Here is a 129,448-nt window from a genome sequence, read left to right as displayed (position 1 = left end):
AGAGAGTTACGGTCCCGATGTTGCAAAATGAGTGGTTTCCACCCTCAGCTGTGGAAATTTCAAAAGAGAAAAACGGAATAGCAATCTTAATTTCATGCTACGAGTTGGGATATTCTCTTGCCTTTGGACAAGGCCCTCTCGCTATATGTGCGCGATCAAAAGGTTACAATAGCACAACAGCTCTTTATTTCTCGAAGTCCTCCTCTCTCCCCCTTTTCTTGACGCTCTATATCTTAAATACTTTTCATTTTAGTCCATGATTTACCTAATACAAAACAGTTTATTATTTGATCTTAAGGGTGCGTGCGTGACAATGACAATGGATTCATTAGACCCAAGTCATCCTTAATAAGAGAAAGAAAAAAAAGTATCAAGGAAAGTTAATTCCACGAGATTGAATATTCATTTCAATCAATTGATTATTTGTACAACTATTAATAAAATTATCTAAATACATTACATTATAAACGACAAAGAGATAAAGAGAGAGAGGGGGAGATAAAAAGGGTATACTTATTTAAAAAAATAACACTATGCTGTATAGCTAACGAAAACAATTCATTATCAAATGACAAAAATTTTACTAGGTTAAAACGACTTTTGCTGCTGGTGGTATTAATGAGTTGATTCAATTTGAATGAGCTAGGTCTCTTGATAAAATATTTCTTGAGGAGCACTTTCCTTTCTTTTTCGAAAAAGGGGCATTGAAATAAATAATGAAATTCATCTTCCATGACTTCAATATTAGAGTACACACTCAGGTTCCGTGGAATATTCGAATACCTACCGGAGACAATTGGTAGTTTATTGTTACCACATATAAATCTACTAAGAATAATTCGTTTACAGTTAGGAAGTTAAATTAAGTATTTCTCAAAGTGGAGATTTTGTTTGAATATTCGATAAGTTGTGGAGTATGAGTTTTCGTATATCTCAGATAATAAATTATGTGAATAAATATCATTCAGACGTCGGTCTACCGCACCTTTTTTCCACTTGCAACTAGTGTTCTCACAACTATTCCATAAATTACTCATTCCGAGTTTATCCAATATCATCTTTACTTCCATTAACCACCGGGAATGGTACAAACTAAGCTCTGGTAACAATTTTATCATGATGAATACTTTACCAGAAAATTTTTTCATGACCACTATGAACAAGGTTGCACCAGAAGTTAATCATTCAACTTTCTATATACTTTTCTATCTTATGTCTCCCAAACTCGCCAAGAATCATACAATTTGCAGTTTTATTGGTCACATTTAAAATCTGTTTACAAAATTTTATGTGAAATGTGTCTAAATCCTTTACCATATCGAAGCCCCAAATTCTACTTCCATTAAGCAAAATTGGTAAAACGAGTTGATCAAACAACTTTAAAAGGATATCAATATATAGGCAGATCTAGATGGTAAGTTTTGGATAAAAAAAATATATATACATCGCTCTTCTAGCTTGAAAGAGCTGTTTTGATTGTGCCTAACGAAATGTATTATTGTAATTAAAAGTAGTGCCCAAATAAACATAATCATCAACAACTTCCAATACGTTGTTTTCAAATTAAAAAACAGGGGTCTTGCGAATTTTTCCACGAGAAAATATTACAACTTTAGTTTTATCAGTATTTACTTGGAGATACCAACATTTGCAATACTCAGAAAGGGCATCAAAAGCAATTTGCAATTCTTTTTCAGATTGAGCAAGGATTATTGTATCGTCAGCATAAAGTTGTGTGAGAGTTTGAAATAAATATCGAAGCCAAGAAGTTGAGCTTTTAAATCGATTTTACGAGGAAGAATATCAATTCCTTGGCACCTCTGGCCCTTTTTTTTCAGAATCGTTGGGAAAAGAGCAAATAGAACTGGAGACAGATTTTCTCCCTGACTTACATCAATATTACAATTGAAAGAACTTGATTTTTCTGAATTTGAGATAACACAAGATTTCGCTTGGTTGTACATTTGCCTAATCATTAAAAAATTACCATCTAGATTACTTTTCAAAAGCTTACTCCAAAGAGAAGTCCTGTCAACAAGGTCAAAAGCCTTTCTACTGTAATCTATAAAAGCACAAAAGACCCTTTCTTTATTATAAAGATATAAATCAACCAACGTATGTAGTACAAAAATGTGATCTAGCGTTGAATGACCATTGCGAGAACCAGCTTGCTCATCCCCAATCATATTATTTTCTTCGAGAAAAGTAGTTAAACGATCATTTATAACTGCAGTAAATAATTTTCCTAGGGAACTAAGTAGAGTTATGCCTCTGTAATGGTTAGGATCCCTAGTGTGTCAGTGTGTGGGTGTGTGCGCACGCGCACTATGCGATTTGCGCCGGCGCCTACCATGCCTACGTGTTTGTGGTCAACAGACCTTTTTATTTTTTTTTTAAAGAACGACGGCAAGGCCAATCGAAGAAATGGCTATTAGATGAATAAAAATGTAATAAACCACGTCTCTTTCATTATGTGATGACAACTGTCACCTTACCCATTTTTCATTATTTTTTCTCACTGATTTAATTGAATCATTGAATGATACCCACCTTCCACATCTTTCTTATACTGTAGTAGCGTAATTGAAATATCTTTATTCAGAAAACTTTCAGGATGAGAAATATCGATTGACGTACCGATTGCCCTTTCCACGAACAAAATACACATAATCCCTCCTAATTCATTTACTTAACCACGGCGAACACTGAGATCCATCTAAGAATCGATATTCAGTATTTTGGCAAAATCTCTGAGCATTCCCTCTTGTTTGGCACTGGAAAATATTATTTTCCTTCGGTGAGAATTTCAAGGTAAAACTGTCGCACAAAGGATGAAAGGGTCTTTGAATTCTCGACTCTCAGTATGAACATTATTCGTTTTAAAATCAATGATCCTTAGTGGAAGGAACTCTTCTGTGTGTCTGTCGCATTTGAATTAAAAAAGTTATGAAATAAATAAAATATGGTGTCAGTAAAACTTACTTTATAAAACTAAAGCGATGAATAGTTAGAATTATTTATATCAGAATCATCATGATCTAAGAGAGTGAATATTATACAGGGGTGTATCTACTTGATCTATGACACATGTCGCCTTGGCCAGCTGAAAGCGAGGGATTCATGTCCCATCTATCAAATGATACCAGAGTTAGGGCGGAGACCCCAGGGCCTCCTCCAACCTTTGACTCAAGTAGCTTCTTCGATTGTTCGGAAAACAAAACCTCAAGGTTTCTTTCATCACTTTAAAAAGTGTTTTTGCTTCATTTTGCTTCCATTATTAAAACTTACTTTTACCGTAAGAAAAAAAAACATCTTGGCTGATTCAATGGAACCACAGTTCTCAAATGAAAAAAAATAATGAGATGGTAGACATATCGAAATGCACCAACTCTAAATAAAGAAATAATCGAAATGGGTAAAGAAAATAAATGTATTAAGAAGACACCGTGAGTCAACTATACTCGAAGTTAACTCGTACAATTGGAAAACAATTAGCAGAAGAAGGAAGCAAACGCACGCGAACGATGAAAACACACTTGACATAATTAACTGTTAACAGAATTAACAAGGACAGTAGTATTTTCTTGTACAGTGCGTCCCAGAAAAAACGAAACCGAGATTTAGCGATGATTTATCATAACTTAATCACAAATACAATAGACAAATGACCTACCAATGTAAAGCTTAGAATCCCCTCTTTCATCTGATATTACTTTGATTATTCCTCCTTCACGCATGAGTGAGCAAAAACAATTTGAAGAAAGGATACCAAAAACTCATTTGGCGGGGGGTATCTGAATTTTATAAAGAAAATCACATGCCTAAAAAGTTTAATATCTGCTCTTTAATTTGATACCTTAATCACAAAAAAATGGTCAAGAAGTAAAAAATTTACGTTCCCTCGAAACAATGCTTGTATTTCCATAATTTCATTAAATAAACGTGTTTTAACCGGTTTCCCACAGAAGCTATCGCATGGTTAACAAAAGACTTAATGCATGGCTGATCGTCAACAAAACGGAGTGTCGAGTGAGTTTGAAGGCTAGCCTGTAAAACCTCTTCATTTTATGAAATTATTGAAATTCAAGCCTCATTTCAAATAACCAGAACTTTCTTATTTTTAGACCATTTTCTGTAATTGAGGTATCAAATCAAAGAGCAGATATCGAACTTTCTAGAAATGTGGTTTTCCTTTTGAAACCCAGATACAGCCCGCCAAATGACTTTTTGGTATCCCCTCTCCAAATTGTTTTGCTCACCCATGCGTGAATGAGAAATAATCTAAGTGATTTCAGATGAAAGAGGGGATTCTAAGCTTTACAATGGTAGGTCATTTGTCTATTGTATTTGTGATTAAGTTATGATAATTCATCGATAAATCTCGGTTTCGTTTTTTGTGGGACGCACTGTATAACTGTGACATAAAGCACAGCAATGAAGGAAGAACGTTTGGTGAATATGATAAACAAAACGCAAAAAAAACACCCCAGAATGGAATCTAAACAGGTAATGGATCATCTGAGGGAGACAATGCATAACATTTTATCTTGGCTACTCTGTTCTATTATTTCTCGTTAGAGTAGCTAAAAATAATAGAATTGAGAGAATATCTTAAAAAATGACAAAGCAGGTGGGATAGAAATATTACAAACATGTACAAAAGATTCACTACATTTATATATAAAATAAGTCCTTAAAGGTCAAGTCCACCCAAGAAAAATGTTGATATTTATAAATAAATTTCATCAAAATCGAATGCAGAATTTTTCCAAAACAGTTATATGCACAACTCAGTGACGTACAAATGAGACAGTCGATGATGCCCCTCACTCACTATTTCTATCGTTATTTATTGTTTGAATTATACAATATTTCATTTTTTCAACAGAATTAACAATAAGGGCTAACTTGACTGAATCATATAGTATTAAACAATGCTACACTGTAAAAAATTAAGTGCTAATTTAGCACTTACAGTGCTTGCATAGGGACTGCACTACGAGTGCTGATTTTCTAGTTCAAATTTAAACTAGAAAATCAGCACTCGTAGTGCAGTCACTATACAAGCACTGTAAGTGCTAAATTAGCACTTCATTTTTTACAGTGTAATTACACATGTTCAATGAGAAATTAATCTTTGATTCACTGACAATGAGGTGAAAATTAGAATATTTCATGATATTTCATATAACAAAATACAAAAGATATTGTGTGTGGACGATGTCGTTAGTCTCCTCATTTGCATACCGACGAGGATGTGCATATGTAAACTTTTTTGTGAAAATAAGCAAAACTTTAAAATGACATAAATTTCTTATTTTACATCCGATTTTGATGATTTTCTTTGTGTTATGCTCGTTGGATTTTTTTATTGAAATTATTTATTTTTTCCTTTAACGTTCTTATTTATAAAGAAATCAACACATCATCGAGAGAGGGTGGTAGATTTATTAGATACAAATCACAATCAAAATTTCACAAAAAATCATGGGTTGAAAAGATATATTCATACACTTTTGAAATATTAATATTTTACGCTGACCTCTATTAATAGTACAACCAAAGCTTTAGCCGGGCTGTTTTGTATTTATTAATTTTTTTCTTAAATTTCTTCTTTTTTGGGCGTGAGGGGAACTGTATACCAAGATCATAGATATACAACCAATCTAAGTCACGTCAATAAAACATTCCTTCGTGACATCTACTTTTATTTCATTTGAGATTGGCCTGTAAATGACATTCAGCGCAAGCAAAGAAAATTAGATAAATTATATCAGCGCCATAGCTATACTGAATTGTACTGAATTAATATCATATCGGAATTGGTAATTAAATAATCACTGTGGTACAACAAGATGTATCGACGGGTAGGTGTGTGTGTTTGGTCATGATGGTGCGGGCGCGTGTGAGGAGGGAATGGCATACTAACCTCGTACTAGTGTGAGTGGGCCAAACCTGGATCGGTGTGCGAGGTTAGTATAGCATAGCCTACTAACCTCGAACTAGTGCGAGTGCCACTTATGTAGCTCTTTTTGATACTATTGTGTTTATACTTCGTTTTCCTTCGTCTTTTCTCCTCTTCTCCTTTGCCTTTTTACTTACTTGAAAAATCGTTTGAGGGGAGGTTGCACCCTGCCCTCTGTAGCACTGCCCCTGAATGTGTTTGTGTGTGTGTGGGTGAGGGGTGGGTTAGATAGTAATTACACTGCAGAAACGTCGGTGTTAATTTAACACCAGCCTGTTATCTTTATCGGTCCACACCAAAGAGGCGTTGAAACAGCACCGGTTTGGCGTAAGGCTATAACACCGATTCGGCATTTAAGCAACACCAATTAGTGATAAACCAATATCGGTTTGATTCTTAACTGGTGTTTTTGCAACACCTATCTGGTGTGGACCGATATAGAAACCGGGCTGGTGTTAAATCAACATCGGCTTTTTTTTGCTACACTGCATACATAGAATGTAGCATACTATGCTAAATCACCCCTCCCCTCCAAAAAAAAAACCCACCTTATATAGCACAAGGCGACACGCAGGACATAGTGTTTTTATTCCTTTTATGGCGTGAAATTGCAAAGGAAAATGACCCCAAAAAACAAAAATGCACGTCATAATGGCGAGCAACCGTTGTATTTGTGTAATGTTATTTTTTTTTGACGATCTTTTCATGGTTGGTGGTTGGTCTCGTAATTATATAAGCATGGGGATGCAGCCTTGGCATAATTCTATGATGATTCAGCATTGTCTTTCAAAATTTGCGTTATTCCAGTTGAGAAAAACTCAATCCACGACTTTCATATATACATGTATGGTAGAGCACAGTAGTATAAACAATTTCGTGCACCACTTAATTTTTACATACTAATTCTATTTCAAGCTAATGAATAGTTGTTGCACAGGTGCCACGGATAAAAAATCAACTTTATTAAAAAAAAATTTGTCAAGGGTCGATAGAAGATATGGGCATGCATTTGTTATCCTTGGTTGTGGATGGGTAAATTTTGCTGAAATTACTTATTTACCATGGAAATCACTTTAGTGTTTATATAAACTGAACAGATACGGGCAGAAACTAACACTTCCCGAAATTATTCAAATCATGTAAGTGCAGAAAACTTATATCATCTTATCAAGTCTTATCTAATAGTCGACTGTGTCTTATTCTTTTTTTTGACCATACACTAAACAATATTGGGTAAAAGTGCTCCACGGTGGTAATTATATTATGTCCAACCAACATTTCTTTTGGCATTTTTATTTATCCAGTGTGATGAAAATTTTGCCCATTCTAAACAAATTGCTGCTTATTTTTAACCTTACTGGCCATATGCTTCCCGCATTGGGTAGAATACTGCCAAATATTGGTTGGACACATAATTACCATCGTGGAGGTAAAGAATTTACCCAATATTCTTTACAGTGTAAATGGCTTATACATTCAGTTCCTGTTGTTTTCTAAATAAATACAGTAATGATGTCGAGCAAGATAGGAACATGGATATTTGAGCATGTGTACAATCACGTCGAATAAAGGTAATGTCAGAATAACAGACGAACGCGAGTTATTAGAGGTTCACATTGTGTATTGTCTATCCTTGTCATATTTATATTCTAAACAAACTTAAATAGAGCCTGGGTGAGTCCGCCCATCGTGTTTATCAGTGTGAGCGCGACTGAAAAAAGGTCCCCAGCAAAAATCGCAGCGAGGGTATGTTCTGTTTATCTTAATGTTGTTCAATATTCACGATGCAGCCAGGCAGACATCCCACTGGGTAACTGTGAGAATGGTTCACGGTGATAGCTATTTACAGCGATTCATATCGGCTCACTGGCATACTTTGTCTTAAATGAAAACAACAACATAATATATATATATATATGAAAACATAAAGAAGCAATGGAAAAGAAGAAAATCAAAGTGAATAAGCGCATGCGTAGTATTGTAAACGAAAGTATGAGATACTATAAAGATGCTTGCGATCGTTTCTGAATCCCGCATTATCACCGTTGCTTTACTCGTCGTTCTTTGAGGATATTCCTGAGGGCATCTTAATCATCTTTACCATGCACGCTCATCCATCACCCATTCGAAACATTGGCGTTGGTTTGGTAATGTGGTAAATTGGCTGCATCTCTCTAACCTTTCCCAGTAAAGAAATCTACTCACAGTAAGTGACTTGTAAAATTCTAAGAAAAATCTGTCAAAATTTATAGTACACATCAATCCATTTTTTAGTTACAAAATTCAGGTAAAACACGAGACAAGGTGACAAGATTACAAGCAACGCAATATGAAATGACTAGATTCTAAAAATTTGATTGATGTGGTTCGTTGTTGCACATCAATTTTTATTGCTTATATATATATTCCAAATATTTGGACTCAAAGCCACATAGCAAATCTCCAGAATTTTTTTTTTTTAATAATAGCCTGCTTTAGGCTCAAATCTTTACCCTAAAACTTATGATATTTTATTCCATTTATTTATTTAATCTTTGAATTAAATTTTAGATGATTTGCACTTATCCCTCTTGCTGTTCATGTTTTAATTTTATTCTCTTTCTTGGAATCTAAATTAGTGCATATTTCTGTGAAATAAATGATTTCAGATTTTGAGCTGCATGATCACTTTTATTGAATTTGATTGAATTGAATTAATGTATGTCTCACACCATGTGAACATTTTGGAAATTTATTTTCAAGCAATATACTTTAATTGATTGTTTTGTGCTATTTCTATATCACAAAAAGTGCCATTTTAGTGTACGTAAGAGAGTTAATCATCCACATATTGTAAGATGAAATAACAATGATTTTATTCGACAAAATTAAACTTTCAATCAATTAACTTTATGACAAATGATTGTTATTCATTATTTCCTGAACTTCCTGTATCCTAACTTATACGAGTGAGTGTAGTGACCGAGAAAAGATATATACATTTGATTAATTCTTCTAGCTTCATTTATCTTCTGCACATGGAAAAATATGCAGCCTCTTCAAATGAACGGATATATGATTTTATGGCAAATTTTGCATAAGTACTTTGATTTGCACCCCGCATAATAATTAATGCGAATGAAGCTCAACGAGCGATGAATGCAACAACCATTAAATAAAAAGATACATATTTTTTCATAAGCAATTATTAAAGACGAAAATGAATAAGCATTAAAACATGTTCCCCCTTCTTCTTTGACAGCTTCACAGTAACTGCGAGCTATTTCTGCTTATGTCATTTTATGACATTTTATTTAGGGCATATTCTCACCCATTGATCAACACTTTATAAAGTAAAACCATGCGATGAGATTATGAGAACCAGTCTTTGATTTCATAGCGAGTCGTTGGTATGTCGATGCCGTCATGGGATCCCGCCAGGTCACCAGAGGCGCCCTTTTGAACCTGGGTGTGAGGCGTGGACCTTAATGGCCCATAGGAGCAGAACTTTAAAAAATGGTACCCATGTATTAAGGGGATGCAAGACGTAAACACATGTTTATAGTTTATCAGAAGAATTATCCCTTTTTTACAATAAAAAGTACACGACCAATGGATTTCAAAATACCTGTGTTATGATATTATTGAAAATATCATTCAACGATTCTGGATTTTTTAAAAACAAAACTAAACCAATGTTTAGGGATTTCCTGTGATAGCACTCATGGAAATGTCCCCATCCCTTGGCGTATGGAGAACGTAAGATATCAGTTCAGCTCCTTCAATCACTGCAAGGTGCATGCCAAGACTTTCCAGAAGGTTTACAATATTTCCTGGGAAAATCGTGAGGGCACCGTATGGGCTCCGTTTTGGAGCAACGGCGACCATACGAGCAGATGATTTGGCAGTCAAATGAAAACTTGGGAGGTGCGAGAAGATTACTCGACTGCGTGGTGCTTATACAGCTAATAAAAACGATTTGAATGATGATTTGTAGAAATTTTTATCTTTGCAGATACAACACTTCCATCTAAGTATCAAGACAAGATAAAACAAAGAGAAGTGGTTGGATGACTACCGTCTGTGGAACATTGCGATACACCATTTCTCTCGCCTGACCATGCTGACATACTATTTGTTAAGAATTTCTTAGACTGAAGATAATTTTTTTTCAAGTTATCTGTCAGAAAAAAGTAAATCATTAAACCCCGAAAAACAGATTGACATTCTACTGGAATTCCTGTATCAAAAAAGTTGATTCGACCATCCTGACATTCGGATCCCCCTTACAGTGAAATTTTGGTTGATCGTTTACAATAATGGCCAGATCTACTTTTATAGTAACTATGTTATTTGCAACTTTCAATATTGGAATGGCAAAGAACGGGACTTCGGAACCTGTGTATGTAACCATGGAAACGCTCAACCCAAACACAACAGTATCCCACCTGATAACAAACGACGATGCTATGACTTCATCAATGGTACTTTCTACAGCAATACCCGACGTGACAAGGGCAGCAAGCAGCCAAGCATCTCATTCTGCTAAATCTTCAAGTCATCGGCAATCAGCTGAATCTGTGTCCGTAGAAACCTCGGAAGGAGTCAGTACCTCTACAAATGGGCCTGGTAGTAAACGCGACTTAACTGAAAGCTTCATGACTGATAAAGCGCCGGTGGTTCCTTGGAGCTGGGGTTCGATCACGTGGTCCTGGTGGTCATCGATGACCCTGGTATCCTCCATTCTTGGAATCATGGGTAACCTTCTGGTAATCATAGTCATCTGGCAACGAAGGATGATGAGCCGTTCTACTGACACCCTCATCGGGTCCCTTGCTGTAGCTGACTTCTGCACATCCGTCTTCATTCTCCCGTTGCCTACAGCGATCACTGTTCCCTCGTCCATCCTGGGAGAGTTTTATTGCCGTTTTATCTTCACATCTTACTTCTTCTGGTTGTCTGTTGGGTCGTCAATCTACACCTTGACATTGATTTCTTTGGAGCGACTCATAGCTGTGAAGTATCCTATCGAGTTCAGTCGTTTCTCAAGTAGACGTTACACGTCTCTGGCGGTTTTGTCAGTCTGGTCAATGGTCATGGTCATTGATCTCTTTCTGATTCTTACAGCTTCTGTGGATGGTTCTGGACACACTTGCATCGTGAGGTTCAGATCCATTGCCGGACAGTACTCCGTTGGCATATTGATCTTCATGGTATATTTCCTGGTCCCTACAACCGTCATGCTTCTAGCGCAAGCTGTCACTGCGTACATTCTTCACAAGAAGTCCAAGCGGTTCCATCGCGCCAAAGACCAAAACAGATCCAATCCGTCCTACAACCTTTTGGTTGCCAAGAATCGTGTCATCAAGATGCTCTTCATGGTCGTCATGATATTCATCATATGCTGGGGTCCTAATAACATCGCTTATTTTCTATACAATGTCGGTGTTATAAGTCCGAGCTACCTTTATGGTGAAACAAATCAGATTCTTACTTTGTTGGCGTTCTACAACTCGTGTCTGAATCCTGTTGTCTACACCGTCCGGCATCAGAAATTCCGCGCTGCTATCCGTGGATTGTTCACGGGCTCTAAAACGGAAAAGGATGCTCTTTTCGAATACAAAACAGATGCAAAATCTACTTCTCAATTCAAGGAAGAAAATGAACCAAAGGTATGAAATAAAGTCACGTTGAAAAAAAGGTCTTACATCCACGAGTTTTTCGCAAGGATGTACGTAGAATTACACATGAACCTAAGAGGAAATGGAACATGTTACCCAGTGCTAAATCAGATTATAAATAATTTTAGTTGAATTACCACTTTTGCAGATTAAAGTTCACGTTCTTTGATTTTTATCTTTATCTAAAAGTTTAATTAGGGTTGTTGGACATTCATTCGAAACAAAAGGGAAGGTTTGGGACATATCTAAAGATGAACGTGTTCCAATCGTTCGTACGAACATATTTCGCACAAACTGACAAACGTTCAATCAATGGTTTATTCCTAACCAGTTTGTGCAATAGTCAGTTGAGCGCTAAAGAGTGGGATTTTGTAATACTTTGCAATAAAGAGTTAAGTCAAGATTCTTAGATATACTTAAATGAAACAGGAAATTGTTCCCTCACACACAGTGGCGGACCGTGACCCGGAGGAGACAAAGCATTGGGGGGGGGGGGGGCACAGCATTGTTCACAGACAATGCAGTGCCCCCCCAATGCTTTGTCTCCTCCGGGTCACGGTACGCTACTGCTCACACATCATATCTCTACCAACAGCTAAGCGAAGAGTGCGCTATGCCCAAATTGCTCTTGGACTTTGGAATGTTTGGACCTCGCTAGAAAACGCCGACTGAAGCGTCTTGCAATAGACCATTTCGTAGTTACTTCATGGGCAATTTTGGTCAAATGACCTTCATTTTTTTAAATTATGATAGGCAGATTTCAAAGCAAGGTATTATGCCTTACAAAGCTGGATGGTGAAATTGAATACCAGGTGACAAGAATAAAATGAACACTACATGAAGGTATTTGTTGCATTTCTATTTTGAATGCATTACCATGCTGTTATGATAATGATGACAATGCACTTGGCCAACTGTGAATACTAGTTTCTAGTGAACGTATTGTTGTCTTTGTGGATCTTATGAAAAACACAATTCAATAGAATATATAAATAATCAATTTGATGCTTATCTAATTAGTAACAATGATCTTCTTCTGATCATGCACAGAGTGGAACTACGAAATGGCTTATTTGCACTGATTTTCATTGACTTGCACTCGTGAAAGTGTAGAAGAAGAAGAAGAAGGTAGAGGAGAAGAAGAATGAGGAGAAGGAGGAGAATAAGAAGAAGATGAAAAATTAGGAGGAGGAGAAGAAGAAGAAGGAGTAAAGAATAAGAAGAGAAAGAAGAAAAACAAAGAAAGAAAAGAAAGAAAGAAAGACAGACAGAAAGAAATAAAAAAAGACAGACAGACAGAAAGAAAGAAAGAAAGAAAGAGACAAAAAGAAAGAAACAAAGAAAGAAAGGGAGAGAGAAAGAATGGAGAGGGTAAAGAAAAAGAAAAATATGGAGAAGGAAATAAATGAATACGTGAAGTCAACGAGCAGGGGCTATGAAGATGAAAAATTGAAAATTAGCTCTACAAAAAAAGATAACAAAATTGAAAGCGGACAGCGACCTGAAAAAAATACAAAAATGAAAGGAGGGAAGGCAATTTTGATGTTACGATGATGATGAATTATAGTTGTGATCACTTATAATACATATACATAATTCGTATAAATAATTACATGTGTCATTAACCGTGTCATTTGTTTAACTGTTGTTGTTACTGTCACATTTCACTGTTATTCACATGCCAATTTTGAGTAGGAGTAATCAAACTGAGAACGTCGTTATATAGGTTTTTTTTGAATAAATCTTGTTAAGAAGTTCCTGAAGCACTGAAATTTCAAATCTTAAGTAAATAAACATTTGCAATTCCCATTACAAATGCGTTTGCAGCATGTGTCTCATTTACCTATATACCAATAGTTGGTTTTTTAGTTGCAATTGTGTTGTCCACGTTGTTTAAATGTCAAATGAGGATTTATTTCGACATACCATCTGCATGTTGCGTCTTCAAAAATGTATTCGTTCACAGATCAATACTTATATTGCAACTAGGTTTATAGGAAATCGTTTAATACGTGTATTGCCCTTCTTAATAAATTAAAATTATAAGGGTTTTTTGAAAGGACGTTTTGTTGGAGAAAACATTCGCTTGCTGTATGATATTCTCCTTTACACTGAACTTAATGATATACCTGGTATGGTGTTAATGATTGATCTTGAAAAAAAAAACATTCGATTGTGTATCGCATAAATTTCTATTCAATGTCCTTTACTTTTGTCAATTTGGTCCTTCATTTACGAAATGGATTCATGTATCTGATTCAAATGCTTCTTCTTGTGTAACAGTGAATGGTTATTGTACACAAAGATTTAAAATAGGAAGAGGATGTCGCCTAGGAGATCCGTTATCACCATTTTTATTTTTTGCTTGCTAGTGACATATTATGAACTTTAGTTAGACATTCCAATGATATTATTGATTTACATGGAGAAGGAAATATACTAAACTTCAACAATATGCTGACGATATAAGGTCATTTTGAAAAAAAAAATGTTGGGCCTCAAGGTCAATATATCAAAAACTTATGCAATGATAGGGAAAACATATTTTGTAAAAAGCAACTTCTTCCTGAGCATAAATTAAATTTGGTATCAGAGGACTACTCTAGGTACTTGGGTATAGATTTTTTATGTTAATCTAGTAGAAATGGTCGACCATAGCTATACTGAAAAATAAAGAAATAAAACGTCAAATTGTCTCATGGTCTAAAAAACTGTAACCATTTTGGGAAGAATTACTGTAGTAAAATCTTTGTTGGTACCGAAATCAAATTATATTTGCTTTCACTTCCAGAACCAAGTAATGCAATAATAAATATATAAATCGTTCATTTTATGCATTTATATTGGGAAACAAACCTGATGAAATAAGTAAAAGGCAAATGTGTCAACTGTATGATAAAGGCGGGGTTAAAATGATATATATATTCATACATGCTTAATCTCTGAAGATTTCATGAATTAGGCGAATTTTTTTAACGATTCTCAAAACAGTTTTATTTTGTATATGTTCATTTTTATTTAAATCAAACACATAACCTTCACTTGTACATGGGCTCACTTTATTACAGAATTGAATTGATGACATAAACTGTCAACCTCTCTGGAATAACCTTGGAATAAAATTAATAACAAACCAATCTATTTCAGGTCTTGGGATTTTCGAGGAATACATTCTGGTTATGACATTCTTAAAACAGGTGGTTCTTTTTTTCATACTTTTAATTTCAACGTGCTTTTGGTATACAAACCAATTTTCTACAATATTGCGGTCTTTGTGACGCAATTAGGTTTGGTTTTCCTACAGATTCACTTATACTTATTAAATCGGTTGAACCAATCATTCCTGAAGCTTTTCATTTTGTTGTGAAAACACATGTATGTTGCTCAAATATAAACCGCTCTTTGTTAGATGACCTTAGGGTTGCTTTTTGTTTGATTTCTTTTCAGGCAACAACGGATATAAACATAAGATGGTTTCAAGTTAAAATGTTCAACAAAATATTGTATATGAAAGATTCTCTCTTGAAATATGATATAGTAGCAAATATGAAATTGTATTTTTTGTATTGGTAAAACACCTTGTTTATCATAGTTCAATACATTTTGTTTTAAAATACACAGTAATTAACACTGTGTGACTTACTCATTTGCACATCACCTTGCAGATTTGTATTTAGCCTGTTAGACTGATTTATCACGTGGATGGTGTGCAAAGCTATTACATGGTTTTATGGTCAATAAAACTGAATTATACACAGTTATCATTGGTATAAACCTGGTGTTGTTTTATTCTGTATGACTTAAATTATGTTTGGCGAAATAAAAATATGTTGTAAGGCGATACTGTATACAATTTTGGCATTTTATGGAGAAAATAGATGTCATAAAACGTGTAGATACATAAACAGATTCATCAATAAAGATATAACATTCATATTAAGAGATATCGCTGTTATTTATTTCAAATTTGAAGTTGAGTGTTTATTAATGACATTATTTGTTATAGAGTGTCGTTCGTTTCTAAATCAATATGCTTTCAATTTAATAGCAATTGATTTAGATGTGGGTTATGATTGATAAAATTTTAACATACTTTCTTAAGAAAATATGGATTGTGAATGGCTGGGAATTTATTCAAATAATGCATTCGCTTGCAAATAAGCCGACAACTCGATAGGTTTTGAAGGAATCGAAATATAGAAAGTAAGCTCGTAATATTTCATGCAGAGATAAAAAACTGAAATAATAGAAAGTCTGTCTTAAAGAAAACATAGTAAAATATAGAGAGAGAGAGGGGGAAGGGGAGGGTGTTTGGGTCAGAAAGAGATTGAATAGAAAGAGAGAGAGAGGTATATAGGTTGGAACAAGTATGATGAGAAAGGAAAACAAAATAAAGACGGAGATACGAAGTGATACGGTGACGAAGAGGCAGAGACAGACACAGAAAGATAGAGAGATTGAATTATGGAAGAATATTACTGCACTTGGTATCTGTCCATCTCGCCCTTTTTGTCAGTAAAGGACAAAGAGTGATGGAAGGAGAAAACAAAGGAAAATACAAAGTTTAACTACACCATGTGTCAACAAACGGATACCAATGCCTGGACAAACTGGACCAAATATGAAGAACCTTCGCCACACAGGGGTTCTTTCTGATAGAAATTTTGAGGTGAGGAATAACTCCTCAAAAATTGAAGTCGTTACGCGTGTACAAGATGGGCATCCCTCTGAACACAGGAAAATGTCAAATCATGCCAATCTTGTGAGTGTAAAAAATTCAAAGAGCCATCATGGACAAAATAGCCAACAAAGACGTATGCACCTTTCATCATCTATTTTTACTCTGCAACGCAAGATCCCTCAACAACAGATTAGATAAAATGGAAATCATTCTGAGAGAAAAGAAACTTGATGTTGCAGCTTTAACAGATACTTGGTTCAAATCTGATATGCCAACACACCTTTTAGAAATGACTGACTATAATCTGTTCACAAAATCGCGTCTACTTAGACAAGGTGGTGGTGTGTGGCACTCTATGTAAGAGAAACATTCAACTAAAGTGGAGATGAAAGTTGAAGTTCCCACGCAGCTAAAAGTTCTCCAGGTTAAAATGCGACCCGATCGACTTCCGAGAGGAATATCACAGGTGGTCGTAGCAGTAGTGTACCATCCGCCAGACAGCCTGCTAACAGACATGCTGATAGACCATCTGCAGGACACCATCAGATCACAGGTCAGCCACCAGATTTCGATATTGTGATCGTACACGGTAAAAAAAATGATTTTACAGAAAAAAAGATTTTGCAGAAAGCAATAACAGAATCATTCTGTAAAATTTATAAAACATGAATTTTTCTGCTATTTAACAGAACAGGGGCCCGTTGCAGAAAGAGTTGCAATCAAACTCAACGCAATCATGCGCAACTTGATTTTCAACCAATCAACAGCGCGCATTTTGGACTTGCGATTGATTTTTTGACTTGCGTTTAAACGCAACTCTTTCTGCAACGGGCTCCAGGTCTGTTTAAAAAGGGGAAAATGGTGTTTTATTTAAGAAAATTTGCAAGATTCCATACACCAAATACCAATTTCCTGTAAGATTACGCAATCTGGTAAGATTACACGTGTTCTCGAGACTATGCTGCAGGAACTTCTTTTATTCTAAGGATAAATTTTCTAACAGTGTAAGGGAATTTAATCAAATTGATCTACCAACCCTGCTCGCAAATACCAAATTCAAATAGGTCGTCGATTCGCCGACAAGAGAGAACCGGGTCCGAGACAAAATTGTGATAACTTCTCTGATCTTTACCATCGGCCACTGATATACTGTCCTTTAGGGGCAAGTGATCACAATACAGTAATCTGGTCACCTGCTGCCCCTACGTTTAAAAACTTCTACTTTGAAACGAACAACTGGTGGGTATTTCATAAAGCTGTTCGTAAAGTTAAGAACGACTTTACGCACGACTGGAACATGTCCTTAGGCACGTTAGGTCTTAACTAAATTACACAGTGATATCACATATCACAAGAAAGGATCACCAGTCGTGCGTAACGGCATTCGTATCTTACGAACAGCTTTATGAAACACCCACCAGGACAGACAAGCTGCATTCAATTATTATAATGGAGAAATGGCAAGGAAGCTTGCAAATTGTGCAAAGGGGAAATACGAAAAGCAAAACATGAGTATTACAATGATCATGTCAGGAAGCATAAGAAAGCAAATCCCGCGGAGTGGTATAAAGAAATAGGGGCAAGTGATCACAATACAGTAATCTGGTCACCTGCTGCCCCTACGTTTAAAAACTTCTACTTTGAAACGAACAACTGGTGGGTATTTCATAAAGCTGTTCGTAAAGTTAAGAACGACTTTATGCACGACTGGAACATGTCTTTAGGCACGTTAGGTCTTAACTAAATTACACAGTGATATCACATATCACAAGAAAGGATCACCAGTCGTGCGTAACGGCATTCGTATCTTACGAACAGCTTTATGAAACACCCACCAGGACAGACAAGCTGCATTCAATGATTATAATGGAGAAATGGCAAGGAAGCTTGCAAATTGTGCAAAGGGGAAATACGAAAAGCAAAACATGAGTATTACAATGATCATGTCAGGAAGCATAAGAAAGCAAATCCCGCGGAGTGGTATAAAGAAATAGGGGCAAGTGATCACAATACAGTAATCTGGTCACCTGCTGCCCCTACGTTTAAAAACTTCTACTTTGAAACGAACAACTGGTGGGTATTTCATAAAGCTGTTCGTAAAGTTAAGAACGACTTTACGCACGACTGGAACATGTCCTTAGGCACGTTAGGTCTTAACTAAATTACACAGTGATATCACATATCACAAGAAAGGATCACCAGTCGTGCGTAACGGCATTCGTATCTTACGAACAGCTTTATGAAACACCCACCAGGACAGACAAGCTGCATTCAATGATTATAATGGAGAAATGGCAAGGAAGCTTGCAAATTGTGCAAAGGGGAAATACGAAAAGCAAAACATGAGTATTACAATGATCATGTCAGGAAGCATAAGAAAGCAAATCCCGCGGAGTGATATAAAGAAATCAAAATCATGACTAATATGAAGAATAGCAAAGTATCACTGTTCCTTGTGTCGATAAGGATGACATCCCGCAATAGCGAACAGGATCAATGACTTCTTCAGGTCTGTGACTGAGGATGTTCCGGCATTGAATGTTGGGAACCTACCTGTATACTTACCTGATCCCTCTCCACCACCTAGCATCCAACCTTGGCATGTCTACCAGCAGCTGAAGAAGTTGAAGATTGGTAAAGCTATTGGCCCCGACATGATGCCTTCTCGGATCATCATAGAATTTGCGTGTGAACTCAATTTCCCCTTGGCCCATGTCCTCAACACCTCACTCGCTGAAGGTGCCGTTCCGAAGCTGTGGAAGAGAGCTGTACTTGTCGCTGTACCTAAAGCATCCCCTGCTACTATCGACAAGCTCCTTCCAATCCCCTTGACCGACGCCTTCGCTAAGGTGTTTGAAGGTTTTGTATCGAAATTGCCGACCAAGCAATTGGAAAGGAACTCGACACTAAACGATTTGGTAATATAAAGGGGTTATCAACGACAAATTGTTAAGTAAATATGCTGCACTACCTCTTCCATCATGCAGAAAACGGTTAAGCATTGTCTACTCTTGTGATGTACTTTCGCAAGGCTTTTGACCGCCTAGATCAGAAAGATGAACTCACTTGGTATCAAACCCACACTGATCCGCTGGATAGCCGATTTTCTTGCAGAACGGACTCAGTGTGTTCGGTACAGGGGTGTTAAGTCAGAGTTGTTGACCCTAAATTCAGGAGTACCTCAAGGAACCAAACTTGGACCAATTGTATTCCTAATCGTCATCAATAATGCCCTACATGATAGTGATATTGCATATTGAAAATATGTTGATGATGTGACAGTGGTTGACACAAGATTTGCAGGAGATCAACAAGATATCTTAGAAACGACACTGCACAATTTTGCTGAATGGTCCACATATAATGGAATGTCTCTAAATCCTGCTAAATGTGAAAGTATGCTGGTATGCTTTATGAAAAAGCTACCCGAACCAGCGTTACTAGCAACACACGGCCAGCCATTGAAGCAGTCTGCGTCTGTCAAATCATTAGGAGTTCATATTCGTAGTGATTGAAGTGGAATGATTATGTTGACTTCATGATAAAATGTGCCAATGGAAGGATGCATGTTATCAGGATCCTAAAAGGCCACGGATTGCCAACTGAGGACCTTTGTACTATCAACAAGGGTTTGCTCAAACCCCGCTTAGAGTACGCCTGCCCAGTGTGAAATTGAGGACTAACTAACCAACAAGTGAGTCATCTAAGGAAGATGCAGAAAAGACCCCTCAAAATTTTATAGGGACCCAATTTCCAGTCATAATATGATTCTGCTCTGAATGTATTGGACCTCCCCTCTCTGGCAGACAGAAGAAAGGAACTGTGTTTGACTTTTGCCGAAAGACTGATTTCAAATGAGAGGGTGTCTTATCTTATACCCCTTCCTAAGAACGCCAGAACTTTGCGCAAATCAAACACAAGAGAACAGTTAAAATGTAGAACTAACAGATATCAGTCCCATCATATACTTCTCGACCTACTGAATTCCAATAATATGTATTAGATGTTATATAAATAATTATTCCACATCTATTGTATGGTACTTCCCTGTCTGCTACTGTTGTCAATTGATTGTTTTTTTATTATTTTTAACTAGTAGTATGTAACATTACTTGTATGATATGCACTCTATTTATAATCGCAATTAATAACATTAGTCAATTTGCTTTCGCCAGTTGTATAAAATCATTATGTTTTTAGTATTGCATATGATATAAATATTCTGTTTGATATACTTAGTAAGAATAATAACCAGTTTATCTATCATCAAATTTCATTTAAAATACATGATCTTTGAAAATCAGGTATTGCATTACACAAGAATTGAACATTATTTCAATGGTTTTTTTTATAACTGATGAACTATAATGATCTAATCGCTAGAGGGTATTCATTTGTCTCGCAATCTACTATGGTCAACAAGGAAATTCGTGATCACTCTCGCAAAAAGTGTTCACTGGCTTTCTAGGAAATTCGTGATCACTCTCGCAAAAAGTGTTCACTAGCTTACAAGTTCACGAGCTTTCGAGTGCCGCTGCAACTCTTTATCAAGTGACGAAAATTATCTGAAAACGTACTCTATTTATACTAATCTCCAGGACCGTACGCACGAACGCGAGAACAATAGGTGGGCATTGATCCACCCTCGGGTGTGGAAGAGATATGTCGATGACACTTTCATAATCGTAAACAGATCCGAAACAGACAGCCTACTCTCATACATGAATAGCCAGCAACCGTCCATCCAGTTCACTCTGGAGACTGAGCAAGGAGGGAAATTAGCATTCCTTGACACGCTAGTCCAAAGACACGAGGGCTGGAAACTCTCCACCTCTGTCTACCGCAAGCCCACTCATACAGACCAATACATACCATATGATTCTCATCACGACAAATCGGTCAAGAAGGGTCTTGTTAAATGCCTGTTCGACAGAGCAGCACGTATCATAACTCACCCACCTGAACTCCCGAAAGAAAGAGCACACATACGTGGCGCCTTGTACAGCAACGGCTACCCACGCCGTTTTATCAAGAACACTTTCAAGAAAAAACAACCACCAAGGGATCAGAAGGTTTTCAAGACTTGCACAGTCTTGCCATACATAGATGGCCTCTCACAACAACTTAAACGCCGATTAGAAGGTCACGGTATCCGAACGGTTTTCCGCTCGGACACCACCTTACACAAACAGCTTGTACACCCCAAAGACCCTATCCCTGATCACAGACGTGATGGCGTAGTATACAACATTCCTTGCCAGGGATGTGACGGGTCTTACATCGGAGAAACAGCCCGACCGATAGTTGAACGCATTTCTGAACACAAGCGCGATGTTCGGTTACAGCGAACCGACACATCCGCGGTGGCAGAACATGCTTGGGAGAAGCAACACCACCCAGATTGGGAGGGTGTACATTGCATTGCCAAAGAGAGACATTGGTATTCACGCAGGATTAAGGAGGCTATTAGTATACGTCTTTGTCCTAACAACTTCAACAGAGACAGCGGGATCGACATCCCCGACTTCTGGATGCGAACCATCCGACAGCACAATACCCCCTTACCTGGCAGTGATCACGAATTTCCTAGAAAGCCAGTGAACACTTTTTGCGAGAGTGATCACGAATTTCCTTGTTGACCATAGTAGATTGCGAGACAAATGAATACCCTCTAGCGATTATTTCAATCCGCAATAATGAACCTATTTAGTATAATGATCTATATGTTATATTCCTTTCCCTTCTTCGCAACTCATTCCTTCCTGTTGTTTGTCTTTCTCTACGCATCTCTCTTCCTCTCTTTCTTTCCATTATGACACGTGTTCTTAATGTACAATGAGTATATACCGGTAAATGACAATCTGGAGAACTATACTAATATGTGTTAAAGATAATATTTTACTTTCGAATTCTTCCAACTTTTTGTATTTTAATTCTTTCGTAAAATGTTGCAGCCTTTCAAATTCATGTTTTTACCTTTTTCCCTTCGACTCTTGGCTCCACTCCTCCCCTTTACTCTCCCCTCTCTTCTCTCTATCTATCTGCCTCTCTTTCCTTCTCCTCCCCTCCCTCTCTTTCCTTTCTTGCATTTCTGTTCTATCTCTGCTCTCCTTCCCCCATTTTAATTCTGCTGAACCTATATTTTGATAATGCATGGATAAAAAAAAGCATGTATCTATCTATTCAGGCAAGATAGTTTTAAATATTTTAATTTCTCAAGCACTGTGTCCCTATGCAATTCATTATCATATATTCTTGTACTTGTTTTGTAGAATACTCTGCAATTCAGCCTCTGGCTGCGAATGAATTTTGAATAAACCATTTCCAAATAAACAAATAAATAAGTAAATGAATGAATAAATGAATGAATAATATACATATAAATAAACAAAAGGCATTTGAAAACTTTCTCAGCGCGGAAATACCTTAAACTGCAGACCCATTCTTTTGTGTTTCATTAAGCCCTAAGCCCAATGAAAAACTGAAAAAAACTGACGATATATGGACGGAAATTTGGGAGCTCACGCTAAACGCCGCCTCAAAAGTATGGGGCCTTACGCCTCCTCAGGACGATAGGCCTCGTTCATCAATATGACTCATAAACCAAACTGTTAAGAGAAAGTACTATGAATGTGCATTACAATAACATGGAAAAAATGCCAAATAAATAGAAGAACGATGACATATAAAGGCCCTCGTAGAATGGTATGTACCCCATATGACCCATACATCAAACTTTTGAGCTTCCGGGGGCACACCAGATAAGTGTGATCTGGGTTCCGTTTTATGAGGAGCCATAACAAATACACAAATGCACAATTTGTATTACAAGTTTATCACCAACCAATCAAATCGATTGATTTCAGTAGGTTTAAACTGTTTGCAAATTAGTCATTGAGACAAGTTTTATGAAACCTGCCCTAGGTTGACACCCTTTGTGTGAATCAATGTAGGGCATATTGATAACTGTCTTCATGTTCTTATAAGGGTCAGACCGTGTTGGGTTAACTGGAGCAATACAAAATGTAGGCCCATTATAATCACCACTATATAGTTATCGAACGACTGTAGTGTATGTCACGTGGTATTTGAAAATACATATCCTGTGATATTTATGACATGATCGATGAAATAATTCAAGTTGATGTCCAATATAAAAAGCCAATCCAGAAGCCTTATTGGCTGAAGGTACATACATAAAATGAAATGGAACGCAGAATTAAAGCATCCTTAAGTACACTCGGCTTTCTTATGCATGTGATGACGATTCGGACTTTGTCCAGGTATCCATGTCTGCGACCCTAAAGTTCATCAAGTCATATTCATTTAGCAAGAGCTGCTGACATCTCGGACCTATCACTTTGGGTTTTCATCTGAAATTTGACAATTTCACTCCGAGTAATCGAGATTGAGTGGTGTTTTCTAAATTTGGGCCTTGTGACTTCACTCTGAACCATGTTCAAACTGGATGATTTTTTGGTAGAGATAGGGGAGTTTGGTCCCTACCAAAAGAGGGTTTTTGCCGTTGTATGTGTGATGGTTTTTACGCAAACATGGCAATCAATGATGCATGTATTCGTTGCTGCAACAGTGGATCATTGGTGCGCGGTAAGTCTTAATGTTGTTATAGCCGGACACGTCACTTGGAATAATTAAAAATCTGAAGAATTTTGCGATAGTACCTTCAACGGCATTACAAGTCCTCGTCACTTGATTAGGCAAGCATTTTTTTTTTTTTTTTTTAGGGTGGGGGACTGGTCATGCAAAAAATCGCAATCACAATGGTAATTTTTACGTTTTTGTACACGGTTTTGGAAAAAAGTGGGAGGGGGCGGGGCTATAGCCAACCCAGCCACCCCCTCCTCGTTTCTACGGCCCCCGCATTAACAGAAATATTGATAAAAAGTACACCAACAATACACCAACGAAACAGACTTCATGACATTGCCCTGGGAATCAGGGGTGCCGAAGCACCCCCAAGATTTTTCTTGGGGGTGCTGCGTATATAATTTCCCATAGGCAGCATCCCCTGGAATTCTGGAAGGTGTGGAAAAATTGATGAATATAACCCAGATGACCTTCATCTTGTATTGAAACCCTTTTTTTATTATTACTTTTCAAATTTCTCGGAACCTAGATGACCTAAATTACCTCCATTTTGTAGTAATAACCGTTGACACCCCCCTTCTTTGCTTATCAATTACCATCAGCACCCCCACTAAAAACAAAAACGTTTTCAGGGCCCTGAGGCTGGGGGTGCTGAAGCACCCTAAGAATTTCCTGGGGGTCCTGCGTGTATTATTCTCCATTGGCAGCACCCCTTAAATTCTAAAGATGTAAATGTAAATAAAACACAAAAATGCCCCCTTTTCTGCTTGTCAAATTTCTCGGGAAAAGAAATGACCTTAATTTTTTAAGTTAAAATTTTTATCTTAATTTTTGCTTGTCAAACTTACATCAGAACCCCCAGCTAAAATATCGTTCCCAGGGCCCTGCCCACCCCCCCCCCCCCCGTTGTTGATACGGGGGCATCCCGATAGTCCGCGGGGTCTAGGTCAAATGATATTCTCCATTGGCAGCACCCCTGGAATTCTAAAGTTGTAAGAAATTTGATTAAAACACAAAAATGCCCCCTATTTTGTTTGTCAAATTTCTCGGGGGAAAAAATGACAATTTCTTGGTTAATTTTTTTTTCATTTTTCCTTGTAAAATTTACATCAGAACCCCCAGTGAATGAAAACGTGATTGGACTGCGTACTTTATTCAACACAATAACGAAACTTGGATTGAGAGGTTTTCTGATGAGTTGAGAAAGAAGGCTCATAGCTCTGTGTTTGATGAATCATATCGAATGAAATTCAAGCCAGTTTTATTAAAAATGCTAATTTATGATTATAAATATTATATACAATAGGATTTAGTAATTTTCACTTTATACTCACAGTGTCATTAACATTTTTGGTGGGACACGCTGTAGTATACAATACTTACTGTGTTCGTCCTCTTTAAACATCGGCGGTGTAGTTTAAACATTACTGGGTTTTTTAAAGAGCACACAAACAAACAATTCTTGTTGTGAACTATGCTCATTATTGACAACACTTCAAATCTGAAGAACAGAAAGTGGTTGTAAACAAAGTCCTAGATCAGTGTGAAAACCAATTAAGTTAAATTCACTTTTTTATCAATATTAACAGAATAATGCACCCAAATTCAAATGTACAGAGCGAAATATTATATTGTCGTTGGTCTGCGTTTACAATCAAAGCAAAGAGTCGTTGTAATTGCTCAGTTTTCCCTAGATTGAGAATTGCGATTAAGTAATTGCAGTAGACATGATAGAGCAATGCATAGATGATATTCCAACAAGTAAAGCCCAAGAACAGTTCGGTAGTTAGCCTGTGACAAGAGATTAGCTAATATTGTCAGAGGCATACTGGTATCATTTAAGGGCAACATCGAGTAATGTATACTGACGATATCCATGGTATTTTGGTAAAAGGTTAATTTTAAAGATGGTCGTCATAATTGCAAATTTTGAATGTTCATCTGCAATGAAAACGTATAAATTCATTTACTAGACACTTTTGGTAAAATATTTTTGGGGGATGGTTACATTTTTTTCTGCAATTTTTCAGTGCATATCCTTTTTAATCTTTTTTTTTTTTGCTTATCAAATTTACATCAGCACCCCCAGTCAAAAAATCATTCCCAGGGCCCTGCATCATGATGACATGGATGAGCGGCGGTAATAACGCAATTGTCGGACTGGAGTAGTGTGGCGGTTGTAACGTTTTGTAAACTTACCACAGTATTGTGACCAGTCTGCTTCCCTCTCACGTTGCAGATTGTCCATGTAAGTTTTTTCGTAAAGCTATTGATTGATTGTTTGATTGGTTGATTGATTGATTGGTGATTGATTGACTTAAATGCTATTTGTCGGCCAAAAGATATCACCTTACAACAATAACTAAAATGTACTGACCTGTCTGCAATGGTTAATGGAGTCTTTTATTTCAACTCTCTTATCAGCAAAATCGACCGATCTATCTTAATTTTTCCCAGTGGTTATTTTCACATCCATTAAACAGTATTATGGTGGCACACCGCTGAGTCATTATCTAATGATCTTCAGCATGTTCAGCTAAGCGTTCAGAATTTGAAATAACAACAAAAGCTAGGAGGCTTATACGGATAATCTACGATCATAATTTTTTTAAAGAATTGTTATATATAAGTAGAATTGTAAGAGCAATTACATTCATTTATTTAGTTATGTCCTCTTTAAGGATATGCATAGCATATAGCATATAATGATTAAGAATATTCCAGAATGTCTCAGTAAAGCTTTGTTAGGCATGCTATTCAATGAGATAGAAAAAATCTTTGTAATTTCTGGAATGTACTAAGATAGACAATAGACTGATAGTGGCTGTGAAAAGGACAATAGGATTAGCTATGTTGTTTACATTGTTATAAATTTCACTGAGGTCATTGGAGAGTCTTCTCAAATTAGACTGCTATAGAAATAGGCAGAATGTTCTTTTTGTAGAAAATACTAGAAACTTCCAGAATAGTGAATAATTTGTATATAGGCTGGCAGTTTCTTCAAGGACATGATTACATCAGATCAGAACTCAGGGTTTCACACCAGACTTTATGTCAGAGCATAGTTTATTTCCATCTGGAATATAACATTTATCTTCTGTGGAATTATTTGCACACCATCAACGAACTGTTTGCAGTTACTTTGAGAGAGGAATTCCCAGTTCTCATCGAGATCATCAAGCTGTTTTAATGAACGTTATTCAACCCATGGATTGCTGAAATTGACTGTTAATCATCATCAACATCATCTTCACGGACATTTCAACTTGTTACAGTGACTCTCGTTATTCAACGTGCTTCAACATCTGTTTCATCGTCGCCATCATTGTGAATTTTAATTGAAGGAATCTTCGCCAACCAACTTGGATTTTATTTGGATCTAATATCATAACCTTAGATTGCACATCTAACTCTCCAAGACATGTAAGATGTTTTTTTGTTTTTGTTTTGTTGATTGATCTACATGTATTTCTTGTAATAAAAAAAGGATATCAAATTTAAAACTAAATTTTCATTGTTATTTGTTGCAGTATCGTAACAGAATTTATCATTGTCCTAAGATAAAATGGTAGATTTTTATTTAGAGATACAGACAATCTCATCAAACCGGGTAGCATTTACAATGAAAACACCTAAACTAAAGATGTAGGTTGATCGATATCTACAGTGCGTATCAAAAAAAAGTTTACAATTTGAAAAAGCCCTGGGAATTAAAAAATATACAACATGTGGGTAATTTTTTCACATATAATCTTAGGTTTGGGTCTCATCTATCCAATGAAAGTAAAAATTTTGACAGAATATCACATTTGAGTGAGCACTGTCCATTTTTGTAAAGCTCGCAGAAATCTGTTTGCGCAGAAAAGCTCGTTTTCACGCTGAGTCAAGGGAAAGGGCGAAATCAAACTTACCCTGAGAAACATTTATCATACATTTCCCTTGCACTTTTAGTTCATCGAAATACAGCAGATACATTAAAGCATTTTGTAACAATTTTGCCACCCAAATTGAAATTTCAACACTTAGTAAGCACAACCTTTACCCTTTTTGTGCCAGCTGGATCTGAGGACATAACTGAATCTGAACAAAAGTTTATATCAGACATCTCCAGCATTTTTTCACTAAGTTTATATTATTAAAAGTGGGTTTACATTTCAATTTTCATTTAATACTCGTTTCTCCACACTTTTCCCAAGCTTGACAATGATTAACAAATGAAAATCAAGCCTAAGCCTTTTCATGTAAATCACAGCTCAGTGTAAACAAATATCGTCACGATGGCCTCGGTGTGTGGGGGAGTGGGGTGGGCGCAATGCACTCTTCGAAGTGTTTTGGGCAAGGAAACAAGTTTAAAAAGGTAAAGAGATCTTAAAATTAATTTTTCTAGCTAAATTCCACGTGTTCTTTATGATTAAGGTCTACTTTTCTCTGCATAACTATTTCAAATTTCTGCGCAAATCATTTTTTACTAACTTTTCAAAAGTAAGTGGTGCTCACTCAAGCGGAAATGTGGAAAAATCTTCAGGATATTACAAATGTATAATTCTACAGGATTTTTTCTAAGTGTAAACTTTTTTTTGATACGCACTGTATAGGTAGTCAAAGTAATTCAAGTCGATATCGACGATTACGCTAAATCCAGACTACTCTTTGGTAAAAGATGCATGCACAATATGAAATGGAACTTCGGAGTGAAAAACTTTGGCATTACAAAGTACATCTCTCTTACTTATGATTCGAACTTTGTTCAGGTGTCAGAAATATATATTGTTAAGGTCAATACCTTCTTGCTGAGGCAATATTAACTTTACCAATGTTTGATAACATCTGTAGGGCCCCGCCTCTCTATTCTAATAAACGAGTTTAAAAATTAGAGCTTGAAAGTGAACTCAATTTAGGAGAATCTCCACTTTATATTATGCCTATCGTCTAGTATAGATCGATTTGAATTTTGACATTAAGGCCTTCTGACTCCATTGTGAACAATGTTCAGCCTGGACGATTTTATGGTGGAGTATGGTGAATTCGGTCCTTATCAGAAGAAGGTTTTTGCTATCATTTGTTTCATAGTTTTCACAGCATCGTGGCAGTCTATGATAACCGTTTTCCTAGCAGCACAGGTGGATTGTTGGTGTGCCGTGAGTCCTTCTCTTGCTTTTTCAACAAAAGAAATTATCGGGACCTCAGGAACGATTTTTTATAGGGGGTGTTGTTTTAACTTTGACGAGCAAATTAGTCGATTTCGCTACAAAACGAAGGTGATTTTGGCCCAGGAAAAAATTTACAAGTTAAAAAAAGAGGTTTCATTACAAAATGAAGGTGATTGTGGTAAATTTTCTGCTATTTAGCATACCTACCTGATTTCCCCAGCACGCCTGCATACTTCCCAGGTCCATGGAAATTATAAACAGAATTCAGACAATTACAATTATCAGTACTCCGCTTCATAATGCCTCTAAAACGATAAGATTCAGAGTTGTTAATAGTTATCTCAGAGCCATCACAAATAAGATCTTTGTAATCGGAATTTTAAAATAAATATTGGAATACTATAATCATTTCAAAGAAATTATATATATTTGTTTATCGGAATGGACGATCCAACCCATGTTACAGGTTTCAGTCTTGCTGATGATGATGATGATGACGTTCGTCCTTCGCTAGCGAAGACGACCACAGCTTCAAAAAATTCCTGTGTGTAAGAAGTTGGCAGAATAGACCAATCTTCACCCGAAAAATTATGTTGCAGTATGGGCATGAAAAGGCGGCAGTGGGAAGGAACAGTGATGGTGCTTGCTCTGTCTTTGTGATGCACGCGTTTTGTTTTTGCTTGTCCACCAACTTGACTCGTAGCCCGATATACGAACCCTAACCATGGTACGGTCCTCAGCCAATACCTCCTAGGAATCAGGGTTTATGCCACAGCACTTCAGGGAAACTTGTAGGTCTTTATAGCGCTTTCTCTGACCCCAATGAGAGCGCTTGCCTTCCATCAGCTCATCGTAGAGAAGTCTCTTTAGTAAACGCTCATCTGCCATTATGTGGACATGACCTGCTCAACTGACCTGGGAACGCTTGAGTATTTCATGAATGCTCTCCATCCGAGCTCTCTGCAGAAGTTCTGTGTCTGGCACTTTATCCTGCCATTTGATATGGAGTAGATTTCTGACGCATCTCATATGGAAGGAATTCAGCTGCCTATAGATTGTCCAGGTTTCACTGGCATATACCAGAGACGGCAGGATGACTGCCCGGTACACCTTTATTTTGATCAGCAGACAGATTCCTCTTCTCTACCAGACCCCTTTTCTATGTCTGCTGAGAGCTGAACAGGCTCTTGCAATTCTATAGGAGACCTCCTCAATCCTCATCAATTCTGACAGACCGAGAAAGCGTATTGCCAAAGTAAATGAACTTATCTGTAACCGTCAGGTTCTCACCGTTTACTGTGATAAATGGTTCTGTGTAGGGCATTGTAGGAACTGGCCGATGCATCACTTCGGTCTTCTTTGTGCAAATCGTCAAACCGAAGTCATCACATGCTTTGGTGAATATGTTCATGCTTTCCTGCATGTCCGACTGGGTACTAGCATTTAATGCGCAGTCATCATCTTCCTGGACTTTGGTCTAAGCTTGTAGTCTCCGTAGGTTGAACTACTTCCCGTCAGTACGGAATTTGAAGTCCACTACGATGTCACCTTCACAAAAAGAATCCTTAAGCATGGCAGAAAACATCAGACTGAACAGGACTGGTGCAAGAACACAGCCTTGTTTCACGCTGTTTGTGGTTGTGGCCCCCGCGAAATAATTTTTCCCACCACAGTTCTGGACCAACATAATATTCATGACTTGCGTCTTCGGAATACGAGTACGCATGCGCGTAGATCAGTGGTCGTACGTTAGTGTTCACGTTGCCAGCGCCACGAAAGAATCAGCACCCTCAAATTGCCGGTACACTTACATTAGTTACATAGGCCGTATACTGAGTTATAGGCTTAGATCTATATCTAGATCCAATTCTTAAACACTTATCAAACTGCCATTAATGACAAGACAAAATGCTAGGCTATGACTAGCCTAGGCTAGCGCATTAACTTTATCTCAAATCTGGACCTGTCTTTATACATGTAGGCTATGACTGCCAGTGACTGATGCCTGCGGCTGACTAATGTCAAGGTTAACTTAGAATTTATTAATTCCGAACTTTATGTTTACTTACGTTAGATCATGACAATGAGCCATTGTCGCCTTGGTTTAATAGGTCTAGTCAGTATATAGAACTAGTATTGCCGATTTGGAGCACGGGAAATTAAAAGCTTAATTACTGGTAAAGAAATGCAGATTGATCAAGACGGGGATCAAGATCGAGAGTTTACTCTGCGATTGCAGAGCCGCGTGCGTTAAACAGTTGTTCTGCTCACTGACGTTAATTTGTGCCTGACGTTAGAATACGTTCCATGCTGATACAGCGTAGATCAGAGTCTATCAAGATCTAGAGACTAGACTAGATCTAAGATAAATTTATTTAGATCTAGGACTGGTTCTGTATACGGACTAGACATATTAAACCATGGCAAATAAGTTAATATTGGGCTAACCTAATTAAACGTAAAGTTCGGAATTAACCAGCTCGAAGTTAACCATGGCATTAGTCGGCTACTAGTATTAGGCATTATTGCAGGTCCAGATTTGAGGTAAAGTTAATGCGCTAGCCTAAGCTAGCCCTAGCCTAGCATTTTGTCTTGTCATTAATGGCAGCTAGTTTGATAAGTGTTTAAGAATTGGATATAGATATAGATCTAAGCCTATAAGGCCTATGTAACTATGTAAGGGTACCGGTAATTTGAGGATGCTAATTCATTCTGGGCAACGTGAATGCTAACGACCGCCACTGATCAAAGCAAAGATGAAGATGAAGTCCGCGCGCTTGCGTACTTTTATTCCGAAGACGCAAGTCATGAATATTCATATGTTGGTCCAGAACTGTGGTAGAAAAAATAATTTCGCGACCGGGAAAGGTTCTGAATTCACACCTTCGTCCCGCACGCAAGCATGCATGCCATCATGGAATTGTCTGACGAGTAAGATGAATTTTATAGGGCAGCCAAACTTAGCCATCATCATCCAGATTCCTTCTGTGCAGACAGTGTCGAATGCCTTAGTCAGGTCCACAAAGGTGGTATAGAGACCAACACTCTGGTCCTGGCACTTCTCCTGGGGTACGTGCTGCGAAGATCATGTCTACTTTGCTGCGACCCTGTCTGAATCCACACTGACTTTCAGGTAACGAACATTCTTCCAGATGAGAGATCAGGCGGTTATAGGTAAAATTCTAGCCAGGATTTTCCGAGCAATGCAGAGTAACGAGATACCGCGGTGGTTGTCACATGCCTGGTGCTTCCCTTTCCGCTTGTGCAGCATGTGAACAATTGAAGCATCATTAAGTTTCTGCGGGATTTTCTCTTGGTTCCATATGGATTGGAATAGCTCTGAGAGCTTCTTGATAAGGGTTGAGCCACCACATGAGAAGATTTCTGCAGGTAGGGAGTCAGCACTGAGATTTCAGTCTTACAGATCTGAGAGATGAGGTCATTTCAAAGCAATTGGACAGATTTATCCATCTCCAATATTTTAGGATGTCACCCACATCCAGTTAAATGTATCATAATTGGGTGGTCATTTCACTCGAATTAAGGGTCTGAATTGCAGCCTACTCATGCCTTGTGTACTGAAGGCCCATTCAAGTTTTGTATGTGCTAGTTAATCATAGTTTTAATCAAGGTCTGTGCCTGCAGACTAGTGCTGGACTCCAGGATGAGTGCATTAAGCCCCCCTCCCCCCCACCATCACCACCACCGCGGCGTGTCATCACACAAGCTGCCTACATTATGCTTAAAAAATGTAGTTTTTTTTTCAATCCCGCGTAAAGCTCAATCCAACAGGTAAAGTGTTGGATCGGAACTATTAATATCTAGTTCCCACTTTCACGATTCGCGTCACGATAGAATCGGTGATCTTAATCGTGGAGCATTGGCATAGTACACGCCTCCCCCCCTGCAAAAAGTGGGGGATACCCCCCACACTTTTTAAGAAAGAAAATATATTTCAATTAATCCGTTAGTAAAATCTTTCAATTCAATTCAATTCAATTTATTTTCATTCTTCAACATAATACAAATAATTACATGATAAATCAATTCAATTCAAATAAAAGCATGAACAAAATTCAACATTGAATAAATAATATACATATTCAATAAGTGATTCAAATATAAATTAACATGCATGTCAAATTTAAATCAATCAATATAATTAAATATAATTAAATCAATATGATCATATATCATGAGAAGAATGGAGGGGTCCACTGAAAAGAAAAGCTTGTAAAATGTGAACCCCTCAAACCCCTCAAATTCAAACCCCTTTGAATATCTGTCATAAACAGCCATCATATTATAGAATTTCTATTTGAAAATGCGATTGAAAACCAAAAAAGTTGCTATTTTTGGCTTGCTCGCTTTGCTCGCTCATATTTTAGAATGTCTGTTAGAAATGCGATTAAAAACTAGAAAAATTGTTATTTTTGGCTCACTCGCTTCGTTCGCTCGCAAAATAAATATTAAAATGTGTGTAAGGGGGTCTGTGAGAGTGTGTGCTTATACCTAAGTGTGAGATCGACAGAAAAAAAAAAAATCGTCAAAAAAGTCAATCATCCCCCCCCCCCCACTCCTCAGAGTGGATTTACGCCGGTGTCGTGGAGTAATCGTATTGATCGTATCAGATCGTTACAGATTATTTGTGGTAATCGTACTGATCGCAGAATAATTTTGAAAGATTAAAAAATTGTCACGATCAGTTACGGAAGGACAATAGTGGCGTTCGTAACGGATCGCACGACTGTGGGAACCAGGCATAAAGTCAGTGGTAAATGCAACATTTGGAAAAGGATGTCACTCCTCAACATTCCAAGTACTTATCTAACATTTCAGTTTTTAGCGCGTATGCCAATTTTGCTGAGGAGTGGTTATCTTAAAATAATAAAAAATACCCGATTTCATTATTGGAGCAGCGGATGGTGTAAACTTTACTGTCTTGGGAGGGGCAATCTGTAGTGCACCCATTGGAAGTGATAATTCGTCACTACTTTATGATATACCATGTGAAATGCAGCAATTTTAATCGCTTAAAAAGTAGATCGTTTGCCGTTTAGTAGAGCACAGCCACCGACCGATTTCTTGTATAAAAGCTGTGCATTTGCACCTTTATGCACTGGCATGATTGCTTTACATGGTTACATGGTGGGGGTGCCATGGTCGAGTAGACCAAGGTGCCTGACTATACAGTGCGTCCCACAAAAAAGGAAACCCGTTTTTATACGAGATAGATTTCCAAATTATTAAACATGTTTATACTATGAATTTGATACTTATGGTAAGAGTGGAATTTCATCTTTAATTTCAGACCAACAGCTTAGCAAATCATTCCAGCATGGTAGATTACTAACAATAAATTTGGAAGCCTATCAGAAACGATTTGCGCAGAAAATCACGTTTTTATCTGATACATTATTTCAGGGATCAGCGAGAGAAACTTAATACAGAATACAAAAGAAATGCTAATGAGCCAATCGTAGAATAAGCACGATTGTCGTATCACGAACCAATCTTGTCCAATCTCGTCTAGCTCATTAATGCGAGAAGTGTTCGTCACATATTCGGTATGAAAATGTAGAAGAATAATTGAATTGCATGACGATGTAAATGAAAAATTATATTTGATTTGCCTTCGAAGAAAAAATATGTGGGTATCCCGGTTTCCTTTTTTTCTGAGACACACTGTACATTGAAAGTCCGGGGTTCGATTTCCGGCCGCGGCACTAGCTATGCCCGTGAGCAAGGCATTTCATCGACAGTGCTCTTTTATCCTGCATTTAAATAAATGGGAATGCATTACGCATTCTTGGTAACTAGGTGTGCACTTTTCTTTTAGAAAATATTGAAAATTTGCTATGTGTATTTTGTTATTCAATTCCTTGCCAGATAAACCCTTTTGGCACACCTACCTCCAGAGATACATGTAGGAGGCAACTGCATGTCCCCTCCATGCGCGGCGACTTGTAACATTGTTGGTCCTTCTAAGGGAGGAGGGGAGGGGGTTGGTGGACGGGGCAGACGATCCTCTCCCATAGGCCGCTATATACAAAAAAAATAAAAAATCAAAATACGAGGGTGGGGCACATCCTATCCGCAGGGTCACAGTCCATAGTCATCATTCTTCTCGTTCAAGCGTCAGCGTCATAACCAAAGTCAGAAAGTAGCTTCAAATTACTTTGGCAGACTTATGTCCTTCCTATTTTGGGTGAATGTTCATGCGCATAGTTGTGAAAGAAATACTCACATGTATAACCAACAGAACCTAACACCAAAATAACACGTATATAACAAAATAACAATAATAGTACGACAATACGCCAGACGGTGGCCTGTACTTATAGAGAAGAAGAAGAAGAAGGACACATTCGTTGTAATTTTGTCAACAATTATACAAGGACCCCGTGTTCCAAAGAGTTTCAAATAATTGATCCGATCAACCTTAATTGTTAGGAAATCCTCTAATTTCGTACTTTTTTCTACAGGGAATTCGCTCAATGTCCTATGAATAAACAAAAAAGAAGCACACAAAACGTTGCACGTATGAATAAACAGCAAAATTTTCTTGAAAATATTTTGAAAAACATACATTTTAGATGTCGGATTTGCTCGTTTCCGGAGTTGTGGTTGGTCGGACCAATCACAAATATATGTAAGCCCAGCATGCCCAGGGTAGTAAAAACAAATCAAATCCGGCCTCTTTTAAAAAGGGTTTAAACCAGGAAAAAATATGAACTTTGCTACTGAAAGATAGTGATGCAGGCAGAAGCTTGCTAGATCGAAGCCCATCAGGTTCTTTCTTTTAAAAAACAATACTTTAATCAAAATCAAAATTTTTATTCGCCTGTTACCAAACCCATCCATTAATCATGGTTCGTTTGGACGATATTTTGGTGGACATTGGTCAGTTTGGGTCTTTTCAGAAGAGGGTTTTTGCCATCTTATGTCTGATTGTTTTCACTTCCTCGTGGCAGTCAATGATTACCGTTTTCCTTGCAGGAACATCGGACCACTGGTGCGCGGTGAGTTACTGATGGTACTTGTGATGATGACTGTGGTCGTGATGTTGGGGCGGTCTGCTGCTGCTGTTGCTACTTGTTGAAGGAGAATGAAACCTTTAGAACAAGATAGCTTGTGTGAAAACAGAAAAATCAAAGAAACAGATCAACGAAAGTTTGATAAAAATCGGACAAATAATGAGAAAGTTATGAGCATTTGAATATTGCGATCACTAATGCCATGGAGATCCTCAATTGGCAATGCGACAAAGATGTGTTATATCACCTGTGAACAACTCTCCCCATTACTTTAGTATCTATTTCACGTAAACTGCCTCTTTTTTCATATCTATCAGTAGAGCATATATTCTTTCTATAGGAGGGCATGTAATACAGATTTTTAAAGAATACATCATGGATAAAGAGTTTGTATCACCATAAGAAAAAGCAAAAAGAGACATTTTGGGGGCATTTTATAGTCCATCAAAGGGAAAGTTGTTCACATGTGACATCACACATCCTTGTGGCATTGCCAATGGGAGGATCTCCATAGCATTAGTGATTGCTATATTCAAATGCTCATAACTTTCTCATTATTTGTCCGATTTTTCTCAAACTTTCTTTGTTCTTATTCTTTGATTTTTCTGTTTCGACACAAGGCCACTTGTTCCAAGGGTTTCATTCCCCTTTAATGAAAATGATGACAAAGGCGATAACGGAGACCAATGACGGGCATGACCGGGGTCATAATGGAAGTATGATGATGAGGGTGGTGATGTGATTATGATGATGACGACGACGACGATGGAGATGATGATCTGATGACGACGGCAATGATAATGACGCTGTTGTTCATGACGAAGATGATGATGTTGTTGATGATGACGATGATGTTGATGATGTTGTTGATGATGATGATGACGATGATGATGATGCTACTGCTGTTGTTGCTGATTATGAAGAAGAAAAAGACATGTCACTGGGAAGCGGTGGTGCTAGGGGTGCTGAAGCTCCCGCTATTACAACATAGGCAGTACCCACTGGAAAGTAGGTAGTTATATGCTAAAATATAGGAATTTGACCCAAATTACCCAAATTTTTGAGCAAAACCCCCTTTTATAATTTTGTTTGAATGTCAATTGTTTACTGACCAAAATCACCTTCGTTTTTGGAACAAAATGATTTTTTTTGCTTGTCAATTTTTTTCCCGAATCTGCACCTCCACTTCAAAAATCGTTCCCTTGGTCGTATTATCTTATTGAAAAAGACATGATTATATTTTTAGGTCGTCTCCCCCCTCCAATCATAATAACCTGGTTTCCCCTATCAAAAGATTCCGATGTACCTAAGCTGTACGTGTGCGTACCGATATGTACCCACACTTGCCATGAATTACAATTACACAGTCCATCACGTCTAAAGAAGTGAGTTTTTATTGACTTTAACTGTACATGATTTGTGAATTTTCATGATGTAAATTTTATCAAAATATCCAATTCAGCCACCTTTGATCATTTTGACTCCTTACCGCACTGAAATACAAGTTCAATATAAACATCAATAAAATCCTCGCAAACATACTCCATCAATTGATGTGTCATAAATCGATTAATTTGCACTTCTTACTTCTGTATATTGATCGTATTATTGCAATATTTCCTTCTTCATATAGACACAATTAGATTGCAAGCATTCAAAGATCAGATACAGGTATCAATATTTATTATGTAGTTTCCATTATTGCCGAATAGTGGCATAAATATTAAGCACACATACATCTTTTGCCGAAGAACTTCTTATAGAAGACTTTTTTTATGAGTTCATATATTTGCATTTTTGTGCAAGATTGGCTGCACAATCATAGAGATAATAATGCAGCGAATAATAGGTTAGTTATGACATGATATTTTCCCTTCTAATTTCGATCGCCAGATGAATATTTTAAAGATATTCTGTACTGACAACCCTTCGTTTATAAATGTTCTACCATATTAACATTCTATTTTATCGAGGATGAGACGGGGTGGTGCAAAAAGTTCCATGACATTTGCTCCTGCGACAATTGCTCCACTGCAAATTCCACACATTAATGGAATTACCAACTTCAACCCTGGATTTAACACTATACTCTATCTTAAACTTCACACTAAACCTAACGTAACACCATATTGCAACCCTAACCTTCACTCTCAAAATGTTTGGCAACATACTGTCCACACAAATATTGGTTTAAAAAATAATTACCCAACTCTGGGTAGTTTTCAACCAATACTGTGTATATAGTTTCACACAAAGCACACATTATTGGTTTAAAACTACCCATAATTGGATATAGTTTTAACCAATTGTTGTGTGGACAGTATATGTTGCCAACATTTTTAAGATTTTGTATCTTAGACGAAATAAAGTCAAGAGCAATTGTCGCCGGAGAAAATGTCGTGTCACCGGTGCCATCTGGTATGAATCCGTGTATTTCGAATTGTTTTCATAATGTTCGAATGACCCCAACACTTGAAAGTGCATCGTAGTACATGCGGAAAGAGTTTGTTTTAATGACAACTTCGATTATCATCAGGAAACAAAGACCTCAAAACAACATGATGTCGATTAAGAAAACGAAATGTCAGCTACAGATTTGATAGCAGCCACTCGAATGTCAGATCTTAAACCCCCGTCACACTAGAGGCGGAATGACCCGGAATGCCGTCGGATTGAAAATTCTTGGTACATTCCTGGATATTCGAAGCGCATTCTAAAAATTCTTAGTGCATTCCAGACATTCGGGTCCATTCTTGTGACCGGCCCGAATGTTTTGCTCATGTTCAAAACTTTCGAAGTGGAGAAATATCGAACGACATTCGAAGTGCATTCTGACTGCTCTCTGACTGCAATCTAAATATTCTTGCTGCATTCTAACAGCATTCTTAATATTCTTCCTGTGTTCCGACTGTATTCGAACTGCATTCGACAGTCAAAACACCCGGAATGTGCAAGAATCATTAGAGGCGGGATCAAAGGACGTTCTAAGTATTCGAACGACATTTTTGCAAAAGTAGTGAAAATTTCAAATTCCCTCCCGAATGTGGCACGAATTTTGAAAGTTCTTCATTCCGGCTGGTTCTGCCCGATTCCTGCTGATTCCGAATAAGTGTGACGGGGGTATTAGTAGCTTGTAACCATTGTAGTACTTTATGATCTTTTATTCAACGGGAGCCGGGTAAATATGGCCACATCTTGATAAACCGTTACTGTGTTTTTAAAATCGGAGGAACTCCAGTACAAAACAATGATAAAGGCTTTCAATAGTTTACCTTCATTGCCTTCTACCCGATACGAAAAAATAAAAACATGAGTTATCTTACTTTTTTTCAAGAAAAGAACAGAATGGGCAAAGTTTATTAATATAATTTTCTGTCGAATACCACCGAAGATTATGATTTTATGTTGTGATTTGCCAAGCACGGATCACCTGCAACTTTTATAATCGTTTTTTAAGTTGCATATAATAATAAAAACGATGATGATGATAATATATAATAATGATAATAATAATAATAATAGTAGTAATAGTAGTAGTAATAATAATGATGATAATAATAATAATGATATGCAACATTTATAAAGCGCTTAATGCAAATGTTGTTTCTAAGCGCTGTATGCTATTACTCCGGCTTTAGCACGGTTATCCTGATCAGGTACTTAAGTATTCAAGTATTCAAGGAATCCCTTTTTATCAGGTACACGTTTATTCATTTATTAAGTTTATTTATTTATTCAAAACAAAAAACATCACATCATAATCAAAATAGATATACATACAACGTAAATGAGTACATAAACATACATCAATTAGATTATAGCATAGACGAATTGGTTTTAGGACCCCTTTAAAAGCAAAGCTTGTGAGTATAGGGCCCTGGATATTAACATAAAACATAGGATATACTAATCTACAAGATACAAAAGGAGAGAAAAAAATATATATAATAAGGTTAAGATGCTACAAATAGAATGGAAAACTATTACAAACACACAAATATACAAACACAACCACAACCACATCCACCCACATATGCACATACTAAACATAAATTCTGAGTAGGTCATCAACTTAAATGCAAATACATCAACTCAAAATACATATTGAAGGAAAATAATCATAATCTGTCAAGAAAGAAAGTTTTGGATAATCTTTTGAACATGAAAAGAGTTTTACTATTTTTTATATTAACAGGTAAATTGTTCCACTCTTTAATACATGATAAATGAAAGGAGGTCAGAGTGACATTTGTTCTCGCAAATGGCTGACGAAATAGATCCTTTTGACGTGTATTATAATTATGTATTTGTGAATTCTGAAGAAATAATTTTTTAAGGTACATTCTTGAGGCATTGATTGTAGTTTGAACATGAACAATGCACAATTGAACGACACAAGTTCACTTTCAGACGAAGAAATAACGGAGTACTTGGATGTCTATAATTAGAATTTGTTATAAGTCGTATTGCCCTTTTCTGCAATACTCTCAATTTATCAAGATAAGACTTGAAAGTGTTTCCCCAGTCAACATTACAATATGTCAGATAGGTAGAACAACACTATTGTATATTGTTATTAGTATCATTTCAGGTAAAATTGATTTTAACCTATAAACAACACCTACACTGCGAGACACCTTTGTGCAGACAGCATCTAGATGATTTTTCCAGGATAGGTGCTCATCGATATATAACCCAAGAAACAAAATATTTGCACTTGGTTCAACATCATGACCCCCTTCATGAAGACAGGTTATACGCACTGGGTAGAGAGTGGCAAATATAGATAAACGCCTTGCCAAAAAACGCTAGTGCTGCGATGGGATTTGAACCCTGGACCTGATAAATGATATTGTCTTTCCATTTTGTGTTGGGAGAAAAAAAAATCCTCAGTCATGCACCATTACTAATCACAAATAATGCGGTAAATGTATATTATAAAGCAGAACTGATATTGGTTTCATATAATGGTTTATTGAATGGGTAGGCATCAATGAATTTCCGTCAAATATCTAGGAGTTATCTTTTTTAACATACCATCCTTTTATCCCTAAAATGATATATTTCCAACGCCATTGCAACAAGAAACCCAAGAAACAAAATATTTGCACTTGGTTCAACATCATGACCCCCTTTATGAAGACAGGTTATACGCCCTGGGTAGAGAGTGGCAAATATAGATAAACGCCTTGCCAAAGAACGCTAGTGCTGCTATGGGATTTGAACCCTGGACCTGATAAATGATACTGTCTTTCCATTTTGTGTTGGGAGAAAAAAAATCCTCAGTCATGCACCCTTACTAATCACAAATAATGCGGTAAATGTATATTATAAAGCAGAACTGATATTGATTTCATATAATGGTTTATTAAATGGGTAGGCATCAATGAATCTCCGTCAAATATCTAGGAGTTATCTTTGTTAACATACCATCCTTTTATCTCTAAAATTCATTGTTCACCCATTTTGTCCATTGTCTGGAGCGGATGAAAACGGATGGAGCCACCCCGAAATTTTGCTCGTCCGCTGTATCCGTTATGAATACGTTTTGTATCCGTCGGCCAGTACAATTACGGATGCAGAGATGATGTAAAACGGAAAAGAATAATAATAATAATAGCTGGATTTATAAAGCGCTTTTTGCCAGAGGATACAAAGCGCTGCTATTATTACCCCGGCTTTAGCTCGAGCTACCATCACCGGCGCTCAGTGCATTCAAGGAATTATTTCTGCCGGGTACCCATTCACCTAACCTGGGACGAGTGCAGCACAGTGTGGATGAATTTCTTGCTGAAGGAAAACACGCCATGGCTACGATTCGAACCCACGACCCTATGTTTCAAAGGCAAGAGTCAGAACCACTAGACCACGACGCACCCACAATCTTGCCATCCGTTGGAAAACGTTATTGTATCCGCCTAAAGCCCCTTTCACAATTGACGTACGACCACTTGCGACCTTTTGGTCGTGCGACAGGCTGCAACAGGCATCAATCGCCAGTCATCTCATAATATCGCACATAGGCTTTCACAGTTGCAACAGCTGTCGTACAACAAAAACAACCAGTAAAACCCGTTGCACGAGTAAGTCGATTATGATCCTATTGTGCTCGTGCGATCACATGCGAGTGTTGCACGAGGGATTGCGAGGGGAACGGTCGCACACAACGGTAGTGCAATGTTGTAAGCCGTTGCGATCGGTCTTGCAACAGTCTTATGGCACATCATATTATCGCACCCAGTCGCAAGACAGGTCTCTGTACATGTAGGTCGCTAGCACATGTGCAAGTGTTGTACGACCTCCAGTCGAGTAAATGCGACTACTTAGTTGTGCCACCTCTCGCACCAAGTCGTGCAACGTTGAACAACACTCCTACGATGATCGCCCGACCGATGGTACGACCCCGGATACGAGCTGATGCGAGTGAATCGGTCGTATTTGATCGCGTTCGGATTTTGAACATGTTCAAAGTTCAGATGTGACCAGTCACGACCACCTCGAGTTCGTGCGACCGTCTACAACGACTGCGAGTGCTCGCAAGTCACCAAGAGATCGATCGTGCAACAGCAGAAAAAAACTGTTGCAGGCGGTCGTAAACTGGTCGGATGTCAATTGTGAAAGGGGCTGTACGGTCGCATACATGCGAATGCAACGGTAGTGGAATGTTGTAAGCCGTAATTTCGATCGGTCTTGCAACAGTCTTATATTATCGCAACCAGTCGCAAGACTGGTCTCTGTAGGTATCTAGCGCATGTGCAAGTGTTGTACGACCTCCAGTCGACTAAATGCGACTATACGTAGTTGTGTCACCTCTCGCACCAAGTCGTACAACGTTGAACAACACTCACACGATGATCGTCCGACCGATGGTACGACCTGATGCGAGTAAACCAATCGTATTTGATCGCGTTTGGATTTTGAACATGTTCAGATTCAGATGCGACCAGTCACGACCACCTCCGACCACCTCAAATTCGTGCGTTCGTCTACAACCACTGCGAGTGCTCGCAAGACACCAAGAGATCGATCGTGCAACAACAAGAAAAATCTGTTGCAGGCGGTCGTAAACAGGTCGTACGTCAATTGTGAAAGGGGCTTTAAAGGCCTGGTCCCAGTGGCCGACGGATACAAAGCGTATTTATAACGGATACAGCGGACAAGCAAAATTTCGGGGTGGCTCCATCCGTTTTCATCCGCTCCAGACAATGAACAAGATGGGCGAACAATGAAATCACAGTGGACAGATGCTCCATGGATAAAGACCATATGAGACACGTATGCAAAGAGTACATAACGGATACATTACGTTTTCCAACGGATGGCAAGATTCTGTTCCGTTATACATCATCTCTGCATCCGTAAGTGCAGTGGGACAAGGCCTTTAGAAACAAGTTTCAGTTGCGATTCAATATTGTGTGACTATGACGTGATTCGTCACTTGGTCTACGACCTCTTCGTTTTCTTTCTCATCGGTCTCATCCCCTAAAAGTTTCTCAGATTTTAATTAATATCCTCGTTCGATTTTATCTTTCTATTCAAATAAATTTGTGTGAACTCCCAATTAATAAAGAATAATTGAAATATTAGCTTTTGTAATAACTGCTTTTCAACCAACCCGGTCAGATAATGTGCACAATACTACATAATGTTCACTTTTAAAGGCTAGAGAAAATAAAATGGTGCAATATTTCTTAAAATGGGCCCTCTTATTTTTTATTTGATGATTTTCTTTACATCATTTTGTTGGTGCTTTTCTTACCTACATGTAGCTCCGTCGAAAATTAACCGTTATATTCTTAACCAGGTGCCACAATGGAACGACTTCGACTGCAGCGCCGCCGGACTCAGCGACAAATCGTGCATGCTCGCTATGAAGAACGCCAGCATACCCGTCAACTATACGACCGACAACGAACTCGTGTACGCGCAGTGCGTGAAATACAACGTGTCTGGTGTGGCGTTTGATCCAAGCGTCGATCCATTCAATGACCACAGCTGGCCGACATCTCAAGTCATCGAATGCGACGACGGATGGGTGTACGACAGAAGTCAATACAAATCGTCCATTGTCACTGATGTAAGTTTATGTATATAAAAACGATCATGGGTGACGCGAGGATTGTTTCTCTTCTTCTTTCTATGAAGATATAGGCCCGCATTCTGAAGTCGGGTTTAACTTAGACCGTGGTCTAAATCTGTGCTAAAATTATGAGAAGCCAAAAGTGCCAAAATTTGTATTAAGTTGTATGTTTCTTATGTTTACTGTGCTCTTTACTGATTCATCGATGGTGAAGACAATCATTTATTTATACTTCCTAGACAATTATGAATGATTTGGGAGCAAAATGAGATGAAATATAATATCTCTACTGTTAGTGATTTATGTAACAATTGACTATCCATACTTAAACCACAACTTTAAACCTGAGTTTAAGTTAAAACCGACTTCAGAATACTGGCCATAGGGTTGTGACACAGTGTTTGGTTAACAATACGTTGAGAACTGAAAAAGGCCGAACAAAGCAATAAAGCATTATAAGATGAATAACATTTTTAGCATTACATTCGGATTTTTTTTCTGAAGAAACACGAACCGCATATGATTTGCCGAGTAAGCGACCATTTCTAATAGTTATCATAAAAAAATCACTGAATTTTATTTTGTCACGAAGATGATACTCTCACTCCAATTAGAATCAATTATTGTCATTTTATTTATTTATTTGTCGTTGTACTAATACTTAAAACTTAACAATAAAATACTTAAATATCACATTGTAACAATAAATTCTACACCCAAATAATTTACCCCCCCCCCTCTCTCTCTCTAATTTCCATTCATTATTTTGTTGTGTCCACAGTATGACCTGGTGTGTGACAATGGAGATCTCTTTCAAGTATCTCAATCCGTTTTCTACGCCGGATATTTAGCCGGTTCGATTATCAACGGTTCACTGGCCGACGTGTAAGCTGACCGTTTTTTTGTTAAGTGTCTAATGTCTATTACCCATAATTTACATCATAAAATACAATCAGATAAGGTATTTTCATTTACTCATGTTTGCAATGATTTTCTTTATTGCATGGGTTTATGGTTCATCCATTATTTCATTTTTCTGGGTAAAATAAACCAGGTTCGCAACAAATACAATGATGATTATGAAGATGATTGTGATAATAATAGTGATAATAATGACGATGGTGATGGTGATGATGATAATTTAATAATAATTAGTTTTAAGAAAGGCTTGATTCGTTTGTTTACTTTAAAAAATATAACTTTTATCAATTGCATGTTTTGTTACTTTTGTACAAAGCGTGGGACGATGGTGGACGTTAATGGTACTAATGGTTGTTCGGCTTGTTGTCGGTGTTGCTTTGGCATTCTCACCAAACTGGTGGGTATTCACTGTTCTCCGGTTCTTCCAGGGGTATGCTGCCATCTCCATCTACATTATCTCTTTCATCGTTGGTAAGATATATAGAATTCCTTCAAGACGCCTGGTATTTTTCTCTCCTCAACCCACTCTTCTCTTTTCCCTTCGTTCTCTCTCTCCCCTCCCCTCTCTTCCATCCCGGCATATCAGGGGTGGGGCTATATGTGTCCTGGACTATAGTTTCATTGTTCGCAATAAGGTAAAAGCGAGGGGGTGGGTGGGAGATTGAGGGAAGATTGATAATTTTATTTATTTATTTATATATTCATATTCCACAGATCATCAACGTACATTTCATAATAAATCATTTTACAATGAAAAGATGCACAAACTGCATAACACATGCAGGGTTGAAACGTACCAATGAAAGGAAAAAGAAGTGGAGGGGTCTACTGAAAAGCAAAGCTTGTAAGATGTAGACCCCTATCAAAATTTTATACAAGGGTAATATCATATAAGTAGAGTAAAAATAATATGAAAAAAGTCTATAAATTTATATAGACATAAACTCTGTGACACGAATGTATATACACTATATACAAAATTAAATATTGACTTTAAAATAATCAACACTACCTTGGATACGTATGAAGTTCACAAAATATTTGATTGAATCAGTAAGAATTAAGAAGAATTTTTTTGATGCGTAATTTTAAATCGGTTCAGATTAGCAGCCTCTTTTATTACTCTGTCCGGAGAATTACACAATTTTGGTCCAGACCTGTGAAAAGATAAAAGGGTGATGTAGAAAGAAAGCTAAAAACCCTCAATCAACTATCAATTTTCCGCATTTTATTGTTCGAAATAGAATTCAGAAAGGTTTGATATCAATTTATTAAATATAAGAAAATAATCTAACGACTTACTTTTCGCACCTGTCCCGGGGTATCTTGCGAACCAATTATTATTAAAAACAATCGCGTCCCACGCACCTTATTTCCCACAAAATACGCCACAAATCATGCTTATCCCATCTAAACAGTTTATTTTACTAGATCTATTCTTGTTCATTATTGTGAGTCTCTCGGTGGATGTCTGTTTACCAATATTGATTATTCTACCATTGTACATATTTAATCTAAGAAAGGGATGGGTCCAAACATTGCACCTTGCGGTACACCTCGACTGTGATTCAACCCTTGAACGAAACCTAATCTCTGCTATGCCGCCATAACGATTGATGATAAAATGTTATTTTTTTTTATCACAAAGTGTTCTTCTTTAAGTCGTTACAATTTTCTCATTATGTTTCCCCTCTTATAATTGGTTCTTTCTAGGAACTGAGTTCGTCGGGCCATCGAAACGTAACGTCACTGGTATAATGTTCGTAGTACCTTTTGCTATTGGCTACGTGCTTCTTGCGGGAATTGCGTACTTTGTGCGATACTGGAGAACCTTAGAGCTAATTTGCGCTTCGCCAGCACTTATCTACATAGTCATGATGTTGTAAGTGTGTTTAAATACACATGACTATTTTATCACGTTTTTAACTACTTTGATAGTGTTATTATTTGGATTTTATAAGGTCGCTAACTTCTGAGGATACACACATAAAATAACAAAATATAAACAAACCATTGGATTTTTTTCTGTCATTTTCTTCTTTGGCCTACATACAAATGCCAGATTCATAGATATTATTTCAGACCTTTTGATTACTGAAACTTTGCATTATTTAACTAATTGACAAATAGATTACCTTAATATTTCAGACTAGCTTACTGTTTGATTACCTTTTTCCATTTCCATAAAATCAGATGTCAAATAGAAATTGTCGGATAAAAAAAATCAACATAATTATACAGGGTCCATTTTAGAGGTAATATGATTTTTTTTTATTCATTTGGGGTCCTCCTATAAAGAGTGGATAAAAATAAATGGTTGAAAAACACAAACATGACAAAAGGGTTCATTTCAACTTAATGTAATTTTTCCATGTTCTCATAGTTCATACCAAACCCGGTGGCCAAAATCTTTGTTTTATTGCTTAGAAAAATAAAGCACATCTCTTACCAATTCATTCACAGAAAGGAATGGTTGAAATCGATGAAGTATGACATGGATCCAATACGCATGTTTAAAATTTGCGAACGACTGTCATAATTGATATATCTATGGAGCTATATCTGTTTGGTCCTTGAGCAACTTTAGAGGTGTGCAACTTTACACCTTCCAGGCAAGAAAAGAAAGGAGCTAAATTGCAGGGAGTTGCTAAATAAGCAAAACCCAACATGTTTCGTTATGTGCAGATTTAGATAATTGCTTAATTATTTTCCTGAAAAGATTTCCTCCGTATCTCTCTGTCTTAATTGGACACATACTATAGTAAGGTTTGAATTATATCAGAGGTGGTTGATTTTTAACTCTTTAGTTATAAATGATATTTTCTCAAAATAAGACTGGAGAAGCTACAAATTAAGCTAATTATCGGACCTCACTCGTAGATCGCGTAGTTGCTAACGATGATTAATTTTTTTTTTTACTCTTCCTTGTCAGCTTTCTTCCAGAATCTGTGCGTTGGCAAATATCGGTGGGAAGGTACGATAAAGCAGAAAAGACCCTGGCAAAAATCGCAGACTCCAACAACAAATCTCTGTCAGGTCCGATCTTCAGCAATGAATTCAAGAAAGAACAAGTAAGCATGTCGTCAAAGGGTAACTACACCCATGCAACAAGTTGGTTTTAATAAGATCCGAACAAAAATGTAGAAAAAAATCATGCAGCTTTTATAAAATCCATCAAAGAATTAGGGAGTTACGATTTTTTAAGTTTTATTCGAGCAGCTCCCCCATTATGTGATATCAATTCCATAAATTGGATTTGGCTCCTCAAAAATCACATTTATTATTATTATTGTTATTATAAATTACATCCGTTTGATGCAGCATGATGAATAGATTTTTTTTTTTTTTTTACAGAAGGCAGTATGAAATAAATAATCTGATGATGTAAGCCCCGTACAAATGAGATCACTTTCATTTTTAAAAAGAAAATGACATTTTTCAAATTCTATAACATACAACATAATAGGGAGCTGCTCGTCTGTGACGTCACAAAAGCAAATCTTTATGAATTCGTAGCTCCGTTTAATATTTTTTTCTGTAAAGGGCACGTGTGAAACATTACATAACTTCTTGCCATTGATTTAAACTGACGTATGTGCACAGAGCCAATCAGAACAAGGATTTCCCTAGCTAAAGCAATGAGCATGCTGGTCCAGTGGATTTATCGCGGGACTTTGAAACAGATGGTCGTGGGTTCAAATCCCAGCCATGTCGTAATTCAGCTACAAGTTGATCCACATTATGCTGTACCCAACCCATGCAGGTGCTGTGAATGTGTACCCGACAAGATTGCTTTACACAGCGCTGGGAAAGGCAACTCGGGCTAAAGCCGGTGTAATGATAATATTGCTCCTCGGAATAGATTATTTTTATAAAGGTGGCGCTATACAGATGCCTATTGTAATTAATATTCAGTGGATTAGGTTGACTTTATATTTTTTTTCATGAAACGCTCCACATGCTACAATTCACGATAAAAAAAATCAACTAAAATTTAACTCAAAAGATTTCATCGAAATTGGATGCAAAATACCTTTCATGGTCGAATTAGGCACTCTCTAATGCTCTCAAAGAACATTCTTAAGTTCATCGTATACCTGGTTGTAAAATAAACTCCACATTTTGCTTAATTTGTTTTTCTTTAATTATGTAGGAAGTTGCACCGAAGGAAAGAAGAGCCACAGGAATAGATTTATTCCGATATCCTAGAATGAGACTAAGAACCATCAACCTTATTTTCAACTGGTATGTCATGATCCTACTACTTTGAGTAAGAGTAGATTTATTCCGATATCCTAGAATGAGACTAAGAACCATCAACCTTATTTTCAACTGGTATGTCATGATCCTACTACTTTGAGTAAGAGTAGTAGGTCCATGGTCACAGTGAGAGCCTTATCCTTCCTAACAATACCCGTTCTTGGCATTATGACACTCGATGACAAAATCGTAATATTGTTCTGTATGTGTTCCCTTGTATGCCTCGGAATACACTGAGCGAGTAAAAAAAAAATAACAATTTGATATCATTTTACGTATTCTGAAGTCAGGTTTAACTCAGACCACGGTCTAAGTCTGTGCTAATATTATGGGGGAGCCAAAAAAATTATATTGTATATTTCTTATGTTTACTATTTTGTATTCATAACAAAGAATAATGAACAACGTACTTTAGTTGTCATTTCCAGACAATTATGAACAATGAGTTAATAAAATGGATGCCCCAATTGGCTATCCATAGTTAAACAACAACTGTAAAACCAGGGTTTAATTTAAACCTAAGTTTAGAATACTGGCCAAAGTGTTCACGCTTGGATGACCAGTTAGGCGTTTCATAAAGATGTTGGTAAGGTTACGCTCTACTGTAATCACAATTGGTACGTGGTCCTTTGTGCTAAGACAGTCACATGAATATATAATTTGTTCAACTGTTCGTAACTTAAGGATAGCTTTCATCTGGAGTTATTTTTTTTTCTTTGATGTAAAATTGATTTTGTGTCAAAGTAATGTATGATTGCAATTTAGGGAACAGTTTCATGAACGAGGTCAATTGAGGGCGTCAAATATGGCTAACGGAGGAAATTTCTAAATAATCATAAACGAGCGAAGCGAATTACGGGGCAGCAAATGTTACTTAAGGAAATTCTACTTGTATGATTGATTGTACTATGATATTTTAAAAGCAATTAAATACCCTTTTCCTTTCACGTCCTTTTTTATTATTTTTTTTCTCAGTTGCGAACCTTTTTTTTTATGATACCACATAAAATGTCAAAGTATCAAAGTATTTTGGCGAAAAAGGTGTATCCCTATAAGGTAAATGTGTATTCATGTCCAGTTTTGTTCCTAATGTACACTTTTAATGTTTAATGTTTATAAATCATTACTGCTGCATGTTTAGTTATTGTTGTTGGTTTGTTAATGAAGTTTTATAATTACATTTATCGTCATGACCTTTATCATTAATAGTAGTGGATACCAAATGTAGAATTAGCAATATCAATAATATCAAGTATCAGGGATTTTAAAGAAAGAATTGGCAACATGAAATGTTTACCGTGGCTTTTAATGTTGCTTTTCAGTTATTCCCTTCCTATTTATTCATTATGATGGTAAGTGTTATTGTATACGTCGGTCTATTAAAGTTTATCTCTATCTATTCATTAGGATGGTGAATGCTATGGTTTACCACGGTCTATCATTAAATACTTCTAACCTCGGTGTCAACGACTACGTCGCTTTCGCAGTCTCAGGAGCCGTCGAGGTACCGGCATACTTAATCTCCGTGTTCGCCATCGAGATCAAGGTCATCGGTCGGAAGATAAGCCTCAGCATATGCTTGTTGGTAGGCGGTGTCGCCTGCCTCTGTACAACTTTCATACGTAAGTGTTTGCTTATTATTGCAATATCAATACACCATTTGCCCCTGGCCCCTAAATTGCCCTTATAGGAACAAAAAGCGTCCGGAATTTTCACCCCTTTTGATTTGACACCGGGCTAGGCATTGAAGTGGCCCCATTTTTAACATGTGATATCCGACTTTTACTTTACCTTTTTTTTTTTTTTTAATTATTATTATTATTATTATTATTATTATTATTATTTTTTTTTTTTTTGGGGGGGGGGGGTGTTGTACCGCTAATTTGCCCCCCCCCCGAAAGTGGCGCTTTTACGCACATCCCACTTATCTTCCTTTTTTGTCGACTTATTTAAGGCCTGGTGTTTTTTTTTAACATTTTTAGTACTTTCTATCTTTTTTTTCAGAAGTGATAATATGCCCTATAGAATATGCCCTATGATAAAAACATGCTCATCACTTCACGCCTCTCTTAATGAGTTTCAAATTTGCATCTTTTCCTCTTTCTATTAATAATATCGATAGCACCTGGGGCAGCACTCACATCCGTTGCCATGATTGGTAAATTTGGAATTTCAGCGTCATTTGCGATCCTGTATCTCTATACTGCGGAACTCTACCCAACCAACATTAGGTATACCTTTTCAAAATCATGTTAAGCCACGATATTTCGAGATTATTTGTGTGTGTGTGTGTGTGACACAAATCGAAAATTAATGCAGGCAAATAAATTATTAAGTTATCAAGGACCAAGTTCCGACATCAGCAAGTTGATTGCAATATAATTATTGGAAATCTAAATGATACAATATCAAATAAAAACAAAATCGTATGTTGAACAAACAAATACATTTTCAGGTAGTTACCTCCAAACTCCCTTGAATACGATGTTGTTTTTTATCCGCAACAAAATTTGTACGCAGTAACGATTCAAAATTTTTGTACATATTTTTAAAAACTTAAAAAAAAAATCTTTGTGGACAACAGGAGTGCGGCTATGGGTATGTGCTCGATGTTTTCACGCATCTCTGGTATACTGGCGCCACTCATACTCACACTGGCAAGGATTTGGACTCCACTTCCACTGGTCATCTACGGATCTGTCTCGGTCATTGCCGGTCTCCTCACCCTCTTCCTCCCCGAAACGTTGGGGCAGAAACTTCCCGAGACCATCGAAGAAGGCGAAAATTTTGGGATGTACGTAAACACTCTCCTTGCCCATCTGAACTCCCTTCTTTCTCTACAGTGGATTTGTATGGTGGCCCTGAAGGGACATCACAAATGGACCAAATCGCGAATATTCACGACGTCGCCAATTTCGTCATGAATTTGTTGCGGTACGTGCATAAATGGAACTCTTGACCCCCTTGTTTGAGGACCTGTTTATCGAGACTGATTTCCGATCAAGCGCAAAGATAGACAATATTGTTTGATTCTTTGAATGACGAAGGCTTTGAGGTTTCATTCACTAACCTGTTTTTGGCTAAAAGACGTTTCCTGAAGATAAAGAATCCATATATTAATGGATTCAGTCCATGTGATTTTACAGCTTAAATACGATCATAATGTTCTTGAAATTGGCGACGTCGTGAATTTCGTCGTGAATAATTCGTGACGAAATTGGCGACGAAATTGGCGACGTCGTGAATTTCGTCGGGAATATTCGCGATTTGGTCTATTTGTGATGTCCCTTCAGGGCCGCCACCATAGATTTGAGCACATAGTTTTGCGCAGAAATTCCACTAAATTTCTACACAAAACTAATTCTCGAATTCACTACAATATAATATGTGCATAAAACTTGCGATATAATTACAAGTTTAATTTGCGCACAGATAAACTGTGAATTGTGATATCTCATATAAGATTTCCTCTTAAAACAAAATGCAATGTGTGATATCATCACAAACTTAAATCATCTAACATGTCTAAGCACACTATCGATTTCTTAATGATAAGATGGCTTTGTGATAAACCTATCGAACATTTGTGATATCACAATTTCGATTCCTTCACACAAAAGTGGATGTTTGCGAATATCACGAGATTTGTAATAGGAAAATCACTTTTTTGTGATTTATAATGATAATAATAATAACAAATAGTAATAATAAAAATAGTAATAATAATAAACTGATTAATTATGGCAAAATTATGTGCATAATTATGTTCTTCTGCAATGTGAAAGCTTCTGAAATCCTTGGGAAAACAAAGATAGATATTCAGTGTAAGTTTGAACGTTTCTACTGATCATGCTGATGGAGAAGTTCGAATTGTTGGGGGTAAGTTATTCCATAATTTGCTCAATGATAATTTTTAGTTTTTTTTTTATTATGGCCATATACGCTTCTCCCCCCTTATACAGAAATTCTGACGAGGACAAATCCTCCTCTGGTAAGAACGGCATCTACATTCTCAATCAGGAGGGTAAAGAAGATAAGAAGGATAAAGAGGAGAAGGGTGTGTTCACAACTATGGATTACGATAATCCTTCATTTAATACCCAGGACGAGAAATATGACGGCAAAAGTGAGAGTAGCGTCCAAGTCGACCTGTCCTAAAAATTTAATCCCACAAACAAGAGATAAAAAAAATCAAACTTCACTGCAATTATTGTTCAATATTTGAATTCATAAAATGCTTGAAAACGAGCTAATAATTTTGGGCCACTATAATGTTACGTTTAGATAAGACATTTTATTCCGTCATAAAAGAAACCTTTTCAATATATCATACACATGTAAATGTACTCCTTGTATTCTAGAAAGCCCAGAGAAGGACTATATTTTCCTTGGTTTAAGCCAATACACTCTTAAAATGTTGAGCAATATACTGCATGTCCATCTGTGTTGGGTAAGTTATGTTGATAAATATATATATATTCTGGGCATTTATTATATTGAGCAAATTTATTACCCAATTATTAGTTTTTATTATCCAATTTTGGCAGATTTTAACATTTTCTGCCCAACTATCTTAAGCGTGTAGCCACCTATAATCAGGAGATTTCCTGTATATGATCCTATGCTAGTATAGGCTAATAAGAATGTTCGTCCGAATATTCTAAACTGGCATACAAGTTCACGTAATTTTTCTACCCATCAAGAATATCAACAAACAAAAAAAAAAGGCTATATGCGATCATGAAAGTTCAACTGTGCGTTTCAGCCAACTAAAAAAAATGTGTTGGGAGAAGATATTAAAAATCTCAACTTTTGATTTAAAAATTCAACACACAGAAAAAATTATATTGAAAGTTTTTGGGATTGCTGAAATTTTCAAAGTAAAACTGTAGTGTTTAAAAATCATAATTTCAAATAAAACTAATGTTGCGTATTTTTGTAAACCAAACATTTCGTATAACATATATGCTGTTAAATTTAAACTAGGTTTGACAATTCTTAATGTAACTAAAACAGTCAAATTTCTAAGTCTAATTTTAGATGATAAATCAACTTTTACTAATCATCGTTTACATGATTAATAGATATGCTCCCATTAATATTGTAAATATTTTCAATATAACTATAACTTTAATACACCGATACAATACTCGCTCTGCTAATAACTTTCATTACCCTAAAACAGCTTCAACCCTAATCTGGAATAATCTCAATGTATACCTTTTTTCATGTTCAACTGTTTCTTCGTTTAAATGCAAACTCAAAAAGATCATTATTTGTACCTGTGCCTAATTTGAACTCAAACTCACCTCATATGATGTTCGGGTGTGCTTTTGTGTGTGATGACGACGATGTTTCTGGGTGTGTGTGTGTGTGTGTGATTGTGCATATTTCGCCTTTTCCCCTCTTTATCTGATGTGTATTAATTACTTTGTTTTTTGGAGCCTTCTTATTTTCAAGTGTTAACTTTTTGTTGCCCTCCTTTTCTTGTAATGATATTTTTATATACGAATGTACAATTTGATGATGTTTCAATGATTGTCAAGAATAAATTGAAATTAAATTGAATTTGTAATTGAAATCCATGTACTTAACAATTTTCCTTGTCATACTCGCCAGGTGTGTGTTTTATAAAGCCGCTCGTAAAGTTCTGCAAGATTTAAAGCACGACTAGCATGACTAGAATATTCTTTAATGATCTTAACTAAAGCTTTCGTCATCATGATATTATTGTTATAATCATAATACACGAGGAATATGAAGTAACCCCCTTTGAATAGGTTTTGCACTATTTTTAATAGATCATTTAGTGAATTAGAATTAAAGAAATATATATATTTTTCGAGGATGTCGAAAAACATGGATAATAATACATCGACGTATGTCAATTTAATAAATTGCACTAAGTGGGGCTTTAACAATTGTTTTCTTTTTTTGTGTTGATTTAACGTCATGGCCGTGTGAAGAAAGGATTAACCATGAGAATGAAAGGCGAATATTATGTTATTAGATTATGAGAGAAATAGTGTCAGAGCTTGTAGAAAACAAAATAATAATTTGAGAAATATAAGATGAGAAAGAATGAATAAGCAAATGAACTATTTGTTTTTCGTGAATGGAGAACTATAAAGAAAGATATAATGAGGTTTTCAAGAAAATATATCAATAATTAACAGAATAATTAATATTTGAAGTCATGTATGATAAAAAAGGAGTTGTTAAAGTATATTTGAATAATTTTATCTTGGGTCGACGCTGGGGTGGCGGAACCGGGAAGGAAGGGTTGGTAGCCTCTCATACATGTACACAGAACTACAAAAACTGTCTAAACTGACAAATATAACTATAAATGATATTGAACAGTTTGTTATACTTACAGATCTGAAAAGGTTAATATACCTTGTAATTTCTGTATTGATTTTATAATATACGTACATTAACTCTGAATCATCTCTTTTTTTGTGAGACAGAAAATAGATACCAATACCAAAAATCATTCGGAAGGAGTGGTGGGGAGGGGCACCTGCATTGTTTGCACAGGCGTAAAAAATAACGCCTGTATATTCAATTCAATTATTATGTTTGCCCGGGCGTATTAATACTGCCTGTTTATTAATTCAATTCATTTTCATTCATATCAACTCTTATGTTTGCCCGGGCGTAATAATGCCTGTATATTCAATTCAATCTATTCAATTGTTATGTTTTCCGAGGCGTAATAACGCTTGTAAATTCAATTCAATTGTTATGTTTGCCCAGGCGTTATAACGCTTGTAAATTCAATTCATTTCAATTCAATTCAATTGTTATGTTTGCCCAAACGTTATAACGCTTGTAAATTCAATTCATTTCAATTTCATTTATTTATTTCTGATATTTTGACAGGGTAGCCCATTCACCAATAAGTAGTGGTCTTCCATGGGGCCCTGAATAACAATAAACATATTGACAAAATGCATAACGTATGTACAGAATGTTACGGCATTAAGATTCACATTAGGATTTGAATGTAAAACGAAACATTAACAAACTTAGCAGCAAACAAAATGCAGACGGGCACTTGTTTGACGTATAATCAAATATCAATAAATCAAATTAACTAAGAACGACATCTTGAAAATACTGATAATATACACCAAATCATCAAGGTCATGCTAACACAAAATACGCACAACAGTGGATGTTACGCAAGTTATTTATAAATAACAAGTTCTTTTAAACATTCTCCTAAATGAAATGACAGAAGGAGCTGTTCTAATTGAATTATCAAGCTTATTCCATTCAAATATTGAAGAAACAATTGGACTACACTTATAACAATCAGTGCGAAACTTGGGCACGCGTAAATATCCACTGTCTCTCTGTCTGGTATGATGTTCATGTACATCATTTGGATTGGTTAAGTTTACCTGAAGGTAAGAAGGTGCTAAATTATGAACACATTTATATATCATCAAAACGCGACTGAGCTCAAATCGTTTGTCTAGTGTCATCCATTTAAGACTTGAGAACAAATCAGCCGACGGTGTGTCGTATGTCTTGTTCAATATTATTCTTGCAGCCCTCTTCTGAATTTTTGCAGCTTAATTGTATGGGATTGAAATCTATTCGACCATACAGCAGAACAGTAATCAAATCTTGGCAACACTAAACTTTAAGGACTGCACAGGCAAAGAACTTTTCGCTCTCTTTATTATGCCAATACTTTTCTGAGTAAGTTTACATACATTTTCAATTTGTTTTGACCATTTCAGTTCTTCATCTATCAAAACTCCTAAGCATTTGGTGAATTGAACTCTATTTATCAAATCACCGTTTAACGAAATCGTGAAAGAATCTATTTTCCTGAGATTAGCACGAGAACCTATTATCATGACACAAGTTTTTTCAGTGTTGAGGACGAGCTGATTATCTTTAATCCATGCCATGACCTTGTTTAATGCAACAGTTAACATATATTGAAAATAAAAGGGGACCTAGAATAGACCCTTGTGGCACGCCTAATTTGATGATTGAAGGGTGCGATTTGGCTCCTTTGAATTGTGTCACTTGTTGTCGATCAAATAAATATGATTTGAAACAAGTGACAGTCCTATTACTACAACCAATGCAAGCTAATTTCTTCAAAAGCAGCTCATGGTCAACGGTATCAAAGGCCTTCCGAAGATCTATGAACGCAACTCCAGAAATTAAATTGTTATCAATGTTTAACGACCACTGATTTACAAGTTTTGCAAGGGCAGTAGTTGTTGAATGCATAGGCCGAAAACCAGATTGATTTGGGTGTAATAAATCATTCACGTCCAAGAATTCACTTAGCTGTTGGTGAACAGCCCTTTCTAAAATTTTACTCACGATTGGTAATATAGAAATGGGGCGGTAATTATTCAACGAAGACATCACCAGATTTAAATAATGGTACTACCCGAGCCCTTTTCCATTCACGAGGAACAACTCCAGTAGAAAGGGATTTGTTAATAATATCACAAAGGGACTCTGCGATAACATTTTCTGTCATCTTTAAAAGTTTGCAGCTGACATGATCTTCCCCAGTTGATTTATCTATACTCAGATTATCAATCTGTTTCAAAACAAAATCTCTAGTAATCAACTTTAGCTCAAATTGAGAGTGAATTGAACCAACATTTGTATCATCTTCTACTTGAACTCTCTGTTGAGACGTATCCCTTTGCAGGTCCTTAGTAATATTAGTAGCATTTGAAACGAAAAATTCATTAAATGCTTCAGCAATATTTGCATTGCCCGATACATCTGTTCCATCTACGTTTTTTTTTTTTTTTTGCCTCTATCAGAGGATTTATTCACATTCAAATCAGGGGTTACACAGTAAATCACATTCAAATCATAGGTTACACAATTAATCATAAATTATGAAACACAAGTATTTTTACAGAAATTACAAAATCATATTTAAGTTACATAGATTGTTCTTACATGAATTGTAGCAAGCCCTTGGGCAGTTCATCTTTTTCTTTGGTCTTTTTACTTGCAATGTTGTACATTTCTATCCGTTTTTTAATTTCTTTTATAAATACATGTGTCAAAACAAAACTTCTTTTTTTAGTTCCTGATTTGTTCCTATCCAAAATAACTTTATATATTGACCAAAATGCAATAGTTACAAAGAGATTGTTTTACTATCACTTTCAACTTTAAGCAAATGTTTGATGTTTACTTCCACTTCTACATTGTAAACTTCTCGCAAAATAATTTTGATATATTAAAAAAAGGATTTGTTTAGTTCACAGTCAATAAAAGCATGTATAATTCTTCTTCAACCTTGCATGTTGGACACAAATCGTCAGTTGCAAAATTCCATTTAAACAGGTTACTTCTTACTGGTAAGAGATTATATAATAACTTAAGATTGAACTCTCGTAATTTATTTTCTCTAACTTGAATAAGATTATTTTTAAATACATTTGCCCAATTTACATCAATATCAAGTTTGTTCTCCCAATGTAAACAGCATTTATTGGTGAAAGTATTTTTTGAGGGGAACAGTTTATATACAGTATTACTACTCAGATCACTGATGCATTTCAAACTTTTTCTAATCATTACCTGGGGAACAATAAAAACATGAGGCCGGATAGTGATGCCACTATTATCGCTCAAACCTTTTATCCATATTGCTGGTATTGCCTTTTTTAGTTTTGTGTAGTAAAAAATAACAGTATTCTTACTTCGTTTTATATCAATCTTTCTCTGAATGTTTTCCATTGGTATGTAACCATTTCTCCCAATAATATCTGTTAAGTAAACTATACCACTTCTATACCAGTCTTTATAAAATAAAGACTGGTTATTAAATATTATATGTTTATTATGCCAAAGTATTTGATTTCGAATATCATTACAGTTAGGGTTAAACATGCAAACATCTTTCAATGTGGTAATAGTTCTAAAAAATTCCCAAGCTTCCAGTATTTCTTTGTAAAAAGTTGGTATTTTCCTTTCATTTATAATTTTCAGTGTTTTAGTACTGGAATTACAATGTAAAAGGAACGAGATACCTCCTAGGAGGTCAAACCAATATGAACACATTTTCTTCAATGTTTCTGTTTTGTCATTCAAAAACCTTCCTAACCATTTTAACCGAAAGCTTAGCATTTGGCGGTGTACATCAGTCATTTTTATTCCACCATTAATGTAATTTTCTGTTAATATACATCTTTTATTTTTTTCTACTTTTCTGTTCCAAATGAATCTAAACACTATATTATCCAAACTTTTCATGAATTTCGTTGGAATGAAATCAACAATGCTCAAATGTATTATTTGACTAAGTGCTAAACATTTAAGAATAGTTACCCGACCAAAAATAGTTAAGTTTCGTTTTGACCAGCTGTCAAGAGTCTTTTTCAATTTAATTAATTTTTCTTCCCACTCTAAGTTTAGCGATTTGTCATTATCAGAATGAAAAGTGACCTTAGTATTTTACAGGCTTAACAGTCCAAGATAAATTGTATTTTTTAATATCATATCTCTTACTTATATCTCCTAACCATATCAATGCTGTTTTTTCTTTATTGATCTTTGGTCCTGCTATTCTACCAAAGGTTTTTAATTCATTTAATATTTATCTTAACGATTTTTCATCTTGAACAAAAAAATAGAGTATCGTCAGCATATTGTAAGAGTTTAAGTTGAACGTCATGTTCTGTCATTTCAATAGGTTTAACCTTTTTGTTTTCTCTTATACTAATTGCTAAAAATTCGGCAGCGATGATAAACAAAAGAGCTGATAATGGACATCCCTGTCTTATACCTCTTTCAATATCAAAACTTGTTGATATCCAACCGTTTACCAACACAGAGCTTGAGATGTCTTTATAAAGAACTGAATTCCATTTACGGAATGATTCACCAAAATTGAATTTCTCCAAACACACGTTTAAAAATTCTATACTCAAAACATCGAAAGCTTTCGTGAAGTCTGCTAACATAATAGCACCTGTTTTACAATGCTTATTGAAAAAACCCAATAACATCTTTTGTTAACCTTACATTACAAGCTGATAAACGACCCTTTATGTACCCAGTTTGATTTTCATGAATAATTTCGTCAACAACCTTATGGACTCTGGTAGCTAGGACAGCTGCTATTATTTTGTAATCACAGTTCAGCAATGTAATAGGTCTCCAATTCTTAAGTTCTTTACAGTCACCTTTTTTGAATAATAAAGTGATAAGACCTTTTCGCTGAGTATCTGACATAATTCCTGACATGTAACATTCATTCAGACTTTCTACAAGGAGGTCTTTCAACAAAGGCCAAAACATTTGATAAAATTCAATCGAAAGTCCGTCTGATCCGGGTGCCTTATTTTTTTGCATTGCAAATATAGTACGTTTACATTCTTCATGTGTTAACAATCCTTCACACATCTGTTTACTTTCATTTGTTAATTGATGCACAGTTTTAGATGATACGTAATTTTTCATACAATTAATGTAATTTTCTTCACATGTTTCTTTTCTATATAATTCTGAATAAAAATTGACAACTCTTCTAAAATATCTTCATTTCTAGTTATAACTTTCTGATCCTTTTCACGTTTCATTTGTGAAATTTCTTTTTTCTTAGCATTATTTCTTTCTAACCCGAGAAAGTATTTGTTACTTCTTTCTCCTTCTTCCATCCATCTTACTCGAGCCCTAATACCAGCTCCTTTACAATCATGTTTATACATTTCCTCTAATTTATCTTTTACATCAATATAGTTTTTATGTACATTTTCATCATCAACATTAACATCCATTTGTTTACTTAACTCACACAGGTCATTTTCTAATGATAACTTTATATTTTTTCTCTGAATTGATTTTTCTCGACAATATTTTTGTGTGAATTCCTTTACTCTAATTTTAAAAAGTTCCCATTTTACAGCTGGTGGTAAACTCTTTTGAGAGAACGACTGAAAAATATCAATTATTTTGTTTTTATATTCATGATCTTTTAAGATATCAGTGTTAATTTTCCAGTATCCTGGACCTTTCTTATTTTTAGCGGTACATATTTTAATTGAAATTGCGTTATGATCCGCTCGTATTGCAGGACGAATATCAGAATATAAAGATTTGTTTTTAATATTTTTTGTTACGAGCCAAAAATCTAACCTTGAAGCTCTTTTTAGATGTCTGTTTCTCCAAGTAAACTGTTTGGTATTTGGATGCATTACTCTCCATATATCAAAGAGAGAGCGTTTCTTAATTATCTTTTTAAGGTTCGTAGATTTCTTATAATATTGAGTTTTCATACCTTGTACATCTTTACTCATGTCTAATACACAATTCCAGTCACCCCCTAGAATTAATTCACAATCTTTAAGTGGTGCATACTTTTCATTCAATTAACAATCTAATTTACCCAAAAAAAAAATCCCCCTGTTCTCTTTGAGTTGGAGCATATACATTTACTAACATTACATCAATGTCATTTACTCTTGCGTGCAATATTAATAATTGCCCATTCATTCGAGTTTTAATAACAATATTTTGTACATTTAGTCTGTCATTAAAGAAAATAGAAACACCTCGAGAGTGATTGCTTCCATGATAAAAAAAACATTGGCCCACGCCATTCACTTCTTATTATATTTTCAATGTCTGATGACCAATATGTTTCTTGTAAAAATAAAACATCCACTTTTTGGTTCTTGACCCACTGAAAGACTTGACTTCTTTTTTTCTTTATTTCTTAATCCTCTCACATTTAAACTTAGAATGTGACAATTTGACATGAAGTTGAAATGATTGGGGGAAGAAGTTATTTAACCCAAAAAAAAGGAGAAAAAAAAAAAAAAAAAAAAACGTTTATAGTGTTGGGAGAAATAGGTAATGACTTGGGTACAAGTTCTCTCAAACATCTCCACATTTTCTAACTATTGTTATGATTTTGTGAAATCTGGTTTGCATTACATTCTTTTTTACTTTTTCTCATGAGATGAATAACTTTATTTTTCAGAAATTTGTATGTGTCCCAAATATCATTATTTTTGTCAGCTTTAGCTGTTTTTAGAACCTTATCACGTTCCTTTATTAGCTTGACGACCTCGTCAGATATCCAAAGACAAGCTTTTTTTTCTTATCCGCTTTTTACAAAAGGGAATGTGCCTGTTGATTACATCATTGAAAAAAGTCAACCATACATCCCAAGCAACATCAACATCATTTATATATTTTACGACCTGCCAAGGAATATTTCTCAATTCACTATAAAATGTTTCCTCATCAAGATTTTTAAATGGACGAAATTCTGCATATTCGGAATCTTTATACATCTTAGCACTGAAATCGCAAATAGTATACACCAAATAATGATCGCTTATACTAGTTTCAAATATTCCCCATTCACTGTATAGTTCTTTGTCTGATACAATTGTTGTTTACAATTACTATTGTTGTTTTCCCAAGGCGCAATGACGCTTGTATATTCAATTCAAGTCATTGCAATTCAATTCAATTAAAAAACATGTGTAACTTCAGTACTGTTTTGTCAACATCTCTGAATGTCATATCATTCAATCCATCCTTGGGCCGATCAAGAGTATCACGTGATTTTCAATGACGTACTATCGGTCGGTTTGGAGTCGGTTTCATTGGTTTGACTGTAACACCACGCATCGATAGCATTTAGATAAGATAATGGCAAGACACTCATCGATGCCGATTTGTTGAGGGAGGAGGGGAGAACTCTATCAGTAATATAGGTCACGGGTGATTTCATTCTCTTCCAAGATTAGACTAATTCCATGCAGGCGTAACAAAAAATATTGTTACTTCGATTTCCATTACTTTATCTGACAACTTCTAAAACTTGGTGAGTGCCCGATATAATTTTCATTTGTCATGTTGATGTTCCCTTTCCCTTTTTAAGCTACCTCCCTTTTCAGGGTTTTTTTTTCAAGCAGACCTTCATCCTCAACCGATGCTAGAATTAACCTTCGTTTGAATCCAAAGTTATCTTTTTGGTAATCGAACTGAACAGAAATCTCAAACAGTATAGATTTTTGGTTGAGATTTCTGTACCTGAACTAAATTAAGCCAAAAGAAATATGCGTTAAGTATGCCATGTTGTGAAACTTTTTTTCCCACCTATAGTTAAACCAGACATTTAAACCGCGATTGAGATTCAATTTCTTTGTTGTCATTTCATTTCATAAACATGTAGCTCATGAATATATCCGGGGCCATTCCGGATTTTTCTTTAAAAGTGTGTTAGATATCCTCAAAACCATTTTTTAAAATTACTTCTTATAGTAGACTTGTTAACTGCAAAAAAAGGGGTGAACGCTGCATTTTTTAGTACAAATGTCCCACTTGGCACAAATGTTCCTTGAGTCAAAAGAAAAGGATTCATCCAAAGAGACACGCTGTATCTATGCAAATAAGCAAGTAATTTGCATAAATTTGCATATTATGTCGATATAGTAAAAACAAGTGTTTCAGAATATATTTTTAACCAGAACTGCCCTAAAATTGGAAATAAAGACTTAGGGTAAGAAAGGGAAGAAAATTGTCATAAAATAATTGGGATATCCTTGTTTATTATTACCTAATTTACATAAATTATGCAAATTATAATTTAAAACAAAGTATTTTTTCATGAATCCTGAACTGTTTTATAAATAACAGCAATTAATACACAATGTCAACATTCTACATGAAGAGAATATATTAGCGAAAACATCGATATGCTTCATGACAGTATTAGTGTCTTAATTTGCTTAGAAAGAGGGCAAATATGTCAAAATGTATGACGTGATATTGCGCTAAAACGAGACCAAAACAATCTCTATGTCACAGTCACACTCACGAATCGGACAATAAAGCGATCAATGGTATGTCATTCGAGATAACACAATCTCAACACAATAGCTTCCATCGGCTTCTCGTATCGCTTTTGTTGGTGTGTCTGCCACACCGTAATCTATGGTATATACGGGCAAAATGCATTTCGGTATCGGTAAAACACTATTAATTTTTTTTTATTTGTTTCTAATTTGTTTCTCTTGGAAAATTTACAGGAGACATTGCTTTGCAGGTTACTGCTTTAATGAAGCTCTGGCACATGAATCATGACGAATGTACCCCACCTCAATCCATATTTTAACTTTGTTAAAATATATATCTTTTGGAGACCCCAAAGTGGCAAAACTGCATTCCCCGCGGCATTCCCGCTACTTTACAAAACCAGTTTGACTTGTATTATCAACTTGGAAAAGACAGATGTATGAGACATCAGTTAACATGTTTCCAGAAGATAGTTTTTTTTTATTTAAGCCTACGTCCATGGGAGCCCTCCGAATTTACCCCATCCCCTCTCTGTATTTCGACACTAAATAAAAAAAAAATATCGTGTTTTAAAGCCACCGGCAAGGCAAATTGCGTTTTTGGTATAATAAAGCAACTTTTATATCTATATTTCATATTTATCTATATTAATATTATTATTATCATTAATATTATTATTATTATTATTGTTATTATTATTGTTGTTGTTGTTTTGCAGTTTGTAATAATGCTCTAGCACAGTAAAGGCTATAACCCAACAGGAGCATGCCTAGGATACCCTTTCCCCTTTTGGTTTTATGTATTAAAAAATAGTTTATTGTCTTTAGAACTCATATCTTGGAATAGATTGAGGTAAAAATACTTTACAATTGACATGTAGAAGAGCTGTGGTACATTGAAGAAAAGCCACACGTAAGCTCTAAAATACCCCTTTATTGATTCCACTCTATGTTAAATTTAAATATTTTTAGAGTCCATTCGGAAGAAAGATACATTTTTACTACACACAGTAAAGCCTCTTTACTTTCTCCTCTTGAAAAAAAAAACATAGAAGGCATTGTTTTATATCGCATTAAATAAGTTCGTGTACATGACGGTGGCCTGTCGAAGTTGCCCAACCCTTTATTTTGTTTTGACAATATATATTTAGAATATCGTCTAAATGAAGCCCTCATCTGGAAAAGGGCACTTATTAAAGGCAGCATCTACATTATATAGAGGAGGCCCTGGTACTTGGAAGCGGGGGTTGAAGCACCCGCAAGATTTTTCTGAAGGGGGGGGGGGCTGTGCTGCGTGTGTTATTCTCCATAGACAGCACCCCCTGGAATTCCGGCAGATGTGACAAAACGAAAAAAAAGAAACGTTACCAAAAAACCCCTTCATTTTGTAATGCAATCCATTTTGTTTATTTGCTTGTTAAATTTCTTGATGTTAATTTGAAAAGCAAAAAAGTTTCAATGTAGAATTTTGGTCCGAAGAAATTTAACAAGCTTCAGCCCCCTCTTCCCAGTGCCAGGGCCTCCTCTATATAATGTAGATGCTGCCTTTAATAAGTGCCCTTTTCCAGATGAGGGTTTCATTTAGACGATATTCTAAATATATATTGTAGAAACAAAATAAACGGTTGGGCAACTTCGACAGGCCACCGTCAAGTACACGAACTTATTTTATGAGATATAAAACAATGCCTTCTATGTTTTTTTTTTTCAAGAGGAGAATGCAAAGAATATAAAAATATAGATATAAAAGTTGCTTTATTATACCAAAAAACGCAATTTGCCTTGCCGATGGTTTTAAAACACGATATTTTTTTATTTAAAGTCGAAATACGGAGAGGGGATGGGGGTAAATTCGGAGGGCTCCCGTGGGCGTAGGCTTAAAGGACAAGTCCACCTCAACAAAAAGTTTATTTGAATAAAAAGAGAAAAATCCAAAAAGCATAACACTGAAAATTTCATCAAAATCGGATGTAAAATAAGAAAGTTATGACATTTCAAAGTTTCGCATAATTTCACAAAACAGTTCTATTCACATCCTGGGCGGTATGCAAATGAGGAGACTGATGACGTCAACCACTCAATATTTCTTTTGTATTTTATTATATGAAATATGAAATATTCTAATTTTCTCATCGTCAAGTGAAACAATAATTAATTCCTTCCTGAACATGTGTAGATAGCATTGTTTTATACTATATGGTTCAGTCAAGTTGGTCCTTATTGCCAAATCTGTAAAAAATTAAAAATTGTATAATTCAAACAATAAAAAAACAAAAGAAATAGTGAGTGATGGACATCATCGACTGACTCACCTAATTGTGCACATCACAGTTTTTTGAAAAATAAGCAAAACTTAAAAATTCCATAACTTTCTTATTTTACATCCGATTTTGATGAAATTTTCAGCGTTATACTCGTTTGATTTTTCTCTATTTATTCAAATCAACATTTTTCTGGGGTGGACTTGACCTTTAAATAAACAAAAAAAAACTTTCTTCAGGAAACATGTTGACTGATGTCTCATACATCTGTCTTTTCCAAGTCGATTATACAAGTCAAACTGGTTTTGTGGCGGGAATGCAGGGGGATGCAGTTTTGCCACCTCGGGGTCTCCAAAAAGATATATATTTTAATAAAGTTAAAATATGGATTGAGGTAGGATACATTCGTCATGATTCATGTGCCAGAGCTTCATTAAAGCAGTAACCTGCAAAGCAATGTCTCCTGTAAATTTTCCAAGAGAAACAAATTAGAAACAAATAAAAAAAAATTAATAGTGTTTTACTGATACCGAAATGCATTTTGTCCGTATGTATCATAGATTACGGTGTGGCAGACACACCAACAAAAGCGATACGAGAAGCCGACGGAAGCTATTGTGTTGAGATTGTGTTATCTCGAATGACATACCATTGATCGCTTTATTGTCCGATTCGTGAGTGTGACTGTGACATAGAGATTGTTTTGGTCTCGTTTTAGCGCAATATCACGTCATACATTTTGACATATTTGCCCTCTTTCTAAGCAAATTAAGACACTAATACTGTCATGAAGCATATCGATGTTTTCGCTAATATATTTTCTTTCATGTAGAATGTTGACATTGTGTATTAGTTGCTGTTTTTTAAAAGCAGTTCAGGATTCATGAAAAAATACTTTGTTTTAAATTATAATTTGCATAATTTATGTAAATTAGGTAATAATAAACAAAGATATCCCAATTATTTTATGACAATTTTCTTCCCTTTATTACCCTAAGTCTTTATTTCCAATTTTAGGGCAGTTCTGGTTAAATATATATTCTGAAATACTTGTTTTTAGTATATCGACATAATATGCAAATTTATGCAAATTACTTGCTTATTTGCATAGATACAGCGTGTCTCTTTGGATGAATCTTTTTCTTTTGACTCAAGGAACATTTGTGCCAAGTGGGACATTTGTACTAAAAAATGCAGCGTTCAACCTCTTAACAAGTCTACTATTAGTTAAAACAATTGTACTGCATCATGCACGGCAAATATTTGAATTACTATGTAATCTTTATTTTCATAATGCTTTCTCTTTTGTTATTTTAACCTCTTGCTTATTAATTGGAAAACCATAGCATACAAGAGCGGAGATAGGGCAAAATGTGGGTAACATATACTCTACCCACACCTCCCTCCCTTTCTGAAACTACTGGAATATCATGCGAGTTAATTATTGAAATTCCTTTACGATTTATTTTGATACCATAGTACTCATGAAATCTCAAATAAAGAAAAAAAATAAAGAAAGTTGAGGGAACTCGTTTGAAAAACAAATGTTTAGAGGGCTTTAGAGTCTAAGAAAAATTGAAAATTGTTTACAATTTTACAATCTAACCTAATAATAAAAGTTTTAAAGCATACTTTTGTATAAAGAAAAAGTATACGGGGGCGAATCTTAATTTTTTTTTTGGCGATTTAGACCTAAAAACGGCACATTTGTACGCACTTTTTGTATTGTTTTTAATGCGATCGGTATTTAAATATTTAAACACATGCGAGCGGGTAGCACGAGATGAAAAAAATTGATATTCTGATCTGGAAAAAACAGACAGTTTCGGCACGTTTTTAATAAAGTTAAATTATATATATCCAAACAATAATTATTGCAAATGCGAATCACGAACTTTTTTTTAGGATTAGACCTAAAACGGGATAGTCTAGGAGATAGGGGGCTTTATTCAGAATTTTTGGTGGGGAAGGTTTGACAAGCTTATCCGGGGTAAAATTGTGCGCTGATTCCAAAAATGTCACTCTTATTGACCGTATTCACGCCATTTTGGCCAATTTTTGACCAAAAATGACTATTTTGACCACTCTTTGGTAAATGGTCCCTTAACAGAATGCTTTTGTAGCCACATGCAATTAAAAGGGTCTATCTTAAGTAAAAAAGCACCCAAATTCCAGATAAAGTGGTTTAATTTGCCAAATCACAATCACAGTGGTCATTTTGGCCATATTTTGGCCAAAATGACAATTTTAATGATTTTTTGTCCGAAATGTGTTACTAATATTGACCAGAGCTACGATTGGATGTCTTTAGAAATCCACATTTATTTTCAAAATGTGCGCTGGATCACAACAATCAACCTCATGTAATTAATTTTGTCAGTTTTGACATGTGAGGGTCATTTTGGGTACTTTAGACATAACTGACCATTCGCGCAGTTTTGCATTATTAACTGTTCAAATAGGCAGGAAATCGAGGTCTTCAGCATGTTTTATCTTCTTCCCTTATAAAATGAGAATGCATTCAAAAAATCCTTCTTGTGTAGAATTTTATGCTGATTCCGAGAATAGCTTATGGTCATTTTGGGCACTTATGGCCCTCAAAATGACCAATGACATAAGTTCAATTTATCCAAAAATACTTGTAATGTTACCAGAATCGTTACAAGTGTGTGCTGTCACACCTAACATTGGTGTATTCATCCTTTAAATTTTTTAATACTAATTGGTGTTGTATAAGCACCTATCTAGTGTTAGACCAAAATGAAACTGGGGTTGTTTAACACTTCTCTGGTGTGGACATGCATAGATTCCGGGCTGGTGTTAAATCAACACCGGAGTTTTTGCAGTGTGTTAATTCAGGCTATATCGAACATGATGAGGATAAATTTAAGATTGCGTTAATATTAGCATCAACCATTGTTAAATGGGGAAAGTTTGAAAGCTTCTGGGTGGAAATCAATGAAATGATTCCACACAGAACAGTGTTATTGGACCCTGTGGTCATTTTGATCACGTTTCCCTCAATATTGACCAGTGACCACACATGCTTCGATGATTCGAAAAGGGCTCAAATGCTGGTCAGTATCATTATCAGCATGAGCTACTATTAATCGGTAAAGAGTGTTGATAAATGTGATAAAACCCTTTACACCGAGCATACATAAGGTTGTTTGACCGTGCACCGTGGTCATTTACATGATTTTAGCCACCTTGACCACACAGTAAATGTTTATGGAAAACTCACATATATGGGGCAGCAAATTCAGGAATGAGACATTTTAGCATCATTTACATGTAATGTTAGGACATTTTCTAGATGAATGTAGATTAATGATTCCAAATATATCAGTCCTAATGACCATTTATGAGCTAGTGATCATTTTGGTCGCTTTTGGTCCCGACAATGACCAATCCCATTGGGCAGGGGAAAATGTGGCCAAAATGACCAAGGTGGTCAAAATATTTTTTGGGACGCTCAATTTAAATGATTAATACACCAGTATTAGGTGTCACGTCACAGCACACCCATGTAACGATACTAGTAACATTCAAAGTTTTTTGGGATAAATTGAAGTATTGAACAGATGGTATGATGGTATTGGTCATTTGGGGGCCAAAACGTGGCCAAAATGACCATAATCTGTTAAATGGGGTCATTAAGTCTGACATATTTGGAATCAGCATGAAATTATATACAAGAAGGACCTATGCATCATTCTCATTTTGTAACGGAGGAAGATAAAGCACACTGAAGACCTCAAATTCCTGCCGATTTGCACAGTTATTATGCAAAACTGCGCGAATGTTCAATTATGTCTTAAGTACCCAAAATGACCCTCATAGATCAAAACTGATGGAATAAATTGCATGAGGTCAAAATACTTTTGAGATGTTCAATTTAAAGGATTAATACACCAATGTTAGGTGTCACAGGACACCCTTGTAACGATTCTGGTAACATTAAAAGTATTTTTGAATAGATTGAACTGATGTCATTGGTCATTTTGAGAGCCATAAGGGGCCAAAATGCCAAGAGCTATTGAATAGGGTCATTAAGACTGATATATTTGGAATCAGCATAAAATTCTACACAAGAAGGACTTTTTGAATGCATTCTCATTTTATAAGAGAAGAAGATAAAACATGTTGAAGACCTCGATTTCCTGCCTATTTGAACAGTTAATAATGCAAAACTGCGCGAATGGTCAGTTATGTCTAAGGTACCCAAAATGACCCTCACATGTCAAAACTGACAAAATTAATTACATGAGATTGATTGTTGTGATCCAGCGCACATTTTGAAAATAAATGCAGATTTCTAAAGACATCCAATCGCAGCTCTGATCAATATTTGTAATTAATTTCGGACCAGAAAATCATGAAAATTGTCATTTTGGGCCAAAATATGGCCAAAATGACCACTTCTATTTTGATTTGGCAAATGAAACCACTTTGTCTGGAATGTGGGTGCATTTTTTCTTAAGATAGACCCTTTCAATTGCATGTGGCTACAAAAGCATTCTGTTAAGTGACCATTTTCCAAAGAGTGGTCAAAATGGTAATTTTTGGTCAAAAATTGGCCAAAAGGTCAAAATGGCGTGAGTACGGTCAATAAGAGTGACATTTTTGGAATCAGCGCACAATTTTACCCCGGATAAGCTTGTCAAACCTTCCCCACCAAAAATTCTGAATAAAGCCCCCTATCTCCTAGACTAGGACATTCTGTTCAATCTTGTAATCATGAAAAGGTTGGGTTTCCCTTAAAGAAAAGATGGGCGCGTGAAACAGGAGCTGAAAAGTTTTGATATTCCGATATTATGAAAAATTGAACTATTTAAGCACGTATTTTTAATAAAGAACGAGCAATATCTCGATTACAAAGTTAATGGGAGTGTGAAGCATGAGTTGAAATTGTTGATATTCTGACCAAAAAGGGAGCATGTTAAACTCTGTTAAAAATAATGGAACATTATGAAGAGGACATTGTCGTTACTGTTTATTATGCGAGCGCGCAGCGCTTCCTTACTTCTTCTATTCCCGTTTTCCCCCTTCATTTCCCTTTTCCTTGTTTTTTGCTCTTGTTAATGGAGGGGTTCTGCGGAACCCCCCCCCCCGGCTACTGGCCTGGATTAGGTGTATGGCAATACTGAAATCACCTCTATCCCATTATAAGTGTCCTTGATATTTGTTTTTTAATGTGATTTCTAATATCACTTTTGTTTGTATATTTCGTATGTTCTACATTGTAAAGCCCTTTGATATGGATTTCATTAAAAGCGCTATATAAGACTAAGTTATTATTATTATTATATTATATAACTGATTCACAGTTCAGTTGTTGCTGGTCGGTGGTCGGAAAAAAAAATCAATTTCAATCATGACAATTTGTATATGTTTCAACAAGACACTAACTCCCTGTTGTCTAGACTACCATTGATTGAGGAAAATATAGAATCCTCATGCATTCTTCTTTCCAATTATATTCCGTTTCTCAAATACATTCTCAATGAGTTTCTTTCTTTGAAGAAAATATGTTGTTTCTTTTCTGAATCAATTATTCTGAGAGAAGAATCTGTGATTGATAAGGTTCAGCTTTAGTGTATTTTATCAACCTTTTATCATGGCACACACGGTCCCTTATTGAGTTTTTGTTTGATGTTTGATAAGCGGCATTGTCCCTCCAATTTGCCTATGATAAAACTCAAATTGCTATCCAGGAAAGGATAATAAAAAGTTCGTAAAATTGTTGATTGCGTTGAGTCTAAGAAAACATCAAACAAAAGCAAATATACCCATGATCACCATTCAGTCATTACATAGGGTCGCGGGTTCGAATCCTAGCCATAGTTTATTTCCTTCTGTAAGAAATGTATCCACACTGCGCTTCACTCGACCCAGGTGTGAGGTGGATGGGTATCTGAATGCACCGAGCGTCTATGAAAAACTGGTACAGCTCGAGCCAAAGCCGGAGTAATAATAGCAGCGCTTTGTATCCTCGGGCAAAAAGTGCTGTATATGATTATTACGCCATTACAAAATAAACAATTCTCCAAAGTGCACTGTTACGTTTAGAGTTTCATAGTTCACGACATTTTTGTATTTCTTGGAACTGGAAGTAAACGAATGAAACGAAAATGAAATATTAAATACATGTATATAGATAAGCTAGGAAATTTAGCAAACTAATATTTCTTTTTCCCCCTCCTCATTCTACACAGCGCATATGATCATCACAGTATGTAAATGAAGCGCTGAAACACAATGTTTTCTAGAGTGATATCTTATAAAGCCGCAACCCATTCAGGACATTGCGAGAATACATACATGTAGATGCTCACAATGTAGTCTGTTGTGCAAATCGATCACTCGAGTTATGCGGTCTGAATGCGCAGCCTACAATGACCTCTGTACTGAAAGCCACCCTCGCTCAGCAGCAAGTTTTAGAAACACCTGTATTTAGCGCCCTAAGAATGTTACAATTATTATTATTATTGATATTATTATTACTAATATTATTATCATTATTAGTAGTATTAATATTATTATTATTATTAATAATATTTCTATTCTTATCATTATTATTATTATTATCATTATAATTATGTGCCATGAAGAAACACTTGTTGATGAATGTTTCAATGAATGTATGTGCCTGCAGACTACCCATAATGCGTATTCCGTTGAACCTCATCGTGCAGATTTTTTACTCAAATTTGTCTAATGATAAGACAAAACGTCCTGGAAACAGGTTTGATAGAAACAGATATCTGAAGATTATGTACCAATTACGCGGGATGTCCTTGATCTATCAAGGAGCCTGTAATACGTTAGGTTGCCCCTCTGAACATATAAGACTTGACCCCTGAACACTGCCGTAGACCGTTACGTAGAGCAGCGCGAAGCGCGAGCGAAACTTTTTGTTAAATAATGACCTCAATTTTTTTTTTACTTTAAAATCATCCCCATCCTCTTTTTATTCCATTTTTCCATCATCTTAGCTTCATTTCTCCCCTACCCGCTTTTAGGGGAAAGTAAATTGGGGGTTTCAAACGTCGAAATGTTTTCGTAATCATCCCAATCTCGCCCCAGAGTATTCATTGCAAAAATGTAAAAAGCAGGGCGGCTGGAAAGGAGCAGCAGACGCCCCTCGGTCGATGAAAATATACCAAACGGAGCCCACGGATAGAGGTGAAATAATACAACGTTTCAAAATATAAAAGCTGACGGTAAAAGTGGTGGAAGGGGCAGCTGACGTACACCCCATCAACCCATGAAATCAGCACAATTAAAGCCCCCAACCCCCCCCCCCTCCAAAAAAAAAAAATACATACATGTATGGATGTTCATCGCTAAGTCATAATTACTGGTACCTTAGCTAGCTTGAAAATACATGTATTATAAATGGATCACAAATGTGGGCAGACATTTGTAGATGTAAAGAAATACATTACATATCAATGTCGGAAAAAAAACTTAGAGAATGCAAATATGAACAGAAGCTTGTCAGTATAGAAAAATACAATCCATATCGATATCGGAAAATAGCTATCTGAAATATAGTATTTTTTAATATGCTATTTGCTTTATGTAGAGTCGGAAAGTTAACTTTTTTTTATCACATTTTTCTTTAATATAAACCCAATTTTTCTTACTACTTTTAAGAGTTTATAGACTGTTGTTTCTCAAGCTGATGCTGAAATCATTATCCCGTACAGATGTAAATGAATACGACTTTAAAATTTGCCCTTTTCGTCTTAAAAAAAAGAAATATGGGTCGTTATATCCTTGCTTGTTCTTACAGTTACACAGCATCGCAAAGATGGCGGTTCACTGGGGTGGTGTCGCCGGGATGATCGTTTTCTATCTCATCATCCTTCTCGTTGGCATGTGGGCTTCTAAGAGAACCAAAGGAGGGGATAATCCTGAACGCGTGATGGTGGCCCGTCGGGACATCGGATGGTTTGTCGGGTTCTTCACACTAGTCGGTTAGTCGGTTTGAAACCGGATTGGCATGATCAAGAGGCTTTTACCCCATCCTCAAGAAAAATCTATCATTCGTTAAAGTCTTGCGTTATGTACTATGACAGTGCACATTTATTTTCTTCCCATTGACATTGTTTTTATAATGTAAAGTCATTCACGACAAATATAGTACAAAACTTATTGGTTTTGAATGTGAGAAAATATTAGTAAAGCAATGAAGGAGGAGGAGGAAGAGGAGGAAAAGAAGAAGGAGAAGAACAAGAAGAAGAATAAGATGATGATGATGATGATGAAGAAGAAAAGAATAAGAAGAATAAAAAAGATATTTTCCTGCCTAATATACATAAGTATTTTATTCTGTCAGCAACTTGGGTGGGAGGTGGCTACATCAATGGAACAGCGGAAAAGATATTCAGACCAGGCGGTGGGTTATTATGGACACAAGCTCCAATCGGATACAGTCTCAGTTTCGCCGTCAGTAAGTTGTGATACTTTAATAATAAATTGTTCAATACACTGGCGGACATTGTTTAATAAGACCTTTCTTCTATTCAAAAGTGTATTAATTTTACACATTTTCCTTGTAATTTTAATGCTGTTTGTCAAAAATGTTGCTTAATCAAGTAATCAAAATAAAACTCACATTCGAGATATTGATTACAACTTTCCAGTTCTTGTAAGGGAACAGACAGGTTATAATCAAAGCAATAACCATTTCTTAGAATGTAATAGTAATACATTGTAAGTTGATTGCAAGATATTAAATGTAGTTGATCCTCCGTTCATCTCGTTCTAGTTTTATTTGTATATCTCTAAGGCTGCGTTTATGCGACCTCAAGCCAGAATCATGATTTGAATCATGATTTGAATCATGATTCAAAACACAAACATGAATCACGATATCACAGAATCAGCGTTTAGACGACCGTCATTCCAATGCTGTTTCTCTTCAGATTCGGGCCAATCCAGTGCGCATCACTAGTGCGCAGTTTGACAGAGGAAGTTTTTTGCACGTGTTTCAACTCTCGAAAAATCTTTTGCTTCCAGAATTCAACCTAATTTTGTTTACTTCTATCATATAGGGTCCATATGCTTCTATTCATCTTGTTAGTTAATCCAAAATGGTGTTCGGAAGTGAATTTCAGCGTAGATCCAATTTAATATTGACACTCTATACTCATCATTGTCTCCAGTTAATTCATTTACTAGAACTTGAAGTTGAAGACATGACCAAAAATGAAAAGTAGTGGACGATGCGATGACCGACACAGAACTTGAACATGACAAGAAATGCATGCAGAGTAATCATGTACATACAATGAGCATAAGCTTGGCAAGAGTCAAACCGAAAGCCGTAGCCCGACAACACAGTGAGGTCATATAATCATGATTCAAATCACGATATCGTTTATTCGAACATTTTCGTACGTGATTCTGCAGAAACGTCTTTCCAAACGCCCCTTTTTTCGTGTTTCATGTTTGTGATTCTAATCATGATTATATTCAATTTCGACTAAACGCAATCGTGATTCTGCAGAATCATGATTTGAATCATGATTCAGATCATGATTCTAGGGTGAAAAAGTGGCGGATAAACGCACCCTTAAATTACTTGCTTTTAGTTATCTAAAGCAATCGTTATAGACTTCTCTATCGTTTTATTGGCCTTATAAAGCAACAATAGGTTGACCACAAGTCAACAACAGACTAATAAGTTTACATGACCGTATTTCTGTTACCTTGATATATTCTCCTCCTTCATGTCCTTGAGAACTTATCATTCTTCATGGAATTCTACAATGTTCTTATTCTTCTTTTCTCTTCTTCCTCTACTTCTTCTTCTACTCCTACTTTTTCTTCCTCCTACTCCTCTTCTTTTTCTTTTTTTTTCCTTCTTATTCTTTTTATCATTGTTTCATTATCACGAATGATTGTTGAATTGATAATTATTGTTATTATTAGTATCATTATTACCATTATTATTATTATTGCCATTAGCATTGTTATATTATCATTATTATCACCACCAACACCATCATCATAATTTCCCCCTCTTTTTTCTTTACTTGCTTCTTCTAGTTCTCCTTCCCCTTCTTTTTCTCCATCTCCTTTTTTTCTTCTTACACCCCATGAAATTAAGAGATTCGACTAAAGAATGGAATAAAGACAAATTTGCCTATAAACTTTTTATTTCATTTTTACTCCGATAATAGATGGGCTTTTCTTTACGAGGAAGATGAGAGCATCCAACTACGTGACAATGATCGACCCGTTTCAGATCAAATATGGATCTCGTTTCGGAGGATTGTTGTTCATAGTAGCGCTCCTTGGGGAACTCTTATGGTGTGCCACCATATTGGCTGCACTCGGTTAGTAATAATATGGATTATATGACTCCTAGATAGATCCTTGTCATTTGATTGGTTGTTTGATATCTATCATTCAGTCCATTTTACAATGACGTCATCAATCGTGCAATTTTGATCCTTTCATCTTGCAATTTCGGATCCATACGATTTTGTCCTTTGCACGCGCGCACCGCTGCAGGCACTACAAGCAGCACGCATGTTGTATGTACGCGACAATCAACTAAACGAGCATATTTTGCAGCGAAATTAATAAATTTCATATGAAAAATAATCTATTTTCAGGAGTCATATAAACCAAATAATGAATGCAGTGGCGTACCTAGGATTTTCCACAGGGGGGGGGGGGGCAAAATCGGCCGCCAAAAAAATGAATGTTCTTTTCATTCGTGCAATGGACGGAATATTTCATTTGGTGAAAGATGAAAATGAATGATCAATTCAACGAGGCGTAGCCAAGTTCAATGGATCGTTTCATCTTTCACCTCATGAATTATTCTGTCCAGAGCACTCATAAACATTCATTATTTGTATTATACAGATATTGACTGATAGGGTGTGTAATATAAACATTCTTTGGACCGCCGAATTCATATTTTCCCAAGGAGTTATATTTTCCCGAAGCACACCGCTGAGGGAAAATATTAATCCAAAGAAATGTCCAAAGAATGTATTTTTACTCATCCCATTAGTCAATATATGTTATATTAGATAGCCTTTAATGATGAAGAAAAATTGTTTAGGCCTAGCCCTAGATCTAAGTTAGAGTCCAGTCCAGGTCCAGGACCCAAGACAGACCGAAAATGTATGTTAGGCCATGATCGGGTGCAGATTCCGATCTATAGGCCTAATTAGGGATGAGATAAAACATGATCTAACAGTTAGGTCTAGAAGTCTAGATCTAACGTTAGATCTAGATCTAGAGTTCTAACGTTAAGTCAGACTAACTGAGGTTGCAGCTGTATGCCTAGATATAGGCCTAGATCTACTGTTGGTATTCCAGGACCAAATCTAACTAATGACTCGTTAGCACTAGATCTAGATCTAACTCACGTTGTCGTTAGCAAGATTTAACGTTAGATTTCTCTAACTAGTTTTAGACTCTAGCTAGCCTAGATCTAACGTTAGATCTAACGTTATATTAGGCCTAAATAACACGTTAAAAAGTTAGACCTAACGATCTCACGGTAGACCTAGATCTAGGCCTAAATCTATAGACTAAATGCCCAATTTTATCGTCCAAAAGCTGATCTTATTCCTCATCAGACATCACCACAAATCTTTGACGTTAACGTTAGGCCAAATCTACCTCAAGCGATGTTCGTGCAGGCTCCACTTCACTTCACTACCGCTACACTGGTGGAGCGTAGTGTAGCGGTAGTGAAGTGGAGTGGAGCCTGCACGAACATCGCTTGAGGTAGGCCAAATCCAAAACTAAAAGTTTTAACACTTATTTTATATCTGCTAAAAAAAACGTTGGCTCCACTCACCAATACCGGTACGAGATCTATCAAGAAATCGTTAAATAAATCCTCAGAATTTAGAAATGACGGTTATTCCTGTCTAACGTTACACAATTAAGTTAGGCTCCATCTTGTAACTGAAGAAGGCATAACGTTAAACCTAAGTCGTAGTAGGATCCTAGTCGTCGTCGTCGTCGGACTCACTTAAATTTCGCGGTCCGGTTCGAAAAATTATACCAATTGATATCGAGTGTTGATCGATTGCAAATGATCGCTACTTTAGTCCCACATATTTTATTTCCGTGTAGTAGGTAACATCTAATCCACAAGAGGGCGCCATACACGTAGAAAAGTATAATTATTCAAGGACCGGTTGGTCATTATAATCATCGAATGTGGACCGAATGGACAAATACATTTGATTTCGATCATATCACGTGACGCGCTATGGACCAATCACGCGTGACTATCTGTCTTACAATATACAAATAATGAATGTTTATGAATGCAATGGACAGTTTTTTTATTAATCACCTTTTATTCGTAAAAAAGGGAATCAAATACAATAATATGCCCAGGTTATCAGTTCTAAACGAACGAAATACAGGGCAACATAAATTGAATACAGTATAGGTATACATAAACAAACATAAAGCAAGAGATGATAATTATTTACATATATCAAACGCGTCAATTCGATTCAAAACAAAATTTATACTTAGAGTGGTGAGAAGGGGGAAGGAGGGGATGTGCTATCCTGTGGTTTAACTTAGGTTGTTCTGATTTTAAAATGAGGTCATTGTACTAACATATGGTATTACAAAAATATATAAATTATGCAATTATAAATGTATAAACAAATAAAAAGTAAATTCACATAAGTAAGCCTAGATCTTGAGTTTATATTTTGTATATATAACAAAAAAAAATTATGATATATTACAGTCTGGCATACATAAATGAAACAAGAATGGTTGGAATAAAAAGAAATTACGGTGGGAAGAATGAGGAAGCAAGGGCTGATGGAAAAGAAATGGTGTAGAAAAGGTTTGGAAGAAGAGAAGAAATAGGAAAACGGGAGAAGGCCGGAAAATGGATAAAGAGGTAGAGAGGGGGTGAAGTATAAGGAAAAAGGAAAAGGAATCAGCCCTTACGCCATAATTATCTGAACAGCATAATAATGACAGAAAAAATTGCAAATATTTATCTTAAAATGTACAACAATCATATTGGGGAAATTCAGAATGAGATTTAGTGAAGAAGTGTCATGTCGGTCCACTGAGGTTCACTCTTTGCATTGTAGATTACGTATGAACCAATTAGTGCTAATTTACTCATTGTAAGGATAGTATCTTTGTATTTCCTTGAACCGACGTGATGTAGAATTGTCTTAATTTGCTGTTTATTGTCTCTGGTAACCACCCCTCTACTTCCGACTTCAAAACATATCAGATGCGACTCATAATTCTTAGACATGATGTCCCTATTCAGTTGAACGTACCTCACCTCCTTACGTTCTCTTGCCTTATGGATATTAGGTTCAAAAGGAACTGTCAACTCAATGAGTACAATCTTTGGAGGGGTAGATTCTGGGAAACAGAGAGTTATATCTGGTTTCTCTGTGGTGACTATAACATTAGAAGGGATTGTACCACCATTAATTCTCATCCCTGGGAGGTCAGCATACAAATCAAGTCTTATGCCACTGCTTTCTGCACAACTTTTCAATTCCTTTGCAAGGTAACCTAACACGCTATTGTGTCGGTATGTAAATCTGCCTTGAGTAAGGGCAACAGTGCACATATTTAAAATATGGACCAAAGAGCCGGTACAATTGCATAGACAACATTTTTCATTCATCTTTTTACCCCATAACTTGAGGTTTTGGGGAGTTGGAAGGCTATCGATTGCAGCTCTCGAGGCAAAACTTAGGACACCTCTGGGTAGACCATACATAATTGATTTCCAAGTAAGATCGCTTTTTTCTACTTCTAACAAATGTAGTAAGATACCCTGTTTTGCGAGCTTCTGTAAACGCTCTGACCAGTTATCGTTTTTCTCTTTCACGATTACATTTTTAATTACCCTTTTCATTGATTTCCATTGTTGTGAATCATCGTTATTCGTATCCCTTGCTGTTTCCAACATTTTCATTGATACTTTAACTCCAAATTTCTTGTTCTTACTAGACCATTTACTTTCCCTTTCTATTTTCGACTCTACTGCATGCCTTACCTTTGGATCACCTTTGGTCAAGGTAGAGGCAAAAGACAATGTATGACACTCAAGATACAATTCTGATATTGTTTTTACATTCAATCCCTTTGGTGCGTACAATATGGAAGGCGTTGCACCGTGACTGGGAATTTCCAGCCATTTTTTCAACATTCTAGTCTCAATAGAATCAAGCGAGGTGAGTTGTGTATCAGTCAAGTTGTGTACAGTTAACTAATATCTGAGAGAAGGTAAGGCATACTGAGTAAACACACGTATTTTGTATTCATTTCTAACAAGACTGTTATCTATGTTATTAAGATTATTCTGTAATTTTTTCTCAATCAGCTCAAACGTATCCTGTGTTTTTCCATAGAAGGTAATGTATGATCCTAAGAACTTTTCAGGTTTGTCTTTCAGTACACTAATTTGGCGATTATCTATACAAAATTTAACATCTTTAGTTGAACCTTGGCAAATAGACAATGAGGAACACTTAGAAGGTTTAAGGGTAAGGTTCATGGATCTTAACTTGAGTCCAATGTCATTCATAATTCTCTGATGTGACCTTTGATTTGACGTCAGGAGACAGAAATCATCAGCGAAAGGTAAGGTTATGTATTTCTGTCCGTTCAAGCTGTACCCAAATTGGTTTTCGATGAGACTCAAGTCTTTAATCAAAGGATTGAAAGCGAGAAGGAAGAGGATAGGAGACATTGGATCTCCTTGGAAGACACCGCGATTGAAACTGAAAGGGTCGGATCTCCAGGACGGGCTCGTCACCACACCTTGTAGGCTAGAGTAAAGGTTACGGACATATGTAATGATTATTTCTGGGATATGGCTAGATTGCATTGTGTGGAATATGAGAGGATGTTCCACAGAACCAAAGGCATCTGCTAAGTCGAAGAATGTTACGTGCAGTGTTCTTTTTTTATGACGGGCATCTGCAAGGAGTTCATTCATGGTCTGGCAGTGTTCTACGCAACCGCTTATTCCTTTTAGAAAAGCTTTTTGGGTCGAGTCATCAATTGTACCGGTTGAACATAAGAATTTGGCAAGTCTCTCCGCGATGATTTGGTTATAGATCTTACCAATACATGATGTCAACGCGATCATGCGGAAGTTTCGGGGGTCATCGGTTGGACCGCTCTTATATATCAAAGAAATTCGGCTTTTAGACCAGGATTCAGGTGGCTCTCCAGAAGTTAGAATTTTGCTAAAAAGAGTGGCCATGAAATAGTGGGTCGATGGTAATTTGCGCAAAATCCCATACATAATGCCGTCTGGGCCGGGAGCCGAAGTGGAATTCTTGCGAGATAGGATACATTTTACATCTTTAGGTTTAATAGATGAAAGATCAAATGACTCGTTTTGGGGGACATGGATATACGGGAACCAAGAGAGTGAAGTACGATCAAACGGCTGGGCAATCGAATATTTGGAAGTGTAATACCGATCGGCATAATCTTTTTCGAACGAAGGAGTGCGACTTTGACTTTCATCACCATCGAGAGTACCCGAACAGCAGCGTTTTGAAAATTCCCAAAAGTTTTGCTGATACAGTTTTTCCCTTCTGGTGATAGTTTTATGCCTTTGATTTGCCTTACGCTGTTTGCTCAGGAAGCTGACAGCTTTTACGGCTTCCCGAAATGCTTGCCGATCTTCTTTTGAAGCATTTTTTGCGAAAGCTTTTTTTCTCAGACGATTTTTAAGCTTCTTCGCTTCATTGAGGGTTTTCGGGGCCCGGGCAATATATTGTTTCTCCTTTTCCTTTGAAACAAACTCTTCATGCGAGGAGAGGAATTCTTGAATGATAGTCGTCATCTGATCGCCGGCTCTGGCGGTCGATTCTCGGTCGGAGGCGAGTTCATGGTGCAGTGGAGACAAAAGTTCCCTTAATTCTCTGTCATAATCACTCCATTCATATGTATTCAAAGAAGGAATGTTGAATTTAAGGAAGGCTGTAGTTTGGTGACAATAGATGGACAATGTCATTAGCATAAGAAAGACCGTCGAGGTCCGTCGAACTGCCATGGCGAACATCGGCATCGATCGTATGCAAATGAAGTATCACGAATGACTGCTAATATATCAGTTATGATAGTAGGAAAATCCACTTTTCAGGGTTGATATACGTAATGGAACGGAATTGTCAATATTTCGAATGAAGATCACAAATACAAGATTTTAGTTCTTACCGCAGTGGTTTTAGTGGCGCCCGTGAGGCATGAAAACGATAACGACGACGATCGGCAGAGAATATGTCCAGTTATATAAACACACGCATGGGACTAGGAGGCAGTGATCTCCAGGTGCCAACAATATTGTACGCGACACAAGCGACAATCAACAGACCGAGATCATGCACTTTCATCTTTCACCGAATGAAGTATTCTGTCCATTGCACGAATGAAGGAACATTCATTATTTGGTTTTACACTTAAAACTAGATTATTTTTCATAGGAAAATTATCAATTTCGATGCAAAATATGACCATGCATGCAGTGCAGCGAGCTCGGTCTGTTGATTGTCGCTTGTGTCGCGTACAATAAGTGCGTGCAATGGACAAAATCGTATGGATCCTAAATTGCACGGTCGATGACGTCATTGTAAAAGTGCCGTGGCTGAGTGGTCTTAGGCGCCTGGCTATACATGAAAAATCCTGGGTTCGATCCCCGCAGCGGTACCTATGCCTGTGAGCAAGGCATTTAATCCACAATGCTCTTTTATCCTGCATTTAAATAAATGGGAATGTTATACATGTTGCATTATTGGTTACTCGGTGTGCACTTGTTAAAAAAAAACGTCCGAATGATCGATATCAAACAACCAATCAAATGCCAAGGATATATCTAGGTGTCATATAATACCCTCTATGTCAACTTCCCCTGTTCACCCCCCCCTCCTGATATTTGTAGTGGCTATAAAATCAATGCATACCCTTGTAAAAAAAAACCATGGTTTGATGTTAAGGTAAAACCATGGTTTTGCATTGGATCCATCGTACAGTAATTTCATAGTTTAACCATAGTAAGATATGGTTTAATTATGGTGAAATCATGGTGCACTAGTGTTTAACCATAGTTAAACTATAGCTTTAGCATGGGTAAACCATGGTAACCATGGTTAAATGGTGTTAAATTGGAACGCACTTACCATGACATTACTATGGCATAACCATGGTCACAACTGTGTTTTTACCATATTTTAACAATGGTTAAGAAAGTATAAAACCATGGTAAAGAGAAGGTGAAACCATGGTTAGAAAAAGGTGAAACCATTGTTTTACAGCTGCCAAACCACATAATTACAACCCGAATCACGGTAAAACCATAATCAATTGTATGGTAGACCCACCTTTTGACCATAGTGCAATATTGTATGATGATGGTTAAACCATGTCAAAGTACTGTCTAGCCATGGTTTAACCATGGTTTACCACGGTTAAACTATAGGTTTAGCATGGGTAAACCATGGTAACCATGGTTAAAAGGTGTTAAATTGGAACGCACTTACCATGTCATTACTATGGCATAACCATGGTCACAATTATTTTTTTACCATAGTTTAACAATGGTTAAGAAAGTATAAAACCATGGTAAAGAGAAGGTGAAACCATGGTTAGAAAAAGGTGAAACCATTGTTTTACAGCTGCCAAACCACATAATTACAACCCGAATCACGGTAAAACCATAATCAATTGTATGGTAGACCCACCTTTTGACCATAGTGCAATATTGTATGATGATGGTTAAACCATGTCAAAGTACTGTCTAGCCATGGTTTAACCATGGTTTACCACGGTTAAACTATAGGTTTAGCATGGGTAAACCATGGTAACCATGGTTAAAAGGTGTTAAATTGGAACGCACTTACCATGACATTACTATGGCATAACCATGGTCACAATTATGTTTTTACCATAGTTTAACCATGGTTAAGAAAGTATAAAACCATGGTAAAGAGAAGGTGAAACCATGGTTAGAAAAAGGTGAAACCATTCTTTTACAGCTGCCAAACCACATAATTACAACCCAAATCACGGTAAAACCATAATCAATTGTATGGTAAACCCACCTTTTAACCATAGTGCAATATTGTATGATGATGGTTGAACCATGTCAAAGTACTGTCTAGCCATGGTTTAACTATGGTGTACCACGGTTAAACTATAGGTTAAGCATGGGTAAACCATGGTAACCATGGTTAAAAGGTGTTAAATTGGAACGCACTTACCATGACATTACCATGGCATAACCATGGTCACAACTGTGTTTTTACCGTACTATAACCACGGTTAAGAAAAGGTGAAACTATGGTTAAGAAAGTATAAAACCATGGTAAAGGGTAGGTAAAACCATGGTAAAGCGAAGGTGAAACCATGGTTAGAAAACGGTGAAAACATTGTTTTACAGCAGCCAAACCACGTAATTACAACCCAAATCACGGTAAAACCATGATCAATCATATGGTAAAACCACCTTTTAACCATTAGTGCAATATTGTATGATGATGGTTAAACCATGTCAAAGTACTGTCTAACCATGGTTTAACCATTGTATACCACGGTTTAACCATAATGTGCCACAGTTAATCGATGGTTTCATTGTAGATAAACCATGGCTACCATGGTTTAACCGTGGTTACAACCTTGTTTTTATTGTGGTAAATCCATCGTTTCAAAGTGTCTTTACTATGGTTAAGAAAAGGTGAAACAATGATTTTAAAACAGAAACGGCGATAATAACATGGTTATGCAATGAAATCCAAAGTATAACCATGGTTTCACTACAAACCAATCATAGAATTACCATGGTCTTGCATCCTCAAAATCATGGTAAAAGCATGGTTAATATTGGATCCATTGTGCGACATACCCATGGTTTAACCATGGTGCATGATGGTCTGATGATGGTTAAACCATGGTGCACCTTGGTCTGCCCATGGTTTGGACATCCTTCAACCGTGATCGTACTACAGTTACTGTGATTTAACTATGGTAAATTTGAAAGGATTTACAACAGTATTACCATTTCCATTCATGAATTCATCGTGCATAAATTATCTCGGCACGAGCAGACGACTTAGACTCGAACTATGATCGAAATAAACTTCGAATTAGTGGTGAATAGGCATCATAATTACACAATAGGTGTTATTTTGGGGGCAATGTAGATCAAGTAAGTAGTAGTCAAGTTGGACATTACTGTTTATTTTGATGATTGTGTTAACCAAGCAAATCGGCCGGTCGACGTATTTTTTTTTTCTTTTCGATGCACCGATTTCGCAAAATCTGCACCGGCGCTCGATGACATCGATCAAACACCGATTTTAAAAACGATCAAAGTTATGATATTTCAAAATCTTTGAGTTTTTTATATTGACACCTAAACATGGCCTAAGTTCAGTAACCCCAGATGACCTTTGACCTTGATTATGTGACCTGAAATGTATAGCAGATCGATCAGTGATACTTGGTTACCCTTATACCCAAGTTTCATGAAATAGGACCAAATTCTTCCAAAGTTATTATACCATTTCGAAAACTTAACCAAGGTTAAGATTTGGTGTTGACGCCGCCGCCGGGAAAGCGGCGCCTATGTCTCACTTCTGCTATGCAAGTGAGACAATAAAACCGTGGTTCTCAAGCTCAAACCAAAGTTTAACTGTAGTTTCACAGCCAGAAACGATGATAAATCCCTGGTTGTACAAACCAAACCACAGTAGAGCCATGGTTTTACAACCGACCTCTGGTATAACCATCAACTGCTATACCACCCAAACCAGAGTATAACCATGGTCGTATGGTCATACACAGCATACACGTCATCCAACCTGTCTGCTTTTTACCTCTATCATATTATCTGCTGAAATGAGATAAAGTGGAAACTCAGTATAAGGAGGACCTTGGGATCATGAACCTTGTTATTATACCTGGAATCTAACTTCACCAGGGCACAAAAACAAAAGGACCTTGGACCAGCAAATTTGACTGTTATATTGGGAATCTCTGTATATTGAGTTTCTAGTGTATCAGCGAAAGAAAAGAGTCAATTAAAATACAGTTACAATGTACACATTCGGCTACATCATCAAAGAGCCACATTGGTGATGGTATAATAAGAAATTACATTTAAAATTGTAGGTCAGTCAGACAGATAATATGACAGAGGTCATATTCCACACTACACATCGCCACTTATTGTATCAATCAGTGAGTGATCACACAATGACCTAAAAAGGGACAAAATGCAAATCAGTGTTAAGAACAACGCAATGAAAACTTTTAATAAAAATAAAGTCAAACACATCTAATACAGTACTACATGTACAGCTCTGGAAACATTACCCAAGTTAGCTGACAAAAGAGGCAAGTCTTTATACATGGCAGGTTTGAATACATATCTATAAAAGAACCCACATAAATTTTAATACATTCTTTATAAATTTTGTACTTTTCACACAAACAGTTAGCACAGATATGGCAAGCTAAATTAAGTAAGGAATGTATATATGTACTCCTGAAAACTGTTTTATTACTGCTGATTTCATATAACTGATTTGGCCAAGAAGACATGTTAGAAAGACTTTATACGAAAAACAAAAGAAAATAACTAGATGGATTCTCGACTGCACACAGTCGAAATTTATGCCTCCGCCATTGCCACTAGATCAGAAATATGTTGCACAGGTAATTTCCCATAAATCTTCAAATTTGTTCTATTCTTTTTATATTAAATAATGTATGCCTTATCCCAACATAAATAAACACTGAATGTTCAGTGCATGTTTGAGCTGCTAAGAAAAAAATTTACAGGCCGGCTCGGGTAGGAAACGAACCCACGACCATCTGGTTATCAGACAGGCGTCATACCACTTGACCACCGAGAATTAGCCCGATGGCTGGTAGCTGGTTTGATTCACATAATAGCAGCAGGTACAGTACTGTGTTGATATATCACATAATAGCAGCCAATAGCCATCGGGCTTAATTCCTGGTGGTCTAGTTGTATGACGCCTGTCTAGTAACCAGGAGATCGTGAGTTCGATTCCTACCATAGCTGGCCTGAACATTTGGTGTTCACTTATATTTGGATAAGGCAAAAATTATTCAATAAAATTAAATCTACCCAACGGAAAACCTTGATTGATATTTTCTATTATCATATTGATCACTCTCATATATGCATCAAAGAACCATTAATATTGAATCTACAAGCAATTGTGACAAGAGACATGAACTCTTAGACCTTTGAACTTCTCAAGTCAATGTCATAATGTATGCATTGTCCATATTTGAAATTGATCTATCGAAGTCTTTGGTTTATCACAAGAACAATTTCATGCATACACTGACCTACAATCAAACTTGATATATGAAAATAATTTTTAGTATTCATAAAACACAAGAAAATTACTAAATGGATAAAAAAGTTGTAAGTATATGACCTTTATGACCTTTGAACTTGGCCCTGCAACCCCCCCCCCCAAATTACCCCCCCCCCCTATATCAAGCATATATGTACCAAGTTTGGAGTTACTTCCTCTAACATTCCTTTAGTTACACAAGAACAAGATATTTTAAGGCATACTGACCTCTGTGACCTTTGACCATGTGACCCCAAAATCCAATCAGATCATTCTCCCTCTATTATGTATATAAAGAATGTACCAAGTTTGAAGTTATTAGCTCCAATGGTTAAGTTATCACAAGAACAGGACATTTTAAGGTATATAACGACCTCTGTGACCTTTCACCCGTGACCATAAAATCAAAACAAAGTATTATCCCCCCAGGATATACCCTCATACCAAGTTTGATGTAAAACCACTCCACGGTTCTTGAGATTTCGACAAAACAAAACGGGACGGACGTACGGACGACCCGAAAACGTAATGCCTCCGGCCACTTCGTTGGCGGAGGCATTAAACAATCATAAATATTCTAAATAAATTAAGAGTTAGCACAGATATGTCAAGCTTAATTAAGTATGGAATGCAGAATGATGTCATATACTCCTGAAAACTGTTTTTTTTTTTTGCTGCTGATCTTATAAGATTTGGTTTGACTGAGAAGACAAGGTAGAGAGACTATATGTACATACAAAAAAAAATCCCTGAATAAACTAAATAAATTAATGTACTTTTCACACACAGAGGTAACACAGATATGGCAAGATTAAAGGACAAGTCCACCCCCCCAAAAAAAAACAAAAAAAAAACCTTGATCTGAATAAAAAGAGAAAAATTTAACAAGCATAACACTGAAAATTTCATCAAAATCGGAAGTAAAATAAGAAAGTTATGACATTTTAAAGTTCTGCTTCATTTCACAAAACGCTTATATGCACACCTCAGTCGGTATGCAAATGAGGGAACTGATGACATCACTCACCCACTATTTCTTTTGTATTTTATTATATGAAGTATGAAATATTTTGATTTTCTCGTCATTGTCATGTGAAATGAAGTTTCATTCGTCCCTGAACACGTGGAATTCAATTATTTTAACATTTTGTGCTTCAGGCAAGGAGGTCCTAATCATCAAATTCGTAAAAATTGAAATATTGTATAATTCAAACAATAAAAAACAAAAGAAATAGTGAGTGACATCATTGGCTCACCTAGTTGTGCATATCACTGTTTTGTTGAAAATAAGCGAAACTTTAAAATTTCATGCTAGTTTGATTTTTCTCTATTTATTCAAATCAGCATTTTCCTGGGGTGGACTAGACCTTTAATTTGAAGATTAGAGACATTGAGTCAAATTTTCAAAAACAGTCAATGAAACATACACTACTCAATGCATCCTCTTCCCAGTGATACATGCTAGCAGGTTTTACATCCATATTTCATACTGTTAAGGTGACATTGCATTAACAAAGATATTACCTGAATTTCACAAATTTACTTTCGAGCTACATATTCCAAAATATATCCAGATCATCTCCTATAGTGGTACATGTTAGCACCAAGTTTCACATTTATATTTCAAATTGTTAAGGTGACAATGGCCCGTATTCTGATAGCGTGGTTTAACTTAACCCTGGTCTAAGTGTGGTAATAAACTGCCATATTTAAACCTAGGTTTAAGTTTCGTATTCCGATAGCAAGGTTTAAGTTAACCCTGGTCTAAGTGTGGTAATAAATCTTCAAAAAGTTAAACTCGCGCTGGGGGTAGTTTAAGCCTGGTTTAAATCCAACAAATCATGGCCAACAATTTTTTTAGAATGTATGCCTATATTGCATTGCAAGCTACTTCCTCAGTTTTTAACCGATTTTCATGGAATTTGGAACACACATTGTTCTCAAGGTAAGGAGGTGTAAGAATTATTCTTTTCTTTTTTGGAAATTGTGTTGCCATGGAAACAGTATATTATGGCAAAAATTTTGCCGTTTAAAATACTTTTATCAGTTTTCTACCAATTCTCAAGAAAGTTGGCTCACACATTGGTTTTGAGGTAAAGATGTGCAAGACACATATTTCCATGTGTCGGAAATTGTGTTGCCATGGTAACGGTATATTATGGCAAAAACTATGTATAAATCTTGCTGTTCCAACTACTTCCTCAGTTTTTAACCAATTCTCATGAAATTTGGCACATACATTAATGTTGAGGTGAAGATGTCCAAGATGTATTTTTGTCTGTATCAGAAATCGTGTTGCCATGGTAACAACATATCAAATAAAGAAAATAAGGTGAGAATTTGGTAGTTCGAACTCCCATCTTTTTTCAGCCAATGCTCATAAAATTTGGCACACACATTAGTCTTAAGTTGAAGATGTGCAAGACATATTTTTGTATGTATGAGAAATCATGTTGCCATGGTAACAACATATTACATAATGAAATTAGGTGAAAATCTGAACTCCTTCATTAGTTTTCAACTAATTCTTATAAAAGTTGGCTCACACATTGGTTTTGAGGTATAGATCTGCAAGACATATATTTGTGTGTGTTGGAAACTGTGTTGCCATGGTGACAGCATATTAAATCAATAAATGTGTAAACACATCTAATGGATTGAACTGCTTCTTCATTTTATGACATAGGCCTACATGTATGCTCATGAAATTTAGAACACGAGGTTTTCTCATTCATCAAAATATGTGTTTGTACGGTAACTACACAAACCAAAATAAGATTAAGACAATGCTAACTGTTGTTTGGCTACACAGAGAACAACATGTAGCTGTAGGCTTAGTACTAGTTTTAAGGGGGTTGCTAGACCTCTAACTTTAGATCTCGAACTACAGTCCCACTACAGTCCCTAGCTTTAGATCTAGGTCTAGATCCTTTAAATCTAGTAATAGAAATAATCCAACGTTAGATCTCCAGCCTACTTTATTTTAAGGCCTAAAGTTAGATGATTAGATCTACTGTAGACTAGCCTCGAGACTAGCCAACATTTACTTTTTTATTTATTTAGAATCTACATTGAGCATGTTGAGAGTCTACAAATCTCTAGATCTAGACCTATTACATGTATTACATTGATATAGATCTAGTTCTAGGTCTAGATAGGGTTTAACTTTTAGTCTAAGTTATTTAGTCTAGATCTAGGCCAGCGTTAGAGATTCTAGATCATACAGTAGACTAGATCAGCCAGTTAGGGCTAGGCTAGAAATCTAGAATGAATATATAGCACAGACTAACGTTAGGCCTAGGCCTAGATCTAAATTCTTACATAAATCTAGGCCAGGCCTAGTCTAGTCAAGACTTAACCCAGGGAGCTCCCTGGGTTAGCAAGACTGAGCTGTTGGTCTAGGTTTGGGCCTGTTTTCTAGTCCTGGATCTGGAAACCTAAACGAGTCCCCAAAAATGTTTGAATAAAAAACTCTTCAAAGAAACAGATATGGACCTAAAACAGGAGTAGAGAGATGTCTTGGACTAATTCTAAATTTAGCCAGGCCCAGTTACTTGGCAAGCAATGCAGCGATAATCAGATCTAACACTGTACTGTCTGTAGACAGGAATAACCGTTGTTTCTGGGGATTTATTTTAAAAATTTTGACATTTTACTGTCATATAACATTGCCTTGGTGAGAGAGGCCAACGTAGAGTGTCATAATTCAGCGGAACAACCAATACAGAGACTGTTCAAAGCTTTTTGTCTAAGACAAATCAGATCCATTCCACTAGATCTAGCCTATGCCTAAGGTTACTTTAGAATAGTACTATAATCTATCCCTGTCCCTAAGCTAAGCCAGCCTAAGTCATGAATGCTGTTCTAGGCCTAGACCAATATTTATCTTCAGTCTTGGTTGCTCCACTAACTCACTAGACTATGTTTTGCTTCAGGAAAGTAAAAAAAAAATCAAATAGGCCTAGGCCTAACTTAGTTAGTAAAAACTATGTTCAATTCTCCTCCAAACAATTGGGCCTAGGCCAGATCTAACTATAGGCCTATTTAGACCCAAGACTACTCTCAAAAGTTATAAAAAATTCCCTTACTTAAAGTTAGAATAAAGACGTCGACCTCTTAGCTTATTGTTTTAGATCTAGGACTAGGGTCTAGACTCTAGTCTAGAGTGGTTGAGGGGAATCTATTCAATTTAGATTTTGACAAACATGAAAATAAATAAATGGGACTGATACTCAAAAAACTGTGCAGGTCACTCGGTTTGGGGTTGAAATGTTTTAGTAATTAACAAAAATAAATATAATTGAAATGAAAATTTCTTACCATATATGGGTGATGAATGCTTTTCTTTCACTACAATAGTTGTTATTAGTTTCCATAATATCATTTTTTTAAAGAAAAAACGACTTTAGTGCCATTTTTTCAACTTTGTTGCAATCACCCCTGCAGCAGTAATTTACCAAAAAGGTGCTAGTCTTGGTTAAAAGAGGGTTATTATTTTCAAAAAGAATTTTAAACCCGGGTTTAACCCAGGTTTAGTTAAACCCGGCTATCAGAATACCAAAATAATTAAACTACACTTGGACCAGAGGTGAGGTTTAGAGGTTTAATTAAACTAGGGTTAACTTTAGACTAGGGTTAAATTAAACCTGCTATCAGAATACGGGCCCATGTGTTTAAACAAATAAATTTCACAAATTGACCTTTGACCTACATATTCCAAAATCCATTCAAATCGTCTTCCTAATGATGGTACATGTTAAACACCAAGTTTTTACATCCATACCTCAAGCTGTTTAGGTGATATTGCTTTGACAAGAAAATAACCTGAATTTTACATACAAGGACCACATATGAAGTTCACACCTTACGCAGTCTTGAATAAATTAAGTTTATGAGCAAGTTTGGATAATCCATGTGGAGTTAGAAGTTTCCAATACATTCTGTAAATCACTGTAATAGGGAAACATTGAGTAAGCAACTCTATCAACGTCCGTCAGCATTCAATCAATCTCGGGATATTCAGTATATTTCAAAATCTGGTGAGAAAACTCTGCATAGATTACCTGATCCTCATCAAAGAGCCAAGGATACTTCAGTCGGTCATCAGTGATCCTTGGCCGAGGGACAGAATTTATGATCCATGCCCTTCTGTCTGCCAGTGTCTTCTGCATGCAGAACTCAACTCTCTTGAAGTCTGGCTGCCTTTTTTTCAGTGCTCATCCACTCTATGTGCCTTGCAACAGTGTCAGATTTGGAAAGAATAAAAAATTATACTTAAAAAAAGAAAAAACAAAGAATAAAAAATTATACTTAAAAAAGAAAAAACAAATAGATTTAGAATCCTCATTCATTTAGTTTCTGTCAAATCACTTTTCATCCGAGTCCTTAATAGATATTTACAGCAAATTTTACTATAATAGCAAGTTTTATGCAACGACACGCCAGTCTTGTTGCCAAAGACAAGAACAGAAAAGCTCCACTTGGTCACACTTTGCGACTATCTGTCACAAACACACTGTACCAGTTAACATTTGGTGAAAGACCATAGCAGAACCATATACATGCGAATTAGACTAAAAAATTAACTTTAGGTAAAATCTAACAGAGAAATGCATTACAAAATGTCACAACAATGTAGCCACTGTAAGATTCCTGCATCAATAGTGATACTCAAACATTAGTAAGTTATAATGCAAGAAATATTCTCATATTTTATGCATTTACTCACATTTACTTAATTCATCAACTCTTAAGGTGCCCCATACACGTTTAAAGCGTTTTTACTGGCCAAGTTCTAATTCTCTTTAATAATCCTTCTGGTTGAGTCTCATATATAACTATGTCATGTGAAAAAGAGAAATGCCTTTAAGTTTGGCCATTATCAAGTAAAATATTTATCTAGAAGGATGAATCAATTGCCAAAGAAATTAAATGGCATGCACTTGGGCAAGACTATGGCACATTGAGAGTTAATTGGGGTTTCTGTTTGGTACCAGATACTTACTCTCCACCATTCACCAGTTGCTGTGCACCGAGGACCACAGGTAGTTTGTAATTTTTACTCTCAATGGCCCTGTCACAAGTTCGTCCTCTTCCATGTCTGCAAAATCGTAGAATTTGTCTTGCCATGTCTGCAGGAAAAATATCTTCTTCTTTCACTCCAAATGTTGTGCACACCACCCTAAGCAGCTCCTGTTTTGAGGTCTCCTCTGACTTGTTGGTTACCAACACCCTTCTTTGATTTTGGCCATATATCAATAAAAATTTGTACCTGGAATGAAAAGTAATTGATTTTCTTACTAAACCTGAATTTTGAATAAATAATGTATGCAAAGAGCTTTCAGGATAAATGTGTGTAATCAAAAGATATTGCATGTACATGGACACAAATATTCAGTTTTTGCCTCGATGCAAGAGGCAAACAAGACATATTCCAATGTTTGTCTGGGTTTGGTGATACATATTCCATTCATTTATCTTATCTAGTTTCCTGTCTTCGAATATTAGTAAAATTGAAGGGATGGTCCAGGCTGGAAATATTTATATCTCAATAAATAGAAGAAAATTTACAGAGCAAAATGCTAAAAATTTAATCAAAATCGAATAACAAATAAAGTTTTTGAATTTCAAATGATATTATTCCGGTGAAACAGTTCTAGGCATGTCTTTATGAATATTCATTAGGTTGGCTGGTGATGTCATATCCCCACTTGTTCTTTTGTGTTTTATTATGTCAAATTTGGTTTAATAAAAAAAATTGCTACCAAGAACTAAAACAATTGGATTGACAACTGATTAAGTGGACTACTTATTTATTGCCTCAACTTATTTCATCATAATGGAGACACATCATTTACACATGTATGAAAAAATGAAACATTTACGATGTCATGTAATGACATAAGAAAAAATTGAAATGTGACATCATCAGCCCACCTATTGAATATTCATGATGATGTGCATATTCCAAAAAATATTGATAAACTTTGAAAATCAATAACTTTGTTATTTGATATCCAAGTTTGATGAAATTTTCAGCATTTTACTCTGTGAATTTTACTCCATTTATATACTTTTAGATATAAATATTTTCAGCCTGGACCATCCCTTTAACTTCCCGCTACCAGGAAAGAAAATTGTATTGTAGTCTATTAAAAATTTTGATTTGAAATTAAGATACAGTACTATTACGACACAACGGTCCAGCGATGGTATTTCCATTTTTCATCACATGAAAATTCATTCATTTCATAATAACCAACCATACTTAAAATTCATACAAATTTCAGACAATTCCACTATATTAGTGACACATATGGAACAACACTTCCTAAATTAATAACTTAACCCATTTGTGACGAAATTCCACATTACGTGGTTTGGCCTCGGATTTTTCATGAATAGTTGTAGGGCCTATATATGAAAATACCAAGGAGACTCGAAAGTAAACACTAGAACTATTGGCATTACTTTTCTTTTGGTAACAATCATCGCCGCTATGGCTAGGAAAATGCGCATATCTTTCAGTTGTGTACAACTGTGTAGATCTACTATCGTAATGTGCATGCATGCTGTAGAAATCGTCGAAACAAGGAGCCAGCCACGTTCCCACAACCACACTCTGAACTTACCAAAAAAAAAAACAGATTTTCACATGGAAAAACATATAGGCCTACAGACATATGAATTGTACTCCCGCTTAAAAATAAAGGATTTATTAAAACATACTACTTTGCAGCTAGCTGATCCATTGATCAAGTATTACTAATTAAATGAGGACTAATTAAGTCTGTAGCCTAGGCCTAGAGACTAGACCCATCAAAAAAAAAGAATACAGATCAGTGGACTGAATGCTGTTGCCGTTCAAAAGTATAACATGATTAATTAGGACCACCGACACCGTACTCTTAACCGTTAACGTAAACTTTAAAAAGTTAAAGTATAGATCTAGATCTAGACCCTAGTCGATAGTCTAACGTTAATTAAGCCAGTAGGAGATCTAGTACAAAATTTTTCTTCATACTCAATGGCAGCCAACAAGTTTTTTTTTCAGGTAGGCCAAGCGCTAGCCTAAGTTAGGCCTAGGCTAGGGCCGGGACTAGGCTATGAGTACGACGTGTTCCACCATAATAATAAATCTAGTCCAAAGGACCAAAGGCAAAGTCCAAGGCAAGCTCAAGCCTATAAATTATAATATATAGCCATAAATAACTTTTAGGCCCTACATGTAGCCAGCCCCAATGCCTGGCTTCAACTTCAAGTTGAAGTCAGAATACATTTCTAGACCCATGCAACACTCCTAATCAAAATAAATGCAGCAACATTACAGACTAAGGCAAACTCTTGAAATAATCCACTGCACTGACAGTGACACTGCCTGCTGCAGAGTGCAGTACCGTACGGTTCTACTCGGGCTGGTACGGTACGCGCACAATCCGCCGAGTGTTCAATTTCCGAGTCATGCAAGGCCAAGGAGGTGCCAGGAGTGGACTAATTCACGAGAATGCCCAACATATTACTGATTAGATAAGCTTACTTACCGTTAACTATCTCCTGACAGTTCCATAATTTGTCTGTTCTCCTATAGTTTCAGTTAAAAAATTAGTTGAATGCAGTTAATTGCCTGAATTTCATGAACTTGAAGCTTAGCTAGCCCTAGACCAAAAGCTTCGGTCTCTGTTATGTTGGTTGTTCAGCTGAACTCCGTTGGCTTCACTCACCAAATACAGAGACCGAAGTTCTAGCGCGATCTGTACAGGGGACTCAATGGCCATATGTTTATGTACTTAAGATCGGATAAAACGGGGAAGTGAATTTGCGCGACACCCGAGGTAAGTCACTGTTTTTGTTCCTTTTAACTTGATTTTTCTCAGTTTTTTGGCAATTGATGCCAAGAGGGAATATTAATTTGCATTTTGGTCGCGTGAATTTTCAAAATTTTTACTCATTAAAGACAAAAATTGAAGAGCCCCGACGGGGGGATTTTGCATTGCAAGTCCCCTAATGGTGGCTGCACGCTAGCGAGCCGTCTGTGTATGAGGAGAAATAAAAAAAAAAAAAAATGTTAAAAAACTCCTCGAAACAGACGGCTGCCAGCTGTCTAAGCTAGCCCTTGGCCTTCGAAGCATTAAGCTGATTGTATCTGCACGGCGTACGTGTGTGTGTGCATTTGTCTATGGTGTGTATAGCATACATGTGCGGGTTGTGCGTTACACATGTGGTACTCGGTGCCGGTGGTACTACTAGTACATCGACGCGCATAAAAAAAGGGCGCGAAAATGAGCGGGAGAGGGTGGGGGGGGGGGGGGCGGCAGGCGGGGAATGCGCGAAATTCGTGTTGAACACAATTATAAAGTAGACAGGTTCAAAATGACAAATGATATATATATCCGTATAGACAGACAATGTTTAGTGACTGGGCAGACATATTTTGAAATTATACAAAAAGATAATATAGTCCTATTAAAAAAAAAAAAAAAACACCAGCGGCCACCCCCGGCCCGACTACCTTCAAGATCAACAACAACGGCCCTGCTTAGTTAGTAATTCAGGTCGCAGGCCTTTATAATTTTAGTCATGCCTTTGGATGGCCGAAAGTTAGTTAGTCAGAAACCACAAATGGTGTTAGTCAAGCCTGTCTTTTTACGAAATACGAGTATAATGAAAAACCTTCGTTAGTCCACAGCTGTGTTAGTCGTGACAAGCTTTATAGGCCCAGACTAACAAAGTTAGTACCTTGGTAAAACGGGAATTTAATCATGCTTTTTGTAACCAATGTTTTTACACTTTCATTAAACCACGGTTAAAACCATGGTTATATAACAATCATTTTCAAACTATCATAAGACCATGGTTAAAATCATGGTGTATAACCGTCGTTTTCAACCTTGGTAAAACGCAAATTTAACCATGGTTTTGTAACCACTGTTTTTACACTCTCATTAAACCACGGTTAAAACCATGGTTATATAACCATCATTTTCAAACTATCTTAAAACCATGGTTAAAATCATGGTTTATAACCGTCGTTTTCAACCTTGCTAAGACGAATGTTTAACCATGGTTTTGTAACCACTGTTTTGACACTTTCATTAAACCACGGTTAAAACCATGGTTATATAACCATAATTTTCAAACTATCATAAAACCATGGTTAAAATCATGGTGTATAACCGTCGTTTTCAACCATGGTAAAACGGAAATTTAACCATGGTATTGTAACCACTGTTTTTACACTTTCATAAAACCACGGTTAAAACCATGGTTATATAACCATAATTTTCAAACTATCATAAAACCATGGTTAAAATCATGGTGTATAACCGTCGTTTTCAACCATGGTAAAACGGAAATTTAACCATGGTATTGTAACCACTGTTTTTACACTTTCATTGAACCACGGATAAAACCATGGTTATATAACAATCATTTTCAAACTATCATAAAACAATGGTTAAAATCATGGTGTATCACCATCGTTTTCAACAATGGTAAAACGGAAATTTAACCATGGTATTGTAACCACTGTTTTTACACTTTCATTAAACCACGGTTAAAACCATGGCTATATAACAATCATTTTCAAACTATCATAAAACCATGGTTAAAATCATGGTGTATAACCGTCGTTTTCAACCTTGGTAAAACGGAAATTTAACCATGGTTTTGTAACCACTGTTTTTACACTTTCATTAAACCACGGTTAAAACCATGGTTATGTAACCATCGTTTTCAAACTATCTTAAAGCCATGGTTAAAATTTTGGTTTATAACCGTTGTTTTCAACCTTGCTAAGACGAATGTTTAACCATGGTCTTGTAACCAATGTTTTTACACTTTCATTAAACCACGGTTAAAACCATGGTTATATATAACAATCATTTTCAAACTATCATAAAACCATGGTTAAAATCATGGTGTATAACCGTCGTTTTCAACCTTGGTAAAACGGAAATTTAACCATGATTTTGTAACCACTGTTTTTACACTTTCATTAAACCACGGTTAAAACCATAATTATATAACCATAATTTTCAAACTATCATAAAACCATGGTTAAAATCATGGTGTATAACCGTCGTTTTCAACCATGGTAAAACGGAAATTTAACCATGGTATTGTAACCACTGTTTTTACACTTTCATTGAACCACGGATAAAACCATGGTTATATAACAATCATTTTCAAACTATCATAAAACAATGGTTAAAATCATGGTGTATCACCATCGTTTTCAACAATGGTAAAACGGAAATTTAACCATGGTATTGTAACCACTGTTTTTACACTTTCATTAAACCACGGTTAAACCATGGCTATATAACAATCATTTTCAAACTATCATAAAACCATGGTTAAAATCATGGTGTATAACCGTCGTTTTCAACCTTGGTAAAACGGAAATTTAACCATGGTTTTGTAACCACTGTTTTTACACTTTCATTAAACCACGGTTAAAACCATGGTTATGTAACCATCGTTTTCAAACTATCTTAAAACCATGGTTAAAATTTTGGTTTATAACCGTTGTTTTCAACCTTGCTAAGACGAATGTTTAACCATGGTCTTGTAACCAATGTTTTTACACTTTCATTAAACCACGGTTAAAACCATGGTTATATAACCATCATTTTCAAACTATCATAAAACCATGGTTAAAATCATGGTGTATAACCGTCGTTTTCAACCTTGGTAAAACGGAAATTTAACCATGGTATTGTAACCACTGTTTTTACACTTTCATTAAACCACGGTTAAAACCATGGTTATATAACCATCATTTTCAAACTATCATAAAACCATGGTTAAAATCATGGTGTATAACCGTCGTTTTCAACCTTGGTGAAACGGAAATTTAACCATGGTTTTGTAACCACTGTTTTTACACTCTCATTAAACCACGGTTAAAACCATGGTTATATAACCATCATTTTCAAACAATCTTAAAACCATGGTTAAAATCATGGTGTATAACCGTCGTTTTCAACCTTGGTAAAACGGAATTTTAACCATGGTATTATAAATACTGTTTTTATGCTATCATAAAACCATGGTTTAAATCATGGTTTTATAACATTGATTTCCAACCTTAGTAGAACGGGAGTTAAACCAAGGTTTCCTAACCATTGTTTTTATACTACTGTGAAACCATGGTTACAACCATGGTTAAATTACTATGGTTTTTTTCACCAAAGTAGAACGATGATTTTGTCATGGTTTTATAACTATTGTTTTTTAACTTTCTTAAAACTGTGGTATAATGATGGTTTTAATAACCATGGTTTTAAAATCGTCATAAAATGACATTTTTATCATGTTATTATAACTATGGTATTTTAACAATGGTATTACCACACTTCCGCCACACATTTACCTTGGTTATGAATTTAAAACCATGGACTACCATCGATCCATTGTAAAACCGCCCCTAACCATGGTTATACCATGATTACGGTTGTAAAACCATGGTTTTTTTTTATAAGGGTATGCATACAACGCACTAGTTCATCATTCCATGTTGGTAGCTGTCTTATATACAGGAAATGGTGTAAATATTGGCGGACGTTTCTTAAAAAAAGCTGTGTGGTACTTTTCTTAAAAAAAACCATGACATGAGGGGGTGTTTCGCAAAAGATTAAAGTGTGACTTAAAATCGCACTTAAATTTACAGTTGCGTACTGCATAGAAGACATCACCACATTGGTCAGATCATGCGCACGGGACGCGCACTACCGCATATTCATCAATCAGATTGCGCGTTACATATAAATAAAGAAATTTTATATTGCTACCGTTGACGAAACCTATTTAATTTCTTGGATGATTGTTGTCGTTTTGAGTTTCCGACCAAACAACCCGCAGGTTATACGCATTTTCATTGATTTACTCGATTTTAAGTAATTTATTTTTAATCAATAGGCCTACTGTTGGGATTTCTAAAAAAAAATGTTGAAATGTAAAGTTGTAAGCAGCTAGTTAAAGATTATATCCTTCCGTGTTCTAATTCTAGTCCTAATTCTAGTTCTACTTGCTATATGTAGATGTTTGATTACAAATATAATGCAAAAACCCACCGAAACAAACACTCTATCCCAACCAGTGTGAGGTTTTTCATTCGATTTTCTATTAACTTATTTCAATATTGTCTAAGGCTCATCAATTGCTGTTATTTTGGAGCTCGACCAGAATTTAGCTGTGATCATATCTGCCTGTATCGCCGCTGTTTATACTTTGTTTGGAGGCCTCTATTCGGTAGCTTACACTGACATCGTGCAACTTATTCTGATTTTCGTCGGACTTGTGAGTATAAGTATAGATCCGTCCTATATTTGCAGCAATAGCGCTTCATGTTATAGGACAGCAAAAATGAAACAGCTTTTCCCACTCAATCGGTAAAAAAAACAATGTAGGTTTTGATGTATTTATATTGTGAATCCTTAATTTTAGTTTTGCTCAGCTTTATTCTTTAAACACCTTTTTACGATGCTTGGCAAAATTAATATGCCAGATGGTATGTACATGTGTGGGTTATGCACTCTATAACTGTCGGGTATGGTTTTGGAAAATATTAAAATATTCATACTCAAAGTGTTAATTTCAAGTCGAAGAAAAGGTTACCTAGGGAGATTTTCATCAACATTTTCGTCTGACAAGTTTTCAGATCTGACAACTTTCCCCGATTTTGATTGACTGAGAAGCACTGTTACTATAGTAATTGCCGGATAAAACAGGATTTGTAGGATAAAGTGTCCATCAAGTCTTTACATGATACTACCTATACGGCCGTCCATTCGCAACGGTTGCCGATTTCTGTTTCAGATCAAATTTCGAATTTGTGGTTGCGAATTATATCATAGACGATGTCATAGCATCGGCAGTAATCGACAGCAAGGGAGTCAACTTTACATAAAGTCAGGTAAAAGACAGGTTTTAGAGCAGCCATGGACTAGTGGTTCCCACGAGCAACAGAGCAGATGGGGCATCTGAAAAATAATGCTCGAATCTGCCATTTTGAAGGGGGAACGTCTATAACAGTAGAAACTAGTAGAAAATTGGAAGATCTTTGAAATGGAGAAAGTTTGGGCATTGTCGGCCAGGGATTTTGGGGCTGACGTCACTCCAGCTCACCTGGGCGTTTGTTACCGTATGGGATCCTAAACGGCGAAGGCTCATGGGCAAACAGTACAGAGAATCATACTATTATCACCCAGTTATCGTAAAGGGAATGCCAATCGACCCTGATCATGCTGATGAAGAGGATTCTAAGGGTGAGGGGGCACCATAAACGATGACCTGACGTCTCAACTTCTGTTGAAGAAGACCTTTTCTTGGATATGCAAATTGATTTATTTGTATTGTATACATTGCTTTAATCTGCTGAAGATCTACAGGTAAACTAGTAATGAATGAGTGTTGCAGGGGCCGCGGAAGCATGTACAAAAACGTAAAATTGACCATAGGATTGTGATTTTTTGCATGGTCAGCCACCCCCCCCCCCCCCCACTTTGAAAACCGTTCCGCGGCCCCTGTGTTGTATTGACTTAAAGGCCAAAGTTCCTCTTGCCGATGGACGCAAAACGTATACATAAATGACACAGCGGACGAGCAAAATCTTGGGGGCGGCTCCATCCTTATTCCGCTCCAGAACTTGACAAAATTTGCGAAAATTAACGAAAATATAACGGAAAGAATCCGACGTGGGTAGTATGATACTTAGCGGGGATGTTAAACGGATGTTCATCGGAAGCCTAGCAGATGCGGCGGATGGAATTGGATGGCAGTTCTGAAGGGGTTACTGGGGATAATTGCGAAGCGGACGCGTAGCGGAAAGAGAGTATGCATCATGTACGCCTAACGGAAACAGTTAAGCGCTTTGTCCGTTTTGGAATATACGAAATGCATACTTCCTTTCTTCCCGTGCTTCCAACGATACGTTTCATGTACTTTTTCTTTCCTCCCTCCTTCCGTTTGCAGCTGCAGTGGATGTGAGTTGCATAGAGGATGCATAGACGATACAGCAGATAACGGACATACATGTAGAACGTTTGTTGCTCGTATATGTCGCGGATTTACATCGTACACAGCGGAAAGTTCATCCGTTCTAAAAGTTTTGTGCAACTGATTTTTTTTTTGCGCGCGGATGAATTGCATGTGGACGGATACTCGATGGAAAGAGCGTATGAAACACGTATGCAATGAGTACATAATGACTGCATACCGTTTTCCAACAGATTGCTTTTTGCGTTTTTTACGCCCTCTTTGCATCCATCATTAGGCACGTATGGGGATGAAGTTTCTTTTCTTATAAATATATCTTGCCTATATCTCCTTTTTACTCTAGTGGTTAGCAGTGCCGTTTGCAATGACCCATGAAGCCGTGGTGCCCATATCGGAAACAAAAGATGAGTGGCTTGGAGACTGGGATAACAAATTAGTTGGGGTGTGGCTAGATAATTGGATGCTTCTGGTATGTATTCCCCCGCGTTGACATTAGGGCCCGTATTCTAAAGTCAGCTTTAACTTAGACCACAGTCTAACTCTGTGCTCAAATTATGGGGAGCCAAAATTTTAAAAATTATGTTTATATTGTATATTTCTTATGTTAACTATTTCGTTTCCTTTTGCTTTCATAATGAAGAAAAATACTTAAATTATCATTCCCAGGCAATTATGAACAATTTGGGTGTATTGATTGTGTGCTGTAAGGGATTTGTGCTCCGATTGGCTCTCAATAGTTAAACCACAACTTTAAACCAGAATTTAATTTAAACCTGAGTTCAGAATTCTGAAAGCCGTGGCTTAGTTAAATCTGTGTTAACTTAGACCACACTCTTATGGAGTGCCATTTGTCGACTGATTGACAAATTGAAGATTTTCCTTATCCTGCTGCAAAAAGTTCTCAAAACTGTAATCTAGTTGTGGAATGAATAGAATAGAAAAATACCAAACAAAATTATGAATTCTAGTAAATGTATTGATACATTAAAATTGCCCCGAATATGGAGGAGATATAAAGCCTAGCATTCCATAGAAGTGTGGTTTAAAATTCTAGTTTAGAGTGGGGTGATGGAAAAAATATATATACATGAACCCTGCTGCTAACTGTGTGAAAAAAAAAGAATTTACAAGGCCTTTTTAGAATAGAATTAAACAAAAATGTCTGAGAGAGGGCATCAACCAAATATAATCAAAGCTAACAAAAATATATTTTAAAATAGTCAACAAATGAGGTATTTCAAGGGTCTCTACAAAGGTCGAAATGTTAGTTAACGTAGATCACATGACCCTTTAACAATGTTCTGCGTTTTGGCAAGTTTTGAGTGGCAAATTGTCTAACATGGTCTAAAGAACTTTTTTTTATAGATATTGCTACATTAAACACACTCTCTTTCTCTCTCTCTTCCTATTGACCCCTTCCCTCTCACCTTCCTAGATCTTTGGCGGGGTACCGTGGCAGGCCTACTACCAGCGAGCCCTTGCCACCAAGACGCCAGACCTTGCCGTAAAGCTGTCGTACGCGGCAACCATAGGGTGCTTGGTTATGGCTATCCCAGCTGTCATCTTTGGTGCCGTTGGTGCAAGTACTGGTGGGTGCTATGATGATGATCATTATCATGGTGGTGGTGGTGATGATGATGGGGATGATGATGATAATGGTGGTGGTGGTGACGAGGATGATGATGATGGTGGTGGTGATGAGGATGATGGGGATGATGATTGTGATGATGGTGATAATGATGATGTTGATGATGACATGGAAGATGAAGATGGTGGTGATGATCGGGATGTTGCTCATGATGATGATGATGATGGTGGTGGTGGTGGTGGTGGGGATGATGATAATGATAATGACGACGATGGTGATTGTAATAATGATAGCTATGATTGTGATGATGATGAGGAGGAGGAGGATAACAGACGCAAATTGAACCACAAAAAATGAGGAGGCCATTCACAGGACATTATTCCTAAAAGGCTGCGAGAAAAACGAAGCAAGCGAAGAAAATTATTTTTTTAATCCAAATTCTAATTTCGTGATAGATATTGACATGATATATAAAGTAATGCCATATTTCCTTTCCATATCCTCTCATTATTTTTTGGGGTCATGAAATCCAGTCCTCCGATCTGTACGCCAGTGGATGGTAAGGTGGTGGTGATGGATTTGATGACGAGTTGTCAAAAGACCAAGTTTGAAAATGATTATGATGGCGACGAAGATGAAATGATGCTGACAATGAAAATGGTTGTGGTTGAGGCGGTAGTAGTGATTTCGGTTTGAATTTACGTTATGTTTGAATTTGAATTCACTTTATGTCGTAATTCAAATTGGTACGTGTCATAATTATTTACGTCATGTCTAAATTCGAATTAAGATGTGACGTCAAGAATATCAAACAAAAGATGACGTTCTCATTTTGACCGTTTCGTTTCATGTAGATTGGGAGATGACGAATGTTAACTTAAACAAGACAGATCCCTATGAGGATGCAAGCTTGGTCCTTCCTCTTATCATGCAGTTTCTTACCCCTCCTTTTATCGCTTTCATGGGACTGGGAGCCATTTCAGCAGCGACCATGTCGTCGACCGACTCATCTGTTCTCTCATCCAGTTCTATGTTCGTAAGGAACATCTATTCGACCATCTTCCGACCAAAGGTAAGGCGGCCTAGGATTAATATGGAAATTGAATTTGAAAAGGGGATGCGATCTCCCGGTATTTCGCCCTTCATGCTCTTTGTGAAGCTGCGAGTCCACTTTCACCCCTCGGAGAAGGGATGGGGCGTACGATGACCATCGGAGCAACACAGCATTATGCGTTGTTTAACCCAATTGTGATCATAAACCTAATATACCGTAAACATTTTTTTCTTAGTGTATAATTGAACAATAAAAAAAAAAACTTTCCGATCCGCTAATCATTTGGAATCAAACTCGATTATACGCCTTAATCACGCCCGTCACTTAAGTACCTGAATAAAAAATAAATTGTACAAAGTGATTTTCAAATGAAAATTTTCATCTCCCCTTTTAAAACTTGTTCCCCCTTTTCCCTTTCTTCCTTGCCTGCTTCCTTCCTTCCTTGCTTCCGTCCTTCCTTCCATTCTTGTTCTTTCTTCCTTCCTTCCAGGCTTCTGACAAAGAAATTATTTGGGTGTTGCGATGCACTATCGTTGTCGTCACAGCGATCGCCACAATCCTAGCCCTGACGCTCAAGTCTATTTACACCCTCTTCGTTCTCTGCTCCGACCTCGTGTACGTCATCCTCTTCCCTCAGCTGATCTGCGTCGTCCATGTGCCCAAGGCGAATACCTACGGTCTCATTCCCGGCCTCATCATCGGACTCATTCTCCGCCTCGGTGGTGGTGAGGAAGCAATAGGCATGCCGCATTTCATTCGTTACCCATTTTACGACGACGATTACGGTCAGCTCTTTCCATTTCGATCGCTGGCCATGCTGGTGTCGCTGATCACGACCCTTGCCTTTTCTTACGGTGTCGCCCTCCTGTTCGAGAAGGGCTACGTGAGTGAGAAATGGGATATCTTCGATAGCTTTCACGTCGACGACGAAAATGAAAAGAATGAAAAACATCCGGTAGCCGAATACGAACTGCAGGGCCCGGAAGAAAAAAATGAAAATGAAAAGTTTCTATAGCTCTGATATATCCATTCTTGTAAATAATTATCTGATTAGACCTATTTGCACGTAGGTAATTAATTTATGGCGTTATTGTGAATATAAATTGGAAAACACAAAAACATGTTTAGCGTCCAGCCATTTTGAAAAATGGACAGCCCTTTTTTTTCAAAATGGCCGCCAGTTGATAATGAAATTCTTTTCCCTTAAAAATCATTTATATTTATATTTTTCGAGATTTACAAAAGAAAAAAAAGTGGTGGCCCACTAATGAGGAAGGGGTCTCTAAACATGTACATTTTTATATGACCTAGCTATATATTAGAGGGTTGCGGCAAATGACGGAAATTTGCATAATAAAAAGCCTTAGTCTGTTAGTCTGAATTGATTTTTTTCCAATGAATGAATTGCTTTGCATTCATGTACACTGTAAAAAGCACTGTTTAATTTTTAAGTACGTTTTTTAAGCCCGTCACTCTTTTAACCAACTGTTTAAACTTTTTAAACAAGTTGTTTTTAAAAAAATACAAAAAATTAAACATTGTTAGAGTGACAGGCTTAAACAACGTGCTATTTTTTTTTACTTTACATGATGTGTCAATTTATTGCCGTGATTCTAATTTGTTTACTTATCTGCAGCATACTGAATGTGTTTAATTGTTACCCTCATTGATCTCACCTTGTTATCAAGTTATATTATCTTAAAAATTAAATGGATTAGTGACAGTGAATGAATGGTGATTTGATTGAGACTCGACCCTTTTAATAGTATTTTGCTATGACTTTGCATGCGTGTCGTGGTCTAGTGTTTCCGACTCTCGCCTTTCAAACAGAGGGTCGTGGGTTCGATTTCTAACCATGGCGTGTTTTCCTCCAGCAAGAAATTTATCCGCACTGTTCTGCACTCGACCCAGGTGAGGTGAATGGGTACCCGGCAGGATTAATTCCTTGCATGCACTGAGCGCCGGTGATGGTAGCTCGAGTTAAAGCCGGGGTAATAATAGCAGCGCTTTGTATCCTCAGGCAAAAAGCGCTTTATAAATACAGCTATTATTATTATTATTACTTTGAAAAAAAGAAGAATAAGTATTCATTTTTGTATCGCCGGCATGTAGGCGCCGCTTTTCCGCGGCGACGTCGTCAACATTGAAATCTTAACCAATGTTAAGTTTTGGAAATGTCATCTAAAATGAAGTGTATAGACCCAGTTGATGAAACTTGGACATAAGGTTGATCAAGTATTACTAAGCATTTTGCTGGAGTTTCAGGTCACATGACCAAGGTCAAAGGTCATTTAGGGTCAATGAACTTAGACCAATTTTGGGAAATCAACATCGATATCTTAACCAAGGTTAAGATTTTTGAAATGTCATAACTTTGAAACTTTATGGATCTAGTTCATGAAACTTGGATATAAGGGTAATGGTATAACACGAAATATCCTGTCTGAGAGTCAAGTCACATGACAGAGGTCAAAGGTCATCTTGGGTCAACGAACTTTGGCAATGTTGGGGTATCATCATATCTGTAAAAGTTTATGGATCTAGTTCATGAAACTTGGATATAAGAGCAATTACCCCCCCCCCCTCTGCTTTTCATTCTCTCCCACCCTTTACATGTATGTTTGTTCTGGGTTTGTCTTGGTGCAAGACGCAATTCATTTTTATTTACTGAATATTCACTTAATTTGTTCTCCGCTTTTAGTAATTGATTAAAACTTATGTTATTAAGGGAACTGTCTTGACAATGGTTTATGGTTTTTTTACAGCTATACCCAATTTCAATACTTTTTCTATAACAATATGCATTTACATACTATTGAATTAACTTTATTTTTATCTCCAATTGCATGTTTTTATCCAGTGTGTTGTAAAATGTTTTTAATATTGGAATTGAATAAAGTCGAACTGAACTGAACTAAAGTATCAGCAAACATCCTGCGCAAGTCTCAGGTCACATGACCAAGGTCAAATAATGAACGTAGTATATATAGGTTTTCCAGGTCAAATGTCCGCAGATTGGAACCAATCGTCCATATAGGTATTTCAAATGTCCGTGTACATGAACAAATGTCCGCATAAGAATATGGATGTCCGATTACTGATTTCAAATGTCCACGAAGGTTCAAAGTGTCCATATAGCTATATCAAATATCCGATTAGGGAAACGAAAAGTCACATAGGGAACTATTAAAATGTCCGATTAGAGAGTGTAATATCCCACTTGGGAAAACAAATGTCGTATAGGGATCTCAATTGTCCACGGTTTGAAATTATGATTACTCGAACATGATAACTTCATTTTTTTTCATCTTTCGCTTTTTCATTTTCTGTCACTCAGCTTTCCCTTTCCCTTCCTGCTCGATCTATCCATTTGTCAGGCAAGGGATATTGCCCCCCCCCCCCTCGTTTCACAAATTTGCTGACCTCCTTGATTTTTATCCTTATTTTTATTTATTAATTTTTTTATCTATTCTTCTTTTTTTTTGGGGGGGGGGGGGAGGGTCTTGGTCCTGTATGTTGTCATCGTCTTATTTATTTATTTTTGTACACATTTATATATTTCTTCCCTTTTCATTCTACCCCGCCCCTGTTCTGGAGCCGTTTATGTCTTAGTGGAGATGGAGCGCCTTTTTGTATTAGGCTCTTTTCTCTTCCTTCCATTTATTCCACCTTTTCAACTTTTCCTTCTCTACTCATTTGTTATAAGCAAACAAACAAATGTCATATAGTGATTTCAATAGTCTATATGGGTGTAAAATGTTGTTTATTTACCGAATTATTGTATTCCTTCCATTACATCTCGAACGCCACACAACATGATCTACGGCCAAACTACGGATATTATTTACAATTTTTTTTACTCAAACCCAGAATATATAGGTTTTCCAGGTCAAATGTCCGCCGTGTCAGATCAAGCGTCCGATTAGGTAATTCAAATGTCAATAGGGAATTCAAATGTCCTATTAGCCGGAATTTTCTCCCAGTAGATGAATAAAATGTCCTTAGAGAAGTCAAATGTCCGCACAAAAGAATTTATTTTCAATAGGTAAATCAAATGTCCATCTTGCAAATCAAATGTCCTAATAGGTAAATAAGATGTCCATAGGGAATTCAAATATCCGTTCAATAGCAATTGTTACATAATCATGCATAAATTAAGGCATCAAGTCGTACATAGGTAAATCAAATGTCGTTTAGGTAATTCAAATGTCCATTTGCTAATGATGCTGAAAAGAGAATGAATTTTTCTTATGATGTATGACAAATGTACACATTAAGTATCGAAATTCTGTTCAGTACTAAAGATTATTCAAACAATAGGGTAAAAACCAATTACAATTTGGTTAACTGAAATAAAAAGGGGGAAAATACTTGAACACCACTAGGCTGCGTACCCGTACTGACGAGCCACAACCCATGCAAAGGACGCATCCCTGCCCCCCCCCCCCTGACGAGCATGAAGACCTTTTTTTTTTTTTTTTTTTTTTTTGCTTGTCAAATTTTTTGGCGGACGGTTTTGCCCCCCCTGTGAAAAATCCCAGGTACGCCACTGTTGAACACTTATTTAAAGCTTAACAGAAACAAACATGTTTCATACCAAGAGTGTAACATAAATAACATTTATTTAAAGGAAAATTCGTTGAAATTGATTGTTATGTCTAAATACCTGTTCTCATCGAACATTGACAATGTAGGCATCACTTCGCTAGTCTTCCATATAGCATCCAAAACAAGGTAATTAACCAATGATGAAAAAGATATGAAAAAATGAATAATCGTTAATAAAGATGACAGAACTATTGTTTGAATTAATCAAGGAATAGGAGGTACTTTTAATAAATCAAGTTTAGTTGCATAATGATAATTTTTTAACAAGAATTTGAAATGGCTACAATGCCTGAGTAAGCCTATCAACATTATTACTTCTTATCGAAATAGATACACCCTACCCACCCCGTCTAATTAAATCGACTTAAAGTAATTGAAATCAAATCCAACATTGAAAATTATATCGTCTCAGACGTTTATCTGAATTACCAAAATATAATTAAGAGGATTTCTAACAGCATTCAAGGTTGTTGCACGTTATGCCTCAGGTGATGCAGATGAGTGCATGAAATGTAATCGTTTTTTAAAGGTCAAGTCCACCCCAGCAAAATATTGATTTGAATAAATAGAGAAAAATCAAACTAACATAATGCTGAAAATTTCATCAAATTCGGGTGTAAAATAAGAAAGTTATGACATTTTAAAGTTTTGCTTATTTTTCACAAAACAGTGATATGCACAACTCAGTGACATGCAAATGAGTCAGCCGATGATGTCCATCACTCACTATTTCTTTTGTTTTTTATTGTTTGAATTATACAATATTCCATTTTTTACAGATTTAACCATAGGGACCGACTTTACTGAATCATATACTATTAAACAATGCTAATTCCACATGTTCAGGGAGGAATTAATCACTGTTTCACTTGACAATGAGGAGATAATTAGAATATTTCATATTTCGTTTAATAAAATACAAAAGAAATAGTGAGTGGATGACGTCATCACTCTCCTCATTTGCATACCAACCAGGATGTGCATATAACTGTTTTGTGAAATTAAGCGAAACTTTAAAATGTCATAACTTTCTTATTTTACATCCGATTTTGATGAAATTTTCAATGCTGTGCTTGTTGGATTTTTCTCTTTTTATTCAAATCAATTATTTGTTGGGGTGGACTTGTCCTTTAATTAACATGCATTTTCATGAAGAGATGGTTTAACATACAGTGTATGGCACAAAAATAAGGTTGTAGATATAATCATGATAAAAATAGACATAAATAGAAATAGTTTTCATTTGTGCCTGCAAGAAGATAAATACATGTTTGGGATGGGTGAGAGACTGAGGAAATTTATCTATATATAAACTGATACTTTATAAGAAGAATTAAACAATAATTATTTTTATGGGTTGAATAGGTTTCATAAGGAACAAAGTTTTTTTTACAAAAAAATAGTTCTTCATATGAATTATGAAATTAAATGCGATGTTAAGATTTATATTTTCTGGGTTGGAGTAAAAAATAATGTAAATAATATCCGTAGTTTGTCTGTAGATCATGTTGTGTGGCGTTCGATATGTAGTGGAAGGAATGTAATAATTTGGTAAATTTTACACCCATAAAGACTATTGAAATCACTATATGACATTTGTTTGTTTGCCTATAAAAAAATGAGTAGAGGAGGAAAAGTTGAAAAGGTGAAATGAATGGAAGGAAGAGAAAAGAGCCTGATGCAAAAAGGCGCTCCATCTCCACCAAGACATAAACGGCTTAAAAACAGGGGCGGGGTAGAATGAAAAGGGAAGAAATATATAGATATGTACAAAAATAAATTAATAAATAAGACGATGAAAACATACAGGGCCAAGACCCCCATCCCCCCCACAAAAAAAAAAGAGTAGATAAAAATGAATACATAAATAAATAAAAAAGAAGGATAAAAATCAATGAGGTCAGCAAATTTGTGATACGGGGGGGGGGGGGCAAATCCCTTGCCTAACAAATGGATAGATCGAGCAGGAAGAAAAAGGGAAAGCTGAGTGACAGAAAATGAACAAGCGAAATACGAAAAATGTAGTTATCACGTTCGAGTAATCACTATTTCAAACCGTGGACAATTGAGATCTCTATACGACATTTGTTTTCCCAAGTGGGATATTTCACTCTCTATTTGGACATTTAGATCCCTATGCGACTTTTGGTTTCCCTAATCGGATATTTGATTTAGCTATATGGACACTTTGAACCTACGTGGACATTTGAAATCCCTAATCGGACATCCATATTCTTATTCGGACATTTGTTCATGTACACGGATATTTGAAATACCTATATGGACGATTGGTTCCAATCTGCGGACATTTGACCTGTAAAACCTATATAATTCTTAACATGGCATTTAATTTCATAATTCATATGAAAAACTCATTATTGTAAAAATGTTTGTTCCTTACAGTTATGAAACCTATTTAAGTCATAAAAATAATTATTGTTTAATTCTTCGTAAGTATCAGTTTAATATATAAATAAATTTCGTCAGTCTCTCTCCCATCCCAAACATGTAATTTATCTTCTGGCAGGCACAAATGAAAATTATTTCTATTTATATGTTTGTATCTTTATCATGAATACATCTACAGCCTTATTTTTTGTGCCAAATGCTAAACCATCTCTTCATGAAAATGCATTGTAATTCATAACGGTTACATTTTATACACTCATTTGCATTACCTGAGGCATAACGTGCAACAACATTGAACGCTGTCAGAAATCCACTTAATTATATTTTGGTAATTCAGATAAACGTCTTAGACGATATAATTTTCAATGTTGGGATTGATTTTAATTACTTTAAGTCAATTTAATTAGACGGGATGGGTAGGGTGTATCTAGCTCGATAAGAAGTAATCATTTTGATAGGCTCACTCAGGCAGCGTAGTTTTCGAATTCTTGTACTTAAAAGAAAATCATCATTGTGCAACGTACCTTGTTTTATTAAAAGTACCTCTTATTCCTTAATTATTAATTCAAACAATAGTTCTGTCATCTTTATTAACAATAAAATTATTCATTTTTTCATATCTTTTTAACCATTGGTTAATTACCTTGTTTTGGACCCTATATGGAAGACTAGCAGAGTGATGCCTACATTGTAAATGTTCGATGAGAACAAAGATTTAGACATAACAATCAATTTCAACGCATTTTCCTTTAAATAAATATGTTATTTATGTTACACTCTCGGTATGAAGCATGTTTGTTTCTGTTAAGCTTTCAATTATTTTTCAAGTATTTTTTCCCCTTTTTCTTTCAATAAACCAAATTGTAATAGGTTTCACCCTATTGTTTGAATAATCTTTACTACTGAACAGAATTTCGATTCTTAATGTGTACATTTGTCATACATTATAAGAAAATTTCAATCTCTTTTCAGCATCATCAGCAAATGGACAGTTGAATTACCTAAACTACATTCGATTTACCTATGTACGACTTGATGCCTTAATTTATGCATGATTATGTAACAATTGCTATGGAATTGAATGGATATTTGAATTCCCTATTGGCATCTTATTTACCTATTAGGACATTTGATTTACCTATTGAAAATAAATTCTATTGTGCGGACATTTGACTTCTCTAAGGACATTTGATTCATCTATTGGGATACAATTCTGGCTAATGGGACATTTGAATTCCCCATTGACATTTGAATTACCTAATCGGACACTTGCTCTGACACGGCGGACATTTGACCTGGAAAACCTATATTTTACTATCGTATGAATTGTGTGCGTTTTTTGAATCACTATTCACAGGCGAGACTGCCAATGGCGCTCCACTTGTTCTATGATGATAATGCTTATATGAGAGTCATTAGTAATTGTCACTCAGGACCCTTCTTACCTTTATACGAAGTGGTGCTCAGCTATGAAATCTAGCGTAAAGTATGCATGGCTCCCCAGTGCCATTATAATGTAAATTATATCTTATTGAAATACCTTCATACCCAATTTAAGAAACTAAAGTATTGTCTTTATTTTTAATGTTTGATAGATTATCCTGATGAAAACTATGCACATCGAAAGTTGGGTAGGCCTATATAAAAGGTCCCCTGACTATCTTCAGTTAATATGTACGAGTCACTACTTCACTAAATCATTACCTCTTGAGTTTAGATGGATTGTGCATCATATAATTTTAATATTTTTCATTTCATTTTTCTAGTATTTATACCTGCAGTATACTAAACCCCTCCCAATTAAAATCCAATATATATATATATATATATATATTGCCTCTTGTAATGTCACATGAGGCAGAAATAAGCATAACAATACACAATGCTGTGCAACTTGACACATCTATGCGCCATTGCTAACAATCACAAGTCTTCAAACAACACTAAAGGAGAGTAGCAATTCCACTTTTATCGATGAACAGGCTTAGTCCTACAACATCGTTGGAGTAAACTAAACCACACTAAACAAGGGCCTACATAGCAACCATTTAAACTGTCATTTAGTTACTGCTTGTGAGGTGGTATTGTATGAAGACTTGTAATTGTTAGCAATGGTACATAGTTATGGCAAGTTGCATAAATTGCCTTGTGTATTGCTATGCTTATTTCTGCCTCCTGTGACATCACAAGAAAAAAATAGAGGCAAAAAATGAACTAGTGGATTTTAAGGAGGCGGGGCTTAGTATACTGCAGATAAATGCAAGAAAAATGAAATAAAATATATTGAAATTATATAATGCACATTGTAACCCAGCAGGACATGATTTGGTAAAGAGGCATATGCCTGTATATACACTGCAGAAACTACGAGCAGTCTTATTGCAACTATTTCTTTCGTTTGTATTGTCAGGGATCCATACTCTAAAAAAACCATTGTTGTTTTAATAGTCAGGGTGTCGCCCCGGGGGGGGGGCACTCGACCAAAAAAGTAGTGGGTATGCGGTGTCGCGGGCGCCGGAGACAAAAAACGGGGGCCTTGGAGCGGGCTTATTGTAAAAAGGAGGGTCCTCGGAACGGGCTTTGAAACGACAAATGTTTGTGAAAACGGGGGTCCTTGGAACGGGTCGCCTGCGTGTGATTGCGTATTCATCCCTATGGAACGGGCATACGTGCATGCAGCTATAGCCCGGCGGCACGGGCGCCGGGTGCGCTAGTGCAGATGCGATGGTCGGACAGCGCTCTGCGGCCGCTTTTCACCAAAACTGCGGCTCGTTGTAGCAGATCAATACGGCCGGAACGGCGTAACGGAAAATATGCGAAGATTTGGAGCGGATTTCTTTCTTCTTTTTTTCGCGATAAGAAGAAAATGCTATGCTTTGGAGCGGCTTTCTTTGTTCTTTTTCTCAATAAGACAAAAATGCTATGCCTTGGAACGGAAATTTGAGTGTAAAAATGGGGGTCCCCTCCGCGGCACATACCCACTATGCATTATATACTGAGTGCCCCCCCCGGGGGTGTCGCCTGGGTGCGTATGCGCGTGTGTGGGTGAGGGTGGGTGTGTGAGTGTGTAGCGGAGGTGCCGTGGCCGAGTGGTCTAAGGCGCCTGGCTATACATGAAAAAGTCCAGGGTTCGATCCCCGGCCGCGGCAGCTATGCCCGTGAGCAAGGCTTTTAATATACAATGCTCTTTTATCCTACTTTCAAATAAATGAAAATGCTATATGCATTATTGGTAACTAGGTGTGAACTTGTTTTTTTTTTTAAAGTGTAGAAGGTACTGACACCCCACAAGCAAACTTTTTCGCATATTCGAAAATGCAGACTCAAAAAAAGAGAAGAGGAATGATTAATTAAGAGGAAAAGACGGAAAACGACAGGATGAGAGGCGAATGAGAAGAAAAGACATTTCCCCCCTCCCTATCCTTCTCTTTCTCTTTCTACATGTATTTCTACTTGCTTTCATTTTTCTATGTTTCCTTGTTCTACATGTTGACCATGTTGACATTTCAACATTATATCGAACAGAATAAGGTATAATATACTGTACTGAGTTGTCAGCAGTCGTTTGATCAATATGTGGAAGGTTTTTTTTCTTTTATTTTTCTGACGAATTTAAGCTTTTCCAAAGACGGGGATTATTTTTCTTCGCTCCCTGCGCTCGCTCGTATACATTTAGACGCAGATTGATTTAGAGAAGCCCGGCATGCAAGGGCCCCGTCTTACAACGAGTTACGATTGATCCAATCTATGGAAAGTCAGCAAAGTCAAGATCTATAGAACATAATTATGTTTGCTCAAAACATTTTCTAGATATAATGTATATTCATTCATAAAGTTTTCTTGAATATTCCTGCTACTTTTTGTTTAAAAATGACATTGTGCACATTTCCTGAAGAAATATTATGACGTTGATGGATTTCCATATACTTGAGGTTGACCGGATCAATCGCAACTCTTTGTAAGACGGGGCCCAGCATGCCAGGTAACACAACAAAAGGCACACAGTATTATATGTATTTTTCTCTCATTACAGAGCGTGTTTATTCTCCCCTCTCGTATATGGTTTTAAAATCTATAAGTACGCCACCAACTAGTATACATGTATATAATTCCTCGCTTGCTACTCTCTCATTAGATACCAAATGTTTAGGGAAGCAAAGAGCGATGTGATCAAAATTATAGGCCTAAATAAAGCATATGCCTAAATTTCAGCAAATTTGCACAAGGAATAATAAGACAATGATATTTTATTATTATTATTACTATTATTATTATCATTTTTGGTGAAACAATAAGGTCTCCATTATGTTGGTGAAAAAGTAAATTATTCATGAATATGTAATGAGCAAGTAAGGTTTTTAAAAACCCATAAATTTATATGAATTACTTTTTTTGTCATTACAGAGCGTGTTCATATTCCTCGCTCGTAAACATTGAAACTACATATATTATGGTTTCAAAATCCAAGTGCGACAAGAAATAGTCAGTAGGCCTATATATATTTTTGCTCGTTCGCTTATCACTCTGCCATACCGAATGTCTAGGGAAGCAGAGATTCGTCAAGCGATATATCATATAGGCCTAAACAAAGCGTAGGCCTAACTGAAAAAAAAATTAGCATCATCTAAAGGGGTATATATACTAGTACTCCAAGCTGAAGATAATATGACTTTAACAGATGCAAACAAACAAAACATTGAAAATCTCATCAAATTTGGACAAGGAATAACAGTGTTATGACATTTTATTATTTTTCTGGTGAAACGATATTGCGAAACAAAGGTCTTCATGAATGAGCAAGCTGATCATATTTTTATTTTGTATTTTTATTACATGAAATTACACCGTTTGTCCTCAAAGATCAGTAAAAATGGATTGACTAGTGATTTAATGTGTAAGATGTGCTCCAACTTAAAATGGGTACTCCGGAAGGCTAAAAATAATATGATTTGAAAAATAAATGAAAAATCAGACAAACAACACTGAATGCATGAATCAACACTGAATCAAAATCAGACAAGGAATAACGAAGTAATGACATTTTACGGATATGCATAATTTCTGTGAAACATAATTATCTATGTACGTCTTTAATAATATTAAATGAGCAAATTAATGATGTCATTATCCCCACTTGTTCTTAATACTACATGAAATTATGTTTATTCATTTTTCCTCCAAGAACTAAAGCAAATGGATTGACAATTAATGCATTACATACTCATTGCCGCAACTGTTTTTTTTTATAAGGGAGACATCATACACACATGTGTGAAAACATGAAACAATATGATTTCATGAAAGGAAAGGGCAAGAAGTGGCGGCCCATGAACCTAAAGAATATTCATGGCGACGTGCGTATCACAAAATACTTTTTGAATTCAATCACTTGGTTATTTGTCATTAGATTTTGATGAGAGTCTTAGTATTTTGCTAGATGAATTTTACTCTGTAGTATATTTTCAGCCCGGCCGGACATAGTTACGTGACACAACTAAGGCCAGGGAGAACCCCCTTCCATGCCTTCCCCAACGTATTCATAAAGGCGTGCATATAACTGTTTTCACAAAATGTTGCCAATAAAGCTTTAAAATTGAATAACTTCGCTTTCTCATCAGATTTGGATTTAATTTTTCACCAATTTGATCCGTCGGTTAATTCATATTATATTCAATTATCTTTAGCCTAGCTGATACCACTTTTATAACAAGGTTAGGATACGTTTGTGTCAGCTCGTCCCTTACAAAACGGGCATACCCTGGCTCCACCATACCCATAACCAACTATACTCCCATTCTTCTAGCTACATTTGCCTATATTTATTTACTTATTTATTATTATTATTAGTAGTAGTAGTAGTATCATTATTATTGCTCGATAATGAGGCCGCCATCAATTCAAGCCTAACCGCTCACGATGGCGGTCTCCTGCGTTCATTTATTACATTATATATGTTTACATTTATAAAAGATTAATTTAAACTCACATCCTTATTGTTATTTGTATTTATCATGTAATATGACTACATTGTTTATATTGTGAATTATTTTGTATATCATAATTGTAAATATTTTTGTATTGTATTTTTGAACGCAGAAATAAATGCAAGCAAACAAACAATAATCAGGGGCGGATCCGGTTTTCACCAATGGGGGGGGGGGGGGGGCTGCACCAAGCGCAAGCGCGAGCAGAAATTTTATACGTTCCTCCTGATCAAAAAGGGACCTATTATAGGACTGTTTGTATTTAGCCATATTATGTAGACGATACACAGTCATGGAAATATTTGACATTCTGACCTATTTTAATGTACACGCTAAGCACTTTTAGTAATCATGAACTGGACAGGTATATAGGCCCTATATAAACAATGCGAGCGCGATTATTATAATAGGGAATTCATGAAATTGTTATGTTAGCTGATAAGCCTAACGAGAGCGCGAAATTTAATGATAAAGGCCTGAAAACTGGACATTTTAAACACTTTTGTAATTATGAATAGGATGCATGGGTTAATATGATTTTAAAAATAATGCGAGCGCAAATCGCGCGCCGAAATTTTTGATAAACAGACTGTCTTGAAAAGAGGATTTTGAGTAGTTCGGTATAATAATCACTATTCGGGTATATTCACCAATCACAATGTGAGCGCGCAGCGATAGCTGATAACAATCAAACCTGGAAAGGGATATTTTGAAAACTTTATGGAGTACATGTCCCCCCCCCCTTGATCCGCCTATATGATTATATCAAAATGAATACTAATTAATTATGCTTTTCGATCTGAATATTAATAATAATAATAAAGGTATATTTACCTATAGGGTAGCCGCTTCAGTTCCGAAAACTGTTAATTCTCCCAGCGGGCCCTGCTATTATTACCCGGCTAAGCTAGGCTATTCGGTGCACACAGCTTTTTGAGGAATTACTTCCTGCCGGTACCCATTTACCTCACCTGTGTCGAGTGCAGCACACTGTGGATGATCTTTTCCTTGCTGAAGGAAATGACGCCATGTCTGGGATTTGAACCCACGACCCTCTGTTTCAAAGTCCGGAGACTAATCCACTGGGCCACGACGCTCCACTAGGTCCACTATCAGAGGCGTTGATCCTGGGGCAGGGGGGGCGATCACCCCACCATCAATGAAAATATTGGGGGGCAAACATATCGTTTTGCTCCCAAAAATTCGGATGTGCAAAAATAAAATAAGATTGTAATGTTACACAGAAAACGGCAAGCGAGATTGAGATATATACACAACTCGTTCTTTATTTAAAATCGTGCTCAAAATGTCCGTTTTTCAGAGCCGGAATATAAAAATTTCAGCTTGCACATCGCGCTCGTATCATTTCTTTAGCAAGAAACCCGTACTTTTAATTATTAAATAGGTTAATAAAATGTCCCGTTTCCAGGTCTAAACCTCAAAAGAACTCCCGCTTCAATTTGCAATAATCTTTTGTTGGATATATATTCTTAAGAACGTCCATTAAACTGTCCATTTTTTTCAGATCGAAATATCAAAATTTCAGCTCGCGCGCTTCGCATCTATTATTCTTTTAAATACCCATCTTAATCATTATTACCAAAAATGCTTCAAATATCAAGCTTTCAGATCAGAAAAATATGAAGAAATTTCAGCTCGCTCTCGGCACTCGCATTATCTGTGTAGTGAGATATGTATCCTCCTCATGAATGAGTTACTACAAACAGTCCTAAACAGGTAGGCCTACCCTTTTCCGTTTTCAGGTCAGTATACTAAAAAATTTGAGCTCCAGCCGGCGCTTCGTGCTCGCCGCAATTTGTAATTGGTATGATATGTGTCTCTTTCTCACGAGTCATTATATACATAGGCGGATCCAGCTTTTGGCGAAAGGGGGGCGCACTGCCGAGCGGCGCACATATTTTTGCACTTCACCGGCGCCATAAAAGAAAATGTTGAAAAAGGGGTAAAGTCTGACCCTGTCAAATGCTCTTTTCAAAATGTAGGATTTCCAGTCATGCCATTTTGCATGACCACACGCAGATAATATTTCCGGGGGTGGGGGCAAGACTCGAAAATTTGGTGCACATCTCACATTATTTTGCACATTTTTCATAGTTTTCATGAAATGTTAAGGGAAAAAATTGTTTTTCACAACAGCAGATCGCGAATGTGCCCTTCCCCCTTGCTGCGTACGACCATTCCCTGAAGTCCACTTAAACATATCTCATTATAACAGAAATATACATCAATTTAAACATTATAATCTTTCAAAAACATATATAGAGAGAGATTGAAAAACTTATTATAGAAAGAATCAAGCAAAAAGTAGCACAAATTATGCATGTTATGTGCGATTTCAAAATCTCGTGTATTAACCCTTTTATTGCGATGAGGCCAACACTTTTGTATATTAATAGAGATACAAGTTTTTGTTACTATATGTATATATATATACACAGGGGCGTCGATCCTTTTTTTAAGATTTGGGGGACAAAATCATGTATCAACTTTCCAAAGGCGCTCGATATCACACAAAACAAACAAACTCACACAAATACACACACACATATGTATATATATATATATATATATATATATATTTATATGACTCATGAGATAGAAACACATATCTCACCAACAAATTAATGCGAGCGCGAAGCGCGAGCAAATTTTTTTAGTATACTGACCTGAAAACAGGAAAAAGGTGCCTGTTTAGGACTGTTTGTAGTAACTCATGAGGAGGATACATATCTCACTACAAAGAAAGCTTGATATTCTATGCATTTTTGGTACCAATGATTAAGATGGGTATCTAAAAAAAACAATAGATGCGAGCGCGAAGCGCGAGCTTAAAATCTTGATATTTCGATCTGAAAAAAATGACAGTTTAATGGACGTTTGTAATAAAGAACAAGATTACATCCAGCAAAAGATTATTGCAAATCGAAGCGGGAGTTCTTTTGACGTTTAGTCCTGAAAAAGGGACATTCTATTCACCTATTTAATCATGAAAAGTATGGGGTTTAGCTACAGAAATGATGCGAGCGCGAAGCGCGAGCTGAAAATTTTTATATTCCAATCTGAGAAGCGGAAAATTTAAGCACGATTTTAAATAAAGAACGAGTTGTGTAGCTCAATCTCAATATACGACTGGTTGCGTAATTATACACTCCCGGTACTAGCAACGGGTTTTAGCAAAGTTTTGGGCTAAAATATCGAATCATCTTCATAAAACACTATATAGTAGCTGTCTTAAACTAAAGGCCGTAGAGGTGGCACAATGTGGAATGTGTAAAGAAGAAAAATGTCTGACCTTCTTTTTATTAAAGCATTGGAAAATAAGATCAAAATTAAAGGATTTGCTCTACGCTTTTGTATGATTCTGTGATTTTTTAAAATAAATTAAAGATTTCATGACATCTGTCATTCTGTGGGCAACTGCCCCGCCCCAGTCCACTCTGTAAGGGCATGCGATAAGCTTTGTTATGACCATTCAACAATAAAATGTATAACCAGGTGCCGCTGATCATTCTTGACCGGCGCCGATCTAGATTTGGTTGGCAATAGGCCCTTCTTCATTATTCTACCGGCGCCTATTTATTGGAACCAGGGGACGCTGATTATTCTTGACCGGCGCCGATTTAGAACAAGTAGTGCTGATTATTTTTACCGACGTCACGTAAGATTCAGGCAGCGGCAATTCATAATTGACTGGCGCCGATTGAACCAGGAGGCGCCGATTATTCTTGACTGGCGCCGATTTTTAACCAGGTGGTGCTGATTATTCTTGTCCGGCGCCGATTTAGATTTAGGTGGAGCTGATTATTCTTGATCGGCGCCGGTTAAGACTCAGGCAACGCCGATTTATAACCAGATGGCGCTGATTATTCTTGACCAGCCCTGATTTAGATTTAGGTGGCGCTGATTATCCTTGATCGGCGCCGGTTACGAACTCAGGCCATGGGCGGAAATCCCAGGGGGGACAGGGGGGACGTGTCCCCCCTACCAAAAATAGTAGGGGGGACACAATATCAAATGTCCCCCCTACTATTTTTGGTCTTTTATGATGGAGAAAAATGCATCATTCACATTCGAAATAATACGTGTATTTTGGACTAAATGACCTTACATTTTCGGCGAAAACCTTTGTTTTTTTTTGCTTGTCAAATTTTCCAGAGTGAATAAAATAAGATGAGGGGAAAACTTGGAAAATAAAAAGAATCTTTCATGTCACTATATAAAATTTTCGCTCGCGCTTCGCGCTCGCATTACCTGTTAGGTGATTTTTCAATATGGAGCTTAAATATCATGTTCGGAAGTCAATATACATTATACATTTCACCTCGGAAATCAAACTTTCATTATTTTGTGTGATTTACAAACGGAGTTTAAAAAAGTGATCTGTAAAAGTTACAGCTTTTATGGTCTGAATATTAACATTTTCTACTCGCACTGAGCGCTCGCAAAATTCGATTTATTCAGTAGGCCTACCTATTATTTTTGTGTATTCCATTTAGTTTGAAAATATCCCTTTTCAAGTCTGATTGTCAAAACGTAGCAGATAGTGCTACTCGTATTTTCATTGGCGATTTATGTATGTCTCAATATTGATTTTCATGACAGTTTATCAAAGATTTTGGCTCGCGATTTGCGCTCGCATTGATGGTTAAAATGTTTTAACTGATGCATTCTATTCCTAATTACAAAAGTGCTTGAAATGTCAAGTTTTCAGGCCATGATATCATCAGATTTCTCGCCCGCATTATGCATTAATAAATAAGATATCAATTTAATGATTAAATTGTCCCTTTTGTTTCATCTTGCGCTTAGTAAGAGGAATAGGAAGATAGTCATCATTTTCATATGACTTGTCCTAAGGATGTCCCGGTCCTATGTAAAAACTCAAATAATAATGAAAAATATCAGCTCTTTATTAAGTGTGATCCATATCCACCTCACAATTTTCCTACAAAGTGCTTGAAATATATAGCTGAAATTGACTCTTTTTTTCAGATCGGAATATCAAATAGTTTAAGCTCGCGCTTCGCGCTCGCTAATAGATGTGTAAAATGCCGAGATTCTAGGTCTAAATCTGAAACACGATCATGTTTATTCAGATATTCAATTTGTTCTCTATTTAAATCATTATTCAGTTTCAGATCACAATATCAAACATTTTCTGCTCGCGCTTTGTGCTCGCATTATTTATGTAGAAGGATCCCCTATTACTCATCCTTTTCATGATTTACAAAACATGAGTAGAGTGTCCCGTTTTTAGGTCTAAATCTCGATTATTTCTGCTCAAGCTTCGCTTACATCAATAGTTTAGTTATATAGCTACCCTGTTCACGATTACGAAAATTGATTACAATTTTCGATTCTTTTTGAAAAAATGTCAAAAATTTTCAGCTCGCGATTCGCGCTAGCATTGATTGTTGAAATATGTAACGTCTTCATGGCTAAGTGCAAGCAGTCCTTAACAAGTACCCTTTCGATCAATTCAAATTAAACGTATATGAACATTTTCTGGCTGCATTTTGCACTCGCTTTATTAATGTAAGGACCGGGTGTAAGAAAGACCCCAATTACTCATCCTTTTCATGATTTACAAAACATGAACAGAGTGTCTCGTTCTAAGGTCTAAATCTCAAAACCTTCCGCTCGTGCTTCGCGTTCGCATCAATTGTTTAGTTATATACCTATTATATGTTTAAGTTACAAAAAGTGCTTAGAATTTCCAGTCTTTGGGTAAAAATTTCAAAAAATTTCGGCTCGCGCTTCGCGCTCGCATTATTTGATTGTTGAAATATGTAACGTCTTCATGGCTAATTGCAAGCAGTCTTTAACAGGTACCTTTTCCATCAGTTAACCTCTGCTCGCACTTCGCGGTCGTAGTAAATATTTAGTTGTATATACATCTTTTTCAGGATAACAAACATTGCCCAGAATGTATAAATTTTAGGAAAAAAATACATAATTTTTTCCCCAAAAAATTGCTCGCGCTTCGCGCTCGCATTATATAAATAAGGACAATGATATCATATATTTATGTTGATTTATAAGGATAAAGCTAAAAAGTGACCATGAGGACTACTCCTTCAATGAAACAGACAAAAATTACCTTCGAGCTGCCGATCGGGGATTAACATATGACTGAAAATGTTTTCGCCCCCCCCCCTATTGGCGAAGGCTCGATCAGCCCCTGTTGTCCCCCCTACCTTTCGGGACAGATTTCCGCCCATGACTCAGGCAGCGCCGATTTTTCTTTACCGGCGCCGATTTATAACCAGATGGCGCCGTTATTTCTTGCCCGGCGCCGATTTAGATTTAGGTGGAGCTGATTATTCTTGATCGGCGCCGGTTAAGACTCAGGCAATGCCGATTTATAACCAGATGGCGCTGATTATTCTTGACCAGCCCCGATTTAGATTTAGGTGGCGCTGATTATCCTTGATCGGCGCCGGTTACGAACTCAGGCAGCGCCGATTTTTCTTTACCGGCGCCGATTTATAACCAGATGGCGCCGTTATTTCTAATTGCCCGGCGCCGATTTAGATTTAGGTGGAGCTGATTATTCTTGATCGTTGCCGGTTAAGACTCCAGCGCCGATTTATAACCAGATGGCGCCGTTTATTCTTGCCCGGCGCCGATTTAGATTTAGGTGGAGCTGATTATTCTTGATCGTTGCCGGTTAAGACTCCAGCGCCGATTTATAACCAGATGGCGCCGATTATTTTTATCTGGTGCCGATTTAGATTAAGGTGGCGCTGATGCAGGCAGCGCACTGCTGATTATTCTTAACCGGCGAAGTTGTTGGGAAAAGGGTAGTTAAAAGAAAAGATAAGGAAGATGATATGATTGTGCTTTGCTGGGGGATTTCCTTGCTGCATGTTGCTATACATTGCAGTGTATAATTTTTTTAAGCGGCGCCTTTTCTTTTCTTTCCTTAATTTTTATTTTTTCAAGCAGCGCCTTTTCTTTCTTTTACTTTTCTTTTATTTCTCTTTGAGCGGCGCCTTCGGGGGGGGGGGGGTGCGCCCCCTGCGCCACCCCCCTGGATCCGCCACTAATATACACATATACATAGGCCTGTGTGTGTGTGTGGGTGGTGTGATCAAGCGCCAATTTGGATAGTTGATTCATGATTTTGCCCCCCCCCCCAAGTGAAAAATGGACTGCGACGCGCCCCTGTCCACTATAGGCCTATGCTACAGTGCGTACCAGAAAAAACGAAACCGAGATTTAGCGATGATTTGTCATAACCCCATAACTTAATCACAAATACAATAGACAAATGACCTACCATTGACAAATGACCTACCATTGTAAAGCTTAGAATCTCCTCTTTCATCTGATATTACTTAGATTATTTCTCATCCACGTATGAGTGAGCAGAAACAATTTGAAGAGGTGATACCAAAAAGTCACTGGCGGGCTTTATCTGGGTTTCTAAAAGAAATCCACATTTTTAAAAAGTTCTATATCTGTTCTTTAATTTGATACCTCAATTAAAGAAATTGGTCAAGAAATAACAAAGTTCTGGTTATTTGAAATAAGGCTTGAATTTCAATAATTTCATAAAATGAAAAGATTTTACAGGCTAGCGTTCAAACTCACTCGACACTCCGTTTTGTTGACGATCAGCCATGTTAAGTCTTTTGTTAACCGTGCGATAGCTTCTGTGGGAAACCGGTGCATGAAGACGCGTTTATTAAATGAAATTATGGAAATACGAGCATTTTTTCGAGGGAACATAACTTTTTTACTTCTTGACCATTTTCTGGGATTAAGGTATCAAATAAAAGAGCAGATATTGAACTTTTTAGGCATGTGATTTTCTTTTTGAAATTCAGATACCCCGCCAAATGTGTTTTTGGCATCCTTTCTTCAAATTGTTTTTGCTCACTCATGCGTGAATAAGAAATAATCTAAGTCATATCAGATGAAAGAAGAGATACTAAGCTTTACATTGGTAGGTCATAATAGTATATTTCCTATATTTTATATTATTAATCATGCGAAGTATTCCAGGGCCCTGCTCACTAGCCTTGCTTTTAAAGGGATCCTAAAACCAGTTCGTCTATAATGCTACAATCGAATTGATACGTGTTTATGCATTGTATGTATATACATTTTATTACAATGTGACTTTTTTGTTTTAAATAAATAAGCTTGAAACTTTCATATCTTTCCATTGATTTTCTTTTCTTTACTGCGCAGTGAGCACATTAGGATCGATGGATATCGACTCTTTACAAAATTAAATGTCTATATGATTATTTATAAATTGAAATGGATAAATAGAACACAACGATGACCTATATCATTCCTTGTATAAATTATTTCATATTCACATAAGTTTGGCTAAATGAATGGAGAAAGAGATGGGAGAAAACAAGGGGTTATTTTCTTCAAAAATAAGAAAAAGAAATACCGGCATCAGAGGAATGTGGGGCGGAGCTATAGCAGTCATTGCAGTGTAGTGTAACTTAAATGCCTATTTGGGATCTGTCTACGATCCCGAATTGGATACAATCATTGATTATGCAAATTATCTGGTTCTGAGAAAAAGCTACCTGATGAAAATAAAAGGAATAAAAAATAAAGGTTTTAGCGAAACGCTTATATAGGGAAGCTTTTATATGCGCCGTCTGCGCTGCCCGAATGGACATGTATTATGATGTAGGTTAGTATTTCAATAGAAACCTAGACTGAAATCAACCAGAAAATGGTCATAACCAGACTCGGATTCGGGGGGGGGGGACTAGTCTGTCTATCCCCCCCCCCTAAACCCAAGATTTGTATTGTCAAAACGTATGGGAGATGCTTTTTTTTCAACAATGGTGAAGACTTCTGGTTTTTTTCATATATCCTTTCTTGCATGTCAGAAATTTTTGTGATGTCCCTTGTCCCCTCTCTCTCTCTCCTTTTTTTGCTTATTAGAATATTTATTGTAAAACTTTATGGTAACTTTGCAGCAATATCACGATCAAAGGGTTCATCCTTTTCACATGTTTAAGAAGAAGGCTTGACTTTGAGGTACCGCAACAATTTTGAAATTTTTGCCTAAATATTGCTAACCTGTATAAAATAGATTTACGACCGTGACAACTATATTATTTATGCAGACTAAATTTTATTAGTATTTTTTAGTTTTCGTTTTTTGTTTTATAATTTCATGTCAAGTGAACGAAAACATATAGAAACTATAGGTTTTGCGATAAAGACACAATGAAAATTAAATTTGTAAACAGGTTTACATTTATGGCAATTTATTAGAAGATTTTGTCATCGACTATTGTTAATTCATTTTGTTTACGAGACAGAAATATTATCATGAAGGAAGAAAATCGTCCTTAATACAGATGATCACAAAATTAATCCTTAAAGGTACCTATTTTGTCGAGAATGTCAGATTAAAAGGGAACTTACAATAAGACCGGGCTGCCATCTTGATAAAAGAGTTATCAGAGCTAAAGAAATTGAGGCACAAGCTCAGAGCAGATTCATTGTGATGAGAATTAATCCGGAAAATTTAGATTTTATTACAAAAATGGCTGCCCCTAACGGGTTTAAAACTTACAAACATTTTCTGTTTTTAGACATTCCACCAAGGCAAAATAAACTACACTTGAAAAGTAGAAGGACACTAAAAGTCGCCCCTATTTCGCCGGAAAATGCCAGCTTATAATAGATTGTGACAAGAAAGTTTGGTCTCGGGTGAGTTCATCGAACATTAAAGTAGTCTGATACCGTGAAAGCTTCTTTTGAAATCTTCTGATGTGATTATTGCAAAGTCGAGCGAAACACAATCAAATTCTGTGCATCACATTTCCAAAAACAGCATCGATGTAAAAAAAAAAATGTTTCCAAACATAAGTACTAGTAGGCAAATAGAGTTACAACTCTCTAAAACCGGGACCAATTCACTGTCTTAATTTTGATTATTGAGGCTGTCAGGATATTTTTGAGCATTCATCGGGATAGAGTAGAAATGAAGGTCGTATTGGTCCGTTTTTAAGAGGATTTGGAGATTTAACGGACCCCAAACCGAGACCTCTGTGTATGACACAAAATAAGGGTGTAGAAATAAAAACATAACTAAATTGTTAATCCTATCAGTCCGGAAGATAGATGGGTGGGAGGAGGCGGATTGGAGATGGTAACAAAGTGAGGTTATTATGGGCGGAACCTCGCTCACAGTGTTGTATCTGATTAAAAAAAAAAAAAAAAAATCTTTTCTGTTTCTAGGCTCTTTCAATTGGAACCAGCTGCCTGACCATACAAGATTGTCAAAATCCGTACATTCTTTCAAATACCAACTTAAACACATATAGACAAATCATCTCGTTCATTTTAATCAGTATACAATACACTTATCACCCACTATTCTCTTGTCCGTGCCGTTCCTAAAGTACTCTTAATCTTGATTGCTGCTCTTTTCTTGTCTTTCTGTGTTTCCCACTTATTATTTAGACATTAAAGCGTGTCGTGTTTTGTTTGTTTTGTTTTTCTTTCTTTTTATCTCGATGTATATTAGTGATGAAATTTCCAATGATGCGATATGTCTTCTGCTTGTTTTTTTTTTTAATTCCAAAATTAAATTTATTAGTACTGTGTGATACATTGCCTTATGTTTTAACGATCTTTCATTTTTTTTGTTTTTTAAATATTCATGTATATATATAATCACAGGGCCCTGAGGTAGACCAGCTTTTAATGTTAATATCTTGCGTATTTATAATCCTGCCATCTGTAACTCGTAACATATTTTCGTATTTTACTTTGTATTTGTTCCTTTTTTCTGTATCTCATAATGACCTGTTACTACGTTTTTCGTATATTGTATGTTTTTTAATGCTGATCAGGCCACTCTGTATAAATATTCGAGAATAAATAAATATAAATAAATAAATAAATAAATATGTTTGACGCGATAGATTTATTTTGTTTTATACGCCCCTATAA

General features: G+C 36.3%; 4 protein-coding genes and 1 long non-coding RNA gene across 5 annotated transcripts; 4 read left to right on the top strand and 1 right to left on the bottom strand.

Annotated features, from left to right (window-relative positions):
• The first annotated feature begins 9,974 nt into the window (after positions 1-9,974).
• LOC129258407 (trace amine-associated receptor 7a-like) lies at positions 9,975-11,719 on the top strand. Its single transcript, XM_054896686.2, has one exon. It carries the CDS (start codon positions 10,264-10,266, stop codon positions 11,620-11,622), a length of 1,359 nt encoding a protein of 452 aa, XP_054752661.2. The 5' UTR covers positions 9,975-10,263; the 3' UTR covers positions 11,623-11,719.
• Positions 11,720-35,803: 24,084 nt separating this feature from the next.
• Positions 35,804-55,278, top strand: LOC129258408 (organic cation transporter protein-like). Its single transcript, XM_054896687.2, has 11 exons — positions 35,804-36,086; positions 43,906-44,178; positions 44,963-45,066; positions 45,419-45,573; positions 46,816-46,984; positions 48,035-48,173; positions 49,256-49,347; positions 50,770-50,984; positions 51,485-51,593; positions 51,947-52,156; positions 53,325-55,278. The coding sequence occupies exons 1-11, from the start codon at positions 35,934-35,936 to the stop codon at positions 53,518-53,520; spliced, it is 1,815 nt and encodes a 604-aa protein (XP_054752662.1). The 5' UTR covers positions 35,804-35,933; the 3' UTR covers positions 53,521-55,278.
• An 18,970-nt stretch (positions 55,279-74,248) lies between these two features.
• LOC135153965 (high affinity choline transporter 1-like) lies at positions 74,249-76,853 on the top strand. The gene is made up of 3 exons (XM_064098940.1): positions 74,249-74,427; positions 74,790-74,903; positions 76,639-76,853. Exons 1-3 carry the CDS (start codon positions 74,262-74,264, stop codon positions 76,797-76,799), a joined length of 441 nt encoding a protein of 146 aa, XP_063955010.1. The 5' UTR covers positions 74,249-74,261; the 3' UTR covers positions 76,800-76,853.
• A 15,594-nt stretch (positions 76,854-92,447) lies between these two features.
• LOC135153878 (uncharacterized) lies at positions 92,448-96,492 on the bottom strand. Its single transcript, XR_010293370.1, has 3 exons — positions 96,381-96,492; positions 93,845-94,111; positions 92,448-93,073 (listed from the first exon to the last, which is right to left on the bottom strand). It is a non-coding gene; the product is annotated as an uncharacterized LOC135153878 (long non-coding RNA).
• Positions 96,493-100,962: 4,470 nt separating this feature from the next.
• Positions 100,963-107,541, top strand: LOC129258970 (high affinity choline transporter 1-like). The gene is made up of 5 exons (XM_054897228.2): positions 100,963-101,139; positions 103,181-103,306; positions 104,273-104,426; positions 105,280-105,497; positions 105,970-107,541. Exons 2-5 carry the CDS (start codon positions 103,202-103,204, stop codon positions 106,492-106,494), a joined length of 1,002 nt encoding a protein of 333 aa, XP_054753203.2. The 5' UTR covers positions 100,963-101,139; positions 103,181-103,201; the 3' UTR covers positions 106,495-107,541.
• The last annotated feature ends 21,907 nt before the right edge of the window (positions 107,542-129,448 follow it).

The sequence above is a fragment of the Lytechinus pictus genome, chromosome 4, assembly GCF_037042905.1.
Source record: "Lytechinus pictus isolate F3 Inbred chromosome 4, Lp3.0, whole genome shotgun sequence".
NCBI classification, from domain to species: domain Eukaryota; kingdom Metazoa; phylum Echinodermata; class Echinoidea; order Temnopleuroida; family Toxopneustidae; genus Lytechinus; species Lytechinus pictus.
Note: the sequence above shows the minus strand (reverse complement) of the source record. Positions and strands in the feature narration are given on the sequence as shown.

What these genes read in the sequence shown, in the direction of transcription:
- LOC129258407 (XM_054896686.2), top strand. Translation starts at nt 10,264, where the DNA reads ATGGCCAGATCTACTTTTATAGTAACTATGTTATTTGCAACTTTCAAT.
- LOC129258408 (XM_054896687.2), top strand. Translation starts at nt 35,934, where the DNA reads ATGGTTCGTTTGGACGATATTTTGGTGGACATTGGTCAGTTTGGGTCT. An exon ending in AATCGTCCATTGTCACTGAT is followed by an intron (nt 44,179 to 44,962) that starts GTAAGTTTATGT and finishes TTGTGTCCACAG; the next exon opens with TATGACCTGGTGTGTGACAA. An exon ending in CATTATCTCTTTCATCGTTG is followed by an intron (nt 45,574 to 46,815) that starts GTAAGATATATA and finishes GGTTCTTTCTAG; the next exon opens with GAACTGAGTTCGTCGGGCCA.
- LOC135153965 (XM_064098940.1), top strand. Translation starts at nt 74,262, where the DNA reads ATGGCGGTTCACTGGGGTGGTGTCGCCGGGATGATCGTTTTCTATCTC. An exon ending in CGGGTTCTTCACACTAGTCG is followed by an intron (nt 74,428 to 74,789) that starts GTTAGTCGGTTT and finishes TTATTCTGTCAG; the next exon opens with CAACTTGGGTGGGAGGTGGC. An exon ending in CAGTCTCAGTTTCGCCGTCA is followed by an intron (nt 74,904 to 76,638) that starts GTAAGTTGTGAT and finishes CTCCGATAATAG; the next exon opens with ATGGGCTTTTCTTTACGAGG.
- LOC129258970 (XM_054897228.2), top strand. Translation starts at nt 103,202, where the DNA reads ATGACCCATGAAGCCGTGGTGCCCATATCGGAAACAAAAGATGAGTGG. An exon ending in TAGATAATTGGATGCTTCTG is followed by an intron (nt 103,307 to 104,272) that starts GTATGTATTCCC and finishes TCACCTTCCTAG; the next exon opens with ATCTTTGGCGGGGTACCGTG. An exon ending in CGACCATCTTCCGACCAAAG is followed by an intron (nt 105,498 to 105,969) that starts GTAAGGCGGCCT and finishes CCTTCCTTCCAG; the next exon opens with GCTTCTGACAAAGAAATTAT.